The sequence below is a fragment of the Tachypleus tridentatus genome, chromosome 3 (assembly GCF_004210375.1).
Source record: "Tachypleus tridentatus isolate NWPU-2018 chromosome 3, ASM421037v1, whole genome shotgun sequence".
Classification (NCBI taxonomy): Eukaryota; Metazoa; Arthropoda; class Merostomata; order Xiphosura; family Limulidae; genus Tachypleus; species Tachypleus tridentatus.
Genome location: NC_134827.1, coordinates 14540567 through 14684745, shown reverse-complemented (window position 1 = coordinate 14684745; position 144179 = coordinate 14540567). Strand labels below are relative to the sequence as shown.

The window sequence follows — 144179 nt, the reverse complement described above, 5'->3', positions numbered from 1 at the left end:
AATAACAAACAAACATACTTATTACTTTAAGTATAAATATTTATAGAACCATTATTAGACGTGGAAGAGGGGCTCAAATTGTGCCCAGGGTTCAAGAAACAAACAAAATTCTGGAAGTTATCTACAATGTATGAATAATTTGCAATAATGCTTAGTTTTGTCAAGGATCACTCCCCCAAAGTAAACACTGATTTTAAGAGCATAAAATTTTGATTTCAATTAAAGAATTCAAGTAGCATAACTCCATGCACATTCTATTGATCCTCGAGGGGTCAGCGATAAGTTTATTAACTTCAAGTTACAAAATGCGAGGTTCAATTCCCTGCGGTGAACAGAGCACAAATATCCTATTGTGTTGTTTTCTGTTTAGATAGATAGTCTAATTTAGTTTAAATGTTTTCCTGTTCGATTTCTTATTTTAATAAAATACATGAAAAATTAATTTGTTTGAATAGTTGTTATAAAGGTCTTATATTCTTGATTTGCATTAGGGCTCACAGAACTCTGACAGAAATCTAAAAAAAATGTACATTTTTATGTGTTTTTCGATGTAATCTTATTTTTAATAATTTATAATTCATTGATTTGGAAACTTAAAGAGATATTGTTTCTTGCTGAAATTTCCTAAAAACCAGTCAAGAACTATCTGCACCAGTTGTCGCTAATTTTGTTTGTTTGTTTTTGAATTTCGCGCAAAGCTACATGAGGGCTATCTGTGCTAGCCGTCCCTAAGTTGGCAGTGTAAGACTAGAGGGAAGACAGCTATTCATCACCACCCGCTTTTAACTCGTGGGTTACTATTTTTACTAACAAATAATGTGATTGGCCGTCGCGTAATTAAACCCGCACGGCTGAAAGGGCGAATGTATTTGGTTGGACTGGGATTCGAACTTGCGACCCTTGATCGCGAGTTTAACTCAATAACCACATGACCATGCCGGACATTTTGAATGGAATGTACCATGTCTTCGTTCACGTATCCCTCCACTAAGCTGCAACAATTGACAAAATTTCTCCAGCAACGAGATCCATTCCCTTCTTTCATTGTTTCATATTTCACAAATAACTAGTCTTACTTACGTTAGTAGGGACTTTTATTCTGTTTTTTTTTTTCACGTAAAACACAAATATTTTTCTTTTATAAAAAAAGACTGTTTTATAATAATTATTTCCTTTTCCCTTCATTGGCTTAAATTCAAACAGAAGGAATATTAATGGTTCAGCCGTTAAAATTTAAAACACGTTGTCATACTTGAAACAGCAGCAGCCAACAACCAATATTCGATATCATACATTTTATAATCTTATTCCAATATAAGTTGCGGTTAAAATTAGCAACTAACGACGTATTGTTTAATTAATAACTATCAAAACTTATAAGAATAGAAAGGAGACAACTTAAAGCGTTGCGCTGACAATTATAATAAATATATTATTGTTGAAATTAAAATATTACCATTGTATTTGTATAAGTTTGAAACTTTAATTATTTGAATTTTAAGAATATTAATCAATATTTACGTCAATGATGACGTCAGGTGATTACTTTGTTTGTTTTAAAAAAATGTGTCGGCTCCTAATTGTTACGCCCTCCCCTCCACACCAGTGGCACAGCGGCATGTCTGGAGACTTGCAATGCTAGAAACCGGGTTTCGATACCCCTGGTAAGTAGAGTAGATATAGCCCATTGGGTAGTTTTTGTGTATAACTTGAAATAAACAAACTTTCTCGTTACTAGTTAACAGGAAAAGCCCGCTAATTATGAAGACAGTTAGGCCTGAGCTGTTCAAACAAGAACAGATGGATACACATTTTTTTCTGCTAGCAGTAGTAAAGCTAAAATAGCACATTACAACACAGTGATGCAAAATACACGCACCACTTCTCTAGGCTCTGCTCCTACAACTTTATGAAACCTGCATCGTTGACGTCCACAATTTTCCCAAGAAAAGAAAAATACATTTGTTTGGTTGTTGTTAATTTCAAAGCTACAGAATGAACTATCTATATCCTGCTCATCGCGTATATCGGAGCCAGATTTTTAGCTTCATAAGCCTGTAAACGTACCGCTAAGCTACTGGTGCGGGGCATAGAAAATAATGAAATTTAAGGGATATAGAAAAGTACTAGTGATACGTAGGTTTTGCGTTACCGTACAAGCATAAAAAATAATAAATAAATTTATTAACATGTGTTAAAGCTAAAAGTGGTTAAGACCTCTTCTACGATCGTACAATAGTTGCACTTCTCACATCCATTAACTTTATTTAAATTGTACTTATTTCTACAAACGTAACAAACTACTGTTTATTACTGGTAATCTGTAACGTATAGATTTAGAAATAAATTTTCTTTCTTACTGGCAGTGTATTACTTCCTACCTTTGTCTCTCTCAGTTTATTCCTCCTTTCTAATATGTCCTTTATTTTCGTTTAACTCCTAGTACAAGAGTGTTTGCTTTTTTGTTTTCCGAAATCCTTGCAAAGCTACTCAAGGTTACTTAAAATCTGTTCAAATCTTTTGAAATGGCTATTCAACATCACTCATCTAAAGTGCTTGAAACACTATTGTCTGAAAGAGAAGTAGGACTTGACGGTTAAAGTTATAACATCTTCTTGACTTCAGTGCGGATGGCGAAAGTTTTCCCTTCTTTAAGAAGAACGAACCACATTCAGAATGATTGTCTGAAATATTAATTACGGCCATGGTTGGCAGTAATAGAATACTGACAACCAACATTATTTAATATATTACTAAGTGTATAAGATTACAAAATAACAGCATAGCAGCGTTATTAATAATATCTAGATTTTTGAAAACTTGTAAGATAGATTGCGTTATGCAAAAGCCTTTAATTTAGTTGACAAGCCGAACTCGTGGAATGTAGAAATGTGTGTTAAAAATAATAGATTTATGTTCAATCATTTCTCTGAAATTCCTTTTCGTTTGATGTCATTCCTTTTGAGGATTAAGGTAACAAAAGTTCCAGATATTTTAACGTTTAAGCTAAGCTGATTTTTATTTTAAGCTTTTAGTGATTTCTGAATGTTTACTGTCGTCATATATATGAGGAAAATTGAGGAATCTAACTGAACAACCAACCCTTTAAATTTATTCGATAATATTTGTTTGTTTGTGAATTTCGCGCAAAGCTACACGAGGGCTATCTGCGCTAGTCGTCCCTAATTTAGCAGTGTAAGACAAGAGGGAAGACAGTTAGTCATCACCACCAACCGCCAACTCTTGAGCTACTCTTTTACCTACGAATAAGGGGATTAACCGTAACATTATAACGCCCCCACGGCTGAAAGGGCGACCATGTTTGGCGCGACGGGGATGCGAACCCGCGACCCTCAGATTAGGAGTCACCTTACAATTATAAGAACATGGTTTATAGCTTTATTTAACTACTGCATGATCATATCAACACATTCCTATTCACAATAAGACCGAACGTGGAATATTGACCAGCACGTCTCAACTGTTATTTCGAGGATTCATGGCTCGCTACACTTTGTCCCCTAAATGTGTTTCGCATTTTGGCGCCGTGAGTATTTAGGAAGTGGGGGTCAAATCAAGTTATTCAACAACAACATAAAATATAACCCAAGGTCGGTGCCTTCATTCTCTCTAGTTTATCACCTTAAAATTAGGGAAGCCTGTGCTCAACATAAGTCTTGTATAGGTTTGGGCGAGGTTTAGAAATAAGAAAAAACTAATGGGAAAACTCTATATTTTTCGCTAAGTATAACAGTAATTGAGAAAATTACATATATTTGGTTAAGTATTACAATAACTGAGAATATTACATATATTTGGTTAAGTATTACAGTAACTGAGAGATCAGATCTTTTCATACAATACTACTGCTGTTTATCTTTTCATACTTTGTATATTGGAAAAAAACAAAGTTTTCAATTCTGAAATGTAAGAACCCATAGCGTTTACTCTGTAGTTCTTTATGTTTCACGTAAAGCAGAAAGGCCCAAATAGGAAATGTGTTGAATAGGTGCTACAGTAGAAGATATGATGGAAACTGATCGCTTAACAATATACTTAACTATTAAAAGAAACACTTAGAGTTTATGGATCTTGTCATTGATAGCGTGGGGGAGTAAGAATATACACACAGAGTATTAATTCTTACATCTGATCACATGTCTGGAGTAAATAACGGAATAAAGACACAACTATACACACATTTTTGGTACCATGTCTGGAGTGAATAACAGAATAGACACAGCTATAAACACATATTTGATACCATGTCTGGAGTTAATAACGGAGTAAAACACACTTATAAACACATATCTGATACCATGTCTGGAGTTAATAACGGAGTAAAAACACAGCTATAAATACTAATATCGGATACCATCTCTGGAGTGAATAACGGAATAAAGACACAACTATACATACATATCTGATAGCATGTCTGGAGTGAATAACGGAATAAAGACACAGCTATAAACACATATCTGATAACATGTCTGGAGTGAATAACGGAATGAAGACACAGCTATAATCACATATCTGATAACATGTATGAAGTGAATAACGGAATACAGACACAGCTATAAACACATATCTGATAACATGTATGGAGTGAATAACGGAATGAAGACACAGCTATAAACACATATCTGATAACATGAATAACGGAATTAAGACACAGCTATAAACACATATCTGATACCATGTCTGGTGTAAATAAATAAAAACAGCTATAAACAAATATTTGATACCATGTCTGGTGTGAATAACGGAGTAAAAACACAGCTATAAACAAATATTTGATACTATGTCTGGTGTGAATAATGGAATAAAGACACAGCTATAAACACATATCTGATAATATGTCTGGAGTGAATAACGGAATAAAGACACAGCTATAAACACATATCTGATAACATGTATGGAGTGAATAACGGAATGAAGACACAGCTATAATCACATATCTGATAACATGTCTGGAGTGAATAACGGAATGAAGACACAGCTATAATCACATATCTGATAACATGTATGGAGTGAATAACGGAATACAGACACAGCTATAAACACATATCTGATAACATGTATGCAGTAAATAACGAAATAAAGACACAGCTATAAACACATATCTGATACCATGTCTGGTGTAAATAACGGAGTAAAAACACAGCTATAAACAAATATTTAATACCATGTCTGGTGTGAATAATGGAATAAAGACACAGCTATAAACACATATCTGATAACATGTATGGAGTTAATAACGGAGTAAAAACACACTTATAAACACATATCTGATACCATGTCTGGAGTTAATAACGGAGTAAAAACACAGCTATAAATACTAATATCGGATACCATCTCTGGAGTGAATAACGGAATAAAGACACAACTATACATACATATCTGATAGCATATCTGGAGTGAATAACAGAATAAAGACACAGCTATACACACATATCTGATAGCATGTCTGGAGTGAATAACGGAATAAAGACACAGCTATAAACACATATCTGATAACATGTCTGGAGTTAATAACGGAGTAAAAACACAGCTATAAATACTAATATCGGATACCATCTCTGGAGTGAATAACGGAATAAAGACACAACTATACACACATATCTGATAGCATATCTGGAGTGAATAACAGAATAAAGACACAGCTATAAACACATATCTGATAGCATGTCTGGTGTGAATAACGGAATAAAGACACAGCTATAAACACATATCTGATAACATGTCTGGAGTGAATAACGGAATGAAGACACAGCTATAATCACATATCTGATAACATGTATGGAGTGAATAACGGAATACAGACACAGCTATAAACACATATCTGATAACATGTATGGAGTGAATAACGGAATGAAGACACAGCTATAAACACATATCTGATAACATGTATGGAGTGAATAACGGAATTAAGACACAGCTATAAACACATATCTGATACCATGTCTGGTGTAAATAACGGAGTAAAAACACAGCTATAAACAAATATTTGATACCATGTCTGGTGTGAATAAAAACATAGCTATAAACAAATATTTGATACTATGTGGAGTGAATAATGGAATAAAGACACAGCTATAAACACATATCTGATAATATGTCTGGAGTGAATAACGGAATAAAGACACAGCTATAAACACATATCTGATACCATGTCTGGTGTAAATAACGGAGTAAAAACACAGCTACAAACAAATATTTAATACCATGTCTGGTGTGAATAATGGAATAAAGACACAGCTATAAACACATATCTGATAACATGTATGGAGTGAATAACGGAATAACGGCACAGCTATAACCACATATCTGATACCATGTCTGGAGTTAATAACGGAGTAAAAACACAGCTATAAATACTAATATCGGATACCATCTCTGGAGTGAATAACGGAATAAAGACACAACTATACATACATATCTGATAGCATATCTGGAGTGAATAACAGAATAAAGACACAGCTATGCACACATATCTGATAGCATGTCTGGAGTGAATAACGGAATGAAGACACAGCTATAAACACATATCTGATAACATGTCTGGAGTTAATAACGGAGTAAAAACACAGCTATAAATACTAATATCGGATACCATCTCTGGAGTGAATAACGGAATAAAGACACAACTATACATACATATCTGATAGCATATCTGGAGTGAATAACAGAATAAAGACACAGCTATACACACATATCTGATAGCATGTCTGGAGTGAATAACGGAATAAAGACACAGCTATAAACACATATCTGATAACATGTCTGGAGTGAATAACGGAATGAAGACACAGCTATAATCACATATCTGATAACATGTATGGAGTGAATAACGGAATACAGACACAGCTATAAACACATATCTGATAACATGTATGGAGTGAATAACGGAATGAAGACACAGCTATAAACACATATCTGATAACATGTATGGAGTGAATAACGGAATTAAGACACAGCTATAAACACATATCTGATACCATGTCTGGTGTAAATAACGGAGTAAAAACACAGCTACAAACAAATATTTGATACCATGTCTGGTGTGAATAACGGAGTAAAAACATAGCTATAAACAAATATTTGATACTATGTCTGGTGTGAATAATGGAATAAAGACACAGCTATAAACACATATCTGATAATATGTCTGGAGTGAATAACGGAATAAAGACACAGCTATAAACACATATCTGATACCATGTCTGGTGTAAATAACGGAGTAAAAACACAGCTACAAACAAATATTTAATACCATGTCTGGTGTGAATAATGGAATAAAGACACAGCTATAAACACATATCTGATAACATGTATGGAGTGAATAACGGAATAACGGCACAGCTATAACCACATATCTGATACCATGTCTGGAGTTAATAACGGAGTAAAAACACAGCTATAGATACTAATATCGGATACCATCTCTGGAGTGAATAAGAGTGTAAGGACACAGCTATAAACACATATCTGATACCGTGTTTGGAGTGGGTAATAGTATAATTACTGATATACTGATAATTACAGTGAATTAACTGCACGAAAAAATTGCTGTAACCTCTTACATTCGATACCGTGTCTTGAGTGACTAAATATTATATATATACATGTATAACCTGTTACATCTGATACCGTGTCAGTATAAAGACACAGCTATAAACCCTTATATCTGAGTGTGTAACAGTATAAAGATACAGCTATAAACCCTTATATCTGATACCGTGTTTGGAGTGGGTAACAGTATAAAGATACAGCTATAAACCCTTATATCTGATACCATGTTTGGAGTGGGTAACAGTATAAAGATACAGCAGTATAAACACCCTTATATCTGATACCATGTTTGGAGTGGGTAACAGTATAAAGACACAGCTATAAACCCTTATATCTGATACCATGTTTGGAGTGGCTAACAGTATAAACACACAGCTATAAACCCTTATATCTGATACCGTGTCTGGAGTGGGTAACAGTATAAAGACACAGCTATAATCCCTTATATCTGATACCGATCTTGCAGTGAATAGCAACACGTTAAAAGGCGCTTATGATACTTACAAACTTTGTAAATAGTTATCGTAAGTTGTTGATTTTGTTCATAATTAGCTTATGGGAACATTAAGAAATCTTCCTAGAAAAACGATTTTTAGAATTTTATTAGAATAAATTCCCCCGTTTTAAAACATGGAGTGAAGATTTAAAGTTGAATGTCCACCGAAAGACAATGTATAAACATTCTGTGTAACTGACGATTAGCTTTGCGTGTCTCCTATCAAGGTTATACAGAGAACAATATTATACCATCTACGGTTTGGAACGTGTCTCAGGTCGAATGGAAGGCAGCCTCTATTTACGTCTACCCGTTTTTTCAGCAACAATACTACACACACACACACACACACACACACACCTTATGTACAGGGTGACCTGTAAGCCCCTACCCATCCATATGTTATTATGTTATATTCAATTACACATGTATTATAAATTTGTTTGTTTTTTCAGAGAAATATGGCCGGTGTAAGCCCATTTGCACTTGAAGAGCGTATTGTGACAAGAATACTGAGCGCAAGAATACTGGTGACATCACACAGATACACTGGATACATAAGATATATGAATGTGTAGGGACTTACGGGCCACCCTGTGTATTTATACATGTAGTATGTGGTAATATTCTAAGAAAAAATAAATATTTTCTTTTTCTATGGAAACTCATTACTTTCTCACACCAATAAATATGTTCGTATTTTCTATTACAGAAAATAGTCCTCTCCTGGTGTTTTTTATATTTTTTATCGGCAGTAAGTATCAGCTTTAGATAACGTTAAGTTTCATACCTCTATTTGCTGGAAACATCACTCCCACTCTGTTTTTGTTCACTCTGTATGTTCTCTGATTCACCCAGAATAAAGATGTAAGTACTATATTACTTGTGTAATGATTAGGACAAAATATGTCTTTGTTGAAGTTCATGAAATGAATCGAGGGCGAATGCTCTCGAACAAACAGGAACAAACACTTACATTGATATTTAAGAGAAAACTAGTTTTATACGTTTCGTTATTTCTGAGCCAAAGGTATAATTAAAATAAAATTTTGAGAAAGAAAGATTTGCCAGTGACATAACATTAACAGTTTGATAAATTGTTATTAACAAAAAACTGATGTTTGAAACATATTGCGTTTAGTTGTATGGCTTGAGTGAAGTAAAAACAGTTTATTAAAACCACACTGGGCTATCTGTTGTGTTTACCGCGACGAATCGAACGCTGGATTTTAGCGTTTTTCCGCTGTAGACTTGTCGCTGTCCCACTTATAGTTTCTTAAAGCATCGACTACGAAGACAAGTTTTGACTTTTATAATAAACATTAGGAATATTCTAGAAAAGTATTTTATTCTTAGCGCAAAAAAAAGCATCATTCCAAGTTATTACAAATTGTTTTTCAACATTGAGACATTCCATGACTTACAAAAGGAAGCATTACATTTCATGTTTAGTTTTTAGATAAGCAATTACAAATTATAAGCAACCATTTACTGACAACAGTATGCAGCATTGTTACAAGTTATTTTGAAGCTGAAGTACGTTTGATGTAACATTATTTTGAATCTAAGTTTACAATCATACAATGTATTAGTCACTAGCATTGGTAATATAAATAGAAATACACACGATCTCACCGATAGAGTTAGAACATTAAAAAAAAACAGTAAAATATTAACTTTAAAATATTATCACTTCCCATTTCTTCTCATTTATTTAAACCGTTTTCACAATACCCCATCTATATATCTATAAATATACATATATATATAGAGAGAAAGAAACGATTAGTTAATCATGTTTTAATAAACAGGCATCGAAAATTTATATTTTATTACTTAATAACATAAAACAATCCATTACGCCGTAACTTGTAAGAAACAGAACATTTGAAATAAGAATGTTTTCTCATTAATTTATTGTTACTTGCTAGCATTATTGTTATTTGAATAAAAGCAACTAAAGAAAAATAATATGTATTTAATCTGACTACCTGAATATGATAGTTTATTAGTAAATATATATTACCCTTCGTTCGACTACTGACATGAAGTCACACACAGGCAAAATTATACTGCGAATGTTCGAAAACAAAAAGAAGAAAACGTTTATTATTTTTTTAGATATTATATTTAGAGGTGTGTCGTAATCAATTTTAATTTCTTACAAAAACGCACAGAATTATAAGTCACGGTAGCACCGTATTATAAATTTACAAACACATACAGAAGAAACCCGAAGTTTTGTTTTTATGACATGGTATATTGGTTATATACTTTTTCACAATTGTTACAGTTGACAAATAATTCAAAACTGTGTAATGATTTCCTGGTGATCCACTTTAGGATCACTTTATTGAATGTGTTTAATACAGTGAATCCGGGATGTGTGCTTTTCTTATAGCAAAGCCACATCGCGCTATCTGCTGAGCCCACCGAGGGGAATCGCACCCCTGAATTTAGCGTTGTAAATCCGTAGACATACCGCTGTACTAGCGGGGGAAAAATCCGGGATGATAAAAATAAGTGTTAAACAGTTGTCATAAACTGTCTCATATCCTCATGATACAGAAAGAAATATAAAATAAACTCAAATGTATTGCAAGTCTATACTAAACCCTGATATATCTCTCTTAAATTAGTCACAAAAGTATCTTAAAAAAGTTTGATAATATTTGTTAAATTGAACAGTTCTATACTGAGATGTATTCTCTCCTCACATGAATTTTTTTCGTTACTGAAATACAATTGCTAAATGAAATAATATTAAACTCAGATATATAACACTTATTAAATTGCTGTTATATAGAAACATGAAGACAACGTAGAAGCTTTGGGGTAAGCTTAGCAATTTTGTGTGGCTTACTAAAATTTATTTAATACCACAGTTTCTTTGGTATTTATAGTTCGAAAATATCAGTGCCAAATGACTTTATATTAAGCAGACAACTTTAAAAAAAAACTTTGATTTAACCAATTGAACCAAAACAGTGTTATACAGCCTGTCGTGCACCAAAATCCTTTCTATGTTACTGCGTTTCATTTGCGTATATTTAACAAAAGCATCTCCACATTCTTTAACACGTCTAAAATTTACATAACATATTTAAAACAAACTACTGTAAATATGCTTTTGTATACGTCTATTATACGTATATTATCGTAATTATATTACGCTGTATTGTTCCTTGCATTACTCACAAGTGTGTAATTCATGTTTATCCATGTTGTCTGAAAACACGACCTTTTCATTCCTAACTGTTTGCGATATATTTTCAGTTTTAAGCTTTACTTTGGAATTTCGACGTTAGAAAGCTAAATTATTGATTTTGTTCTTTTACTTCAAACCTTCAGCTAAGTTTTTTTTTTTTTTGCTTTAGTATTTCCACTTTTAGAACAGTTGTTGACTATTTACGTTGTTATTCGTCCTAGTAATTAGTAGTAATTTTGGACTTTATGCTCAACAAGGATAGATACTAAAGGCATTCTGCACAGGACGATTGACTTGAGACAATTCCGTGCAATATGTTTTTGCCTTGAGAATCAAGTGACAAGTTCAGCAACCAAGCATGACAGATCACGTGACTAGCACTACATTTAGAAGATACAGATAGTGTTGTAATCTCACATCACTATACAGTTTTTTGTTCGATCTCGGAAGTCATCCTTTAAGTCGAGTTTAGACTTATATTTGGACTTAACGAAGGTAACATGAAGTGGAGCAGTCACGTGGTTTTTGTTGAGTTTGCCCAGTGCCGCCAGTGCTGCCACCTCGAAAGCGTCTCTCACGCTCCTTCCGCTGAGTTTGGATGATGTTTCCACGTAGGTGGTGGCACCAATCTGCCTTGAAACTGCTAACGCCTAGAGAAACAGTTAAAAGTTTACTGAACATTACTCCATTCTCAAAAATGAAATATTGTACTTTCATTGAAATAAATTCCTACAGTATTTTGCGATATATTCATTTCCTTTCACATACAAAAATCTGTATCAAAACAGTTCACGGTTTCAAAGAAATCTTAATTGGTTAAATTTCCATACATTGTAGGATAACTTGTTTATATTTAGGTATCTGTAACTCGTACTAGGTTTTGTTCTTTATGTCTACTCGAACAATATTCCATAGTTGGTTTTCAATTTTGCGCAAAGCCTCACGAGGGCTATCAGCGTTAGCCGTCCTTAATTTAGGAAAGACTAGAAGGAAGGCATCTAGTCATCACCACCCACCGCAAACCCTTCGGTTACCTTTTAACCAAAAATAGCGTAAATGATCGTCACATTAAAACCCCCCGCTGCAAGTATGTTTGGTGTAACGGGGATTCGAACCCGCGACCCTACGACTACGAATCGAGCTGCGTAACTACCTAGCCATGTCAGGCCATGTTCGATAGTAACAGATGGTAAATATGTTACTGACATGATCTCAAATGATCGTTAAGTATTTGCTAATCTGACAAAAAGTGTATTACTAACGTGACTCTTAGCTGCCCGACAGGTACATTATTGTCCTTTTACCCACACATCAGATATATTACTGATGTGTTCTTAGCTGACCAACAAATATTTGCTAATATATATGTAAAAACGGCTCGTTTGGGTTGAGAAAATGTTTTACGTAGAGAAGTGAACAACATTTCGTTAACTCTCTCTTTCTTTGTGAACCTGATGATGACCGAAGAAGGTCGAAACGTTGTTCACTTCTCTACGTAAAATATTTTCTCAACCCAAACGAGCCGTTTTTACATACATATTTCTCTACAAGTGGGTTTTCTCGATATCACTGATAAATATTTGCTAACCTGTTCTGAGCTCACAGGGGATTTTTTCAATTTGGCTAGCAGGGTTACAATGTCACTGTCCGTGCGAAGGTCACTTTGACAGCCACATAAGAGGACCGGTACATTAGGACAATGATCTCTGACCTCTGGATACCACTGAAACATAAGAGAAAAAGCAGATAACAGGTGAAAACAAATACATTTAATATGACATGTTACGTACAAAGTGCTTTAAACAAATGACGATTGTTAGCGTGATTACGTCTAATCCCGAAAGAAATTCACATTAATCAGATTCCTGAGAAACTCTCACACTATTCTGATTATTGAGAAACATTTACGCTAATCAGATTACTGAGAAAAATCACATTAATAAGATTCTTGAGATAGTTTCACACTTCATACATTGTTGCACAGATACCTATTCTGTAGCAGTAAAGGTACCGTTAAGTGCACATGAGAACATAAACACAAACTATTTTCTTCACACGAGGAGTTCACGCATATAATCTTAAACGCTGGAAATTGGTTAACTGACATAAAATTAGTAAACCTATAATAACAATGATAACCATCTTTTAAAGCTAACTCTACTGTGCAGAAGGTGTAGAGCTTTACAATAATTTGTTCGATATCTCAGTGATAAATCTTGGAAAAAAACAAAATCGATATTACTTTACAATATGACAAGAAATAGAGAAAAAAAACAAACATGTATGTTATCAGTAATGCATAACAAAGCTGAAACACTTGCAAATCTAAAAATATGGAATAGAAATAATAATAAAAGTTGTTGGAGCATATCAGAAGTGTGTGTGTGTTTTCTTATTGAAAAGCCACATCGGGCTATCTGCTGAGCCCACCGACGGGAATCGAACCCCTGCTTTTAGCGTTGTAAATCCGTAGACATACCGCTGTACTAGCGGGGGGCTGAGGAGCATATCTATGACGAAATGTTAGGGTGGAGTGGGTCCACAATGCTGGTGGACTGTGAGGATTAAAAACAAATCAGTGTAGCACAGAAACTTAGTTAATACAGATGTTATTTTTTGCTTTATTAAATATTGTCACATGGTGAGAAAAGTCCAATTTGAGGAGTTTTAATGCTAAAACTGAGGCACGATTCCTCGTGGTGGAGAGAATTTTGGTTGAATAGAGTCTGATTGCTTTGTATATTACACACATATGCAGTGTAAAAATAGTCTCAGTTTCTATAATAATACGCTATTCACGTGCCCCGCGTCCCATATCGCAACGTTCTTCTAATAATACCAGATCTTTCTATTTTAAAATAAAATTAGTGTGGGCTACTGAACTCGTCTATTTGCCATTCATTCTGCGTCACGATAGGACGTGATGACACATGTATACATACACGTGCAGTTCACAGTCAAGCATGCTTGATATTATGTTTCATTTCTGAATCACTGTTCAAGAGTTATTTAGAATTCGTCTTACATTTATAATTGGTGTTTTTCTCGATTTGAAACCACTCAAATTTGATAACACCTTTTTAAACTAAAATACACTCTCTGCGATTATCTCCTCAAGAGATTTAGAGGTAGAGGACTTTACACCAAAAATACTAATAAACTGGTGCTTTCACTACGGTGTAAAAACCTCATATTATTCTACTATCCTTCTTGTCTTCTATCTTGAAATAGAACATTAAACAGTAAGCTGTTTTCTGTAATACTAAAAATGTGTATAAACATCAATAATATTAAAACATGCATAAATAGAACGAACGGCTTTAAGTTTTTTGCTTTTCAAGTACAAACTTTTAGTTTATTGCTCCGTGATCTCTTTATCGATTTTAGATCGAATTACAGTTTTAGACTCCAGAGGTCAAACCCTTTCGATTGATGTATTTGGCAATGTCCAAAGTCTCATAAATTAATTTACTCTAATCCTGCGTAAAATAATTTAGGGTAGTTTGCTAAGATTCTGATTCGTAATGAAATTGGATCGGATATACGCCCCATCCCCACCCCGGTATTGCTGACGCACAAAAATACAGCTAATGAAAAGGTAAAGAAAGGTCTCATAGGTTAATTTACTCTAATCTTACCTAAAACTGATGATTCCTTCTTGTTTAATTAAATAGCTGTTTCCATACTTCAGTACATTATTTCTTGAAACGTATTTTGATGTTACGTGATGAAATCATTCTTGTTAGGGCTGTACGCACTAGCGATTTTATTTTAAATTGTTGTACGTGCTGAATGAAAAAGTAACACACAGCGTGTGGTCTTTTAGTGGTTCGAATTACCAATATAAAGAAACTGGCGGATTAGGCCTTTTCCTTGTTTATTACGTGTAATATTGGAAAGCTAAGCAATAGAAGGACATAAACTTGTATCGTATAAAAACTAAACAAACTGGACAAAGTACAACGCAATTTATACCTATAAAGTTTTTACAATATTAAACTTTCGATGTTGCAGAGTCGTATGGGGAAAGTGTTGAGTTTAGAAACGAAAAACAAATTTCAACAAAAATTATGAGGGAAGTAAAATTTCTCCAAAAAATTCGTTTATCTCCAAGAGTAGAAATAAATGTTGCAGCAAATAAGATGTTTTACTTAAAGGATTTCTTTTTGGAAGATATGAAATAATTTGCTTAGAATTGATTTAATACGAGTTATTTGACGAGCTGGCCAAGAAAACGATTAAACATTTTCTAGAATTGGTTTAATACACTCTTATATATATTAACCCTAGTGAAGCCTCAAAAGCCCTAATGAAGATATAAAAATTATTTCATAAATATCTGGAGTGTAAAAACTGTTCTTCTAAACTTAGGATCAAATACGGTGGATCCTAGAATAGTTTCCATGTTAAGCACTTATGAATACCCTTGGGAGATGCGTTGTTTCTTACCATACGGATTCAGACACTTAAGGTATTTTGGAAAGAGATCTTTCAGAAAAATGTTTGAGAGTTCATCATAATTTTAATATACTACGATTTTATGCACACAACGACGATTCGAATTGATTCGTGATGATTATAGTCTGTGTAAAGTGAAATTTCGTAGCTGTAAAGATGTAAATATTCACTTACGAGAATTGTATCTTGTTTTGTTTTTTTCAAATCATACGACGAATCATCAAATACTTGTTTTGCATAAAAATGAACTGAAGGGAATAATTTTTCTTATTTTGTATCACTGTCCTTTGCCTTGTGATAGATAGAGTATTAAAAATATTAATTATCTTCCAACTGTTTTGTGGCGTATAACTGACAGATAATTATAGTAATTTTATTTGGTGTGAGAAGGCGGATAGACTGCTCCTTCTTTTATAAAGGCGTCGACAGAGCGTAGCGTGCAAAATTAATTAAATCAGGTTCATAGATCGAGCGTAGCGTGAAAGATTATTAAGTCAGGTTCATAGACAGAGCTTAGAGTGCAAAATTAGTAAGTCATGTTCATGGATAGAGCGTAGCGTGCAAAATTGGTAAGTCAGGTTGTTAACTACATGGCTGTAAACATAAAAAAAAACAGTTGAAAACTGGACTTTTCGAGCAAAAGCAGAAAGTGGTTAAAACTGTTGTTGCATCTGTATAACTCTTTAACATATTAGTTTTTATTACATATATTTCGTTAGGAAGAAAAGCATTTGTGAAACATGAGAATTCGTGTCCACATTTTAATAATTTGTTTCTGTGCAATGCCGTCCTTTACGAAACTAAATGGCTCGGCATGGCCAGGTGGGTTAAGGCGTTCGACTCCCGATCGCACCAAACATGCTCGCCTTTTCAGCCGTGGGGGCGTTATAATGTGCGGTCAATCTAACTATTCGTTGGTAAAAGAGTAGCCCAAGAGTTTGCGGTGGGTGGTGATGACTAGCTGCCTTCCCCCTAGTCTTACACTGCTAAATTAGGGACGGCTAGCGCAGATAGCCCTCGAATAGCTTAGCGCGAAATTCAAAAAACAAACAAACAAATAAACGAAACTAAATATTTATATTTCTGAAACACGATAATTCGTGTTCACATCTTATTAGTTTGTTTATGTGCAATGCCGTCCTTTACGAAACTAAATACTTATATTTCCGTGTGTGTGTGTTTTCTTATAGCAAAGCCACATTGGGCTGTCTGCTGAGTCCACCGAGGATAATCGAGCCCTGATATTAGCGTTGTAAACCCGTGGACTTACTGCTGTACTAGCAGGGGCCTTATATTTCTGACACATGAGAATTCGTGTTCACATCTTATTAGTTTGTTTATGTGCAATGCCGTCCTTTACGAAACTAAATACTTATATTTCCGTGTGTGTGTGTTTTCTTATAGCAAAGCCACATTGGGCTGTCTGCTGAGTCCACCGAGGATAATCGACCCCTGATATTAGCGTTGTAAACCCGTGGACTTACTGCTGTACTAGCAGGAGCCTTATATTTCTGACACATGAGAATTCGTGTTCACATCTTATTAGTTTGTTTCTGTGCAATGCTGTCCTTTACGAAACTAAATATTAATATTTCTAAAACTTGAGAATTCTCTTTCTTCTGAAAATTAGTTTTAAATGTATTAAAACGAAAAGATTAATTGATAGTGTAATGCAATTAGGATATATAATGATTATAATACGGGCACAATGAGAACAGTTCTGATGGGACATTAATTAAAATATACGAGTAAAAATGGAGAGAATACAAGGTCATATTATGTAAATTCAAAAGAAGTCGCTTTATTTCTAATTTATCAGTCTGTTGTTCAAAGTAGATTTTTATAAGAACAAAAGTTAAATTTTAATATTCTCTAGCTAAAAGTGGTAAATTTTATTTTGTTTTTTGAAATAAATCTATATATTTGTTTTTGAATTTCGCACAAAGCTACTCGAGGGCTATCTGTGCTAGCCGTCCCTAATTTATCAGTGTAAGACTAGAGGGAAGGCAGTGAGTCATCACCACCCACCGTCAACTCTTGAGCTACTCTTTTACAAACGAATAGTGGGATTGACAGCCACATTATAACGCCCTCACGGCTGAAAGGGTGAGCATATTTGGCGCGACGGGGATGGGAACCCGCGACCCTCAGATTACGAGTCGCACGCCTTAACACGCTTGGCCATGCCGATAAATTTATGTAAGGGACTCATAAGTTTACTTTAAACATACTCTCTCCTGTAACTGTAGAGGCGTTATAATGTGTAGTCAATCCCACTCTTTGTTGGTAAAAGAGTAGCCCAAGAGTTTGCGGTGGGTGGTGATGACTAGCTTCTTTCCCTCTGCTAAATTAGGGACGGATAGCACAGATAACCCTCATGTAGCTTTGAGCGAAATTCAAAAACAAATTTTTTTTTACTTCCCACCCGTTGTACTGATTCACAAATCAATTATCGTAACAAACATAGCGTTAAACGATACATAAGATTAATCAGAATTTAGCTATTGAAAAATAACAAACGTCTTTTACTTCAATTACTGTTTTTCTTTTAAACACAAAATAGTACAGGTAACTGTTCTGTGCTCTGCCCATAAAGAATAGCGAAACCTGAGTTTCTTGTTGCTTTTAGAGCGTAATGAACCTGAAGATTTACCGCTCAGATAGCACGAGCTCACTGCAAAAATCAAAATAGTAACATTCTATAAGAATGTTCAGATCATAAAGAATCAAAATGGCTGCCATCAAAATGAAAATAAGTAAGGAACTGTTGATATCTGACTTAGATGCAAGTATAAAAAAGTAAATATTTATAAAAATACCTTGAAACTAGTTGTGCTCAATCGTAAGAGTACTCTCCAGACTGTTTTGATGTGATGGATACATTGAATTATTCTCTGATAAGAATGTCGCTCTGAAAGTTGTGCGTAAAAGGATAAAATATTAGTAAGGCCTATTTTTTCAGGCATTATTGAACCTAACTGCATTTCGATGTATGATGTTGCTCTTACTAACCGTGACCTTATTATATCTGTATATCTTGGACTATCATGGCGATGAACTACTCCTTGGATCTCATCCATGTTGAATACTCTTGAGATAAGCTTCGTGATTGAACCGACTTCTATCTCACTCATAGATACAATGGACTCTATCCACAGATTTGATATTGTATGGCTGAGTTGGTCAATACGAATGAACGTTATTATTATCTTGACAACTCTTTGGGAAATAATAAACACTCATTTTTTACAACTTTCAATGCAGTAAAAGAGCCACACATTTTGAAACCAAGCATATCCACTCCACTGAACCAAATATTCTATTTTTATTTTATTTTGTTAGGAAACGTTTTTGAATAATAAATAGAATATCGCAAATCGAATGAAGTTCGATTAAATGAAATATACAAGCTTACAGCAATTTTTCCCGTAACCATGGGAACGTATTTATTACGATATCATAGAAATTAAGAGCATACGAAAGTACTGGAGAGAAATATCAAAACTTTTGTTAATGTTTTGTTAATGTGCTTAACAACAGAAATCTTCAATTAAAACATTACTGAACCTAGATGAAAGAGGTTAGGCCTATGGGAAAGGAAAGTTTAGGCACTGTTGCCCAAAAAGGAAAGAAAATACTTACGTCATAATTTAAATTTTCAGTGAACTGTTTTCATCAGATATCAAAACTAGAGTTAACTTTAAATAAAACTAATTTTAAATCTAAAATGAAATTTTACTTAACATGATGTGATAGTTTTCACTCTCTGATTCATTAAATATTGTATTAAATATTCTTATGTTTTGTGTGTGCGCGCATTTTCGTATTGTAAGGCCACATCAGGCTATTTGCTAAGTCCACGGAGGAGAATCGAGTCCCTTTTTTGTTTTGTGCGTGTGTTTGGAATTTCGCGCCAAGCTACTCGAGGGCTGTCTGCGCTAGCCATTCCTAATTTAGCAGTGTAATACTAGAGGGAAGACGGCTAGTCATCACCACCCATCGCCAAATCTTGGGCTACTCTTTTACCAAAGGATAGTTGGATTGACCGTCACATTATAACGCCTCCACGGCTGAAAGATCGAGCATATTTGGTGGGACGGGGATTTGAACCTGCGACCCTCAGATTACGAGTTGAGTGCCTTAACCACCTGGCTATGCCGGGTCAATTAAGACTTAAGAGCAATAAAAAAGAGAGCATAGATATTAATCTACGACATTCTTGAGGTTAAATTTAAATTGAGAAATTCATAAGGTTTGTGTATTTTCAGAAACGTGCTATGAATGCAATAAAATCTAGACTCGAGTAATCTATATAACTTATAAAGTTAATATTACTCTTAAACCTTATTGATTCGTAATTTTTATCACATACTTATCATGAGGAGGAGGCTTAGTTGCAGAATAGGAGAAAAAAACAAATAATTTGTGTAATTTTTGAAAGATTAATCTGTTCCGCATGAAATTATGCGGACCAATATAACGATAAACCCGTGTAAATTTATATATTTATATAAATATCAAAAATTAACCAATCAACGTATCTGGATATTATGTGACGAAATCATTTTGAAATGCCATATAAGGTCACACCAGTAAGTAATAATCTTTTTAACAGTAGTCACCTACATTTGTTTTTGACGAACACGTTGCTTTTACCCGTGAACAAGGCCATTTTGTTTGTAGCCATAACTTTGAGAGTGATGACAACCTTTCATCAGAGGCACAAAACGGTATAATGGATAGCACACTAAATAAATTATGTAAAGCCCGACAACACTACAGAAAGGGTGTATAACATTGTTGTAAGTACCTCAATATAGCTATTACACGAGTCGTATTGTACTTTCTAAGGTGATGTCGGGCCTAAAGCAAGTTATTTAATGTTGGATCCATTAAATTGTTTTGTCCCTCTGATAACGCTTCAAATAAATATTTAGCTGTTGCTAAAATAAACGTGATCTTCGTATATGATCACCTAAATTATCTGATGGCAAGATGGAAATAAAACGTTTCGTTAAAGTGACACTTATTATAAACCATATAACATGAAATCCATTCTACATAATTTGGTATTCTTTAATATTCGTTTACAAACATTAAACTGGGAAAGGAAGCAAAACGGGGAAAAATCTCATTAAAACTTAATATAAATAATGGATTTTCTTTCAATAACAGAAACTTCAATGCTTTGAAGTAATAGTTATAACAAGTTTACTAAGTATCTTTCAAAACGAAAATTATTATAAAGAAAAGGAGTTTTTATTTTCAACAAAGTATAATATTAACTACTGTAGTTTGTAACTTGGAATCACAGTTTTTAATGATTTTAAATATAATGCAAATATTAAAAATTATTCATATGATGGGATATATAATACACTCATAGTTCCACTTTAAAAACAGGCAAAGTATAACATCAATAAGAAATATTTTTCACCTTTAACAAGACCAGGTAACAAAATTTTATAAAAACAAAACCCTTTCTAGTTGAAGAATTTATGTTAAAAAGTACCAAAGAAGTAAACAAAACATTTTTAAGTAGACTTTGTTAATTAGCAGTACCATTAATCCTTATCTTAATGTAACAAGAAATATTTGCATTAAAATCATCGCTGAAAGGCTAAGGAATAACTAAGGAAGTCTTTTTCTACTCACTCGATACACTGTGTTTTCTAGAGAGTCGGGCTCACTGATGAGGAAACACAAGAAAAAGACGTTGGCATCTTTAAACGCTAGAGGGCGCACAGTATTATAAGCATGAGCACCTGCAAAAATAAACATAAAACTTAAAAACGACTGATTATCAGAAATGTTAAGTTAGAAACTTTTCAATTCAAAGTATTCTGTTACAACATAAGTAAGTTAATCATTTATACAAACAATTGGTGAGTATGAAATTTGGTTTTACTTGCTGAAGGTGACTCCACATTCAGAAATTGCACATACTGAGTTGAATATATTTTGTTCAGAAAGATAAAATATACTGGGAGATCACTTCGAATAAGTTCCCATTCAAGTATATGAAGGAATACAACTAACTTATGGTAGAAGTTAAACAGTAATACTAGGAACTTGATAATTTATATTTATGGGAAGGAAGAAAATTTGACGGGTAATTTAGAAATGTTTTCAAGCAAAACTATTTATACGTTACATTCAAATTTTATTGCAACTGGTTTGTTTTGTTTTGAATTTTGCGCAAAGTTACACGAGGGCTATCTGTGCTAGCCGTCCCTAATTTAGCATTGTAAGACTAGAGGAAACGTATCTAGTAATCAACACCCACCGCCAACTCTTGGGCTATTCTTTTACTAACGAATAGTGGGATTGCTCGAAACATATAACGCCGGGGATTCAAACCCAAGACCCCCAGATTACGAGTCGAGTGCACTAACCTCCGGGCCTTATTGCAACTGGGACAAGCCCTTCATAGATTCAATGACCTAAAATTAAAACTTGTACAATGAATGTGCGTCTTTAAGCCCATTTTTAAACGAATAACGACTGTATATGCTCCTTAAGTCATAATATTGCTACTAAAATCCAGCGAAATATCGTATATAAAATGAGATTCTTATTGCTCTGTTCATATTCTCCAAACTTTATCATTCAATATAAATATAACTTTATGATAATATGTTAATCGTGAATTTCCTCTGCTATTTTAGCAAACAAATTAGTCGCGCCCCCTGCAAAATTAGGATCTTAATTAAAACAAGAATATCAATGGCCACAACAGAGTCATATATTATACGTTAGGCGTGAGAAGGTGGCTACAGAAACAAAAAAAAATATATAGACGTCTTGTCTAATTAGTTTTGAGTTCATTAGAACAAAAATAGTTTTAGGAGCATAAAAATTAATTAGGAATGTACTTTGAGCAGTACAACGGAAATTAATTTACTAAGCCTTTATGTGCCTTTGTGGAATGTGCTGTGCTTTACCAGAAACATGTAACTAAACACGTGAAAAATAAAACCTAGTCATATTTAAAACTCCAGACTTTTTAATCTATGATACATAAAAATGTTAGTAATAAAGGCAACGAAAAGTAATACAATTAACACCAGTATATTCACAACAAATTGGAATTTGTCATTTCAATATCTCATCAGCTAAAAGCAATTTTTTTTGTCAAAAATATACTAATTCATTTAAACCAAAGAAACTGGAATGTCAAATTAACTAATACAATGATTTACAAATTAATAATTACATCTATTCAGCAACTAAAATTATCCAAATTAAAATTATAAAATTATCTAAGTTTTCGAAGTTTGACAAACTCGCAGTAAACATAGAAGGGTAAATATTTAGTTATAATTTTCAATCCTTTAATGATGGTGGGTTTTATTGTGTTGAGTATCATTACTCTGTAAGCTGTTTGGATAAATTCAGTTCATAAGAAAATGAAATGATATTAAAGTTAGGTTCTGTACTGACAGATCTTTTGACTGCACAGTCAATAAGATCAAGTCCCATGATAATAGGAAAGCTATGTTTTGATACTTGAAATACTTTTTAGTGCACGTCCACACATTTATCTGTCTGTACTATGTTCACAGTGGGTAATAGAGCCTCAGATCTTACTTACCACAGTAGCTCAGTAAACTAATGGCTAATCCAGTAAGGGACTCAGAATATAACGCTGTGAGCTCAGTATATAGCACTTGATGTTTATTTACGTGACGGTTAATGAAGCCATAAAGGTGGCCCTGTGGTTAAAGTGCCAACATGGCAAATTCGAGGGTTTGTGGTTCGGGAATCATTGGCGTAAAAAGACCTTCCGCAGTTTAAAGAAGTCAATGTCAATTCAGGCAATAAGTGTATCTCAGAAACTGGTGGTAGTTGCTGTTGATTAGCTGGCTTTCATCTAGTCATTCAGCTCAAAGTTAGAGATGACACATACCACTTGTATAGTCTTACGTGAAAATCCCAAATAAAAACAAAAGCCGAATACGATGCGTGAGACTGCGAGAAAGTATTACGACATATAAAATAGTACCGAGAACTGGCGACATACGTTTACCACTGTTTTGTACTCTAATGAACAATATTTTATTCAACAATGCGACTATCTCTTGAAAGCAGTGACCATTAAATCAGTTTAGTTTAACAGACTCTGGACAGAGATGACCTCTCGTCCAACATTGTCACATGTTCAATACTGAGCAGTTTCTACGTAAGTTTCGTTAATAATCAGTTCATAACAGGTTTTGGATTTCTTATATAATGATTCATGACACGGAGCTTTCCTAGCCATTTGGCATACTCGATTAATTACTTTATGAATTATGTTTTTGTTATTTTGATCTATGTAGCTAATAATACTAATAATATTTCAACAGTAATCCTCGCCTGTACAGTTTTCCATTTAGAGAAACAAACAAAAAATATGAAAATGTAAATGAATGTTTCGAACCAGAAAAGTAGTTATAATTTATTTATAAACATAGCAACAACCATATTTATTTTGTTTCTGCTACATTATTAGATATGAAGGTTCAAATAAATATTAAACACCGAGTTGCTTCACATCCTGCTCGAATGGAGTTTCACATTCTAATCAATCGAGAGAGATACAGTACAGAATCTAGTCGCTTTATACCTTGTCACTCAGAAGTCGATTTAGGGCTACCTTGACGTATAAGTCATAACTTGAAAACTCCGGCCGTAATTTCACATCACCGTTCTTTGCAGTAAAGGGTTTTTAAAACTGTCTAAAAGCAAAGTTTTACGAATTGTATAAAATCTCTAATTTTGTGTTTTTGTCCCAGAAGTAATAAGGCCCGGAATGGTCAGGTGGTTAGTACACTCGACTCGTAATCTGAGGGCCGTGGATTCGAGTCCCCGTCACACCACACATGCTCGCCCTTTCAGCCATGGGGGCGTTATAACGGTCAATCCTACTATTCGTTAGTAAAAGAGTAGCTCAAGAGTTGGCGGTGGGTGATGATGACTAGCTGCCTTCCCTCTAGTCTTACACTACTAAATTAGGGACGGCTAGCGCAGATAGTCCTCATGTAGCTTTGCGTGAGATTAAAAAAAATCTGTTTCTTCAAACAATTAAGAAAAAAAGAAGTTGTTTTGAATTAAGCACAAAGCTACACAATGGGCTATCTGTGCTCTGCCCATCACGGGTGTCGAAACCCGGTTTCTAGCGTTGTAAGTCCGCAGACGTACCGCTGGGGGGCAAAAAAAAAAGAAAAATAGAGTGGTATATGCTTTTTGTGCTTTTATTGGAACATAACAGAAACAGTTTAATCCAGTTATCGATGGTTTTACTGAATCGATTACGTAAAAGATTATGGATACAATGAGGAATCGTGGTTGAGCTTCTGTGTTCAACCAACCGCAGCCCTCGTGTTTTCTTTGCTTGTTGTTTAATTTTCCGAGTTTTATGAGCATGTCCACACGACGCAAGAGAAACTAGTTGCCATCCAAATTGTTATCGTAATTTCTGAGGATATACTCAGAGGATATATTTACTTATTATCATTCCTGAGGATATACTCAGAGGATATATTTACTTATTATCATTCCTGAGGATATACTTACTTTTCACGTGCTTCATTACTGAAAAACACCGAGTTTATCGACCGAATGTTCAGTGAACATTGCGCATATTAATAAAGATACTTGCTTTTCTTTAATGTAAGCGTAGAGCATTTAATTCGTTTCTCCTACATCGCTTGTGATTTTTTTTACTTTGTTCCCTTTAATAAAATGTTGTTGCTGATTTTATTTTCGACTTGATGAAACGATAATCAATCATATACATTCACCGAGGTACTAAACTAACGCTCTTTGATGTAGAGAACCGGCTAAAAAATATAAAAGATGAAGATATCTCTAATGAAGAAACCAGTGGTATTAAACGAAATATTTATGAATCGTACAGTTGCCTCTGTTGTCCTCAGTTTTGTGTGTACGGAGTACGGACGGTTTTAAATATATGTATATTAATCTAACAGATGAACATTTCATGTTTTTAAATACCATGACATCCTATAAAAATAAAAGATAACTACGAAAAACAACTACTGTTATATATGTATGAAATAGACTTAATTATGAAAAACAACTAGTAATGTATAGAAAGTGGAGTTAATTATGAAAAACAGCTACTAGTACTGTATAGAATTTGGAGTTAATTATGAAAAACAACTACTAGTACTTTACAGAAAATGGAGTTAACTATGAAAAACAACTACTAGTACTGTATAGAAAGTGGAGTTAACTATGAAAAACAACTACTAGTACTGCATAGAAAGTGGAGTTAATTGTGAAAACAACTACTAATACTGTATAGAAGGTGGAGTTAATTATGAAAAACAACTACTAGTACTTTACAGAAAGTGGAGTTAACTATGAAAAACAACTACTAGTACTGTATAGAAAGTGGAGTTAACTATGAAAAACAACTACTAGTACTGTATAGAAAGTGGAGTTAATTGTGAAAAACAACTACTAATACTGTATAGAAGGTGGAGTTAATTATGAAAAACAACTACTAGTACTTTACAGAAAGTGGAGTTAACAATGAAAAACAACTACTAGTACTGTATAGAAAGTGGAGTTAACTATGAAAAACAACTACTAGTACTGTATAGAATTTGGAGTTAATTATGAAAAACAACTACTAGTACTTTACAGAAAGTGGAGTTAATTATGAAAAACAACTACTAGTACTTTACAGAAAGTGGAGTTAAGTATGAAAAACAACTACTAGTACTTTACAGAAAGTGGAGTTAACTATGAAAAACAACTACTAGTACTGTATAGAAAGTGGAGTTAATTGTGAAAAACAACTACTAATACTGTATAGAAGGTGGAGTTAATTATGAAAAACAACTATTGGTACTGTATAGGAAGTGGAGTTAACTATGAAAAACAACTACTAGTACTGTATAGAATTTGGAGTTAATTATGAAAAACAACTACTAGTACTGTATAGAAAGTGGAGTTAATTATGAAAAACAACTACTAGTACTTTACAGAAAGTGGAGTTAACTATGAAAAACAACTACTAGTACTGTATAGAAAGTGGAGTTAACTATGAAAAACAACTACTAGTACTGTATAGAATTTGGAGTTAATTATGAAAAACAACTACTAGTACTTTACAGAAAGTGGAGTTAATTGTGAAAAACAACTACTAATACTGTATAGAAGGTGGAGTTAATTATGAAAAACAACTACTAGTACTGTATAGAATTTGGAGTTAATTATGAAAAACAACTACTAGTACTGTGTAGAAAGTGGAGTTAATTATGAAAAACAACTACTAGTACTTTACAGAAAGTGGAGTTAACTATGAAAAACAACTACTAGTACTGTATAGAAAGTGGAGTTAATTGTGAAAAACAACTACTAGTACTGTATAGAAAGTGGAGTTAATTGTGAAAAACAACTACTAATACTGTATAGAAGGTGGAGTTAATTATGAAAAACAACTACTAGTACTTTACAGAAAGTGGAGTTAACTATGAAAAACAACTACTAGTACTGTATAGAAAGTGGAGTTAATTGTGAAAAACAACTACTAATACTGTATAGAAGGTGGAGTTAATTATGAAAAACAACTACTAGTACTTTACAGAAAGTGGAGTTAACTATGAAAAACAACTACTAGTACTGTATAGAAAGTGGAGTTAACTATGAAAAACAACTACTAGTACTGTATAGAAAGTGGAGTTAACTATGAAAAACAACTACTAGTACTGTATAGAATTTGGAGTTAATTATGAAAAACAACTACTAGTACTTTACAGAAAGTGGAGTTAATTATGAAAAACAACTACTAGTACTTTACAGAAAGTGGAGTTAACTATGAAAAACAACTACTAGTACTGTATAGAAAGTGGAGTTAATTGTGAAAAACAACTACTAATACTGTATAGAAGGTGGAGTTAATTATGAAAAACAACTACTAGTACTTTACAGAAAGTGGAGTTAACTATGAAAAACAGCTACTAGTACTGTATAGAAAGTGGAGTTAATTGTGAAAAACAACTACTAATAGTGCATAGAAGGTGGAGTTAATTATGAAAAACAACTATTGATACTGTATAGGAAGTGGAGTTAACTATGAAAAACAACTACTAGTACTGTATAGAATTTGGAGTTAATTATGAAAAACAACTACTAGTACTTTACAGAAAGTGGAGTTAACTATGAAAAACAACTACTAGTACTGTATAGAAAGTGGAGTTAATTGTGAAAAACAACTACTAATACTGTATAGAAGGTGGAGTTAATTATGAAAAACAACTATTGGTACTGTATAGGAAGTGGAGTTAACTATGAAAAACAACTACTAGTACTGTATAGAATTTGGAGTTAATTATGAAAAACAACTACTAGTACTGTATAGAAAGTGGAGTTAACTATGAAAAACAACTACTAGTACTGTATAGAAAGTGGAGTTAATTGTGAAAAACAACTACTAATAGTGTATAGAAGGTGGAGTTAATTATGAAAACAACTATTGATACTGTATAGGAAGTGGAGTTAACTATGAAAACAACTACTAGTACTGTATAGAATTTGGAGTTAATTATGAAAAACAACTACTAGTACTTTACAGAAAGTGGAGTTAACTATGAAAAACAACTACTAGTACTGTATAGAAAGTGGAGTTAATTGTGAAAAACAACTACTAATACTGTATAGAAGGTGGAGTTAATTATGAAAAACAACTATTGGTACTGTATAGGAAGTGGAGTTAACTATGAAAAACAACTACTAGTACTGTATAGAATTTGGAGTTAATTATGAAAAACAACTACTAGTACTGTATAGAAAGTGGAGTTAATTATGAAAAACAACTACTAGTACTGTATAGAAAGTGGAGTTAATTATGAAAAACAACTACTAATACTGTCTAGAAAGTGGAGTTAATTATGAAAAACAACTACTAGTACTGTATAGAAAGTGGAGTTAATTATGAAAAACAACTACTAGTACTGTATAGAATTTGGAGTTAATTATGAAAAACAATTACTAGTACTTTACAGAAAGTGGAGTTAACTATGAAAAACAACTACTAGTACTGTATAGAAAGTGGAGTTAATTGTGAAAAACAATTACTAATACTGTATAGAAGGTGGAGTTAATTACAATAAACAACTATTGGTACTGTATAGGAAGTGGAGTTAATTATGAAAAACAATTACTAGTACTGTATAGAATTTGGAGTTAATTATGAAAAACAACTACTAGTACTGTATAGAATTTAGAGTTAATTATGAAAAAACTACTAGTACTGTATAGAAATTGGAGTTAATTTTGAAAAAAAATTACTACTACTGTACAAAGAGTGGAGTTAATTGTGAAAAACAGCTAGTACTGTATAAAAACTGGGGTTAATTGTGGAAATCAACTACTAGTACTGTATAGAAATTGGAGTTAATTTTGAAAAAAAATTACTACTACTGTACAAAGAGTGGAGTTAATTATGAAAAACAACTACTAGTACTGTATAGAATTTGGAGTTAATTATGAAAAACAACTACTAGTACTGGGTAGAAAGTGGAGTTAATTATGAAAAACAACTACTAGTACTTTACAGAAAGTGGAGTTAACTATGAAAAACAACTACTAGTACTGTATAGAAAGTGGAGTTAATTGTGAAAAACAACTACTAGTACTGTATAGAAAGTGGAGTTAATTGTGAAAAACAACTACTAATACTGTATAGAAGGTGGAGTTAATTATGAAAAACAACTACTAGTACTTTACAGAAAGTGGAGTTAACTATGAAAAACAACTACTAGTACTGTATAGAAAGTGGAGTTAATTGTGAAAAACAACTACTAATACTGTATAGAAGGTGGAGTTAATTATGAAAAACAACTACTAGTACTTTACAGAAAGTGGAGTTAACTATGAAAACAACTACTAGTACTGTATAGAAAGTGGAGTTAACTATGAAAAACAACTACTAGTACTGTATAGAAAGTGGAGTTAACTATGAAAAACAACTACTAGTACTGTATAGAATTTGGAGTTAATTATGAAAAACAACTACTAGTACTTTACAGAAAGTGGAGTTAATTATGAAAAACAACTACTAGTACTTTACAGAAAGTGGAGTTAACTATGAAAACAACTACTAGTACTGTATAGAAAGTGGAGTTAATTGTGAAAAACAACTACTAATACTGTATAGAAGGTGGAGTTAATTATGAAAACAACTACTAGTACTTTACAGAAAGTGGAGTTAACTATGAAAACAGCTACTAGTACTGTATAGAAAGTGGAGTTAATTGTGAAAACAACTACTAATAGTGCATAGAAGGTGGAGTTAATTATGAAAAACAACTATTGATACTGTATAGGAAGTGGAGTTAACTATGAAAAACAACTACTAGTACTGTATAGAATTTGGAGTTAATTATGAAAACAACTACTAGTACTTTACAGAAAGTGGAGTTAACTATGAAAAACAACTACTAGTACTGTATAGAAAGTGGAGTTAATTGTGAAAAACAACTACTAGTACTGTATAGAAAGTGGAGTTAATTGTGAAAACAACTACTAATACTGTATAGAAGGTGGAGTTAATTATGAAAAACAACTACTAGTACTTTACAGAAAGTGGAGTTAACTATGAAAACAACTACTAGTACTGTATAGAAAGTGGAGTTAATTGTGAAAAACAACTACTAATACTGTATAGAAGGTGGAGTTAATTATGAAAACAACTACTAGTACTTTACAGAAAGTGGAGTTAACTATGAAAAACAACTACTAGTACTGTATAGAAAGTGGAGTTAACTATGAAAACAACTACTAGTACTGTATAGAAAGTGGAGTTAACTATGAAAAACAACTACTAGTACTGTATAGAATTTGGAGTTAATTATGAAAAACAACTACTAGTACTTTACAGAAAGTGGAGTTAATTATGAAAAACAACTACTAGTACTTTACAGAAAGTGGAGTTAACTATGAAAAACAACTACTAGTACTGTATAGAAAGTGGAGTTAATTGTGAAAAACAACTACTAATACTGTATAGAAGGTGGAGTTAATTATGAAAAACAACTACTAGTACTTTACAGAAAGTGGAGTTAACTATGAAAAACAGCTACTAGTACTGTATAGAAAGTGGAGTTAATTGTGAAAAACAACTACTAATAGTGCATAGAAGGTGGAGTTAATTATGAAAAACAACTATTGATACTGTATAGGAAGTGGAGTTAACTATGAAAACAACTACTAGTACTGTATAGAATTTGGAGTTAATTATGAAAAACAACTACTAGTACTTTACAGAAAGTGGAGTTAACTATGAAAACAACTACTAGTACTGTATAGAAAGTGGAGTTAATTGTGAAAAACAACTACTAATACTGTATAGAAGGTGGAGTTAATTATGAAAAACAACTATTGGTACTGTATAGGAAGTGGAGTTAACTATGAAAAACAACTACTAGTACTGTATAGAATTTGGAGTTAATTATGAAAAACAACTACTAGTACTGTATAGAAAGTGGAGTTAACTATGAAAAACAACTACTAGTACTGTATAGAAAGTGGAGTTAATTGTGAAAAACAACTACTAATAGTGTATAGAAGGTGGAGTTAATTATGAAAACAACTATTGATACTGTATAGGAAGTGGAGTTAACTATGAAAACAACTACTAGTACTGTATAGAATTTGGGTTAATTATGAAAAACAACTACTAGTACTTTACAGAAAGTGGAGTTAACTATGAAAAACAACTACTAGTACTGTATAGAAAGTGGAGTTAATTGTGAAAAACAACTACTAATACTGTATAGAAGGTGGAGTTAATTATGAAAAACAACTATTGGTACTGTATAGGAAGTGGAGTTAACTATGAAAACAACTACTAGTACTGTATAGAATTTGGAGTTAATTATGAAAACAACTACTAGTACTGTATAGAAAGTGGAGTTAATTATGAAAACAACTACTAGTACTGTATAGAAAGTGGAGTTAATTATGAAAAACAACTACTAATACTGTCTAGAAAGTGGAGTTAATTATGAAAACAACTACTAGTACTGTATAGAAAGTGGAGTTAATTATGAAAAAAACAACTACTAGTACTGTATAGAATTTGGAGTTAATTATGAAAAACAATTACTAGTACTTTACAGAAAGTGGAGTTAACTATGAAAAACAACTACTAGTACTGTATAGAAAGTGGAGTTAATTGTGAAAACAATTACTAATACTGTATAGAAGGTGGAGTTAATTACAATAAACAACTATTGGTACTGTATAGGAAGTGGAGTTAATTATGAAAAACAATTACTAGTACTGTATAGAATTTGGAGTTAATTATGAAAAACAACTACTAGTACTGTATAGAATTTAGAGTTAATTATGAAAAACTACTAGTACTGTATAGAAATTGGAGTTAATTTTGAAAAAAATTACTACTACTGTACAAAGAGTGGAGTTAATTGTGAAAACAGCTAGTACTGTATAAAAACTGGGTTAATTGTGGAAATCAACTACTAGTACTGTATAGAAATTGGGTTAATTTTGAAAAAAATTACTACTACTGTACAAAGAGTGGAGTTAATTATGAAAAACAACTACTAGTACTGTATAGAATTTGGAGTTAATTATGAAAAACAACTACTAGTACTGGGTAGAAAGTGGAGTTAATTATGAAAAACAACTACTAGTACTTTACAGAAAGTGGAGTTAACTATGAAAACAACTACTAGTACTGTATAGAAAGTGGAGTTAATTGTGAAAAACAACTACTAGTACTGTATAGAAAGTGGAGTTAATTGTGAAAAACAACTACTAATACTGTATAGAAGGTGGAGTTAATTATGAAAAACAACTACTAGTACTTTACAGAAAGTGGAGTTAACTATGAAAAACAACTACTAGTACTGTATAGAAAGTGGAGTTAATTGTGAAAAACAACTACTAATACTGTATAGAAGGTGGAGTTAATTATGAAAAACAACTACTAGTACTTTACAGAAAGTGGAGTTAACTATGAAAAACAACTACTAGTACTGTATAGAAAGTGGAGTTAACTATGAAAAACAACTACTAGTACTGTATAGAAAGTGGAGTTAACTATGAAAAACAACTACTAGTACTGTATAGAATTTGGAGTTAATTATGAAAACAACTACTAGTACTTTACAGAAAGTGGAGTTAATTATGAAAAACAACTACTAGTACTTTACAGAAAGTGGAGTTAACTATGAAAAACAACTACTAGTACTGTATAGAAAGTGGAGTTAATTGTGAAAAACAACTACTAATACTGTATAGAAGGTGGAGTTAATTATGAAAAACAACTACTAGTACTTTACAGAAAGTGGAGTTAACTATGAAAAACAGCTACTAGTACTGTATAGAAAGTGGAGTTAATTGTGAAAAACAACTACTAATAGTGCATAGAAGGTGGAGTTAATTATGAAAAACAACTATTGATACTGTATAGGAAGTGGAGTTAACTATGAAAAACAACTACTAGTACTGTATAGAATTTGGAGTTAATTATGAAAAACAACTACTAGTACTTTACAGAAAGTGGAGTTAACTATGAAAAACAACTACTAGTACTGTATAGAAAGTGGAGTTAATTGTGAAAAACAACTACTAATACTGTATAGAAGGTGGAGTTAATTATGAAAAACAACTATTGGTACTGTATAGGAAGTGGAGTTAACTATGAAAAACAACTACTAGTACTGTATAGAATTTGAGTTAATTATGAAAACAACTACTAGTACTGTATAGAAAGTGGAGTTAACTATGAAAAACAACTACTAGTACTGTATAGAAAGTGGAGTTAATTGTGAAAAACAACTACTAGTACTGTATAGAATTTGGAGTTAATTATGAAAAACAACTACTAGTACTTTACAGAAAGTGGAGTTAACTATGAAAACAACTACTAGTACTGTATAGAAAGTGGAGTTAATTGTGAAAACAACTACTAATACTGTATAGAAGGTGGAGTTAATTATGAAAAACAACTATTGGTACTGTATAGGAAGTGGAGTTAACTATGAAAAACAACTACTAGTACTGTATAGAATTTGGAGTTAATTATGAAAAACAACTACTAGTACTGTATAGAAAGTGGAGTTAATTATGAAAAACAACTACTAGTACTGTATAGAAAGTGGAGTTAATTATGAAAAACAACTACTAATACTGTCTAGAAAGTGGAGTTAATTATGAAAACAACTACTAGTACTGTATAGAAAGTGGAGTTAATTATGAAAACAACTACTAGTACTGTATAGAATTTGGAGTTAATTATGAAAAACAATTACTAGTACTTTACAGAAAGTGGAGTTAACTATGAAAAACAACTACTAGTACTGTATAGAAAGTGGAGTTAATTGTGAAAAACAATTACTAATACTGTATAGAAGGTGGAGTTAATTACAATAAACAACTATTGGTACTGTATAGGAAGTGGAGTTAATTATGAAAAACAATTACTAGTACTGTATAGAATTTGGAGTTAATTATGAAAAACAACTACTAGTACTGTATAGAATTTAGAGTTAATTATGAAAAAACTACTAGTACTGTATAGAAATTGGAGTTAATTTTGAAAAAAAAATTACTACTACTGTACAAAGAGTTGAGTTAATTGTGAAAAACAGCTAGTACTGTATAAAAACTGGGGTTAATTGTGGAAATCAACTACTAGTACTGTATAGAAATTGGAGTTAATTTTGAAAAAAAATTACTACTACTGTACAAAGAGTGGAGTTAATTATGAAAAACAACTACTAGTACTGTATAGAATTTGGAGTTAATTATGAAAAACAACTACTAGTACTGTGTAGAAAGTGGAGTTAATTATGAAAAACAACTACTAGTACTTTACAGAAAGTGGAGTTAACTATGAAAAACAACTACTAGTACTGTATAGAAAGTGGAGTTAATTGTGAAAAACAACTACTAGTACTGTATAGAAAGTGGAGTTAATTGTGAAAAACAACTACTAATACTGTATAGAAGGTGGAGTTAATTATGAAAAACAACTACTAGTACTTTACAGAAAGTGGAGTTAACTATGAAAAACAACTACTAGTACTGTATAGAAAGTGGAGTTAATTGTGAAAAACAACTACTAATACTGTATAGAAGGTGGAGTTAATTATGAAAAACAACTACTAGTACTTTACAGAAAGTGGAGTTAACTATGAAAAACAACTACTAGTACTGTATAGAAAGTGGAGTTAACTATGAAAAACAACTACTAGTACTGTATAGAAAGTGGAGTTAACTATGAAAAACAACTACTAGTACTGTATAGAATTTGGAGTTAATTATGAAAAACAACTACTAGTACTTTACAGAAAGTGGAGTTAATTATGAAAACAACTACTAGTACTTTACAGAAAGTGGAGTTAACTATGAAAAACAACTACTAGTACTGTATAGAAAGTGGAGTTAATTGTGAAAACAACTACTAATACTGTATAGAAGGTGGAGTTAATTATGAAAAACAACTACTAGTACTTTACAGAAAGTGGAGTTAACTATGAAAAACAGCTACTAGTACTGTATAGAAAGTGGAGTTAATTGTGAAAAACAACTACTAATAGTGCATAGAAGGTGGAGTTAATTATGAAAAACAACTATTGATACTGTATAGGAAGTGGAGTTAACTATGAAAAACAACTACTAGTACTGTATAGAATTTGGAGTTAATTATGAAAAACAACTACTAGTACTTTACAGAAAGTGGAGTTAACTATGAAAAACAACTACTAGTACTGTATAGAAAGTGGAGTTAATTGTGAAAAACAACTACTAATACTGTATAGAAGGTGGAGTTAATTATGAAAAACAACTATTGGTACTGTATAGGAAGTGGAGTTAACTATGAAAAACAACTACTAGTACTGTATAGAATTTGGAGTTAATTATGAAAAACAACTACTAGTACTGTATAGAAAGTGGAGTTAACTATGAAAAACAACTACTAGTACTGTATAGAAAGTGGAGTTAATTGTGAAAAACAACTACTAATAGTGTATAGAAGGTGGAGTTAATTATGAAAAACAACTATTGATACTGTATAGGAAGTGGAGTTAACTATGAAAAACAACTACTAGTACTGTATAGAATTTGGAGTTAATTATGAAAACAACTACTAGTACTTTACAGAAAGTGGAGTTAACTATGAAAACAACTACTATTACTGTATAGAAAGTGGAGTTAATTGTGAAAAACAACTACTAATACTGTATAGAAGGTGGAGTTAATTATGAAAAACAACTATTGGTACTGTATAGGAAGTGGAGTTAACTATGAAAACAACTACTAGTACTGTATAGAATTTGGAGTTAATTATGAAAAACAACTACTAGTACTGTATAGAAAGTGGAGTTAATTATGAAAAACAAGTACTAGTACTGTATAGAAAGTGGAGTTAATTATGAAAAACAACTACTAATATTGTCTAGAAAGTGGAGTTAATTATGAAAAACAACTACTAGTACTGTATAGAAAGTGGAGTTAATTATGAAAAACAACTACTAGTACTGTATAGAATTTGGAGTTAATTATGAAAAACAATTACTAGTACTTTACAGAAAGTGGAGTTAACTATGAAAAACAACTACTAGTACTGTATAGAAAGTGGAGTTAATTGTGAAAAACAACTACTAATACTGTATAGAAGGTGGAGTTAATTATGAAAAACAACTATTGGTACTGTATAGGAAGTGGAGTTAACTATGAAAAACAACTACTAGTACTGTATAGAATTTGGAGTTAATTATGAAAAACAACTACTAGTACTGTATAGAAAGTGGAGTTAACTGTGAAAAACAACTACTAGTACTGTATAGAAAGTGGAGTTAATTGTGAAAAACAATTACTAATACTGTATAGAAGGTGGAGTTAATTACAATAAACAACTATTGGTACTGTATAGGAAGTGGAGTTAATTATGAAAAACAATTACTAGTACTGTATAGAATTTGGAGTTAATTATGAAAAACAACTACTAGTACTGTATAGAATTTAGAGTTAATTATGAAAAAACTACTAGTACTGTATAGAAATTGGAGTTAATTTTGAAAAAAAAATTACTACTACTGTACAAAGAGTGGAGTTAATTGTGAAAAACAGCTAGTACTGTATAAAAACTGGGGTTAATTGTGGAAATCAACTACTAGTACTGTATAGAAATTGGAGTTAATTTTGAAAAAAAATTACTACTACTGTACAGAGAGTGGAGTTAATTGTGAAAAATAGCTAGTACTGTATAGAAACTGGGGTTAATTGTGGAAATCAACTACTGGTACTGCATATAAAGTGAAGTTAATTACATAAAACAGCAACTACAATAAGAAATTTTAGTTTATTATATTAAACGGCAGCTGTTAGACAGTGTATCATTTATTTCAGAAGAATGCAGTTATTAAATATTTACCAGTCATAAATGTATTGTATGAAAGTACATAATAAATCAGTTTTCACATATCTAGAGACACCATATAAGTGAACTGTGAGTAATGCCTTATAAAGGGTAAAACCTTCATGCAATTAATTAATTAAAATTTATTTTCTTAAAATATTATTTTAATTATAATTAGTCGTGGCATTAATATAAATTATCTAAAAATATTTGCACTTTTTTATTATGTGTGTGTATGTAAACCTCAAACGGTTTATTTGTTTTTTTCAAAGGCCGGATCCCAACATTTTAATGCTATTGTTTTGTGGACTAGTGATAAGTAATTAACGTGCCTGAGTGTCTGATGATTGAGATGTGATGCCACTGATCACGCTCCAAACATTAAGCTATAGGCGCGTTATAAAAGGAACAGTGAGTCCCATTATTCGGTTCAAAAAGGTGGACAAAATCGTGAGTCGCGGGTTCGAATCCCCGTCACACCAAACATGATCGCTCTTTCAACTGTAGAGGCGTTATAATGTGCAGTCAATCCCACTCTCTATTGGTAAAAGAGTAGCCCAAGAGTTGACGGTGGTTGATGATGACCAGATACTTTCTATCTGGTCTCACACTGCAAAATTAGGGACGGTTAACGCAGGTATCCCTCGTGTAGCTTTGCGCAAAATTCAAAAACAAACAAAATCGTTGTGATAGTGGTTTCTTTCCCTCTGGTTCGTAGTTTAAGGAAAGCTATATCCATATCCAAACGAGTCTCCTACCATGTCGTTGTCTCTTTAGCACAGAAAAGAAAAATTAAAACTTAGGTTACCGAATTTTTTGCATCTTTACAATTTTTTAAAGATTGTGGAGGTATGTATACCAATTTAGCTTGTAAGGTTTTTTCAGGATACCGGTGTTAGCAAATTGCATACATAAAATGATCACTTCACAACATACACACATCTTTGAAAATATCTCTGAATGTTAATCAGTAAACTTTAAATAAAAAATATTCAATACACCCGCTAGGTTTGGTTACAAATATGTAGTCGCACTAGCTACTACCTCCTTGGTTTCAATTTAAAATTAGGGACGGATAGTCTTATTAGCTTTACTATAAATACATTGACGCTCTGTGAACCCCTGTGGTTCTCCAGAAACTACAACAATGAGATTTCAATAAAATATTATAAAGAACATTAAATTTAATCTGGAATTAATGGCGAGAAATATTTCCTAATTAACTTGCTACTATATAAAAAGTAAGATTATTGTTCATATCTGACTCTATAGTTATGTAATTTTTAAATTACTTAGTGCTTTCCAAGCACTTTGTTGTGGTCATTTTAAGCTAGGTTTGAGTCTCAATATAGGAAGGTGGAGCTCGCTTAACCGAAAAGGTGTGGCACAGCTTACAATACCAACAAACTTCCGTTAAATGCATACAAATTGACAATCAAATACTTTTATATCTCTTAAATTTCTCCTTCTAGTAATTTAAGATACCTTTGTTTTTAAGTACGACAGATTCATATGTCAAATCTCAACACAGACAAAGGCGTGACAAATAATTAACTTACTTACCTGATGTGTCCCAGACTGTGAAATGTATTATATAATCTCCAACCTCGTAACTTGTGGTGTAGCGTTCGAATCCAGTTGGAGTATACAACTGCAACGAGACACACAGTTGCAATCATGCTTTGCTACCGAAGTACAAGCTCTAAGTGAACAGACATCATGACACTGACAGTTACGGAGTAAACATTCTAATATGTAAAGCGATGCAGTTACATTTACAGTTGACCCTTTGTTCGCTTTAAACATAAAGACATATAATGCCAGAAACAATATACACACACAAATACAATTTACTAGCAATGCTTAAAAATATGTATTTAACTAACAATGGTTGGGTAAGAAGTGACATTTTGCTTGTTTGTAGGTGAGAAAGCGTGTGTTGATTATTATCCAATCAGAGACTCAGCTTGTTACAGAAACAGATTATTTAATGTTTACAATAGAATATATTTCAGTAGCACTATTTGTCAATATGTTTGGCCGAAAAGATAGAAAAATACAAATACGCCAAGTTAATAACTAGAACACTTGTTTCTTCATTTAATTCGAAATAGACTCATACATGAAATATACAATATGTTTAACAGAACAGCAGGAATGACCCTATGTTCACTCAAGCTAAATCTTATAATATTCACTTTGCTTTACAGTACTAAATTTGCTTTATCGAGATGATAAATCAGATTTGATTCAGGGCAAAATAACGACAAAGCTTCGTTATCTAGTTCTCTATATTTAGAAATTAATATTAATTTTCTGATCAGTTTTTCACTGACATAAAATAACGTGTATACTGTTTCTGGTTCTTTGCTACTCACCATTTTATTTGTATCGGATTTAAAGACTATGAAGCAGTGATGCAACTTGTTTATTAATCCCAAGTATTCAGCGAACTGGCTGTCTAAGACACTGTAATATAGAAAAATACAGAGTCCAGTCTAATACTCAATTCACCACTTACCACTGACTTAGTTAGGTTTCTTCCTTTATCTGTCTTTGTCCAAGACTATTGTTGATGAGGGGTAGAATTTTCCGAAACCGGGTTAGGCAAGTGACAAGTGGTGAACTGAGTGATAAATAAGACCTCATATTTAGTTGTTAACTGAAGTAATGGGTTAGAATACTTTTTTTCCTCTTTTAAGGAACATGTTTCGCTTATGCATTTAATTATTCCATGTTAATTTTTAATGTGCTTATTTGAACAAACAGTTGCAACGTAATACACGCCTTTTCGGAACAACAATCTCCCTCATAAGGCGCTGCTTACTTGAACAACCGTCTCTATTTTACGATTAACGTTTCTATCGTATGATGCTGTTTATCTGAGCGAATATTTCCGGCGTAAAATAAACGTTTCTTTTATGTGGTGTCAGTTAACCTAACAATCATCTCTTATGCATTGAGTTGCGCCTGCAATAAACATTCTTGTTCAACATTTATCTTCATTACTCACGCTCAAAGACTTCTAGATGTCCTCCTATATCACTTAAAATCAATAAAGTAGATTTTTATTTACCAATACTCTAGTTGCTTGACTTGTTTTTGTCTGAAACTCCGCTCAGAGTTTGATGAAGATACCTGTATAAAATAAATAATAATTGTATTTAATTATCTATTTTGTTTGCTTGTTTGTTTTTGAATTTCGCGTAGAAGCTACACGAGGGCTATCTAAGCTAGTCGTCCCTAATTTAGCAGTGTAAGACTAGAGGGAAGGCAGCTATTCATCACCACCCACCGCCAACTCTTGAGCTACTCTACTCTTTTACCAACCAATATTAGTATTGACTGTCACATTATAACACCCTCACGGCTGAAAGAGTAAGTATGTTTGGTGTGAGAGGGATTCGAACTCGCGACCCTCGGATTACGAGTCGAGCGCCATAATCGCCTGGTCGAGCTGGGCCTTAATTATCTATAAGTGAATAAAGTTTCAATTTCAATGTAAACATTTGAACTATTCCATAATGTGTGCCGTATTTTTCTTTTAATACAAACTTCTACGATAGGCTATACGCACACTGTTAACCGCAGGGAATCGAACCACGGATCTTAACGTAGTGAGTCCGTGAACTTGCCGCTCACCCACCTTCAAGTTTGTTGTGAGTGTATCTGTTCCGTATGGTGATTAATAAAGTACGCAGACGTAGTTTAACTTGTTACAACGAAGGAGCCTTAATGTGTGGAGGTGTGGGAACTGCCAGGTGAGGAGAGCTTCTGCAATACAAGGCAGACACGGTTGCATGCAACGTGGTACGGTGTCTAATGCGTGCTCCTAACTGTTTACGTCCCGGATGTTTCTAATCATTTACGTCATGAGATCACAATATTTAGAAAAAAAAATAAATGTATATTATGTATTTACTCTCAAGATTAATTTCCAAGGTAAACAGGTTAAAAAAATGAAACATTTCTAGAATTATTTTGAAAGGCCAAGTTTTTGAAAGATTTCTTTTACTTTCGATAAAAAGGCTGAAATCGTATAAAAAAGATGTAATTCATTGTGAATTTAAATAGCCAATGTATAGATTATTTATGAATTTATTTTACACTTTTTTGTTGTCGTTGAAAAGTATTTCACTAAAATTACGTTTTTGAAGTTTTTAATGGAAAATATGTTAGGTTTCTTTAGATTTTCTCTCAACAAATAAAATGTTATATGACCTCGAAATAAATAAGTGTTAGATTTCACCATAATGAATGTTTGGTGACACAAACAACACCGATCTACTGAGGAACGTCATCTTCTATCACCACGATATATCTTAGAAGCGATCCAATTAAATTCTACAATAAGAATTCTATTAACGCCTTCTTGGAATCAAAAATGATTCGTTCACCATTACATAGGAAGTCAACACTGCTTTGACCATATATCGATTTTTCGTGGAATCCGCAAACCCGAAAACACAGCCCTACAGGTCACTTTCATATGTGTTAAAATCAAACTGAGGATTACTGTTGGATTATGTGAACCCACATTCCCGAGGTATATTTGCCATAATGTCAACACGTTTAATATCGTTTCAGTGATTGACCAACACAATTTATTGTTCTATTTCCTGCAGGCAGCAATGATAGTGGCTTCGAGGTCTTCCTCTATTATCAGAATTCAGTTAGTAGTAGCTTAATAAAGTGTAGACATGGGCGTCCACTTCACATATTGATCTATCGTCTCTAATCGCAAAACGAAAGATTTTTTGCTCAACTCCTTTTGTCTTCAAGAAAAACAGAAAGATCTTAACTTCTCTTGCTATTCAATAGTAGAAGTATACATTTTCATAACAGTTGTTTGTAATAAAACGAGTTTATATACTTACATATTATATATGAACTTATATTGTCTATAATTTCATGAAACTTTTATAAGAAAACAAAGTTAAGAAAAACAGTGGTTTTGCTGAGAAATCAAGGTATCTCAGTATAAAAAAAATATGTCTATTTTAAAGAAAACGTATATTTAGTCATTTCGAAATGACTTAATGTCAGAAAACTATGAAAATATTCATGTAATAAACAAATATTCGATTAATGATTTTAAAATATAACCGGTATTAAGATGTTGAAAACAAATCAGGTATAACGACTCTTGTTTTTATTTGACTAGATTCAGATGTCTCTATCTATAAAGCGAACAATACCGTTCTTTATCTTTTCATTTTTGTTCTATACTTTTGTGGGAGAAGTTGAGAAGCAATCATAAGTTGTAACAATGGTTACTTGTAGTGCGTTTCGGTTAAAGATATACATTAAGGAGTGAACGTGCACCGTGTAGATGCTTTTCCTCTACGGTGCTTCATGTTTTAAACATACGAAAGTTTCATATTTGGTGAAAGTCCAAGCGTTTTAATGATGATTCATATCAAAATGATGAAAGAGTTGGTTCGAAATACAGTTACGTCATTGAAATGTAAAAGGAAGTGTATGTATATTAGAGAGAAATATCTCTATTAATTTGCAACAAAACTTGATATTTTGCTGTAAGCTACATGAAAAGTTTGCTTTCCCAGATAACTACAGTTAGAGCTGGAAACCAAAAATAAATATATGAGTTGTAAATAAAGGCACAGGAAGTTAGTAAATAAGCCTGAAAAGATATTTTTGGTGAACAATATCACAGTACAGTTGATAAAGAAGTTTTATAATGAATAGGATAAGAGTACAGTTGATAAAGGATTTCAGATAGAATTTTATGATCAATAGGATAAGAGCACAGTTGGTAAAGAAGTTCATAAAATCAGAGGAAAGTTGTAATGAAGTCTAGAAAGAAGTGTTACAGAAACTAAGGTCACAGGAAAGTTGTAATGAAGTCTAAAAATAAATTTTATAGAAACTAAGGTCACAGGAAAGTTGGTAAAGAAGTTAGTAAAATCAGAGGAAAGTTGTAATGAAGTCCAGAAAGAACTTTTATAGAAACTAAGGTCACAGGAAAGTTGGTAAAGAAACCTGAAAGGAAACTTTAATATCAGTGCAGTAACTTATTAAACAGTAATTCCGCAAAAAAAAACTGTAACATAATATTTCAGTTAAAAATATCTTGTCTTTTCAACAATCGGCTAAATATTCTTTTTGATAAACGTTATATTATGTTTTTCCAACTCATCTTCGTAAATCATTCTAACCTTTAAGTAAACATAGCTAATATTTTTTCCCTATTTATACTACACACTTCTTTAGTGTTAATTGACATATTTGAACAGAGGTTTCTTTTCACACATTTACAGTACTGTGCAAGAGGATTATAATAAGAGAATATTTTGTCATTCTTTCCATTTTATGGGGCTAATTCTTCCATGTAATTATAGAATGCAAATTTCAACATTATGGTAATGCTTCACTGATTCGTGTTGACAATAGAGTGAACCAGGGTGAGAATACCTATCATTCTTTAGAATTACCATATACTTGTACCAAGGGAATGTCACAAGGGTCCTGCTTGAATAAATATATTGATCAAATTTAAGATCTCAAATAACTGTCATGGTACCCTTGCAGTGTCTTGACTATATGGAAAGAAGCTAACTAGGAGCCAGCGAAGGGTACTGTTATATGCTAAATGAAATCGTTTCAGTATCACTCCACAAATAATCCTTCACAAAAACAGTGTTTAAAACTATATATAACGTTTCATTGTCATGTCACGACCCGAAAAGCACAGAGAATTTTCAATAGAGCAAACAGTTCACATAAAATCTTAACGTGACGCTGGATGGACTTTCTAACAAATTGCTGAAGGCTTGTATTACTTTTCAAACTCTGTCAAGTACCTCCTAGATCGTGAGACCGAGACAGGTAAATATGCAACTATGATAAGGAAGAGGCAAAACATCTAAATTTAATGACTCTAATGTTAAGTATATTTGTTTATTCAGCCTTTGGGACAGAAGGAAGACTACCACTGATCTCAAGCATGAGATAAACGATCATATACCAAATGGTATAAAAGTGTCCAGATCTACAGTATCAAGAAGTCCAAATCAGAATTGAACATTTGGTCGTGTAGCAGTTAAGAAAGAAACACATTTACTTTGATCTCCAATTACTATCAACAGACTGATATTTGTTATAAAGTAAAAAAAAACAAAAAAACTGGACTGTTGAAGACTGGAAAAGGGTTGCTATGGATGAATGAGTTAAAGTTTAAAATATTTGGTTCAAAGCGTAGGTTGTACGTCCGGCGAAAGAAGGGTGAAAGATATTTATCTCATGTCCTACTATGAAGCATAGGGGAAGCAGTGTGATGGTTTGAAAGTGTTGTTCTGTTGAGGTAACAGGAGATGGAATAGAAAGATAGATGGAATGATGGACCAGTATAAGTACGATCAGATCCCGATCCCTCATGGTATACCCAGTGGTTTGTGTATTATTGGTGAAGGATGGTATACCCAGTGGTTTGTGTATTATTGGTGAAGGATCTACTACCAAGAATATAATCATCACAAACACTCATCCAACCTATGTAGAAATGACTTAGCTAAGAAAGAAGCTGCTGGAATCATTCAAACGATGCAATGACCCTCACAGAATCTCGATCTCAACCCTCAATGCAATGACCCTCACAGAGTCCCGATCTCAACCCTCAGTGCAATGACTCTCACAGGGTCACGATTTCAACCCTCAATGCAATGAACCTCACAGAGTCCCGATCTCAACCTTCAATGCAATGACTCTCACAGAATCCCGATTTGAATCCTCAATGCAATGATCCTCACAGAGTCCCGATCTCAACCTTCAATGCAATGACCATCACAGAATCCCGAACTCAATCCAACTGAATATATCTGGATTTGATAGATCTAATCTTGACAAATCAAAAGTTACTTCCAAAGAAACTTTATGAGAGTATATTACAGACATTGAGAGAAATAATCCCAAAGTATACTTTGATTAAATATGTTGCAACAATGTTTTATTAAATCGTCTTACCTCTAGGAAGTTATCTCTAGTAAACCGATGGATAAGAGCAGTCTTTCCACAACGACTGTCCCCCACCAAAACGATCTTACAGCCGAATTCTTCCATCTGTCTTTCACGGGAGTTGCAGGTTTTTGTGGACGGTTACACCTAAAGATATATTAATATCAGAGAAAATATGGCACACAGGTGTACTTAAAAAAAAAAGAAAACCTGAACAATATTTCTAAAAGTGGTAATTTATGTTAGTTTCACAGTGTGTGTGTGTTTTCTTACAGCAAAGACACATCGGACTATCTGCTGAGTCCACCGAGGGGAATCGAACGCCTGATTTTAGTGTTGTAAATCCGGAGACTTACCGCTGTACCAGCGGGGACTTCAAGGAGTCAAAACTGTTTTGTTTCTTTGTTTCCTCTTGTAATTAAGCACAAAGCTACAAAATGGACTATCTGTACTCTGCCCACCACGTGTATCGAAACTCGAATTCTAGCGTTGTACGCCCGTAGACATACCGCTGTGCCACTAGAGGGGTATCAGAACTGTGACACATCACATGTCTGACTCTATGAATCTGTTCTCAAATTGTGGGTGCACGATAAACTGTTGACATGATTTTGTGTTTGGATATTCGCGCCAGGTTTATCTGAGCTAGCTTTCCAAATTTTTAATCTGACACACTAGAGGGTACGCTGCTAATCAACAGCGTCTACCGCCAACTCTTGTGTCATTCTAATCGAATGGTGGAATTTGTCGTCACTTTTGCACCACGACCTAAAACTGTGGAATGCGAACTCAAAATTTTGTGGCAACAGAATGCGAACCATGGATCGTCATACCCATAAACAGAGGCGCTAATCAGTAGCCTACGCTAACCGCTAATACTCTTGGTATTCATAGTGATAACAAGCCCTGCTTGGCCAGGTGGGTTAAGGCGTTCGATATTTGTTAAGATTCGAATCCCCGTCGCACCAAACATGCTCGCCATTTCAGTCGTGGGCGCGATATAACGTGACGGTTAATCCCACTATTCGTTGATAAAATAGTAGCCTAAGAGTTGGCGGTGGGTGGTGATAACTCGCTGCCTTTCCTCTAGTATTACACTGCTAAATTAGTGACGGCTAGCGCAGATAGCCCTCGAGTAGCTTTGCGCGGAATTTAAAAACAAAAATAAACAATCATAATGATAACAAAAAAAGTAAACCACGTAAAACATATAGATAAAAACTACACTATTGCTTATATCTTATTACTAATAGTTTAAAAAAGGAATATGCTTCTTTATTCTTTAAAGTTAATAGTCATACGTTACTTTAAAGGTGTCTCCTGTTGAGTCTGTGGTAAGTTTATGGACAAAAAAACGCATGTATCTGGGTGGGATTCGAGTCCCTGCAGTAGACACAGCATGTGTGGCTTTGCGCTAAAACAAACATAAAACAGCAACATTTTAAAATTAGTTACAATTCATAGAAATAATGGCTCAGATTTTTATGAAGTTATGAAATACAAATAATGAAATACAAAATGTATAAAACAATTTGCTCTATTTGTAGTTTTTTTGATACTTCAAGCTGCACACAAGTAAGCCATGTGGTATATAAACAGTTGCCCTTTGTCACGGATCCCCAATAGTACAGCTGTAAGTCTATGGATTTACAACCCTAAAATCAGGGGTTCGATTCCCCCTCAGTGGGCTTAACAGATAGTCCGATGTGGCTTTGTTATGAGAAAACACAAACACCTTTATCACGTGATACTAGATTACAGCTCTTGAGTTGAACCACGTGCACCAAGCATTGTCAAAGAAACAAACTAAAGGCGTTTCAGTACCAGAAAATAGTCCTAGTTGTACCGCGTTCAATTTACTAAAACAAAAATACAACAGAAAAAAATAATGTTGGAGTTCACTCCAGGAGTGAAGTTTGTGTTTCTATTACAATATTATAACTGTTCTCTTATACGTTAATCTTTCTTAAACAGTTATTAAAGTTGTAATAATCCAATAAACAGGGTTGATGTAGCTGCGTTTGTGACGAATCACCTAAGGAAAAAATGAGTTTTGACTTTCAGAAAATTGGCAAGCAGTAATCATGAGTCATCGACTGGTAAACGTGTCAGCCAGTTGAAAATCTTGTTGTCCACATATTACGACTGGTGAGTGTACCCATATAAAATGACCTTCTTACGATTATGGATTTCCGCAATGATGGTAGTAAATACGTAAAAACTGCAGATGACGTTCACATGTCAGAGAGCTGATACTAACACGACATGAGTTGACAACTCCCCTACATAAGATAGTTGAGAGAGAATCAATATAAATTAATTAAACTTTATCATTATGAAGCTGATCACATGTTGTTTACCTGATAAAGAAACAGTCAGGTAGTAAAGGTGTGCAAATGTTATCTGTTTGTAATTTTAATACATATACTTAATGTATTTCGGTTACACAGTTATACTCAGTTAAAACACAGGTTATATCTAAGTGAATTACATACATCGCTTCAGATACTTTTACAACTTTAAATGTAAGAAAATGATGGAAACGACAAAACACGAAATGTTCATTCTGTGCATGTGCCTGTTTGCGCGAGCTTGATATTTAAAATGCATTTCAGGGAGTTTAATTAAGAATAAAACGTCATGTTTCAAAAACCACATATAGCTCACCCCTGAAAATGGTGGAAAAATTATTAATTTTTCCATTAATTTCTTTCTCTCACTGTTCGCGGCTCTGTCGTTCTCACTATTTACTGTTGGTAAAAGAGTAGCCCAAGAATTGGCGGTATTCCCTCTAGTCGTTCACTGTTAGAGACAGTTAGCAGATAGCCTTTGTGTGGCTTTACACGAAATTCAAACCCAAACCACTATATGCTTAGGAAAGTTACAATAAATGCGTCCGCCTATCTTGTATAACAGCAATACATCCATATTTGGAGATTTAATAACACTGTCTTTGAAGGGGTTGACTACTCACGTGACATTCTTAATGTGCGACATACGCCTACAAAGCACATGCGATGATTTAATAATTGAAGCCTTTGTAAGATGCGTGTGTATGAAACTAGTGAAAGGAAAGCATTTCGTTCTCTATTATTAAAGGCAACTGTACTTGTGAATTAAACATATACACGGTCGATAACTTTTTAAAATGTTCAACTGAAGGTAATAAAACGTTTACAAGGAGTAACACAAGGTGAAATTAATTTGTTATGAATCGATAAACGATTTCGCTACAACCGCTTTCGCAGACTTTGAAAACGAGGCTTGTGCCCGAGAATCGTTAGATAGAAAAATATTAATTACAAGTGGCTAGTACTTTCCCTGTATAACACTTGCTATATAAAACAAGCCGTAAAGTTACTATATATTTAGTTCTAGTCCTTTAACCCAACACCTGACGGTATTTTTAAATTAACACGTGTTTTGGTATCATTTTTGTTTTTCACTGACATCTCACATTATACACAGTTTAAAAAAAAGGCAGGAAGTTAACATAAATATCATTGGATAGATTAAGCTATGAAACATGTAAAAAAACTTGGATTTTAACACGGAGTTTGACCTCACTTATCTACGTGAAACCAGACTCGAATCGAATAGAAAATAAAAGGGTATTGACTCATTACGCCACTCTAACATGAAAACATTTGATTACGTAATGCATTATCAGTTAACTCTCTCTCTACATGTATATATATATATATATACTGCTGTAATAAACGTTGAAATATAGGCAAAATTATGAGTTCTAAAGTTTTCCCTTCTGTCGCTCATATAGAAGATGGAAGCATGGTGAAGCCCCGAGTGAATATTTTAATAACGTTATGGTTCATGTGGGGGTATTCACAAGGTCAAGTTTAATAATATGAGCATTTGTAAAGCTACATTGATTTAATTATCATACATACATTGTTTCCTTATAAACAAAGGTTTTGTAGTATGTTTTCGCGTAGTTTCGTTTTTCATTATTCTGGAGAGTTACGTTATGGCTCACTCAGTATATCACATACCTCTTGTCACGTTTCTTTTTTAGCTCAGTGTATAAAGTGGGAAATTAGTACAATAAGCATAATGTAACATTGCACTAAGATAAGGAATAGATATATATAGCAGCATTTTGGACATTGCACTAAGATAAGGAATAGATATATATAGCAGCATTTTGGACATTGCACTAAGATAAGGAATAGATATATATAACAGCATTTTGGAATTGACTAGTTCGTACTCGCATGCTGGCGTTTCCATGAAGTAAGCTGGTTGTGGTAGCTGCTGACTTGGTAGTTTGTATTATAGATTTCAGTATTTTCACAAACAAAACACAGTCCAGACAATATATATATATATGTATTCGCATATATGTTAATTTCACGGTTAAGAAGAGGGATTACTTAGTTTTTCTACTTTGTATTTGTGTTTCAACGCGAGTGTCATTATAAAACAATCCACTGTTCACACTATAATGTTGTTTACCATTATATGCATTGTGATAAATATAAAATGACAGCTGTTAGTAAAAATATAGTAGATGGTAGATGCTAGTACGAAGATAGTAAACACTGAATGCTAGTACAAGTATAGTAGGTGGTGGATGTTAAAGCAAATGTGAAAGGTGGTATAAAAACCAAAACGGGGAGCAGTTAGCTCAATCGTGTTTCCAAAATTAATGCCAACAACAAACTTTCTACGTTCAGCTTTCGTGTTTTTCTTATCCATTTCCGCTTAACAAATATAACGAGTTTTTAGTATCTTACGCATAATGTAATACGAGTTTTTAGTATCTTACACATCACTAATAGTATATATAACACAAGTTATTAATATCTTATACATTACTAATAACAAATATACCACAAACTGTTAGTATTTTACACATTACTACTAACAAATATAACACAAATTGTAAGTATGTTACACATTACCAATAGTAAATAAAACACAAATTGTTAGTATCTTACGCAATACTAATAACAAATATAACACAAATTGTATCTTACACGTTACTACTAACAATATTTGTTTGTTTGTTTTTGAATCTCACACAAAGCTACTCGAGGGCTATCTGTGCTAGCCGTCCTTAATTTAGCAGTGTAAGACTAGAGGGAAGGCAGCTAGTCATCACCACCCACCGCCAACTCTTGAGCTACTCTTTTACCAAGGAATAGTGGAATTGATCGTCACATTACAACGCCCCCACGGTTGAAAGGGCGAGCATGTTTGGCGCGACGGGGATGCGAACCCGCGACCCTCAGATTACGAGTCGCACGCCTTAACACGCTTGGCCATGCCACTAACAAATATAACACAAATTGTTAGTATCTTACACATTACTAATAACAAATATAACACAAATTGTTAGTGTCTTACACATTACTAATAACAAATATAACACAAATTGTTAGTATCTTACACATTACTAATAACAAATATAACACAAATTGTTAGTATCTTACACATTACTAATAACAAATATAACACAAATTGTTAGTGTCTTACACATTACTAATAACAAATATAACACAAATTGTTAGTATCTTACACATTACTAATAACAAATATAACACAAATTGTTAGTATCTTACACATTAGTAATAACAAATATAACACAAGTTATTAGTATCTTATGTATTATATAACAAAAATGTTAGTTGAATAAGTGATCTTGTTTTCTAAAATTCAGAAATAACTAATCGATGAGATTCTGTTCTCCAAAGAAAAGTAATTTAATAACGATGGTAGAGTAGTGAAACTTATACTGTGCAGCCAACATAAATGTTTATTGTGTTTCTCTACGTTAACCACCAAAGAAACGAGAAACCTTTTTTGCTATATACCTCAGCAACTTATACAATATCATTATACAAAAATGCATTTCAAAATTATATGATAAAATAAACAGGATTTCAACCATTAGTTACCAACAACTGTATCTGCATACAATCACAAGCATATAAATTGATTTATTAAAAATGGTACTCCAGTACTCATTACTGTTTCATTACTGAATGAATAACACAAGATGTCACGCCTGACTAGGCTGTTACTTATTAATGGTAAAATAATGGAACATGGCCTCCCAGCTGTCTGAAACAAGTGTTTAGAAATACCACTCAATGTAAAGAAACAATATTCTGTTATGCTCTCTCAATGTCACTCAAGGTAAAGAAACAATGTTCTGTTATGCTCTCTCAATATCACTCAAGGTAAAGAAACAATGTTCTGTTATGCTCTCTCACTCTCAAATCCGCCGGTGGGACAGCGGTAAGTTTAACTATTTGTAACACTAACATCTGGCCAACAAGAGGTCTCGGTAGTGAGTTGTACGACCGTCATTGCGAATAACTTCAAACATTCAATGTAAGCGTTTGCAGAAGACTGGCTGGAATGCTATTCCAAGTGGTGAAGATGGTTTCACGAAGATCATGGACTTTTTGGAATTGACGTCCATTTCTACAGACTTCCCTTGCCATCCACCCCCAAATATTTTCAATGGGATTCAGTTCGGGCGAACACGCTGGATGGTCCAAAAGAAGCACGTTATTCGCCATGAAAAAGTCCTTTGTCCTGCGGGGATTGTGGATTTCAGCATTGTCCTTCTTCCACTTTTCTATGTCCCATGTTTGGTGCTTCTCAGCAAAGTTTAACCGAGCTGTTTCGTGGTGTGAAAGGAGGCGTGGTTTTTAAAGCCTTTCTCTCGTAGATACCGTCTTATTGTTCTTGAGCTGAATTCTGCGTTCGACGATCGGCTAATGTCTTGCCGGACAAACCGTCGAATCCTCCTGCTCAACGCCAGCGAATGTTTCTTGGCCAACCACTTGAAATTATCATTCCGTATCCCTCAGGGTCTTTTGAGAAATTTGCAACAGCAGTTTTACTACGCCCAATCTCACCAGCGATGGCACGTTGAGAGAGACCTTGCTTTTGTAGCTCGACAATTCTGTCGAGCAAAACATAGCGTTTGCCATGTTTTTACTTGATGTAACACAGGAAATGTCAGTGAGAGATGTTTACAACGCTAATGCTTGAACACAAATGACTAAATTTCGTTACGTGTTTACCGATTAACGCTTCGTTTTAGTATGGTCTTAAACTTTTGACCAGCTAGTATTTAGGCTAATTTCATAGTGTTCACATTTTTCCTATTAAATGCTAAAACAGTTTTTTATTCATATTTTCCATTTATTATTTTTGTCTTTCGAAGCTCTACTCAAATAAGTGGTTGAGTCTAACAAGGCAAAATGAATATTTTTTCTTTATGTTCATTGGCCTTAAGATTTTGTCCAGCAGTGTATATAGACAACACAAAAATCTTACAACGAAGCGAATTATCGATCAGAATCTCCACTGACGAATAATACAGTTTTTCCCATTATTTTCATTTTTCATGTGTTTGCGATTACATAAAAGCAACGTTTGTTTACATTCAAGTCTTGCCGTCATTTTCACACACTGAAACTGAAAGTATAAACAAACTACATTTTCTTTTTAGAAGATAAAATAAACGTTGCATTACGTCTTATAATACATTTTAATCTAAGGGTTGCGGGTTCGAATCCCGTCACACTAAACATGCTCGCCCTTTCAGCCATAGGGGCGTTATAATGTGACGGTCAATCCCATTATTCATTGGCAAACAAGTAACCCCAGTGGTGGCAGTGGGTGGTGATCACTAGCTGCCTTCTCTCTAGACTTACATTACTAAATTAGGGATGGTTAGCGCAGATAGCCCTCGTATAACTTTGCGCAAAATTCAAATATACAAACAGATACCAGCCATCTGTCGTAGAGATCGTTTATTGACCCAGAATGTACAGAAGCGTAAGATATGAGGTGTAAGCTATACAGTAATTTGTAGACGCAGAGACATCAGCACAACTTCTGTATATGTACATTTTATACCGATAGAATAATGTTCCTTTACAATATATAGCAGAACGCAAAATATTGTTTTCTTACAAAGTACAAGAGAGCGAAAAGAGATAAACAATACGTTATAATTTTAAGAAATGTATAATTGTTAAGTTTCCTTTATAATACAATTTGGTTCCCATATTTTTTTTACTGTCTAGAAGTGAACTCCATTTGAAAGTCTACCTCTTAATTTAGTGTCTACACGAGATAAATAACTAATCTCGACACTAGCGCTTAATAATTTGCTCTACCGTTTCTGTCATCTATACTTTAACATCTTTTAACCTGAAAGAGCTCTGATGCGGCCACATTCAACAAACGTAAGAACTACACTTGAAATTTCCTCTGTTTTCTTTTTGCCTCTCGAAATTTCCACTTGTTACAAAGTGTACCCACCAGCGTCGCGAGCTCTAGAACGAAAAATGTTGAAGCCTTATTTATACCTTAATATCAAAGAGTTTTAGAAGGTAACTCTGTGGATAAAAAGATAAATCATGCTACCTTCTGACACGTGTAACTTACTTCCTTAAAAGTATTTTAAAAGTTTATGTTTGTTCGCCGATCATTTATCCTTCTTTATGTGTATTAGAGAAAGGAGTTAAATAAATGTGAGATAGGTCCAGGTGGTATTTTTTATGAAAACCTAATTACATGATACGTGTGTGTGTAGGCTGAGATTAACAAATCTGATTCTGAAACTAGCGAGATAAAAATCGATTATTTCTCTTTCACACTTCCGTCTCAGTGTTTAAAATGAAATATAAGATATATGAATTAAAAATATCATTTCTGATTAGTCATTGCTTTTTGTGAAGTTAAGCCTCTTTTGGTTTCATAAAACCATGTAACTAGTAGATCTTGTTGAAAAAATGAAAGGCTTTTCTTATCATTAACTGAACTTATATATATATATATATATATATATAGTAGAAAGAGTTGAGTGTGCTACGTTAAAATAATTTTGGATTTGGAAACCAAGTGACAACCACAAGCAGTGTAAATTAGAATGAAGTGTATGATAACTACATTTTGACATTGTTAATTTCTCGCGTACCTACAACTGGAGAACGAAACAGGTATCTATGCTATTGCAAAAGAAAACAGAACAGTCAGTTCAATGGACACAGCATATATAGATTACTAGTGATCGAACTGTTGAATCGGTCTCTGGAAAACTGGCGTCCTTGTATAGTAAATAATCTACGAGAAACCTAGGAAGGAGTGATATGTACGGGACATAACAGCTTACGACAAAGTCACTTACAATGTGAATTACGTTGTAGGATTATTGTCAAAATGTATGATTGTCGGAAAGAGCATGACTGGACAAATGTGATAATATGGTAAGACTCTGAAATTGTTTTAATACAACGTACTTTTCATTATAATCCTCTGGCAAAAATGTTTATTGATTTCCTTCGACTCCTATATATAAAACAAATATTATTATTTAATCCAGATGGCGATATTAATTTTTACGAAACTTTAGAATTGTTTACTACAATTCCTTCCCCTCCCCCCATATTCTAAAGTTCGATAATGTATCATTGAAATGAGGTCACGAACATGGTCTACAAATGTTTAGTGTGAAGTTGCCTGTATTGTGAACTTTCTTATGACGTGTCACCTTCAGAATGAAGTAGCTAATTAATTAGCGTTAATTCCAAAATATACGAAGCTGAGGTTAAAATGTATCCCGTGAAAAAAGCACGTGGTGTTCATTTTGGAAAATGACACTTCATATTAAACGTAGCGTGTAAAGCTCACTATGGTCAGTTCAGCTAAACTATAACTTTAATAACAGTAGTAACAACCACAGGATGATACGTTCATCTAAACTATAACCTTCAATAACAGTAGCAGTAGCACAATCCACACACAACAAAGTGATAAAGTTTCAATGAGGTTTTGTAAGATTGTTTTAATCACCTTCAAGATCACTTATCCAAGTTACATACTGCTGAGACAAGGTTTGTTTCAGCGCAAAACCACATGGTGTACTATCTTAGCTGTGTTCCCTACAGCGAATCAAACCACAGTGAACGTCAACCGACTAAAATAACTTCAGTTCCTGGCCATTTAAATAAAAAGTACAAAATACTTCAATGAACACTTTATCCAATTTTCGGTGCAAGAAAAACATTCGAATCGATAAGAAAGAATAAAGTACTTGATACACTATCTACTACAGTTTATGGATGTTTCCAGTGTGTAATTAGAAAACTCGAAGAATAAATAATTTTGAATAAGCCAGCGATTCCTCTCACGCAAAATAAAAACAGAAGATGGCTAGGGGCCCCGGCATGGCCAGGTGGTAAGGGCACTCGACTCGTAATCTGAAGGTCGCGGGTTTGAATACCCTTCATACCAAACATGCTTGCCCTTTCAGCCGTAGGGATATTACAGTGTGGCGATCAATCCAATTGTATTGTAGCCCATCACAGGTGCAAAACACGTGCGAAAATACACAATAAAAATTTAAAAATCATAACTGAGTTTACCACTGTTTGGTCTTGGAGCATCTAGTTCCTGAAGGGAAAACAAAGTCTAACAAAACAATAGTAAGGCCACCAGTTCTGTTTAAGTTATTACACTAGTAAAACTTTAGAAAGGTAAAGCTGGATTTTACAGTACCTTACCAAAATTAATCTAAAAATAACAGCAACAACATTAAACATATTATTTGTGTTACTTGAATTTGTTAAATGAAATAACGCATAAAATTCCTATTAATAGCCGTCCCTAATTTAGCAGTGTAAAACTACAGGAAAGGCACCTAGTCATCACCACCACCGCAAACTCTTGGGCTACTCTTTTACCAACGAATAGTGGGATTGATCGTCACATTATAACGCCCCACGGCTGAAAGGGCGAGCATGTTTGGTGTGACGGAGGTTCAAACCCGCGACCATCAGATTCCGAGTCGAACGCCTTAACACACCTGGCCTTGCCGGGCAAACAGCTATTAGTCATATTGCCAGGAATAAGGGTAAGTCATACATGAAAGACGTTGCTGAAAGTCATTATTTTTAATTCATCAGTCCCCAAATTAGGTTATTTAGAGAATATTAGCTGCCTAACAGAATAGCAGCCAAGAAAATGATTAATAGATAGAAAGCGTTAATTCACACGCTGAAACTATGTTTCTTATACCGGATTACTATGTAAGTGACCAGGAATGAAAGTTCTAAAGATAACAATATAATCAGATAGGCATACAACGAAATGTAGTTTTAAAAAATAAACTAAAAGATAGATGTAAATCACACCTGCATAACTGCACGTTAGTCACATGCGAGAATGGGTAGAGAAATACATACATATATACACTGCTGGCCAAAATCTTAAGGCTAATGAACTTGAAGAAAAAATATGCATTTAGCTTTGTTAGACTCAACCACTTTTTGAGTAGAGCTTCGAAAGAAGAAAATAAGAAAAGGGAAAATAAGAAAACCTTTTTCAGCATTTAATAGGGAAAATGTAAACGCTATGAAATTAACCTAAATACCAGCTGGTCAACAGTTTAAGACCATACTGAAACGAAGTGTTAATCGGTAAACGCGTAACGAAATTTAGTCATTTGTGTTCAAGCATTAGCGATGTCAACATCTCCCACTGACATCTTCTGTGTTACATTGGGTAAAAACATGGCAAAGGCTAAAAAGCTGACAAAGTTTCAACGTGGCAGAACTCTCAAGCTGCAAAAGCAAGGTCTCTCTCAACGTGCCATCGCTGGTGAGATTGGGCGTAGTTAAACTGCTGTTGCAAATTTCTCAAAAGATCCTGAAGGATACAAAACGAGAATTTCAAGTGGTCGGCCCAAGAAAATTTTGCCGGCGTTGAGCAGGAGGATTCGAAGGGTTGTCCGACAAGACATCAGCCGATCGTCGAACCAGATTAAGGTCCTTACGGACGCAGAATTCAGCTCAAGATCTATAAGACAGCATCTACGAGAGAAAGGCTTCAAAACCACGTCTCCTTCCACACCACGAAACAGCTCGGTTAAATTTTGCTGAGAAGCACCAAACATGGGACGTAGAAAAGTTGAAGAAGGTTTTGTTCTCTGATGAGAAAAAATTTAACCTGGATGGGCCAGGATGGCTTACAACCATCTGGCACGATAAGGATATCCAACCGGAGACATTTTCTACACGACACAGTGGAGGAGGTTCCATCATGATCTGGGTTCTTTCTCTTTCCATGGAACAATGGAGCTTCAGGTTATACAGGGGCGTCAAACAGCAGCTGGTTACACTGACATGTTGGACAGAGCATCTTTATTGACTGAAGGCCCTCGTTTGTGTGGAAATGTCTGGATCTTCCAGCAGAACAACGCTGCAATCTACAATGCCCGCAGGACAAAGGACGTTTTTCATGGCGAATAACGTGATTCTTTTGGACCATCCAGCGTGTTCGCCCGAACTGAACCCCATTGAAAATGCTTGGGGGTGGATGGCAAGGGAAGTATGTAGAAATGGACGCCAATTCCAAACAATGCATGGTCTTCGTGAAGCCATCTTCACCACTTGGAATAACATCCAGCCAGCCTTCTGCAAACGCTTACATCGACCATGCCAAAGCAAATGTTTGCAGTTATTCGCAATGACGGCCGTGCAACTTACTACTGAGACCTCTTGTTGGGCATTTTCTACCCTGTTTAGGACTTCTTTTTTGGTATGGTCTTAAACGTTTGACCAGTTGGTATTTAGGCTAATTTCATAGCGTTCACATTTTCCTATTAAATGCTAAAACGTTTTTTTTTCCTCTTTTCTTATTTTCATCTTTCGAAACTCTACTCAAATAAGTGGTTGAGTCTAACAACGCAAATGCATATTTTTTCTTTATTTTCATTGGTCTTAAGATTTTGGTCAGGAGTGTATATATGACTTTCATAAATGCTTTTCTAAACAAAGAAATACTGTGGGATTACTAATTTCAGACAAATTAAAAAAAAAACAAAGCCTTTCTGCAATATCTCAGAAATTCGACATTAAATGATACTTCTTATGTTTACTCAGAACTTCAGTTATTAAAAAAACCCATAAAAATTGAGGATCTATTATTAAACGAGAATTTCGCATAAAAATTGTATTTTCTGTTTCAATTTTCACACTACTCAATGTGTGTTTATAGATTAAATACACATTAAAAATTAATGATTTTCTTATCAGCAAAACAATTAACTTTACATATATATATTTTATTAGTCAAACAAAAGAAACCTTCAACTTGAATATTTTTACACACTACACCATAGCTCCGTATCTGTCACAGCTGGATAGATGAAGATAAGGCAAGCTTCGTGACTAATCGGAGGTAAATGCTCTTAGAGACACTGCGTTTTGCATGAATCGTAACGACCAAAAAGACGAAAAATTACGATTATCGCATTTGTAAAGAAAGGAAATAAAAGAGGGGTTAATTTTCTAGCAAGTAATTTATGTTTCAGAGTACAGAATTTCACACAAAAATGACTGAAACAGTTGTTAAATAATACTTTACTTATAAAGAGTTTTGGGTTATCAATCACACAAAACTTTATTTCATTTGTGAGGCAGTAATTAATTCTTAAATATTTCATACACTTGCATAAGCGGGTCAATAATATAGGCGTTGTCCAGTAACCTCTTTTCCAAATTTCGATCAGCATAGATAAGATTACTAAGTAGAAGACAAAGTACATTGTAGAACATATTATATCAGACCATTAAGATCAGCACAGATCAGATTAATAACTAAAAGACAAAGTACATCGTAGAACATGCTACATCATACCATTAAGATCAGCACAGATCAGATTACTAAGTTGATGATGAAGTACATCTTAGAACATATTATATCAGGCCACTATATAAAATCTAAGCATCAAACCAATTCTATTATATGTCTACATAAATCACAAGTTTAAATTCAATTACATCGAAGTTGAGTGGAATGAAAATACATTTTGATAAAACGTTTTTAAAAACTTACTTCCAATAAACTACGCGGTGTAGGTTATTGTTATTCTTCTTTCTGTAGCTTGTAATTAAAAATAAAGGTATTTGATAAGATAAGACTGCACATTTCAGGACGCAGGAGAGGTTTAGTTGATACAAAAACCAAACCTTATAGAGGAAAAAACTTCACGAATTCCAACAATTTAAAAGTTTACGGATTTCACGTATATAGAAAATATTAAATAGTGTTATGTACATTTCCTGATTACTAAAGTTAATACCTTTGAAATGAAAAATGAAAAATTATTTCAGAATAATAAAAACTACCCCATTTTTATAGAAAAATAAAACAAATATAGCATGACAGGGCCATTTTGTTTGTTTCAGATTCGCGCACACCTACAGAGGAGTTGCTTGTTTTTTTGTTTTTTTTAAATTTCGTGCAAAGTTTGTTTATTTGTTTGTTTTGTTTTTTGGAATTTCGCACAAAGCTACTCGAGGGCTATCTGTGCAAGCCGTCCCTTCCACAAACAACACTTCCACCTGTTTGTTTGTTTGGTTTGAATTTCGCGCAAAGATACAATAGGGCTATCTGCGCTAGCCGTGCCTAATTTAAGTGTAAGGCTAGAGGAAAGGCAGCTAGTCATCACCATCCACCGCCAACTCTTGGGCTACTCTTTTACCAACGAATAGTGGGATTGACCGTCACTTTATAACGCCCCACGGCTGAAAGGGCGAGCATGTTTGGCGCGACCGGGATTCGAACCCGCGACCCTCAGATTACGAGTCGAGTGCCTTAACCATCTGGCCATGCTGAGCCTTCTCTTACTGCACAGCTTACCCATTGTGTGTGTTAATTGAAAATTCCGTTAATTTGAAGCTGTTGACGGATCTGTAGTCAGAAATCAGGAAAATAATAAACATACAGTAATGTGTAACACAGATCCACATACAGTAGCCCATCTCGCCAAATAATAAAAAAAATATATAATATATGGAATACATAAAAAATGTGGATATAAACCAGTAAAATAACCCTCACAATATTCAAACATTCAACTGATTCCAACCACAAAATGCAGAGAAACAAAGACAATGTCCATCACGATGTGAAGCTAATATAACCTTAAAGAAGACGATGTCCATCATAACTTGTTGTACTTATAAATGCCCAAAATGGCATAACGAAGGAGGTTGTAATCCATCACAAGTTGACATCCACACTAACTACTCACAATGTGACATGCAAATAAGACTATACATTCTGATCCATATCAACTATCCATTCATTGAAATTGAATAAAACGAATGTCCATAGCACAGTGAATTAAATTAAACAAATATCCACCACAACCCTGATTCATACTAGTTATCTCTACACAGTGACATTGAATGAACCACCATCCAACAACAGTCTGGTTGTGTTAGCAATACATATATTTATATCAAGGGTCTGTGTTAACTATATATATGTTAATATCAAGGGTCTGTGTTCACTACATATATATGTTGATATCAATGGTCTGTGTTAACAATATATTTTATGTTGATAGCAAGGGTCTGTGTTAACTATATATATTATGTTGATATCAAGGGTCTGTGTTAACTATATATATATGTTGATATCAAGGGTCTGTGTTAACAATATGAATGTTGATATCAAGGGTCTGTGTTAACTATATATATTATGTTGATATCAAGGGTCTGTGTTAAGTATATATATGTTGATATCAAGTAAAATACAAAGATGAGACATTGAACAGGACACATATATCTGTCGTAAATGTTATAAACACAGACTCACACAAAGTAACAACAGAATCACGAACATCACACACAAGGTGTTTGATAGACAATAACTTAGTACAAGATGAAAGACCGCTTTGAGCTGATCGATACAATTATTAGTATCTAAGTTCCGATTCTGCCGCCCACTTTATTTTTATTTTGTGCACATAGCTGTGAAGTTATGTAATATAAAGATTAAGTACTATATATTAAAACGATTTTGGAGTCTCACTACGCCGTTACAATCCATGTCGCGGCTTCCAACCAAACTCTATCTCACAACTGTGTATCTTTCTTGACAATAGACGTGGAGTGTAGTTTTCATTGCAAAAGAATTCGTTGGAAGGCTGTCATACGTAAAGCACGCAATTTATTTTGCATGTTTCAATAATCTATGTAGAGTAAGAGGACCGCCGTTTCCTAGCTCCTATTTCAACAGTCTGACCACACAAAAATCCATAGCCCTTGCGACTGACAACTTGACCAGTATGTTTCAGTATGAAATAGCATGAACATCAATTTTATTCTGTAGATATTTTGAGTATGCCTCGATTGAATATATATGTTACTCATGTAGAAATATATGTTGATTACGTTCTGTGTTGTTGCCTGTTGTCTTTGCGTTTGTTGATTCTTGTCTGTTATATGACGCCGTATTTTGCTTTCCATAATTTTATGGATGATTTTGTGCCCAGAGTTTATCGATATATCGTTGTTTTCCCTCTTGAAAATTGTAAATCTCCAATCTCCAGTTCATATTTTTATGAACTGAAAGTATGAACAGTTTGCGTTAAAAAGGGCTGTATGTTTAAAATCGCTTTAATATAAACATACTTCACCCACAATATTAGTTGATAATTAAAATAATCTGTCTATAACTTTAAATTATATAACATTCAAAACTTAGATGTATTTCTAGGCTTTAGCTTTTGAAGCCCACTAATAACTGCCATTAATTGACACCTTAAGATGATGGCTCTCTGTGTGCATCTTCAATTGTTTTGGCCAAATTGGACTTTATGTTTTGAGTGATAATGACCTAACTTACGTAGCCATTTTGAAACTACGTTTGTGGTACGAATGGAAACTAGAGACGTGTCATTTGTTAACTTTCATATCTTGACCTTTGTTTCAAATTTACTCTTTTACCAGCCTTTGTAAAGTCAAGATCATGTCAGAAGTGGAAGGCTTTAATGGTAGTTAAGCAGTTCATGTCAACAGATGCTGTTCAGTGTTATAAATAAATCATTAGTGTTGGTAAAGCAAAGTAAGTAAATATTTGTTTTTATTGTTGTGATATTTGGTCTCGCATTATTCAATAAACTCCAAAACTTTTACATGAATCAGCCACAACCAGAACTCCCATTTTCGGTTTAGTCACCTACATTGCTTGTCATTTAAATCATGCATAACATTTGGGTTCGCACGCGAGTTTCAGGTTCTCATATTTCCCTGCTTGTAATCACGTAACCGTATAGCATCTGACCTCGGTTGAGATACTCCATTTTTCTGTTGTGTTATACAAACAAACTCATAGTTGTATATTGAGGTTTTTGGATACTCGACGTTCTTCATTTGCATTATCTTGTTTGTCCACTTAACCTCAACATTCTCATTCGTTTTATATTCTCAATGCTATCATACAGTTATTTAGTGTGCAGACATTTCACAACCCCGTTATCTTGTGCAGGTAGTCACGTGACAGTGGGAAAAAGTTGGAAAAGTTTGTTTGTTTGTTTTGGAATTTCGCACAAAGCTACTCGAGGGCTATCTGTGCTAGCCGTCCCTAATTTTGCAGTGTAAGACTAGAGGAAGGCAGCTAGTCATCACCACCCACCGCCAACTCTTGGGCTACTCTTTACCAACGAATAGTGGGATTGACCGTAACATTATACGCCCCCACGGCTGGGAGGGCGAGCATGTTTAGCGCGACGGGGGCGCGAACCCGCGACCCTCAGATTACGAGTCGCACGCCTTACGCGCTTGGCCATGCCAGGCCCAGTTGGAAAGAAAATACTGGATAGGTATTTAGGTTAATTTATAATTTCACTTAACCAGGGGCAGTCAGAAACTACTGTTTCTCTTCACCCCACACGCGACGAAAGAAAATGTCTCAACGGAGTACGAGATTGGTAAACTGGACTTAAGTGGCAAGATATTTATTAATCTTTGGGAAAAGTGGGGTAGGTAAGAAGGCACCTTAAGTTTGATTGTGGTTTTCATCAGTTAAGAAGAATGTCGTGAAAAGGGGGTAAAACCCTTTAAAATGTGTCCTATTTTATTACATTTGCTGTTCCCCGCTGGAATAGGGGTAGATCTACGGATTTACAACACTAAAATAGAGGGTTCGATTCCCCTCGGTGGACACAGCAGATAACGCGGTGTGGCTCTGCTATAAGGAAACACACATTATTTCTAGTTAAAAGAAAAAATTGAACATACACCTGCTTTAGATACTGAAAAATGCGCTTTTTGTGATTGGCAGCCGTTTTGTCGATAACTTTGGATAAAAGAAACCCACAAGCTGCTATAAAATTAATAAAAAGTGTAATTTAAAACAGTTGATGCAGAAAAGGATTCATGCAGGGACAAAGAATGTCATGCGCCATGTACAAGTTGCGCATCATCTGTAATTATAGCAAGAGTAGGCCTACTAGTGCAGGACAGTGACGTACATTGCGGCCAAAGCCTATGGTGAAAATACATATTACTGATGTAGGGACGTTTTACTTTTACCACCTATCGTAAAAGAACCACACTGTATGAAAAGAATCAGTAAGTTCGAGCTTTTTTGTTTTATATTAAGCTGTCCATATTTCTTCATTGTTTTAACCCAATAAGACGAAATTCCCTTGATATGATGCATAAACATTGGTGGATGAGTGCGAAAGCGAATGATGCATGCGCGATTTCGTTTATTTTTTGAACAATTGTGAAAATGTAGGCACATATTTTTTAAGGTTACAAAGTAGATATGACCGTCTTATATCGCATTCTTCTACAGTGTCCGAGGTCTGATTTAGTATTCCATTTCCAAGGGAGTTTTCACATCACTTGAAATCGGGTTTCGATACCCGTGGTGTAAATTGTACACATTGCCAATTGTGTAGCTTTGGGCTAAATTACAAACAAACCCGAAATTATTAATTTTGTTTCTTATGAAAAGTTCAAATTTGACATTAAATGCGCTTTTAAATGATTGTTATAGTTTAAAATGTATTTATATATCGATTTGTACACATACGTATAAACATTTAGAAAACAAACAACTACTTTATTCTCGAACAGAAACAACAATGTAAGTTTTTATTCTAGGATCGAGCATTGTCGTTTCAGTTAGAGAATAAATTAGTTGTTTTAAGCATAGTCCTCAATACTCAAAACAGTTCACATTCAAACAATAGAAGTAACGAGGATAATCAGTCCTAACATCTTACAGCTGTATCATATGTACGCGCCCTATAACTACACAGTAATACGTTTAGTAGCCATTTATCTAAGATGTTAAGTCAATCTAAAGTTTCACTGTTGGATCTCTTTATTGGGCTTTCGTTACTTGTTAGATGTTGTCATAAAGGATTAGTACATGTAACAAACAACTAATTTTATGCTTATTAAAATAAGGTTATATTTTATTGCCCCTTTCACGTTAGTTTCTTTAACTTTAGCGGTTAATATATCTACATTTATGTATATATATTTATTACATACATTCGTTGTGCAAGCCGAACTTCGCGAAGTATTATTGGGATTACGGCCGAAAATATCGACCGCAGCAAGGGTAATTAACTGATGAACAAATGTATTCTAATATTTATAAGTTTTTGTTTTGAGAGTGACATATCAAATTAGCTTCATTACATACTAGGATCGTTTTTAGTTTTGGACCCTCTCTGTAGCTTGCTTCGATCAGGTGTTACTGATTATAAAAAAAACGAAAATAAAGTCCGTTGTTGGTGTACAATACTACTGATACGATAATCATCTTTTTGAGTATTCCTGGAAATATGTGTTAAACTATACTGCTAGTACTAACAACACAGTTTTTTCTAACGCGCGCCCTAGCCCTACGTAACAATTATTAATCATATTTTGTTTGAGAGATTTAAAACAATTTGACCACTATTACGTGAGTATCCGTGTGTCAAAATACTTGTAAAATATAACCAAAAGAATGTGCCCTTGACTTAGAACTTGACGGTTTTCACCAAGAAAAGTGTGACTACTGAGAGAATTATGGTTTCATGTTTGTTTGTTTTTAATTTCGCGTAAAGCTACTCCAGGGATATCTGTGCTAGCCGTCCCTAATTTAGCAGTGTAAGACGAGAGCGAAGGTAGCTAGTCATCACCACCAACCGCCAACTCTTGGGCTACTCTTTTACCAACGAATAGTGGGATTGACCGCACATTATAACGCCCCCACGGCTGAAAGGGCGAGTATGTTTGGTACGACCGGGATTCTAACCCGCGACCCTCAGATTACAGGTCGAATGCCTTAACCCACCTGGCCATGCCGGGCCGAATTATGGTTTGATTTATCAATAATTGTAGTTTATTCTTTGTCCTTTGATCTGGCAAACCTAAATATTTCCATTAGTTTGTGTTTTCTTATAGCAAAGTCACATGGGACTATCTGCTGTGCCAACCGAAGGAAATCGAACCCCTTATTTTAGCGTTGTAAATCCGAAGAATTACTGCTATACACCGGGGAACTTCCAATTAGCATTAGTAACCGAGATAAGTCGTGGTTGTATGTTGTGAAGTCACAATACAACAACAGTACTACTAAAACAACACGTCAACTAAATACTAATCCCGAATTATACATTTCGTCAGCCGTACTTTAAGTGATATTTTATGTAATATTTTACAGCAAAAACATTTGTTGTCTTACTTCACTTCATTTTTCAACGGCACATTATTTACATAGTGCAACAAAATGTTAAAACATAACCACAAGCGACGAGTGAGTCTTTTGTTTGGGTAGGCTCTCTTGTTGTCTGTTAGGGGTTGCACAATGGGAAAAATCAGTTCTTGCTCCTATATAAATAAACTACCACCAGGAACTCACATAAACCTCTTTAGATGTCTGTCTCTTTCTACGTATACCGCATAGTATTTTTTGGCTGGTGAGTGTCATGCCTCGCTAGGAACAGTTTATTTGAAGAGGATAAACCTCTTCCCAAGCCTTTACATGCACTGTCTCTGTTTCAGGTGTAAGTGCAAACAGGGTAAAAATTCTAATGGACAAAAAAAAAAGGTAGGCATGCCGTTGTAATTGTGATTTAAAAATTACATGTGAAAATCTATGAGAACGAACTTAATTTCACAACAAACTAATAAAAAAATAAGACTAGAGGGAAGACAACTAGTTATCACCACCAACCGCTAACTCTTGCGCTACTCTTTTATCAACGAATAATTGAATTGATCGTAACATTATAATGATCACACGGCTGAGAAAACGAGCATGTTTTGTGTGACGGGAATTCGAGCCCACGCCCCTTAGATTGTGAGTCGACCGCTCTAACTACCTGACAATGCTGGGGCGTCTCAATTTATAACAAGAATAGCTAAAAGCGCGAGGAGTGAATTACAAATCCTAAACGATGTGGAATGTTTTCTGAAAAACTGCAGTATCTGGAATAATTATATTTATACGTGACAGATGAAAGTATTATCTTTTTTTCATGAAACGTTTTCCGTTAAAAAATTCTATTTGACGAAACGGGAGTTATTAAAGTTATTTCCCAGGATCATATCTAAATTCTACCATTCTCTGATCAAACGTTCAATATTTGCTATTATCACGTAACTTAGCTAGAACGGTGTTACAATGAAATGGACCTGCACATTATAAAACTATATACCACAGTTACCAAACTTTGTTATTCAAGCTAACAACGCTTTCACGAATTGTGGATGCGAAGAACGGGTCTAATTTGAGGTTATTTTTAAAACATAAAGTTTCTTACATTATAAACATGAAATATGCATACATTCGTAATGATACCTGATTAATACAAATGTTACGTAAATAAAAGTCATGTTTGTTTATTTGTGTTGAATTTCGGGCAAAGATACACAAAGGCTATCTGCGCTAGTTGACACTAATTTAACAATGTAAGACTAGAGGGTAGGCAGCTACTCATCACCAACCACCGCCAACTCTTGGGCTACTCTTTTATTAACGAATAATGGGATTGGCTGTACATTATAACGATCCCACGGCTGAAAGGGCGAACATATTTGGTCTGACGGGGATGCGAACCCGCGATCCTCAGATTGTGAGTCGAGTGCCCTAACCACCTGACCATGCCAGGCCTAATATAAAAGTCATGGCTCGTAATTTCCAACAATAGGATGTGGCCGTCTGTAAAAGTAATTTCTGTAAGGAGAGTTATAAATAATTAGATAAAATCTAAATGTGAACGCAAGAGGCTGATTTTAGATGCAAGGTTGATTTTCTGATATTGTTTGACATACAGTTGTAATGTCCTTTTCCCGATAGCGTTTGATCAATAGGTACACGGTATTTCCCAATACTGTTTACTTTCCCGCTGTACTGAGGATTTTCAAATGTTGTTCAGTTTTAACCTGCTTCCTGAATTTTCCAATGTTGTTCGATTTCCAGATGTACAGAGATTTTCACACACTGTTTGATTTGTTGTTGCATGGTGTATTTCTAGATGTACAGGGATTTTCACATACTGTTTGATTTGCTGTTGCATGGTGTATTTCCAAGTATACAGGAATTTTCACATGCTGTTTGATTGGTTGTTGCAGGGTGTATTTCCAAGTATACAGGAATTTTTACATGCTGTTTGATTGGTTGTTGCAGGGTGTATTTCCAGATGTACAGGGATTTTCACATACTGTTTGATTTGTTGTTGTATGGTGTATTTCCAGATCTTAATAAGATGTAAACTATTACAAGAATGTGAAAAGTCAAAATTTGAGTGTTGGTTTGTACAGTATAGTACTACTCATTAGCAATGATATTTTCAGTATTCCAATAGTCTTAAGTTCTCAGAAGCCACTTAAACTGTAACTTTATACTCCAACTGTCAATAAGACATACAAGCTTCAAACACACATTATGGACCAAAACGATAGTGCTAGTAGTTGATATTCTTGTCCAAAGACTAAAATTCATCACTTCACGAATTATTGTGATATATATACACATAAATTAATCGCTACAATAACTACAAGATTATAAAATTTTTTGGGCAAGCAATAGGATGAATTTTGAAAAAATTATGTGAGAGACAAGAAAACAATGTGCTAAGATTATTTAACAACTCAACACTTTTAAACGCGTTCGGACTAACTTTGAAAAAGCTATCACACTGTATTATTGACCTCATATCTTATATATCAGGTACTAGTAGGACCTAATAAAGAAAATGTTTCTACTTTAAAGAAATATTCCCACTTTGACACATTCCCTGTCTTTGATATATTCTCTGCTATTAGAATGCGGACTACTTTACCAAAAACTTCTAGTGATTGTATGGAATATAAAGTTTAAATATTGTATAAATAATTCATATTTACCAAAATTCTTTTTTGTTTGACCAGTATCGAAACAAGCCAAACTCTACTCTGCTGATGTGGCTTACTATCAAACATCATTACTAAATGTTCTATCTAAAGAACAGCTAGCAGAATGAAATATCTTGATAATGTCTATAAGTTTACGTTTATTCCAAAGAACAAACTGAATTTTCTTCAGACATATAGAACATACAAACAAAACTAAAGTACAAACCATAAACTTCGATTGGTAAAACGTATCTTGCTGGAGTGCCTGACTAGTATTCACTTGATAGAAGGAGTACCTGATTGGTATTAACTTGGTAAAGAAATACGTAGCTAGTATCCACATGTTAGAAATAATACCTAACTAGTATTCACATGGTAGAAGGAGTACCTGACTAGTATCCACATGTTAGAAGGAATGCCTAATCAGTAATAGTATCTAAATAATAAGAGGAGTACGTAACGGATATCCTCATTTTAGTAGAGATTAGTCAATTTTCAGGTTTAATTGCTATTAGTAAGTTGTGCATGACGAGTACAATAACCTATACTATTTGTCATTGAGCTACCACATCGTTTCACTAACAAACAAAAACATATTTACTCAAACATCACATAAAAATAACTTTATCCAATATTAACTCAGTAACATTTAAATCATTCAGTAAACCACAATAAGCATTACCAATTCAGTCTGCCAAAATGTACGTCAAACAACAGGCCAAAAGCAAATAGTATTGAACACAGAGGGCAAACAAATGTCCTCCTGGCATGGTCTGGTGGTTAGAGAATTCCACTCAAAATCTGAGGGTATCGGGCTCGAATACTGTTGCTGATTATGCTTGCCTTTTCAGTCGTGGGGCGTTATAATATGTTAGTTAATCCCACTATTCGTAGTATGAGAGTAGCCCAAAATATGGCGGTGGTCGATGTTGACTAACTCTCTTCTCTCCAGCATATAAAAATCAAGATTAGGGACGACTAGAACAGGTATCACTCAAGTAGCTTCTGTCAAACTTCGATAAGCAAACACAGTAATGTGTCAAATTGTAAACAGCAATATTGACAACTCTGAACTGAAACACTCAGTCGAAATATTGTAATGTGTTTTACAAACGAAAAAACGAAGTCACGAGAGTGTGCTTACTACAGAACTCCACCAGCATAGCCAGGTGGTTAAGATACTCGACTCGTGATCTGAGAGTCGCGGGTTCGAATCCCCTTCGCACTAAACATGCTCGCCCATTCAACCGTAGGGGGGGGTTATAATGTAACGGTCATTCCACTATTCGTTGGTAAAAGAATAGCCCAAGAGTTGGCGGTGGGTGGTGATGACCAGCTGCCTTCCCTCTAATCTTACACTGCTGAATTAGGGACGGCTAGCGCAGATAGTCCTCGTAGTGTTGCTCGAAATTTAAAACAAAACAAACAAAAAGAAAATACTACAGACATAAAGTAATTTCTGTTATATCAAAATTTCCGTATTTATTTTTTCTTTCCTTGCTTATCGCAGGTTTTCGCTTTTGCTGAACATAAACACGATAGAAACGAGTAGAGTCTAATAAATTTCATCACAAATAATGAAATACAAAACGTATAAAACAATTTGCTGTATTTGTAACTTTTTGAGTTTAAACTACACACACGTAAGCCATGTGGTATATAAACAGTTGCCTTTTGTCACGTGATATTAGATTAGTTTTTATGTTAAACCACGTGCTCCAAACTTTGTCAAAAGTGTGGGAGCAAGTGTAGAGAAGACTAATTTAGGTAGCGAGTAGGGTAAGCAACATTAGCGCTAAACATATTCAAAGTGAAGTGACAGATGTTCTTTGTGACCCCATGGGCAGTATTCTACGGGTTGAAAGGCCGAGGTTTCGAGTTCCTTGAAGTTGTTAATATTCATAATAGAAGTACATAGATAGCTTCAGTGATTTTATTTCAAACAAAACGATTGGGAGTTTTAATATTGTGTAATATAAAATTTTGATTTTCAATTACTTGCGAATTTGTATGAAATTATTAGACTAATTTATACAAACTGAAAAGGTAAATAATGAAACATTTGTACATCCATTATTTTGCCATGTACTTAGACAATCAAACACTAACACACTCAAAACTGCTGTCTTAACGCCAATGGTCCCCTTCTAGTTATTAAAGACGTAATTAAATAATTTTGAGGAAATTTCTTTCAAATCAAAAAAGGTTAATTGAAAAATATAGAAAAGTGCTAATTAGCACACTTGAAGATATTAATCTTAGCCAATGTTATGAAGGTTTCTTTCAGTCACTGTAAAGGTTCATCCAAACAGGCTGCAGTTGTACCAAATTTTCTGTTGTAATTCCATTTTAACTATCTGTCGTTATGAACAAAAGCTGTGTTAAATTGGATATTTTTCCTTTCAACAATGCGACATTAAATAACATGAAACATCCAACAATGGCTGACGATTAGGTAATAATTAATTTGTTTGTCGTAGCTTGGCTGCATGAACATCAAACTCTGTGCACCAGGTTTTACTGGCGAGTTTTCGTCAAGGTAATATACATAAACACATGTACACGTAATAAACGACGAAGATCTAATTCCTTCAGGGTTGTCCAACGATTGCCACAATAATCTTGTTTAGACTTAGAATTAATACAACGCTTGTCATGTTGCAGTCGACCTCATCTTCACAACCTCGTTTACAGACAGTTTTACTGAATCAATAAAGCAGTAGACAGTCAAATGCCTCACGAATAATTACCGAAGAAAATTACTACACAATTAGTTCGATGCGAAAGCGTATAATAGAGAGACTGGAGGAACATTGATGATTCCGTTTAAAGTTGACCGCAATTTCCTTAAAGAAGCCCTCGTTGGAGACAATATTTTATCTTTATAAATATATATGGAATATAAACCACAGACATAGACCATAATTTCTGGTGGTTTTTTTTGTTTTTGTTTTATTAGGAATCTTGTGAATACGATAAGTATTTTAATACAGAAACTTTCAAAAGACCAGATAAACCACGGACATAAACCCAAATTATCTTTTTACTTTCTTATTAGGAATCCTGTGAAAATGACATTTTAATACAGAAACTTTCAAAAGACCAGGTAAATCATGAACATAAATCCAAATTATCTTTTTACTTTCTTATTAGGAATCCTGTGAAAATGACATTTTAATACAGAAACTTTCAAAAGACCAGATAAACCACGGACATAAACCCAAATTACCTTTTCACTTTCTTATTAGGAATCCTGTGAAAATGACATTTTAATACAGAAACTTTCAAAAGACCAGGTAAATCATGAACATAAACCCAAATTATCTTTTTACTTTCTTATTAGGAATCCTGTGAAAATGACATTTTAATACAGAAACTTTCAAAAGACCAGATAAACCACGGACATAAACCCAAATTATCTTTTTACTTTCTTATTAGGAATCCTGTGAAAATGACATTTTAAAACAGAAACTTTCAAAAGACCAGGTAAATCATGAACATAAACCCAAATTATCTTTTTACTTTCTTATTAGGAATCCTGTGAAAATGACATTTTAATACAGAAACTTTCAAAAGACCAGGTAAATCATGAACATAAACCCAAATTATCTTTTTACTTTCTTATTAGGAATCCTGTGAAATGACATTTTAATACAGAAACTTTCAAAAGACCAGATAAACCACGGACATAAACCCAAATTATCTTTTTACTTTCTTATTAGGAATCCTGTGAAAATGACATTTTAATACAGAAACTTTCAAAAGACCAGGTAAATCATGAACATAAACCCAAATTATCTTTTTACTTTCTTATTAGGAATTCGGTGAAATTGACATTTTAATACAGAAACTTTCAAAAGACCAGGTAAATCATGAACATAAACCCAAATTATCTTTTTACTTTCTTATTAGGAATCCTGTGAAAATGACATTTTAATACAGAAACTTTCAAAAGACCAGATAAACCACGGACATAAACCCAAATTATCTTTTTACTTTCTTATTAGAAATCCTGTGAAAATGACATTTTAATACAGAAACTTTCAAAGACCAGGTAAATCATGAACATAAACCCAAATTATCTTTTTACTTTCTTATTAGGAATTCGGTGAAATTGACATTTTAATACAGAAACTTTCAAAAGACCAGATAAACCACGGACATAAACCCAAATTATCTTTTTACTTTCTTATTAGGAATCCTGTGAAATGACATTTTAATACAGAAACTTTCAAAGACCAGATAAACCACGGACATAAACCCAAATTATCTTTTACTTTCTTATTAGAAATCCTGTAAAAATGACATCTTAATACAGAAACTTTCAAAAGACCAGATAAATCACGGACATAAAGCCAAATTTTCTTTTTCTTTCTTATTAGGAATTAGGTGAAAATGACATTTTAATACAGAAACTTTCAAGATCTCAAATAAACCACGGACATAAACCCCAATTATCTATTCTCTTTCTTATTAGAAATTAGGTGAAAATGACATTTTAATCAGAAACTTTCAAAAGACCAGATAAACCACGGACATAAACCCGAATTATTTTTTTACTTTCTTATTAGAAATCCTGTAAAAATGACATTTTAATACAGAAACTTTCAAAAGACCAGATAAATCACGGACATAAAGCCAAATTTTCTTTTTCTTTCTTATTAGGAATTAGGTGAAAATGACATTTTAATCAGAAACTTTCAAAAGACCAGATAAACCACGGACATAAACCCGAATTATCTTTTTACTTTCTTATTAGGAATTCGGTGAAATTGACATTTTAATACAGAAACTTTCAAAAGACCAGATAAACCACGGACATAAACCCCAATTATCTTTTTACTCTCTTATTATGAATTCCTTGAAAATGACATTTTAACACAGAAACGTTCAAAGACCAGATAAACCACGGACATAAACCCCAATTATGTTTTTTTTCTTTCTTATTAGGAATTCAGTGAAAATGACATTTTAATACAAACCCTTTTAGAAGACCAGATAAACCACGGACATAAACCCCAATTATGTTTCTTAAATTAGGAATTTTGTGAATATAATAAACATTTAATACAGAAACTTTCGGATAACTACACATTCTACTTGTCTTGAACGAAAATAATCTTAATTTATACACACTCACATACACACAAACATGTATTTACCAATTATTTTAAATACCATTAATTATCAAAACAAATGTCTAACATACAATCAACTGGAATAAAATATGACCAAAGTAAAGTTAATAGGCCTTGTTGCAATTTTAATACGAGCTACGCTGTTTCGGTTAAAATAAACCGTGTTACGTGTAGATCTCTGTTTCAGGGCTGGTTGAATATCGACAATCTGATTCATAAATAAGCTATTATGTAGGTTCATAGTTCGGTTTATAACTGAGTAATTCAGATTTTGAGGGTGAGTGAACGACGTAAATAATACATTAATAATAATGAGTTTAACATATGCACTGTTTTTCCTTCAGATATAGTAATGATGGAACATTTTACCATTAACGGCTTCATCGCATTATCTCGTAAAATCAGGGAAAAACAATCAAAAACTTTTCATCACAAGTGATTTTTTTATACCTCAAGTTTACGTATTGCTGTTTTATCCTATTTTTCAACAACTGAGTTTTTTTCCCTCACGTCCGTGTTGGTGTTGTTTTGTTTTCTTTCTTATTAATATTCTAAACACCAGAATTTCTTACTTGATTTCAAACACTTATTCATCTTTTTAATCGCATACACATTCCAAAAGCCACGGGTTTACAAAGCCCATTCTGATTCACATGATAATTCACCAAGATATCCTCACCGCTGAAGTCACGTTTAACCTTCAAAACATTGTTTGTTTGTTTCGAATTTCGCGCAAAGCTACTCGAGGGCTATCTGCGATAGTCGTCCATAATGTAGCAGTGTAAGACTAGAGGGAAAAAAGCTAGTCATCACCACAAACCGCCAACTCTTGGGCTACTCTTTGACCAACAAATAGTGAGATTGACCATCACATTATAACGTGCCCACGGCTGAAAGGGCGAACATGTTTGGTGCGACGGGGATTTGATCCGCGGCCCTCAAATGAGGGGTCGAACGCCTTAACCCACCTGGCCATGCCGGGCCGTCTTTAAAACAAAACATATGAGACTCGAAAAGTTGTTAAATTGAGCAGACAATGTTTTAATAAGACGTCATAAGAAAGAGGATCGGAGAGCAAGGTAAAATAATATTACATTATAGATACTTCTTTCCAACAACTTACTGACTCTTAACTTGATAACTAAAAATACATAGAGAGAAGATGAATGAGATAAGAATGATAAAAAACAAGAGAATTATGAAAGAAATTTAAACATATTTTTGTTTCACTAGTTAAAAGTTAAAATATAATAAGTTTTATTTTGGTTTATCAGATCACAAGCAAGTTAGTATAAATAAACTACGCACCAAAGTGAATGTCAATTTATAATACAATTCACTGGATTCGTTAATGTTTTAAGATTATCAGCATTAATAAATTATATTTTTTAATTAAAATTGAAATAAGTTAACTATTAATTACATACTTAGATATTCCTTCACGTGCTTCTGTTATCTTCCTCACATTATTTTATAATAAATACCAAAAAACAAGAAAAATGAAATAAAGTAAGAGAAAATATTAATATATAAAATAGAGAACTGGTTTCGGTTTGTTCTGAATTTCGCGCAAAGCTACACGAGGGCTATCTGAGCTAGCCGTCCCTAATTTAGTAGTGTAAGACTAGAGGGAAGGCAGCTAGTCATCACCACCCACCGCCAACTCTTGGGCTACTCTTCTACCAATGCACAGTGGGATTGACAGTGACTTTATAACGCCTCACGGCTGAAATGGCGAGCATGTTTGGAGTTATGGGGATTTGAATCCGCCACCCTCGGATTACGAGTCGAGTGCCTTAAACACCTGGCTATGCCAGGCTGCGGAGGGATCTGAATAGTGTTACTAGGAAGAGCAGTCAGCGTGTTCTCCTGAAACTTCCCTTCACAAAGATCACAAGATCATTCAAAATATTATTCACATCTAATCAAGCATTTAAAAAAAAAACACCGAACGAAATATATATATATATGTATAGATAGATAGATAGATACATAGACAGAGAGAGACAGAGGTTTTGTACCTGAAATTTAAAACCTTTCTAGATTAACTATACAATCAAGGTCATCTACGGTATTCGATCACAATGTATTTCATCTTACGTCTATTTCAACTCTTCAAGTCATGTACAAACTCCGCTAGGCTAGAAAACCGTGAAGATTGGTTTGGTTTGTTCTGAATTTCGCACAAAGCTACTCGAGGGCTATCTGTGCTAGCCGTCCCTAATTTAGTAGTGTAAGACTAGAGGGAAGGCAGCTAATCATCACCACCCACCGCCAACTCTTGAGCTACTCTCATACTAAGGAATACTGGAATTGACCGTCGCATTATAACGCTCCAACGGCTGAGAGGTCGAAAACTTTGCAGAAAGGTCATTTTGTCCTTTTATATAGTTGGATGCCAGTGTTAGAATATTTTAATGCGCTAACCCTTTTTATTTTGCATCCTCACTGTCGTTATAACCCAATAAATTTATAGTTTATTTATGTATTCAAATAATAACAGTTTAGTATCCTAGAGAAAACATTAATGTTATTTGTACAAATATGAAGATGTACAAGCATTAATTATCTGTATAATTTAGATTTCATTAATATTTTCAGTAATTATTAATAGAACGAATATAGCTTAGAAAGAATAAAATAATTTAACTATAAAATTACATTCTGAGAGTTATCTTTGTGTTTTTATGAAATAAATATTCTTTAGAAATCAGAAAAAGAAAAGAGAAAGAAAAAAGGAATTATTTTGAACTCTTTTAGTACTTTATGGAAACATAAAACAGACGCGGCCCGGCATCGCTAGGTGGGTTAAGACGTTCGACTCCACATCGCACTAAACGTGCTCGCCCTTTCAGCCGTTGGAGCGTTATAATGTGACAGTCAATCCCACTATTCGTTAGTTAAAGAGTAGCCCAAGAGTTGGCGGTGGGTGGTGATGACTAGCTGCCTTCCCTCTAGCCTTATACTACTAAGCTAGGGATAGATAGCCCTCCTGTAGCTTTGCGCGAAATTCAAAGATAAAACAAGTAAAAACAGACGCTAAACGGGATTTATACATCTGCTTGAAGCAAAATGAAATTGAAAAGAGTTAGTTTTAAAAAGAAACTTTCTTTTGTACAAAATTATGGTAATAACTCAGTCGTGTATTCTGAGAGAACGACAAAAGCGTTTAAGTACAGTTGCGTTTACTCTCCAGCGTAGCTAACATAACTTTTCTGTAGGAACGTAGATATGACAAAGAACGTTGTAGGTATTGTATAACCTACTTTTTAGGTACACACGTTTAGAAGCTCAGGTATAGTGTGACTTATCATGTATGTGAAATAACTTATTTTGGAGTTTCTCAAATACACCACACTTCACTGTGTAGGTACTGAGCCATATCCTATCTTATTATACAGGCACTCAGATAGTATGTGGGAACTCAAGTGTAGCATTACGTATACGGTCGGGTACTCAGATACAAAACCGTTTATCCTGTAGCTACTCAGATGTGGTAACATTGTTTATACAGTAAGTTCTCTGGCATACATTGTTTATGTTGTGATTACTCAGTTGAGCATATCATAACTTGTCTGGTACACAACTGGACAGAAACTTATGTTGGAAATGAACATCTTTTTTATACGTAATATAAAAATATTATAACCATTCTTACGAAACAAAATACTCCTTTAAGACATGTATTTGTATTCAAATTAAAATATAACGAATACTCTAAAAAACATTCTCTATTTATAAGGCCCGCATAAAACAATGTAAACATATGACATTTCAGAAATTTCTTTTGAAACGCCAGTATTGCATTTCGAAGAAAAAAAAAAGAACATTCACCTTACTTTCCATTACAACAATTATTATTTAAAGATCAAAATCCATTATTTGAATATTTAGATTGTTACGCGTTATTTTACTGAGCTTGCCTGCGCAGTCAGGCCCGGCATGGCCAGGTGGTTAAGGCAATCGATTCGAAACTTTCAAAAGACCAGATAAATCACGGACATAAAGCCAAATTTTCTTTTTCTTTCTTATTAGGAATTAGGTGAAAATGACATTTTAATACAGAAACTTTCAAGATCTCAAATAAACCACGGACATAAACCCCAATTATCTATTCTCTTTCTTATTAGAAATTAGGTGAAAATGACATTTTAATCAGAAACTTTCAAAAGACCAGATAAACCACGGACATAAACCCGAATTATTTTTTTACTTTCTTATTAGAAATCCTGTAAAAATGACATTTTAATACAGAAACTTTCAAAAGACCAGATAAATCACGGACATAAAGCCAAATTTTCTTTTTCTTTCTTATTAGGAATTAGGTGAAAATGACATTTTAATCAGAAACTTTCAAAAGACCAGATAAACCACGGACATAAACCCGAATTATCTTTTTACTTTCTTATTAGGAATTCGGTGAAATTGACATTTTAATACAGAAACTTTCAAAAGACCAGATAAACCACGGACATAAACCCCAATTATCTTTTTACTCTCTTATTATGAATTCCTTGAAAATGACATTTTAACACAGAAACGTTCAAAAGACCAGATAAACCACGGACATAAACCCCAATTATGTTTTTTCTTTCTTATTAGGAATTCAGTGAAAATGACATTTTAATACAAACCCTTTTAGAAGACCAGATAAACCACGGACATAAACCCCAATTATGTTTTTTCTTTCTTATTAGGAATTCGGTGAAAATAATATTTTAATACAGAAACTTCTAAATGACCAGACAAACCATGGACATAAACACCAATTCTGTTTCTTAAATTAGGAATTTTGTGAATATAATAAACATTTAATACAGAAACTTTCGGATAACTACACATTCTACTTGTCTTGAACGAAAATAATCTTAATTTATACACACTCACATACACACAAACATGTATTTACCAATTATTTTAAATACCATTAATTATCAAAACAAATGTCTAACATACAATCAACTGGAATAAAATATGACCAAAGTAAAGTTAATAGGCCTTGTTGCAATTTTAATACGAGCTACGCTGTTTCGGTTAAAATAAACCGTGTTACGTGTAGATATCTGTTTCAGGGCTGGTTGAATATCGACAATCTGATTCATAAATAAGCTATTATGTAGGTTCATAGTTCGGTTTATAACTGAGTAATTCAGATTTTGAGGGTGAGTGAACGACGTAAATAATACATTAATAATAATGAGTTTAACATATGCACTGTTTTTCCTTCAGATATAGTAATGATGGAACATTTTACCATTAACGGCTTCATCGCATTATCTCGTAAAATCAGGGAAAAACAATCAAAAACTTTTCATCACAAGTGATTTTTTTTATACCTCAAGTTTACGTATTGCTGTTTTTATCCTATTTTTCAACAACTGAGTTTTTTCCCCTCACGTCCGTGTTGGTGTTGTTTTGTTTTCTTTCTTATTAATATTCTAAACACCAGAATTTCTTACTTGATTTCAAACACTTATTCATCTTTTTAATCGCATACACATTCCAAAAGCCACGGGTTTACAAAGCCCATTCTGATTCACATGATAATTCACCAAGATATCCTCACCGCTGAAGTCACGTTTAACCTTCAAAACATTGTTTGTTTGTTTCGAATTTCGCGCAAAGCTACTCGAGGGCTATCTGCGATAGTCGTCCATAATGTAGCAGTGTAAGACTAGAGGGAAAAAAGCTAGTCATCACCACAAACCGCCAACTCTTGGGCTACTCTTTGACCAACAAATAGTGAGATTGACCATCACATTATAACGTGCCCACGGCTGAAAGGGCGAACATGTTTGGTGCGACGGGGATTTGATCCCGCGGCCCTCAAATGAGGGGTCGAACGCCTTAACCCACCTGGCCATGCCGGGCCGTCTTTAAAACAAAACATATGAGACTCGAAAAGTTGTTAAATTGAGCAGACAATGTTTTAATAAGACGTCATAAGAAAGAGGATCGGAGAGCAAGGTAAAATAATATTACATTATAGATACTTCTTTCCAACAACTTACTGACTCTAACTTGATAACTAAAAATACATAGAGAGAAGATGAATGAGATAAGAATGATAAAAAAACAAGAGAATTATGAAAGAAATTTAAACATATTTTTGTTTCACTAGTTAAAAAGTTAAAATATAATAAGTTTTATTTTGGTTTATCAGATCACAAGCAAGTTAGTATAAATAAACTACGCACCAAAGTGAATGTCAATTTATAATACAATTCACTGGATTCGTTAATGTTTTAAGATTATCAGCATTAATAAATTATATTTTTTAATTAAAATTGAAATAAGTTAACTATTAATTACATACTTAGATATTCCTTCACGTGCTTCTGTTATCTTCCTCACATTATTTTATAATAAATACCAAAAACAAGAAAAATGAAATAAAGTAAGAGAAAATATTAATATATAAAATAGAGAACTGGTTTCGGTTTGTTCTGAATTTCGCGCAAAGCTACACGAGGGCTATCTGAGCTAGCCGTCCCTAATTTAGTAGTGTAAGACTAGAGGGAAGGCAGCTAGTCATCACCACCCACCGCCAACTCTTGGGCTACTCTTCTACCAATGCACAGTGGGATTGACAGTGACTTTATAACGCCTCACGGCTGAAATGGCGAGCATGTTTGGAGTTATGGGGATTTGAATCCGCCACCCTCGGATTACGAGTCGAGTGCCTTAAACACCTGGCTATGCCAGGCTGCGGAGGGATCTGAATAGTGTTACTAGGAAGAGCAGTCAGCGTGTTCTCCTGAAACTTCCCTTCACAAAGATCACAAGATCATTCAAAAATATTATTCACATCTAATCAAGCATTTAAAAAAAAAACACCGAACGAAATATATATATATATGTATAGATAGATAGATAGATACATAGACAGAGAGAGACAGAGGTTTTGTACCTGAAATTTAAAACCTTTCTAGATTAACTATACAATCAAGGTCATCTACGGTATTCGATCACAATGTATTTCATCTTACGTCTATTTCAACTCTTCAAGTCATGTACAAACTCCGCTAGGCTAGAAAACCGTGAAGATTGGTTTGGTTTGTTCTGAATTTCGCACAAAGCTACTCGAGGGCTATCTGTGCTAGCCGTCCCTAATTTAGTAGTGTAAGACTAGAGGGAAGGCAGCTAATCATCACCACCCACCGCCAACTCTTGAGCTACTCTCATACTAAGGAATACTGGAATTGACCGTCGCATTATAACGCTCCAACGGCTGAGAGGTCGAAAACTTTGCAGAAAGGTCATTTTGTCCTTTTATATAGTTGGATGCCAGTGTTAGAATATTTTAATGCGCTAACCCTTTTTATTTTGCATCCTCACTGTCGTTATAACCCAATAAATTTATAGTTTATTTATGTATTCAAATAATAACAGTTTAGTATCCTAGAGAAAACATTAATGTTATTTGTACAAATATGAAGATGTACAAGCATTAATTATCTGTATAATTTAGATTTCATTAATATTTTCAGTAATTATTAATAGAACGAATATAGCTTAGAAAGAATAAAATAATTTAACTATAAAATTACATTCTGAGAGTTATCTTTGTGTTTTTATGAAATAAATATTCTTTAGAAATCAGAAAAAGAAAAGAGAAAGAAAAAAGGAATTATTTTGAACTCTTTTAGTACTTTATGGAAACATAAAACAGACGCGGCCCGGCATCGCTAGGTGGGTTAAGACGTTCGACTCCACATCGCACTAAACGTGCTCGCCCTTTCAGCCGTTGGAGCGTTATAATGTGACAGTCAATCCCACTATTCGTTAGTTAAAGAGTAGCCCAAGAGTTGGCGGTGGGTGGTGATGACTAGCTGCCTTCCCTCTAGCCTTATACTACTAAGCTAGGGATAGATAGCCCTCCTGTAGCTTTGCGCGAAATTCAAAGATAAAACAAGTAAAAACAGACGCTAAACGGGATTTATACATCTGCTTGAAGCAAAATGAAATTGAAAAGAGTTAGTTTTAAAAGAAACTTTCTTTTGTACAAAATTATGGTAATAACTCAGTCGTGTATTCTGAGAGAACGACAAAAGCGTTTAAGTACAGTTGCGTTTACTCTCCAGCGTAGCTAACATAACTTTTCTGTAGGAACGTAGATATGACAAAGAACGTTGTAGGTATTGTATAACCTACTTTTTAGGTACACACGTTTAGAAGCTCAGGTATAGTGTGACTTATCATGTATGTGAAATAACTTATTTTGGAGTTTCTCAAATACACCACACTTCACTGTGTAGGTACTGAGCCATATCCTATCTTATTATACAGGCACTCAGATAGTATGTGGGAACTCAAGTGTAGCATTACGTATACGGTCGGGTACTCAGATACAAAACCGTTTATCCTGTAGCTACTCAGATGTGGTAACATTGTTTATACAGTAAGTTCTCTGGCATACATTGTTTATGTTGTGATTACTCAGTTGAGCATATCATAACTTGTCTGGTACACAACTGGACAGAAACTTATGTTGGAAATGAACATCTTTTTTATACGTAATATAAAAATATTATAACCATTCTTACGAAACAAAATACTCCTTTAAGACATGTATTTGTATTCAAATTAAAATATAACGAATACTCTAAAAAACATTCTCTATTTATAAGGCCCGCATAAAACAATGTAAACATATGACATTTCAGAAATTTCTTTTGAAACGCCAGTATTGCATTTCGAAGAAAAAAAAAGAACATTCACCTTACTTTCCATTACAACAATTATTATTTAAAGATCAAAATCCATTATTTGAATATTTAGATTGTTACGCGTTATTTTACTGAGCTTGCCTGCGCAGTCAGGCCCGGCATGGCCAGGTGGTTAAGGCAATCGATTCGTAACGCGAGGGTCGCGGGTTCGATTCCCTCTTACATCAAACATGTTCAGCGGTGAGGGTTTTATAATTTGACGGTTAATCCCAATATTAGTTGGTAAAAGAGTAGTCCAAGAGTTGGCGGTGGGTGGTGATGACTAGCTGTGTTCACTCTAGTCTAATACTGCTAAATTAGGGACGGCTAACGCAGATAGCCCTCGTGTAGCTTTGCGCGAAATTCAAACCAGACTTAACCGATTAGAACCTGAAACAGAGAAATAGCACTTCCGAAAATACTTACTGGTTGCAGATGAACTAGAATAAAATCTTCACCCTTGTTTTATTAGTTTTGTATGGCTATTCATACTCAGTAAAATTTTACTACACTCCAGTAAGCTTTTTCTTCTCCGCAAAATGTTTATATGATTAATGTTTCCGTTACTGAATTGCCACCTGAACGAACATTAAATACGTGTTTGTCTTTAACAGACACAGATAAAAAATATATATACTGTAACACGCATGAAATATATGATATATTTAGCAAACAATTGCTTATGAGCACTTTGAATAAAAATGAAGTTACGAATATATCTGAGTAAATGCATCGTAAAGAGAAGTACTATGAAATGATACGTTATTTGAATCATTCCTATTTATACATAGTCTAAAGTGAAATAATGTTCACTATTTTTTTCCCATGTTAAATATACATAAAAAATACGAACTTAATGGGTGATCTATCAAAGTTTGGAGAGAACAAGAACACAGTTTATAGATACATTAAAAATACGAACTTAATGGGTGATCTATCAAAGTTTGGAGAGAACAAGAACACAGTTTATAGATACATTAAAAATACGAACTTAATGGGTGATCTATCAAAGTTTGGAGAGAACAAGAACACAGTTTATAGATACATTAAAAATAGGAACTTAATGGGTAATCTATCAAAGTTTGGAGGGAACAAGAACACAGTTCACAGTACTTCTATAACTTGAAAAAAGCAATTCGTTTCCAAGTGCAAAAGATGTCACGTGTGATGTTTTCTGGTTGTTGTTTTCCACGTTTTCATAGTTAATTTATGTCGTTCTTAATAATTTTTGTTCGAATTTCCAACTCTTGAGCTAAATGTGGCCAAAACATGTAGTAAGCAGCTTATTGAACAAATTATTAAACTAAAACATCGTAATTCTGGTATATATGAATGTTTCAGACGAGCGTCTATTAAATAGCTGACAAAATACATTTACTCAAGATCATTTTAGAAAACGTAGACTCATTATCGGATCAGTAGGTGTGATGATTACGAATCGATTAAATCACTGTATTACAGAAGTACTATTTTACAATACTGAAGCTGTTAACTGAAATCAACTTACTAAACTATCCTGAGTTTCTTGGCTGAAAAAAACAACAACATATAGGAACAAGTAATAAAACATCTCATGAATCTAACATTCACACCTCCAATAAAAATACATCAGACCAGGATAAGATTTACTAAGCTGCCAAGCATCTATGTTGTGGAACAATTAAATACTTACTTTACATTAAGATAGCCAAAATCCTAGAGTCTTTTTTTTTTTCCCCACCTCTCCCGTTTATGGCTTAGAAGAGTCAAAACAGCTAAGCCCTGGCAAATTCAGACGCTACAGTTCTATCACATCTGAGATTTGTAGACTACAACCCAAGTTACGATTTATAGAAAACAAAATACTTAGTAAGAGATATTTTCTTTAATTACAGCTCTGCATACATAAGGCACAGAAAGAACACCGACAAAATATTTACTTATGAACTGGAAAAGTTTTTGAACCAAAACAGAACGTACCCTCCACGCCGACTGAGGCGGGAACTGTGTAGGGTAGGGGCAACGAGTTCGAGCTGTACGAACGAAGGAGAGGTCCATTATTAAACGGGTGTATACAAAACCTTCTGAGGATGATAGCTATAATCGATTCCTGGGTCTTCTACTCGTGGGAAACAATAATAACGTTTATTTGGAAAGAGAACATCAATCACGTATTAGTTTAAGAATGTTGTCAGTATCACTTGTGTATATTTACCTTTTAGGTTTATGTCTATTTACCTCTTAGGTTTATGATGTGTTTCATATTTTGATTGGAATCAAATTATGCAGTCCTCCATGGATCGCAGGACTTCTAAATACGTAATATTTTGGGTTCGACACCTTTGGCGGACCCTGCGTAGATAATCCAATGTACATCTTCGTTTGTTTGTGTAAGGTAAAGGAAAAAAGCTACACAATGAGCTATTTGTGTTCTGCAAAGCACGGGCATCGAAACCGGATTTCTAGCGTTGTAAGTCCCCAGATGTGCTGAGACAAAAACTGATGATGTGAGCATATTTGGTGTAACGGGGATTCGAACCCACGACCCTCAGATTGCTAGTCGAGCATTCTAACCACCTGGCCATGCCAAACCTACATTCCGGAAAAAGTCTAGACGAGGGCTGTCTGCGTTAGCCGTCCCTAATTTTGCAATGTAAAACTAGAGGAAGGCAGCTAGTCATTACTACCCACCGCCAACTCTTGGGCTACTCTTTCATCAACGAATAGTGGAATTGACCGTCACATTATAACACCCCCACGGCTGAAAGAGCGACATGTTTAGTGTGACTAGGATTCGAATCAGCGACCCTCAGATTGCGAGTCGAGCACCCTAACCACCTGACCATGCTGGTCCTACATTTCAGAGAATGCCCATAAAGAGGTCAGAATTTGTTTGGTGATTACAATAATACGATCGTACTCTGGAAAATAGATTACTAAACTGTTGTGTCTATGTGACGTAAGCGACATGCTAGAAAGCTGAGAAGACAATATAAGAATATGTTTATAATGCAACTTAAAGTAATACACTTTAATACAGTGACTAGCGAGTAACTTGCGCCAAATCACTAGATAGTGTCAGCGCCATATTTATCTTCACATGTTTCCCCAGTTCATGAAATATGTGTGTGATACATACAAAGTATACTTAGAGGATTGAATAGTATTATGTAACAACTTATACCGTAAGACCTGCTTAAATTCTATAATGATAATTACAATGAATAATAAACCGTGTATTCATACAGTTATTTTTTAGAACTTGTAACACAAGAGGGATTTAGACTTTTTGGGGCAATAAAATTATAAAAAAACGACCTTTACTCTATTAGACAAAATAATATTTATAGTAAATAATATCCCTATAGTTGAAAAAATAAACGACGTTTGCGCTTATTACTTTAACAGCAGTGTAAATGTAACTTTATTTTCTAAATTGATTAGCAAAATGTTAATCCTTAGTAATGGGCAAACTATAAACAAGTTTCTACGACCATTCTGTTCTAGGTCTTTAGTTGAAATACTAAAGAAGTTCACAAAATAACGGATGTCATTCGTTAGATGCTCACTCTTTAGGACCAATAGCAGAAGGAACTATTAGAACCAACTTGAGAAACAACACAAAGTAAAAAAAGACTTAAATGTACCTCAGATGCAAGCAGTCGATCGTGTTTGTGTTTAAGCTTATAAATTATCAGGTATATGCTTGCGAGGACTATAAACACACGTGGAACAATCCAGGTTTTCTTTAAATTCTACACCATTGCAATCTGGAAAATCTTTAATATTTTTAAACTAAACTGTATGGTTATTCTATTGAATCAAAGTTATTAAGTGAAGTATTGAGGATTAACTGTGCACCTTAAAAATAATTATATCGCTCAGTAGTGAAGGTTGGACCTTTTAAAGTCTTTAATTACAATAACAATGCTATCTGGAAGGCTGAAATACCTTATTAAAAATGTTGCATAATTGTAATCTGGTGAAATTGCACTGTTTCTTAAATTATGCTATCCTGTGTGGAATGATAAGGAATTATTTACTCTTATAATATTTCACTGGTAAAATATCAAGACAGAAGCTCTACTGCAACTTATGATAAAATACCTGAAATATGAGAGACACTGGAAACAGTTCTACTTAAAAAATAACATAATTTCTAGAACCAAAGAGAAATTCAGGAGTGTTACATTTCTTCCACAAAAAAATATGTACGTTTACCAATCTGTATATGATTGGTAAGCCTTAAAATAAAAGGTTTTTCATCTTCAAGTCCCAGCGAATACAGAAATTTTTTCTGAAATACCGTTTGCTGCATGTTTTCCTCTTTCGTTTCTTAGACCAGTTTACTGAGTAATGTTTTGTTCTTTGTTTCAGTTCGAATTCCTGAAAGCCAATTATACTTGATATCAATCTGGATCCCTGAAAGCTAATTATACCTTATTTCAGTCTGGATTCCTGAAAGCACATTGCACTTTATGTCAATACGAAGTCTTCAGAGCTAATGGTGATGTATTGAATTCTTAAGAGCTATTTACACATTTTTATTTCAATATGAATTCTTAAGAGCAAACTAATTTACTTCATTCTGAGTTTTTGGGAACTAATTGCACTTTATATCAATCTGTATTACTGAAATACAGTAAAACTGTGACACGAAATGCAAAACGAAACTGTAAAATGTATTTTGATGAGAAAAGAAATGAAACTCAAAGAAAGTTAAAGATATGCTTTTAATTAAGCTTCAACGAAGTATATTCAAATCTTTATGTGTGTGTGACTATTTCAAAATGAAAGTTCGCGAGAGAGTTTATATATATATATATAATGTTATTGTCACGCTTTACGTTCAATACATGAGTATGTTTGATTAATTTAAATTCAAATATATAAAGAAAACATTCATCAGTTGCGTTGTTTGTTTTGAATTTCGCGCAAGGCTACACGAGAGCTATCTGCGCTAGCCGTCTTAATTTAGCAGAGTAAGACTAGAGAAAAGGCAGTTAGTCATCACCATCCACCGCCAACTGTTGGGCTACTCTTTTACCAACGAATAGTGGGATTGACCGTCACTTATAACACCCCCACGGCTGAAAGGGCGAGCATGTTTGGTTCAACTGGAATTCAAACCCACGTCCTTCAGACTAAAAGTCGAACACCTTAACACACTTGGCCATGCCGGGCCCTCTATTAACGATGAAACTGATTGTATTGTACATGTGTGTATTGTACATAATTTTCAATAATAAAAGTTGGTACGTACTTTATGCAGTTTTGACTCCCCTTAGTTCGATGTTTTTGCAACACAAAATTTTCTTTTGAGAACAGCAAAAGGAAATATATCGTACTTATTTCTGTTTCACATTAGCCTGTCAGATGCGTCGTAACCGGGGTTGCTTTAGCATCTCCACTCTTACATAATTAGGGCCCGGCATGATCCTATGGGTTAAGGTGTTCGACTGGTAAGTTGAGAGTCGCTGGTTCAAATCCCGGTCGCACCAAACATGCTCGCCCTTTCAGCCGTGGGGGCGTTATTATGTAACAATCAATCTCACTATTTCCTCTAGTCTTACACTGCTAAATTATGGACGGCTAGCGCAATAGCCTTCGTGTGGCTTTGCCCGAAATTCAAAGCAAGAAACAAACTTACATTATTCACTTACATAGCAACTTTAAGTTATATTATTATATTAACTATCTGGGGGACACGCCACCAAAACCCACTTTGGCAGCGTGGGGACTGCTAAAAGCAGCTTCTCATATTTCTAACCTCTCATTGTAAAATCTGCGTATCTACAAAGTCCTCCCCCCAACTTTGCAACTCCCTTCTACACCCCTACCCTTACCTATTGTTGTTAAAAAACCAGTGAAAAAGCATTTTGGACGTAGGCTTAACAAATTTCATCTGATCGCCGTGTTAGACTGAACTTTTGTTCTGTGGCGTCATCTAGTAACGTACACTAGATAAATGTTTTTAAAGTGTCTCTATAGGTCTTTGAAATGCTGTAGATTGTCTACATCACCAGGTTTAATTAACATCAGTGTAAAACAGGATCAAGTGCTTATTAAAAATTAAACTATTACTTTTACACAATTGCACATAATGCGAATTAGCATACAAAAACTTTGAAGAAGCATTGGGTTATTTATTCTGTGTATTTAAAAAGCTAATGTTACTCACCGATAAGTTGCAAGCGTCTTACGAAAATGTGTTTATTGAGAGGGGTTTAATTCCTACTTTAAATTACTATTTTCGCTCGGTTAAAATAAAAGCTACGCATTAGCGTTGGAAGCGTGATTTCATAATATCTTGTTACTGTTTGAAACGTGACATGAATAAAAAAATCGACAAAGCAAAAAATAAAACAACTCATGAATTTAAAATCCTAGTTCATAAAATATAACACTGGTGACATGATTCAAACTCGAGACCCTCACAGTTACCGCTGTACTGCTAGATACACTTTATTTTTAAATCTAAAAACCAGAATGAAATGTTACTTGTATTTTTAAGTATATTTTTAATTTCTACCTCATATTCTTACAAATAAACTTTGATTAAAACCTACCCAAACAGTTTAAATAATTTCCAATTATACATCTTTAGAAAACAATACCTACAGGAAGTCCAATAAATAAAAAAGTAGTAGCTAATAACGATGTTGTTTTTGAATTTCGTGCAAAGCTACTCGAGGGCTATGTGCGCTAGCAGTCCCTAATTTAGCAGTGTAGGACCAGAGGGATAGCAGGTAGTCATCACCCCCCACCGCCAACTCTTGGGCTACTCTTTTACCAACGAATAGTGGGATTGACCGTAACATTATAATGCCCCCACGGCTGAAAGAGCAAGCATGTTTGGTGCGACGGGGATTTGAACCCGCGGCCCTCAGATGAGGGGTCGAACTCCTTAACCCACCTGGCCATGCCGGGCCGTCTTTAAAACATAACATATGAGACTCGAAAAGTTGTTAAATTGAGCAGACAATGTTTTAATAAGACGTCGTAAGAAAGAGGATCGGAGAGCAAGGTAAAATAATATTACATTATAGATACTTCTTTCCAACAACTTACTGACTCTAACTTGATAACTAAAAATACATAGAGAGAAGATGAATGAGAAAAGAATGATAAAAAACAAGAGAATTATGAAAGAAATTTAAACATATTTTTGTTTCACTAGTTACAAAATTAAAATATAATAAGTTTTATTTTGGTTTATCAGATCACAAGCAAGTTAGTATAAATAAACTACGCACCAAAGTGAATGTCAATTTATAATACAATTCACTGGATTCGTTAATGTTTTAAGATTATCAGCATTAATAAATTATATTTTTTAATTAAAATTGAAATAAGTTAACTATTAATTACATACTTAGATATTCCTTCACGTGCTTCTGTTATCTTCCTCACATTATTGTGCTCTTGTGCTGGGACACCTCTACCAAGTCATACGACACCCGCTGTGTAAGTTTTTTGCTTTTGAAACCTAGTATTTATCACATTAAGAAATACTATACGTTGACCTTTAACAGCCGATTTTATTTTCTTACTGTAAAATTAACCTATCTGTTCAAGCAAAAATGACTAAGCTTTATAAATGTTGAGAATTTTGATATTAGAAGTTATCGCCCTCACACAATCTTAACATCGAGTAAGTGCTCATTTGTTTGTTTTGAATTTCGCGCAAAGAACTATTTTTGCTACCCATCCTTAATTTAGCAGTGTAAGACTAGAAGGCAAACAGTTTAGTCATCACCACCCACCGCCAACTCTTGAGCTACTCTTTTACCCACGAATATTGGGATTGACTCTAATTTTATAACGCCCCACAGCTGAAAGGGTGACCATGTTTGGTGTGACGGGATTCGAACCCGCGATCCTCCTTTACAGTTAACTTTGTACACTTACTCGAAGGCCTGGCGTGGTGAATGGTTGTTTAAGAAGTGAAATGCTGAATGAATTTGAAAAGAGCTTTTTTTAATATTTCAACCACATACTCATATAAATATATAAGTTATTATATGCATCAATTTTTAGAAATACTAGGAAATCCTCAATAGTCGCAGCTGTAATGAGATCTCAACTCGTTCAAGAGACAGAACAAATGGTTAAAAATTTGTATGTGAAAAAAAAAAAATAGGAGTCATTCTACGAGCCGTTATGTCGGGCTAAAAATATAAAGGTTGGATTCCTTAACTTTATACATTTGTAAAATTTAACATCATATTTTCTTAAACTGTGTAATTTAAATGTATTAAACCTTACACATAAATTCAAAAGAAAAACTAGCAAAAATGCAGCACGAGAAAAAGATATGCATGCTACCATATAATTTAAATTACAACAACTTTGGAAAGGTAACAATCATTAATTTAGGCTAGAAAAATTCTAACGATGATTGTTCAATTCGTTTTTTCTAATAAGTAATTTTCCATTTCATAATCAATGCTAAAGAACTGTAAACATTTTGTATATTCATATTGAAGTAGGGTTAACTGGATAAAATATAATAAAATACACGTTCGTCTGTTGTATTTTCAATTAATAACATTAATCACAAGTAGGTAGTTAGAGCCTATAAGATAAGAGAATAATTGAAGGATTCAGTTAATAAAACTTGTTAAAATGTGTCAGTTGGTATGGAAATGATTACACGGTAACTACACAAAATAAATCTTTACAAAGAATGTTGAAGGTGAACTGAAAACAAAGATATAAACATCAAAACTGAGCATACTGATCGGATGATAATTAACAAACATACAGAAAATAATGAGATGTCTCGATTAGCTGAAATCAGAATCCAAAATAACGAGAAATAAATGCATTATCAGCCAGCAAGGCTGCAGCCCCGTAGCCTAACCTATTATACTCTGGATATTCAAGCTGTATCTTAGCCAGATTGTAGCAACTAAATGAAGAAGCAACACTTCGAAGAGTTTGACCTGTCTTAAAACTACTGAGTTAAGCGAATGATCAAAATAAAGTACAGTGGTAACATTATAAAACCTACTAATCTAGCGCTGTTTTTTACACATTTTAAAGTAAGATTTTCAAGACAAACGTAAAAAGTGTAATTTTAAACACTGTGCCAGTATTTACCTTTAACGTTTACCAAACATCATACTTATAACAGTAAAATTAGCACACGTTTACTAACGCCTTTAACGACCTTTCATTGTGGTTTGGTTTGTTTTGAATTTCGCGCAAAGCTACACGAGGGTTATCTGCGCTAGCCGTCCCTAATTTAGCAGTTTAAGACTAGAGGGAAGGCAGCTAGTCTTCACCACCCACCGCCAACTATTAGGCTACTCTTTTACCAACAAAGAGTGGGATTGACCGTAACATTATAACGCCCCCACGGCTAAGAGGGCGAGCATTTTTGGTGTGACAGGGATTCGAACCCGCGACCCTCGGATTACAACTCGAGTGTCTTAACCACCTGGCCATGCCGGGCCTCTCTCATCGTGTATTATTAGCATTGTCTGATGCACGTTCTAAATTATACTCTAGTTGGTGAGAATATGAATTCTTGAAAATTTTAAATTCGTCCATTTTACTGTTATCATTCTAGGTGGTCCTCAGTTGTCGTTGTTTTTTTTTTTAATCTAAATATAACCAGACTATTTAAGCATAATAAACTTTGTGAGAGAAAAAAAGGAAACAACATGTTTCCTCACCTCATGGTGGCCACCCCAATGCCACAGCGGAATGTCTGTGGATATACAACGCTAAAAACCGGGTTTCGATAGCCATAGTGGACAAAGCACAGCTAGCCATATGTGTAGTTTTGTGCTTAATTAAAAATAAACAAATCTCATGGTATAGACAATATTTGAATAAGCTAAAAAGACAAGAGAAGGTAGCTTCAAATTCTTCACCTTGGCTAAATACTTTATAATAGACCTTTTTTTTTGAGTATCCTACTTCCCCTTAAAAAAATCCATAGAAGAAAATAAGCTGTCCCTAATCTTCTATAACCGTATATCCAGTTACCTCTTACGTACTGAAAATAAAAATAAAAATATGAAAATTGATAGTCTTTTCCATCTGTTTCAGTAAAAATTCGAGTTTATAATATAGGAGTTAACACTGGGAGATTAGTTTTCTTGTTCCATTTGTTACGAGGAGTAGAATGTTGCAGTTTAGAGGTTTGTGAAAGAGTTTTAAGAGCTATTTATTGTAACAATAATGGAGGTTTATCTCCATTTCATAGACGTTTTTCCTTTAAAAAATACTTTTATAAAAATGCTATTTCTGAAAACTAGTATTTCTAAACTCAAATTAATCTGTTTGTGAACACACTTTTTCAAAAGTTTACAGTTATAATGATATCTTTAAATGTCAGAGTTTTTATTAAGACTATTGAGTGAATTGTCATGACATTGGTTCTTACGACGACTTAGCTAAAAAGACGTAAAACGTAATGAAAGTTCCAATTTTTTACAAAATATTTTATAATAAGATTATGGATTATTTCTGAAAACTAGTACTATGAGATCAAATTAGAGATAACAAAAAGCTGAAATCTCGAATAAGCTGGTGGATGTTTTCCTTAGAAATTTATTTATAAAAATTTAAACAAAGCCCAATCTGATTTAATTAGCACACAGCTGTGAACTGTTAACGTTTTAAGATTATCTGGTCATCATACCCTCTCTTTTTGGGTCACGTACGGTTTTTTTAGCTTTATTTTTGGTCACTGTAAGTGGCCTTTAATAAATCAGAAGTCTAATTGGGTTCCTATGGTCCGATATGGCCAGGTGGATAGGTCGCAAGTTCGAATCCCCTTCACCGAACATATTCGCCGTTTAAGATGTAGTATTGTTATAGTGTGACGGCCACTCCCACTATTCGTTGGTACAGGAGTAGCCCAAAAGTTGGCGGTGGGTGATTTTATTACTAGCTGTCTTTCTTCTACACTATCACTGCTAAATCAGGGACACCCAACCACCTCTACAATAGCTTTGGATGAAATTGTAAAAAACACGAATACTTCAGTGGAAGTCAAAAATAAATTTTGAAAACATTTAGAATTATTATACCTCATATATATATTAGTTTAATACCAGGAGTTAAGACAAAAACTGCAAATAAAAACCTCGCAAAGTAGAGTCATTTATTGAAATATCTTATATCTTTTTTGTGCATAACGTATATGTCCCACTTTTATAACACACATACCCTTTAGTAGTACAGTGATACGTATGTCTGAGGACTTATACTGCTATACACCGGATTTCGATACCAGTGATGGGCAGAACACAAGTAGTCCTTTGTTTACCTTTGTGCATAATAACAAACAAACAAGTGATAAGACACACAACATCGCTCCAGGTGTGTTCTTTGATTTTCAATGGTTTTCAAACACACGTTAACGTAGAACTAAGAATCTGGGCAGTATTTTATATTTAGAAATTACTGGAGATTCTCTCAGCCATTATTATTTGTAATCTCCTTTGCAATGTAATATAGTAGTTATTCGTATCATTAGAGATCTGTACTGTTGTAGCTTTAATATTCCAAGAGTTGGCGGTGGGTGGTGATGACTAGCTGCCTTCCCTTTAGTCTTACACTGCTAAATTAGGGACGGCTAGCACAGATAGCCCTCGAGTAGCTTTGTGCGAAATTCCAACAAACAAACAAACAAAGCTTTAATATCACTATTAGTAGACGAAACACATTCGTGCCAAACATTTAAATAAAATATAAATAAAAATAGCTATGTACTGTAAAAGTCGGCTTTATTTGTATTACGCGAAGGTTATTTATTTTTTTGTAATTACATACTAATACGCTTCTTCGTATTTTATGATGTTCCTTCCTATCTTAACATCTTTATTACTTTCATTGCACAGCTGTTGCACATTTGCTTCGCTTTCAGGGTTCTTCTCTTTATTTCTTGCAGTTTCACACTGCGTCAGCTTACAAAGTTTGGACCGAGCATGATTGTGCTCTTTCATTTTTGTAACTTCTTTTCAATCTACAAGATTAATATATCTCGTTCGTTTCATGATTGAAAACTGCTGAAATTTCACAGTTTCATTTGTCCTCTTCTTTCCTGCGCTTCCATAAACTTATTTCGAATTACTCCCAATTTATTTCCGTTGGGCTTTAATGTATATATATTTTTCTAACTCAGAAATGCGATTAGTATACGCAGTGTAATTTCTCTTTTTTTAAATATTGGCCAACACTTTCATCAGCTTAACTGAAAGAAACTAGATTAAATTTGAATATATTGACAGAAAAAACACTATGGCTATGTTCTCTTTCGTCGCATTTGTTATCTCATGTGTTTAAGCGTAACAAACTAACGGAAAAAACATTCATCAGTTTTGTTTTTCTGAATTAAGCACAAAGCTACACAATGGGCTATCTGTGCTCTGCCTACCACGGGTATCAAAATCCGGATTTTAGCGTTGGAAGTCCGCAGACATACCGCTGAACCACTGGGGAGGCACATTCACCAGTTGGAATAATTGTGTCTAAACATTATTAGAAGTACGGAAAATATTAATACCTTAACATGTTTTGTCTGTTTGATGTTAAGTACAAAACTGTACAATGGATTACACAGGTCAACAAATTTTTTCGAAATCTCAGTTGCATAAGATTTTTTTACTCATTCTTACCCTTTGTGACCTGCTAAATTCAAATATGAAAACGGTTCAGCTCTACATGCTCTAGTTTTAATGCAATTTTAAGTTTTTCATTCTAGCCTTTTGTGGTCAAATTAACACGTTTCCTGTGATGCCTATATTGGCAAACCGGCAACTGCTGCGATGCTCTTGTACATCTGACAGCTTCAGTGCTGCATGAGCTATGATAACGTGAGGTTGTCGTTACACTTGTCTCTAGCCTGTAACTTAGTTAAAGGTAAGACAACAGTGGGACACCGGTGGGTCCCATCGCAGGAAACGTGTTAATCACTTACACGTTTATGTTATCAACAGAGATATTAAAATTGTTTAGATTTTGTTTCAGATCTGATCATGGCTACAAGGAGACGTCAATGTGAGAACAAGCCGGACGCTTTCTGTTATATTTGTGGATGCTTCACGCTTATTCGTCAAAGGCGTAATATAACATCGTTTCTGAGGCGTGCTTATAAAGCGTACTTTGGACTTGCTCTTGGTGACCAAGACAAGAAATGGGCCCCACATATTGTGTGTCATAACTGCGAGAAAATGCTGCGTGACTGGACAAAAGGGAAACGTAAGGGTTTACCTTTCGGGATTTCCATGACCTGGCGAGAACCGATGGACCACACAACTGACTGCTATTTTTGTCTGGTCAATACAAAGGGCATTGGCAAGAAAAACAGACACAAAATCTCATATCCTAGTATCCCCTCAGCAATCCGACCTACTCTGCACTCTGATGAGCTCTCAATCCCAGTTTTTAAAGGATTTCTTCCATCTGAAGATGTGGGTAGTGACCAAGAGCAAGAGACTGCTGATGAAACTCAAGAAATACTTTCAGAATCTGGCGATCCTTCTTATGAGACCCCACAGTCATTAACTCCTCAACAGTTTAGCCAGCCAGAGTTGAATGACCATGTGCGTGATTTGGGTCTCTCCAAAAATGCAGCTGAAGTGTTAGCTTCCAGGATGCAAGAAAAGAATCAGATGAGCCATACAACTAAAGTGTCATACTTCCGAAATCGGGAGCAGACTTTTGTGCCATTTTTTTTACAGAGGAGAATATGTTTGTTTATTGTCATAATATCTCAGGTCTTCTCCAGGAATTAGGGATGCCAGTATACCATCCAAATGACTGGCGATTATTTCTAGATTGTTCTAAGCAAAGTTTGAAGTGCATTCTACTTCATAATGACAATGTCTATGCAGCTGTTCCAATTGGACACTCTGTGTATTTACGAGAGGAATATAATGACATTAAGACTGTGATTGACCTACTAAAATACCACGAGCACAACTGGACAATTTGTGTGGACCTCAAAATGGTTACTTTCCTCTTAGGTCAACAAAGAGGATTTACAAAGTATCCCTGCTATCTTTGCATGTGGGACAGCCGAGCTCGAGAAAAGCACTGGAACCAGAAGGAGTGGCCCATACGTGAGACTCTGAAGGCAGGTATGCCAAATATTGTCAACGATCCAATTGTCAGTCGAGAAAAGATCATATTTCCTCCTTCCATATCAAGCTGGGCTTGATGAAACAGTTTATAAAGGCGTTGAATACTGACGGTGAATGCTTCCAACACATATTTTCTGTGCTCCCTGGTTTGTCCTTCGAGAAGATCAAGGCAGGTGTTTTGATGGACCACAGATTCGTGCACTTGTGCATGATCAAGAATTTGCCAGAAAGATGAACGACAAGGAAAGGACTGCATGGCTTTCATTTGTGGCGGTGATGGCAAACTTTCTCGGTAATAAAAAAGCTGACAACTATGAAACTTTTGTAGCGAATATGTTGTCAGCTTTTCGCGATCTTGGATGTAACGTGAGTGTCAAACTCCATTACCTGTACAGTCATCTTGATAGATTCCCTGAGAACCCAGGAGCTGTAAGTGACGAGCAAGGCGAGCGGTTCCATCAGGACCTCAAGACCATGGAAGAGCGTTACCAAGGGAGATGGGACAAACATATGATGGCAGATTACTGCTGGAGCATTAAACGAGAATGCCCTGAGACAGTCCACAAACGCAAGAGCTACAAGCGGAAATTCATGCCTGAGTAGACTGCAATTGAGCTTTGCCTGCTCATAGTAGCAAATGTCTTATCTACTAATCAGTTTTATATAAATAAATTGAATTATAACTTTATATAAAATTGAATTTATATAAATAACTTGAATACATTTATACTATCTTGCATTTTCTTTTTTATTACCCAGCTATATTAAAGAGTTTTATAACATATTTTATCACATATTTTTCATGATAGACTACGACGTCAATGTGATGATGACGAAATTTTGAGATTTTCAAATACCTTGATTGCAAAAAAAGTAGAGCACTGAGTAAAAAACTAACTTCAGATCTGAAATCAGGGCAAGAAATTATGTAATACCAAGTGTTTGATATAAATGCAACAAAAACTTTGTTGACCAGTGTTATCTGTGTTCTTCCCAACAGGGATATGGAAACCCGGTTTCTAGCATTGTAAGTCTGCAAACATATCGCTGTGCAACTGTTGATGGGATATAAAATGTACAATGAATTTATATATTTGTTTTAGAGCGAAGCCACATTGGGCTATGAACCCAGATGTTAGTGTTTTATGTCCATAGACTAACTGCTGACCGGCCCGGCATGATCAGGTGGGTTAAGGCGTTCGACTCGTAATCTGAGGGCCGCGGATTCGAATTCCCGTCGTATCAAACATACTTTCCCTTTCAGCCGTGGGGGCGTTAAAAAGTGACGGCCAATCCCATTATTTGTTGGTAAAAGAGGAGCCCAAGAGTTGTTGGTGGGCGGTGATGACTAGCTGCCTTCTCTCTAGTCTTGCACTACTAAATTAGGGATGGCTAGCGCAGATAGCCCTCGTGTAGCTTTGCGCGAAATTCCAAAAAACAAACTAAACAAACAAACAATACTGTTGACCTCAAGAAAGGTGGAGGTTGTATTATATTTACATACGTCATAAATTATTCTTAATTTTTTAACTATCAGCTTTTAACTACATTTTGAAAACTTTCGTATTTTGAAAGATTTAAACTAATCCAATTTAAATTAATTATTGTGTCACAGTTTAATTGATATACGATAAATTAACTAATTGACATGTATGATGTATTGTAATGAATTCAACGTTACCGTTTTAACAAGTTTCTGTCCTTTCGTAAGAGTTGTTATGGGAAGTCTTTAACTCATTGTCATTATCAAATATCCATACAGTCGTTTTCGTTTCTGTTATGTTGTCGTGTTTCACATTTTGTTTCATATCACGTTCTTCCTCTCCATGGGCTGGATGTAACCTATTGGTCAGCGAGTCGAATTGCATATCTGAAGGCCCGCGGTTCGTACCGAGATGCCTAGAGCGTAAGGCGTGCGACTCGTAATCCGAGGGTCGCGGGTTCGCGCCCGCGTCGCGCTAAACATGCTCGCCCTCCCAGCCGTGGGGGTGTATAATGTTACGGTCAATCACACTATTCGTTGGTAAAGAGTAACCCAAGAGTTGGCGGTGGGTGGTGATGACTAGCTGCCTTCCCTCTAGTCTTACACTGCTAAATTAGGGACGGCTAGCACAGATAGCCATCGAGTAGCTTTGTGCGAAATTTCCAAACAAACAATCGTACCGAGATACAGCAAAACTATTATTCGGTTCTACGATTCGAAAATATCCCTTATGGTAGCGGGTGCTGCTGCTGGCTGCTTTCCCTCCTGTTAGTGACTTATAACGAGAAACGATTATACCTGAATCTCAGCGGTGTCTCATGTGGCCATTTAGCCTTGGTGACACATAAAATGCTGTTCAGGTTTAAAATGCCTAAATCGTAACTTTCTTTCTATCCACTACTAATTATATTTTATACGTTTCATAAGCTTCACGCTAACTCGGTTGTTAGATATACCTTTTATTTACACCAACACCAGAAACATAAAATCTTGTTATCTAAAGTAATATGGCACAGGTTGCAAACATGACGTTTGAATATTCTTGTACGTTTTAGTTTCTAAGATGCCATCTAGAACTACATAACTTTTGATTTAGTAAGCCCACATAAACACACCTCTTTGTAATTTTCCTAAATCTGTATTTTCAAAGTTACAAACATGCAGTATGGTAATCAACTGTATTCTTTTGAAGGGAGTGTGTGTAAGGAATATGAAAATTAAAATAACCATCACTCAAAACTAATTGCTTGTCACAAAGGCATTTATTAGTCGTAAAATATGTCAATTAAATTTAAGGACCTCTAAGTACTTCGACGATAAGCGCATTATAGATGAAAATGTGTGTGATTGTGTAAATTTTGTGTGTCAAGCTTTCAGAAAAACTGTACACTGATTCAACGAGGCTGTAATTTAATACCAAATGATTAGGCTAACAATTACACAAAGCAGGGTTATGTCCCTAAAGCTGCTTGTAAACCGAACTTGTTGATTAAACTTTAAAGCATGCATTAAAATACAAGGAGTGGATAGGAAACTTATAATCCGAGAGCTTTCGAAAGGTGGACCTTGAATAGGAGTTTTAAAACCCGAGCGCATACGAAAGGTCGACCTTTCTTATTCAGGGGCAAACTGGTCTTTCACAATATTTCTAGACAATAAAAACTCTTAAAAGACCTGATGGAGACTTTTACTAAATGGAATCCACCTTATACAAACTTCATCCTACGAAAATGGATATAGTGTGTTAATTACACCTTCAGATGAACTACAGTTGTCCAACTTAACCTTTCTTAATTTTAGTAAGTTTCTTACCAGTTTACTTACGAATAAGTTAATTGCTGTTATGAATAAACTATATACCAAAAATATTAAATTATTTTACATCAAGACTGCTCCTGCACTCAAAGAGAATATTTGCCCACGAGTTGTATTACTATTATGTAAATATATGTAAAAGATATAAAAACTCCTCGAACACTTCTATATCTGTCGTATTATAGCAGGTCTGATTAGTCCTAGTATTCGATGAAATGACTCGTTGACACTGGATATGGCAGTTGTTGTGTGGTTTGTCATATTAATTACACGTTCCTCTTTACTCTCACTAGTAAGGCTTAGGTTTGGGTTGTTTTGAATTTCGCGGAAATCTACACGAGAGCTATTTGCGCTAGCCATCCCTAATTTAGCAGTGTAAGACGAGAAGAAAAGCAGGAAGTCATCACCACCTACCGCCAACTCTTGAGCTACTCTTTTTCCAACGAATAGTGGAATTGACCGTCACATTATAACGCCCACACGGCTGAAAGAGCTAGCATGTTTGGTGTGACAAGGATTCGAACCCGCGACCCTCAGATTACGAGTCGAACACCTTAACACGCTTGGCCATGCCGGGCTAAACAAATTTTAAACGACACATACATTTGCTATTTTCGAGATGTAAGTATATTTCATAGCTGGTAATTTCACATAGGAAAAACAAATACGAACGACAACGTTAACCCTTTCTCTGTTTTATTCTTTATCAAATTTTTAATTGATCTAATTAGAGCATGTTGTCTTCATATTTTATATCTGGAAGTAAGTTATGAAGAAATTTAGCTCCTCGCTTTTAACATAACTTGAATTCTCATGACGTCATGTCGTAGGCTTAGCTGAGACTTCAAGTAACACTACCCTAGAGTTATTTATCTCGATAATGACATGATTATTACATTTGAGATGACGCACATAAATATTCTAGCTATTATCTAACAAATCATAATTGTCTCATTGAGAGTTATAATTAACCATTATGTAGTTATAAGTAGTTCAATGTATTTTGCGATATTAATTAAAGTCGCACTTTGCGGAAGTGAATGCGTTAAACGAGTAGCTTTGCACGAAATTCAACAAATCAATAACCAGTGCTTTGAAAGTTATCATGGCGTTTATCCCCCGCATTCGATGCTGATTGTCCCAAAAGTATATCCCCGCAACACCAAACATGCTCGCGCTTTCAACTGTGTTGGCGTTATAATGTGACGGTCAATCCAACTATTGGTAAAAGTGTAGCCCAAGAGTTGGCGGTGGGTGGTAATGACTAGTTGCCTTCCCTCTAGTCTTACACTGCTAAATTAGGGACGGCTAGCGCAGATAGCCTTCGTGTAGCTTTGCGAGAAAAATTCAAAACAAACCAAACCCACAAGTGTATACTAGAAATAAACGAAATCATGCCAATATATTTTGTCTATGTAACAGAAGTTTGTGGTTTTACTGTGTGTGTTTTAAGTGTTTCGTTTTAAATTTTGACAGTGGTGTCTTTGCATTTTCGATTGACTTAGTGTACTTGAAGCTGATTTGTTTGTTTTAAAAGTATATCATACGAACCTTAATAAGCTACTTACTTGTTCAAATATTCAATTTTTTATTTTAATGTTGTGTGACGGCTTAATTCACATACATATTTTAATAAGCATACCTAATACATTGTCATCATTATCATTTTGAAAAAATCCGATCGGTAAAAAGTGTCTTTAGGATAATTAAATCATTACTAACGTATTTAACATCAATCTTCAAAATATAAATATCAAAGCACTTTAGAAATGAATTGTAGACTAATGGCTGGCTTAAAATCATAATACCAGAACACAACTTTTAACAGTAATCTAAATGAATGAGGGCCTATCACAACAACATCTCCCTATCTGGAGACCCCGGCATGGCCAGATGGATTAAGACGTTCGACTCTTAATCTGAGGGTCGCGGGTTCGAATCCCCATCACACCAAAAATGCTCGCCCTTTCAACCGTAATGGTATTGCTATGTGATGGCCAATCCCACTATTCCTTGGTAAAAGAGTAGCCCAAGAGTTGGCGGTGGGTGGTGATGACGAGATGCCTTTTCTCTAATCTTACACTGTTAAGTTAGGGACGGCTAGCTCAGATAGCCCTCGAGTAGCTTTGCGTGAAATTCAAAACAAACAAAAACTCCCTATGTGGGATATTTTTTGTTAATCCAATAAAATGTCTACAAAATAACGTTGCACTAATAGGGCATTTAAATACAATTGAAGTGCAAGTTAATGTGATAAAATGTACCCTAGTAATAGAAATAAAAAAACTGGAAGCAGATATAGGGTATTCGAGCCAACAATGTCCCATTGCTGTAACTATTATTTGCTCCTTATAGCAAGATATGGGAAAGTTACTTCTCCTAATCAACCTATAAGATCAATGAATTAATTAATTAAGAATAAGAAAAGCCATCTACTACAGTTGTGCTTGAGATACAGATGTGATAATACGAATAAATCATTCACCAAAATCTTAGTTTAATAACGTCACCCATTGCATCATCGATACAATATGACGTATACAAATAAAAATGATATTGAATAGGCTACGTATTTACGATTGATTAGTAATCGATGTTGCTTTCTTTTATTAAAGACTAGATATGTTAAATGAAACATCTTACATTTTTTTCTGTTACACAGCCCCCTCCGTGACTTAGCGGTAAATCTGGGAATTTCTAACGCTAAAAACAGGGTTTCGATATCCGTAGAAGTTACAGCAGAGATACCCATTCTGTAGTTTTGTGTTTATTGACAAACGAACGAAGAGCTACATGACCTAGTGCCCCCCAGTGGCTCAGCGGTACGAGGGCTATTCAAAAAATATGCCATAAAACAAAATGTACTTTATTTAGAAGTTACAGGTCTGGGACCCCTTCAAAGTACTCTCCTCCCCAACGCACACACTTATCCCAACGGTGTTTCCACTTGTTGAAACACTCCTGGTACGCTTCTTTTGTAATGTCCTCCAGCTCCTTCGTCGCATTTGCCTTAATCTCGGGAATCGTCTCAAATCTTCTTCCTTTCAAGGGTCTTTTGAGTTTGGGGAACAAGAAACAATCGCAAGGAGCAAAGACAGGTGAGTAGGGGGGTGGGGGGTGGGGAAGAACAGTGATTGAGTGTTTGGCCAAAAACTCACGAGTTCTGAGGGCTGAATTTCGCATCAACGCGGTGCATCTTCAATTTTTCGGTCAAAATCTCGTAACAAAATCCAATTTGAAATCCCACACTCTTCAGCAAGCTCCCTGACAGTCAGACGTCGATTTGTCCGCACAAGGGTGTTGATTTTGTCGACGTGTGGGTCGTCAGTTGACGTGGAAGGACGTCCAGGACGCTCATCATCTTCAATGAACTGTCGACCATCCTTAAAACGTTCATGCCACTTGAAACATGCCGTACGCTTCATAGCAACATTACCGTAAGCCGTGTTAAGCATAGCAATAGTTTCAGTCGCAGATTTTCCAAGTTTAACACAAAATTTCACAGCAAGTCTTTGCTCTTTCAGGTCATTCATTCTGAAATCCGCCAAACGAAAAAATCGCACTTCACTTAAAACCGCGTAGCTAATACACAAATGAAGATATCTGCAATCGGAAAATGGCGTCGTAATCAGCTGATCTGTGCAAACCTAACGAAACTAAGCGGATCCCCCTGGAACCATCTGGAGTCGCGCAATTCAAACAGTTCGCGTATTTTTTGAACTGACCTCGTATGTCTGCGGACTTACAACGCTAAAAACCGGGTTGCGATACCCGTGGTGAGCAGAGCACAGATAGCCCATTGTGTAGCTTTGTGGTTATTTGAAAACAACAACATAACCTAGTGAGTAAAATTCTCAACTTTGAAAACAGATGCTTTATTTCTGGTCATAACTTTAGTAGCATGTAAATATAAATTAAAGTGTGAAAAATGTTAAGTATAGTCCAAGTATAAAAAAAAATATTGGGTAATGAATGTTAATCTTACACAAAAGAAGCTATGCTCGCTTCTCAGCACAATGAATGCGTTAAATTACATTTATGATCTTAAAAAAAAACATTGGCACAGCAGCAAGTCTATGGACTTAACAACGTTAACGATCGTGTTTCTTTGCTTCTGATAGGCACAATACAAACACAGTAGAAACCCTCTAAGCGGCCACCCCTCAGATTCGGTCACTCCTTGAAAACGGTCATTCAATCACAGTCCTTTTTTTTTTTTTTGTAGGCCTGGCATGGCCAAGCGCGTAAGGCGTGCGACTCGTAATCCGAGGGTCGCGGGTTCGCGCCCGAGTCGCCCTAAACATGCTCGCCCTCCCAGCCGTGGGGGCGTATAATGTGACGGTCAATCCCACTATTCGTTGGCAAAAGAGTAGCCCAAGAGTTGGCGGTGGGTGGTGATGACTAGCTGCCTTCCCTTTAGTCTTACACTGCTAAATTAGGGACGGATAGCACAGATAGCCCTCGAGTAGCTTTGTGCGAAATTCCAAAACAAACCAACCCTTTTTTTTTTGTTTACATTATCCCTAATTATGTACAGTGGAACCGCTCTAATCAGGCCAGTTTGTCTCAGTCCCGAAGGTGGCTGCTTTAGAGGTGTTCGACTGAAGTTCAATGTTTGGATTTACACTAATTTCAAAAGAAATCAAACCAAGCAAGTACTCAAGAGGAAAACTGCAATGGTTGTCAAATTCTTAAAATAATGAGAAAGTAAAGTAGCGAGTATTAAAATCCATACTTAACTTTCCCAAGAGCTCCTAAATGGTTTAGGGGCCAGAAAGATGAAATTTCCGTCATTAACAAACACAGTTATACAGAAACTCCTTTTCTTTATGTTGTAGATTCCCGTTACACTGATTATTAGTGCAGTACAAAGGGCGAACTACTGGAACCATTGTTTCATTAGTGTAAAAGTCTAAATTAATTGTTTTGGCACTTAATAAACCATTAAAAGTAACGGCGAAACTAAATCACCATGTCATAGTTTCATGTGTATGTTTTAGGCTTACGCAATTTTGTTTAGTAACCCGTATGTTTCAGTTTAGCTTTTGACTTTTGAGATGTCACTCTTAACTAATTCAAATGTATATTTTAAATTCACACTTCTGAGCTATGATAAGAACTGTAGTGAATTACCTGTTTATTCATATTGTTAATAACGTTGTATTTATTTTCCTAAACGAAAACATACGCCTGGCATGGCCAAGCGCGTAAGGCGTGCGACTCGTAATCTGAGGGTCGCGGGTTCGCATCTTCGTCGCGCCAAACATGCCCGCCCTTTCAGCCGTGGGGGTGTTATAATGTTACGGTCAATCCCACTATTCGTTGGTAAAAGAGTAGCCCAAGAGTTGGCGGTGGGTGGGGATGACTAGCTGCCTTCTCTCTAGTCTTACACTGTTAAATTAGGGACGGCTAGCACAGATAGCCCTCGAGTAGCTTTGTGCGAAATTCCAAAACAAACAAACAAACGAAAATATACTTATTAAGTAAAATAATTCGTAATTACTACTTAAAACTGTAATTATTTCACAGTTAAAAAGTAGATTAAAATAAAGTTTTAAGTCGTGTTTGGTTAAGTTGATTCTTCCAATATCGATCGAGTTCTCTTAGGTCTACAATTTTCAGCTTGGATCTCATTATATCTTGTTAATTACAACAAACGTTGTTCAGTTGTGGTCGAGTTGATGTTTCAAGCGTGGATAAAGAATGCGTTATTTAAATAACTTGCCACATGCATAATTCTCTATCCTGAAATGCCGTCGATAGGAGCATTCTCTACTGACCAAACATTCCTTTTACATTGGCAGAGTTTCATGTATTGTTCATCTTAAAACAATAGGAATTCAAACAATTCTGGTGATCGAAAAATTAGTTACATAGAGATAGTTTCTTCAGTTATGAAGCAAATTGTCAGTACCGTATTATATTACCGTGTGCCTGATTTTATCAGAAGTAGCCATTATAAACCGAATAATTTCGAAATTTCCTATGGTATAAAAAATATCAAAATAAGAACATCGATACTGGAGTAAATATTTCCCGTCGTAAGAGATTCTAAATGATACGTTTTCCCATACAGTACATTATCATAAACAGTGTATTGTACAGAAGATATTTTTGCTTTTTTTAAAATTTCGCACCAAGCTACTCGAGGGCTATCTGTGCTATCCGTCCCTAATTTAGCAGTGTAAGACTAGAGGGAAGGCAGCTAGTCATCACCACCCACCGCCAACTCTTGGGCTACTCTTTTGCCAACGAATAGTGGGATTGACCGTCACTTTATAATGCCTCCACGGCTGAAAGGACGAACATGTTTGGTGCGACCGGGATTCGAATCTGCGACCCTCACATTACGAGTCGCACGCCTTAAAACCCATCTTGTCATGCCTGGCCCACAAAAAAAAAACAAGTTGAATATATGCATAGCATCATTACTCGGATTTATATTTCTATGTAAGATACTCTGTAATACAGTTGATGGATAAATAGAGTATTTTTATTTAGTTATTCTACTACAACCACGGTTATTAAATAACAGCAATAACAACCTCCAAGTTCATGTTGTCGAGTTTTTTTAAATATAAAACAGCTGTTACGAAGCCAAATCATGTGATCTGATAAATAAATACACACATTTCAAATCTATGTGCATACCATGTTATGTGCAGGAAATATGGTTAAAATACACCTCACTGTTGGCCTTATTATAACTGGGATATAGGAAACTCCAATTATCTCCAAATTGTTTTGTACAATATATTTACCAAACACATTTAACTGTCTTCCAAAACTGTCACTTTAACGTAATATTTAAAACAAAAACAAGAAAGAAAGAATAGAAATACCAGTAATTATAAATAATAAGAAATATTTTACTTGAGTAATAAAGTGTACAATTAGTTAGTTGGTATTTATGTGCAAATAGAAGGTTTTATAAGTGACTAATAAAGTAAAAATTTTAGCATTGTACGAAATCACAGTATGTAACTTTGTATATTTAAGAATATTTGTACAATCTTTAAGGTGAATGTTATACGTCGATATCTCATTAGTTTAATATGTCGATGTCTTATTATTTTCAAGAAAACGAATGTTGAGTTTCTCCAAAAGGAAACAAATTAACTTCATTGTGTGTAACAGAATACTGAAAAACATCGTTAAATTTGATCTTTTAGCCAGTTAAAACTGTAGTATTTGAAATAAAAGTTCGTAGTAACAAAGAATATTTTACTGTTAATGCTAGCTCATAGATTTTGGTAATTCGAAACATGTAATTCGTATTAGCTTTACTTTTTAACAAACATAGGTGTACTTTTTAAAGATGTCTTACTTTATTAACTAACTTTACACATGAAGAAAGTAAAACTTGAAGAAGGTGAATGATTTGTATATAATTGAAGTACAGACATTAAATCTTTGTTATTCTAATATCATATTTCGTTTAAAACAATATTTCTATAGCTGCATGATAAATCATTATCAGAACACACAGCACAGAAAGTGTGATATAATAGTGGCTAACGTATGAAAACTTCTCATTGGCGTATATAAATTCTTTCTCACCTATCAACCCACCCCTTCTTTCGCGATGTATGAATATAATTTTTAAGATACAACATATTCACAGGAAATGAAAAGATGAACTTTTTGGAGGGTGATATATTTTTTTACTATAGCTTTATTTTTATTTTTTATCGAGGCATAAAAATTAATTTCTAAATTTATAGGAATTTATAAGATTTCCAAATAGTTAGGTTAAACATCTGAACAAATTAACCTGAAATTAAGAACAGATACAGATATTTGTTTCTACCCAAATAGCAAACCGGGGGGTCAGGGATATATATAGAAGCAAAATAAAAATACATCACAAGAACGGACCACTGGGGTGATAACTAACCCTTACCTCCTATAGTTCACGTTCCAGTTCTAATCCTTAATTATGAAACCCGTATCTGGAGGGTAAAAGGTCATGTAATATTACACAGTTAAAATAAAGTAAATTATAATTTAATCCCCTAATTCCGATTTGAATACACCAACTATCCGATTTCATCGTTTTTCACAATCTTTATTCTCTGCCCATGAATAATGACATCGATTTATTCATACTTAAAAATCATTTATTGCTTTTTTATAGCCCAAAGCAATTAACGAAAGTGTGATACTGTGTTGTTTCAGTTACATTTTCATGTTACAGATTTTGTGTGGGTGTTTTCTTATAGGAAAGTCATATCGGGCTATCTTGTTTATTTTTGTCTGTTTTTTTTTTTATTTCACATAAAGCTACTTGAGAGCTATCTGTGCTAGCCGTCCCTAATTTAGCAGTGTAAGACTAGAGGGAAAGCAGCTAGTCATACCACCTACCGTCAACTCTTGGGCTACTCTTTAAGCAACGAATAGTAAGATTAACCATTACATTATAACGTCCACGCGGCTAAAAGGGCGAGCATGTTTGGTGCGACCGGGATTCGAACCCGCGACCCTCAGATTACGAGTCGAACGTCTTAACCCACCTGGCCATGACAGGCCTCGGGCTATCTACTGAGCTTACCGAGGAGAATCGAACCGCTGATTTTAGGGTGGAGCGTAGATTTTATGAGTGAATTGTTTGTTCTAGAGAAAACACAAATTAACAAATTAAGTCCTTGCATATAGTGTTGGTTTTTAAAGCGCAAAACTACAGAATGGGCTATTTGGGCTCCGTTCCACTATGAGAAATATAACTCCAAGAAAGCACTATAAGTCCAGAAATTTAAGCTGAACTATTGAGAGGCAACCACAAAGCTACGTATGAATTATATGCACTGTGCTAACTGCAAATATCGAACACAAATTTTCAATTTATAATATTTATATTGAGCTATCGAAATGGGAGAGTGAAACTTGAGGGTGAAAAGTAGTTTTTCGTTTTTGTGCATGAAAGAATATGATAAAGTGTTCTTCATTATTTCGTTACTGCTGTTATTGTGAATCTGTATTTACTATTGTAAATATATGTCTACTCATGACTAACATGGTTTACGAATATTCTGTTAAATACTGACATACCTTAAATATACTTATTAACACTAAAACAAAGCACAAACTGTGGAGTAAAATAAACAAACTTTGTGTGAAATTATAGCTGCTGGAGTGAAAATTAAACACCGAAGTTCTTTTCCAATTATAATAATAAAAAAAAAAAGTGCGAGGTAATAGACTTATAATATTAACATTCGGGACTTGAAGCTGTGTATATAGCTTTAGGCTAAAATACACACGCACACACACAGATTTTAAGTATTACGAATTTGATACTGACCTGCCATCTAGCAGGAGAACAATTTACAATAAATTATTATTAAGCTACATTGACTCTGTATTTTTTTTGTTTACTTATTTTTCTGTTTTATTGTAATTCTATAACTCGTCTTGCTCGTTTTGAACAGAAGACAGTTAAAGGCCTGTATGTGTAGTCCATCATTACATTTTTCATTTGTTTCACTAAAACAACAACAAGACATGTAATAAGGAATTAATATGATCTGAACACTTGGTTTAAATTTCTTTGTTGGTGTTTGCTTTTATTTGCTTAACAATAAACAAACACAAAGCTACAAAATGGGATATCTCTGCTGTGCCCACCTCAGGTCAAATCTTTCAATTTAGCGTAATAAATCCGCTGGCTTACCAATTAGCCAACAGGGAAACGAGTATGAAATGACAATATGTACTTATATGACTTATAAATTTTCAAACAATTCCGCAACATGCATACATACATATATAGATATTTATAAGAAATGTCATCATTAAAGTTAGGCTGCTTAAAATTATGAATTGTACTCTGTTTGGAAATTGAATTTCACCAAACAATGTTGTCTATTTGGCAGAACAACTATAGCTATTATTCCGTAAATCTAATATTTCATGACGGACTGTGATTAATATTCTAAATTAGAACCGAACCTACAATAATTCCACCTTCTGCAGATTAAATTATTTTTTACTGGATTACTTTATTACCGGTAGATGTCTTATTTTTTGTAGTTAAGGATACATGTCAGATTTAAAAGTCTGGTAATTATTATCAAAGATACATGCAATCTTTATCAGTAATTTCTTTTTATATAAATTCAGAATTTTGACTCTGTAAAATCAACAAAGTTATTTTAACTGAGAATATTCAACAAAACATACATTTTTTTTTAAACTACAAATATGAAATGGAAATTTACTTCTCTAGATGGTCACTAGGGGAAAAATCTTCCAGCCAATGTGCATAGGTAAATCTCATTTCTCTTATATTTTAAAATAATGCATAAATTAAACTGAATTTTTCAGACTTGATGTCTTTAAATTTTTAGTTTTATGGAGAAAAATGACATTTACTTTTTTGTTGTTTGTTTTAGTTTGTTTATCGAGGGCTAGAGTGCTTTTCATTATTAACATCTGTTTGTGTGTATGTATGTATGTATAGTTTTTCTTTATCATTAATTCAAAAGTTAATTTTCAATCTTTTGTATATGAGTAAAGAAATACTAACCAGAGTCAGTGATTTGAATGTCTGTGTCTGTCTTTGCATATTTTATGATCCGTCAGCAATAAACTTACGAACTTATAATCCATAAGTCCAAGGCTCGATTACTCGAGGTAGACAAAGTACAAATAGCCTATTATGTAGTTTTGTATTAAAACAAAAACAAAAACAACAGCGTTTTAAGTAATATATATATTTATATATACCTCATGTGTGTTATGAGATTTTCTCCTGTTCAGTTAAAAAACATGCCTTTAAAACATAGGGCAACATAAAACAAGTTTATGGAACGAATCTACAAATATTCTGTAAAAATATCGATCTGAAATTCATGGTAAATGTTTTTGTTCTACATTTCTTTTCTAATATATTTTTTGTTGGTGAAAATTATAATTGATGACAGTAAAGCAAATATAAACATATGAATTGTTACGACAAACCATGCGTCATTAGTCATTGTTATTAAATGAATAGACTCGGTACGAATCACCATGGCCGGGTGGGTTAAAGCGTTGGACTCGTAATCCGAGGGTCGCGGGTTCGAATCCCCCATCGCACCAAACATGCTGGCCCTTTCAACTCTGGGGGCGTTATAATGTACGGTCAATCCAACTGTACTTTGGTAAAAGAGTAGCCCAAAGGTTGGCGGTGGGTGGGGATGAATAGCTTACACTGATAAATTAGGGACGGCTAGCGCAGATAGCCCTTGTGTAAGTTTGCGCGAAATTCAAAACAAATGGAGTTGCAACGCTAAATTCAAGGGTTCGATTCCCGTCGGTGGACTCACCAGATAGCGCGATGTGACTTTGCGAAAAGGAAAACACACGCATTTACTGGTGTTAGTATTGCTCTTAATTTAATTAATTCTAACTAGTTAGTTTAGAGCAAATAGTAAAAACTGACGTAGTTCAATAAGTAGCAATAAATTATATATAATTTAGCTACAGAAATCAAGAAATTGTTAAAGTATTGGAAGGCGTTAGAGTAATACAATGAAAATGAAATTAGACATTAAATTCTGTTTAACTCTAGAATTTTTTACACAGCAAAATAAATCTGTAAGTTCTGGCTTGTACGAAATATTTCAAGTTGTAATAGCAAACGAAGGACCTCAGTTATTTAAACAGGGAAGGAAAATACGTCTGCGTATATAGAAACAATACAACAGTTTCATTGTTCACCTCAGAAAACTAAAATGATATGTGTCGTCTGTAAGGCAGAGGATGAACATAATGGATGTTTGTTTTTGAATTTCGCACAAAGCTACTCGAGGGCTATCTGTGCTAGCCGTCCCTAATTTAGCAGTGTAAGACTAGAGGGAAGGCAACTAGTCATCACCACCCACCGCCAACTCTTGGGCTACTCTTTTACCAACGAATAGTGGGATTGACCGTAACATTATACACCTCCACGGCTGGGAGGGCGAGCATGTTTAGCGCGACGTCGGCGCGAACCCGCGGCCCGCGGATTACGAGTCGCACGCCTTACGCGCTCAGCCATGCCAGGCCGAACATAATGGAAATTAAAGGCTGATCAAAGTTTCTATAACTGAGGTTACACAGGCAGTGTGTACCATGATGATCACTAGAAAATTTTATATGAACTTTTTTTTTGCTATTACACGTTGAATGATTTAATTCAAAAGTATTTACATTAATGCGAGAGTTAATCTAAGTTAACATACAGATTTTAAAATCCCAATAAATTTGCTAAACATTTAAAGAGATATTTATGTGCAATTTTCGTTCACATTTACACATTTATTTCACTAATATTCGGGGCTCAATTCCCCGAGGTGGACTAAACAGATAGCTCAATGAAGCTTTATTCTAAAATAAACAAACAATCAAACATTACTGTAGGATTCTGTGGTATATTGACTTTCTTCAAATTCTCTGGGACACTGTGTTTCAGTGACAGTAACAGTTCAGCTCATACGAAAGAAGAAAATAAACTATTTTAGAACCTTTACCAAAAAAATCGATTATAATTAAAATAATGTGATAAAGTGGTGTAGAACAGTGAAGGTGGGTGTACCTCACGATCGTAACACTTTTGGATCAATATTGACTTCCATAAATCTATAACCATCAGCACGTTTTGAACCTCACCCCCTAATCATATAGCTGTAGTGTTCGCATGTTGTTGAACATGATGTTTTTACGAAAGATATTGACAAAAAAACAACAACTGAAAAACCCATAGAACTGATGAAAATTTATTAACAAGTAACGACTAGGACCGAAAATCCAAAGGACTGTTCAATAGATACATAACATGCGGAATTTCCCCGTTTATCTATTTCTGGTGGATAAAATTAGTAAAACCCAATTTCACGTGCTTGCCTCTAGATGATCGATTCCAACTGTCTGGTTGTGATCAGTTTAATCGATCTCGTTATCGATTAATAGAATTATCTTGTTATGATAATTTCTTTTTGTATTAGGTGTTGAGAATTTGCGGTTTTCCTTGGAACATTTTCGTCTAAACCGTCTGATTTTGCATGGCCATCTATAAGTAACTAGTCGTTATAAAGCAAGCCAACCAATTATCAGTTATTTCAAGATATTGATTTCATTGATTTCGATGGTCAGTCGTTGTTGTTTGGTCATGTTAGTTCCAATGGCTCAGTTAATTTTAAGGAATATTGTTAAGTAGCTATTCTGGTCTCTTTCAATCTCCCGATGTTTTTAAACTACAGTATTCAGATATGAATCGTCACATTTACAGCAGGTTCCAGACTATATAGTTCATCTGTTTTCTTTCAACACTTTACATACAGTAGGCTTTAAGTATAAATAGATTATTTTAAGTTTCACCAGGATAAAAAAAATACTTGTTAATTGAAACTAGGTGGCTTTGATTGTTTGTTTCAGTAGGCCCCGACATGGCCAGGTGGTTAAGGCACTCGAGTCGTAAACTGAGGGTCGCGGGTTCGAATCCCTTTTAGAGCAAACATGTTCAGCCGTGGGGGTGTTATAATGTGACGGCCAGTCCCACTATTCGTTGGTAAAAGAGTAGCCCAAGAGTTGGCGGTGGGTGGTGATGACTAGCTACCTTCTCTGTAGTCTTACACTGCTAGATTAGGGACGGCTAGCGCAGATAGCCCTTGTGTAACTTTGGGCGAAATTCAAAACAAATCATTATTTTTGTAAAAAATAAATTATCGTAATTAAATCTCATATTTTACAACGTTTGTAAATATGCAAGAAGTCATTTTCATTGGAGTTGATCTGGAATACCAGTTCATTTAAGGAGATTCGGTTAACAGGAAGACAAACAAGCCCTGAAATCTCTCTGATCAACAGTTTTTATTTTTCTCTTGAAATTACAGAGTGTGATAACGATTACCGTATCTTTTCTCCTAGGTTTAAGTGTTCATTGGAGCATCTAAAGATCGTCAACATTATAAACTGAAACCCATTCCATCAAGTATTGTTTTTTTTAAATGACATAGCTATTACTACTTATAGAACTTTCAATTTTAATAAAATTCTACACTTCCGTTAACACAGCCTATGCCATTTAGATTTTGTATTATATTTCCTTTGTGAAATATACCCACTAAAGACAGCCTTAACATCACATATCCTGTAACCTTTAGGATTTTTTCATTTGTTCTTATTATTACACCAAACATGATCGCTCTTTCAGCCATGGGGACGTTATAATGTTACGGTCAACCCCACTGTTCGTTAATATAAGAGAGTAGCCCAAGAGTTGGCGGTGGGTGGTAATGACTAGCTGCCTTCCCTCAAGTCTTACACTGCTAAATTAGGGACGGCTAACGCAGATAGCCCTTGTGTAGTTTTGCGCGAAAATCAAAACAAACCAAAAAATTTATGCAAAAATCATAGTTTGAAAATAGTATGATCTTGAATGAGTGTAATCACTTTCTGATATTTACTGATTATTCTCAGAATAAATGTATGCTTTTTGTAAGCATGACGACGTAGAAGTGATAATATATTAATATTTATTTCATCCCCCCTACCCTACACATACTAAAGGATACTCGATAAGCTTGAAGGTTTAAAATGCTAAAAATTATGGCTTGATATCCTCCTTGTGCCCAGCGCTGATAATCTGTTGTGTATTATGAACTTTACACTGAAATACAAACTTGCAACACAAGGTCCTTATAATAAATACTCTGGTAATTGTAACTTGAACCACCCAACCTAGATGGCAATAGTGTAGTAAAATTGTGAATTGTAGTAGAGAATTGTCGAAGCTCTTACGATCGGATCATCTCATATGTTAATAAATGTTGATCATATAAAAGGCTTAAATCAATTCAGATTTTACAAATACAAGATCTTTTATTTTTCTTTATCTTTCCTTTACTGTGTGCGCTTTTTTTTTTCGTTTATAAGTCGATTCTTGATTCTATGTCACAATCTATCCCACGAATAGTGTGATTGACCGTCACTTTATAACGTCCCCACGGCTGAAAGGACGAGCATGTTTGGCACGACGGGGATGCGAACCCACGACCCTCAGATTATATATATGAATCGCACGCCTTAACACGCTTTGCTATGCCGGGCCCTCCCAGCACAAAGTATACGAATTTACAACGCTAAAATTAGTATGTTTGGTTCCCTTCAGTGGATACAGCAGATAGCACTATGTAGCTTTACTACAAGAAAGCACAAACACACTTTATATCCAACTAAAAATGTTAAAACGACAAAGACAAAATAGTGGGTCAACTTAAAGATTCACAATATATGATTATGTGCTTTGTCGGAAAATAGTTGTTTTTCATTCTCTAGTGTTTTTTAAATATAGAAACGATACTGTGAAGCGTTAATTATATTTTTTGTGTTTAGAATATGCAAGTCTGTAGATTAAAACGTTTCTCAAAATTAAGGAGGGACTAGTACTTACATTGTAAGCATATAAATGTTTTTCTCTTTAAGATGATACCACTAATTTGTTCAGATCTTTGTTTTTCTCACCTTCACGTTGGCTTTCACTGTTATGGTTTCTGTGATAATTATCTATATTTTATCTTTTCTTAGGTAACGTTTAAAACCTATATAAAGTCAGAAGTATCATTCATTGGTTACAAATAATAAAACAAAGCGTTTTAAATTATCTATTTGTTTCTTTAGGTATTTCTCTCACAAACATTCAATTAATTTATCTTTTCCAAAGGACAAGACCCCTTGGATAGCGACAGTATGGAGAATTAAAGTCAAGAATAACTTTAAAGTTTAAAGACTGGCCTTTACGATTATAAAAAGAAATATGTGTATATATATATATACATGTTGACAGTTTCATAACATTGCTGGGAATTGTTGGAGCTTGTGAAAGAAACCGTAGTTAATGAAGAAACAACAAAAGGAAAAGATTCAGACAATAACTCTGTCATATGTCTTTCTTATTGAGACATTTATTTAGAAAACGGTAATTGGTAATAGCAATAGCAGCATAAAATAGAGAAATTCCTAACAATAGCAATATATTTTAGGCAGTAATGACCAATGTTTATGTGGCTACTCACTTATTTTATAACATAAAAAATAACTAAACGAGGGCTATTCGCGCCAGCCGTCCCTAATTTAGCAGTGTAAGACTAGAGGAAAGGCAGCTAGTCAGCACCACCCACCGCCAACTCGTGGGCTACTCTTTTATCAACGAATGGGGGAATTGATAGTAATATTATCACGCCCCTACGGCTGAAAGGGCGAGCATATTTGGTGCAACGGGGATTTGAGCACGTGACCATCAGATTGCGAGTTGAACGTCCTAAGCACTTGGCCATGCCGGGCTAGAAACAGAGACGAATCAGAAAGTTTGTCTCAAATGATGCACATGTGAAAATATATGAACAGTGGGATTCAGTTGTCCTACATCACTGGATACCTTTTTGTTATAAAAAAAATGAATAACATTTGAATTAGAGAAGGAAATACATGATAGTTCTATCCGTGACATTTGTGTTTGGCTAGAGGGGGAGAGAAGCCGTTAATTGTAGTAACTTTCATCTTCGTATATCACTCAGATTATCACCATATTACCATCAAAACAATTAATAAGAGATAAAACACATGAAAATTAGTTAAGGACACTCTAGTTTGTAAAAACTGTAATAATGTTGAGCATGCGTAGTCTAGTGTACGAAATTAATCTTTTCTTACTTGTGGTTTATTTGTTTTGAATTTTGCGCAGTTAAACGAGAACTGTCTGAGCTAGCCGTCCCTAATTCAGCTGTGTAAGACTATAGGGAAGGCAGCTAGTAATCATTACCCACCACCAGCTCTTGGGCTACTCTTTTACTAACAAATATTGAGATTGGCTGTCACTTTATAACGCCCCCAGGATTGAAAGAGCAAGCATTTTTGGTGTGACGAAAATTCGAACCCGCAACCCTGAGATTACGAGTCGAACGCCCTAATCACCTGACCATGCCAGGCCGCTTATTTGTGATATATATTCTTAGTATTTAGATATGCATGCTTCTTAATACCATCATTTTGAGAAGAACTAAGATATTTTGCTATAACTGAAATAGTTTTAAACATTTTTATTTCTTTGCAAAAAACGAAACGGTAAAAGAACCACTATCTTCAAACTCTGAAGTATATGCCTAAAAGAGAGTCTTTGATACCTAATAAAAATCATATTTTCATTCTGAGTTAAATACAACGTCGATAGCTCAAACTATGCGAAAATCAGTGTTAGCTGGAATGATGCATGTTTATATTCAGTACTGTGCAAAGTGTTAGAACAAGATAATATTGTGGTTTTTTTTTTTCATTTCATTGGGCTAATTTTTCCACGCCATTACAGAATGTAAATTTCAACATTATAGCAATGCTTCACTGATCCCTTTTAACAATTAAAGGAGTTAAGGAAGACTACTCATCATTCTTTAAAATTCCCTTATACTTGTACCAAAGACATGTCATAAGGGTTCTGCTTGAATGAGCATACCAATCAAATTGCAAATCACTGATGAAATAACTGTCGTGGTACTCCGTGTAGTTTCTTAACTCTAAAGAAAGAAGCTAGCAAAAAACTAGCGTATGGTTTCGGTATATGATAGACGCAGTCAATTTAATATCACTCCAAAATTAACCTTGAATATTTGGTCGTGTACCAGTTTAAAAAAACCTTTACTTTGATTTCCAACTATTATCAAAAGACTGAAATTCGTTAAAAAGTACAAAACTGGGATGTTGAAGATTATAAAAGTTGTTATAGATGGATAACTCTAAGTTTAAAATATTTGGTTCAAAGCGTAGGTTGTACGTCCGGCGAAAGAAGGGTGAAAGATATTTATCTCATGTCCTACTATGAAGCATAGGGGAAGCAGTGTGATGGTTTGAAAGTGTTGTTCTGTTGAGTCAACAGGAGATGGGATAGAAAAATAGATGGAATAATGGACCAGTACAAGTACGATCAGATACCGATCCCTCATGGTATACCCAGTGGTTTGTGTATTATTGGTGAAGGATGGTATACCCAGTGGTTTGTGTATTATTGGTGAAGGATCTACTACCAAGAATATAATGATCACAAACACTCATCCAACCTATGTAGAAATGACTTAGCTAAGAAAGAAGCTGCTGGAATCATTCAAACGACGCAATGGCACCCATAGAGTCCCAATCTGAACCTAGTGAGCAGACTGGATTTGATAGATCAAAAACTTGAAAAATTAAAAAATACTTCCAATGAAACTTTATGAGAGTTTATTAGAGACATTTGTAAAAAAACGTCCTAAAGGACACTTCGATTAAATATGTTGCAACGATGGCTGAAAGACTGTCTGTACTTATTAAAACAAAAATGGACATACAAAATATTAACTGTTTGCTGCATTTCCACTGAATCGTCTGTGATTTACCTTCCACTGTTCTGTAAAACTAGCCTGAAATTTAATATTTGACTTTGTTCTAACACTTTGCACAGTACTGTATATAGATATACACACGTACAGTTTAAGACAAACTGATAGCAGAATATGATTATTTATCAAAGCACACACATATTTTTAAATCCTGGCATGGACTAGCGCGTAAGGCGTGCGACTCGTAATCCGAGGGTCGCGGGTTCGTGCCCGCGTCGCGCCAAACATGCTCGCCCTTCCATCCGTGAGGGCGTTATAATGTGACGGTCAATCCCACTATTCGTTGGTAAAAGAATAGCCCAAGAGTTGACGGTGGGTTGTGATGACTAGCTGCCTTCCCTCTAGTCTTACACCAGGGACGGCTAGCACAGATAGCCTTCGAGTAGCTTTGCGCGAAATTCAAAACAAACAAACAAATTTCTCCTTGGTGTGATATTTTTTAATACAAATCAGTAAAATTTAGTATATATAATTACTTTTATTTGGTTTTATAGATTATTATTTGTTTGTTTGGAATTAAGCACAAAGCTACACAGTGGGCTACCTGTGCTCTGCCCGCTATGGATATCGAAACTGGGTTTTTATCAGTGCGAGTACGCGTTTTAATAGAGGTTATTAGTATTTTCAAGTTGAATGATACTTTAAGCGACACATGAAATAGACGTCCAGGTTGGAAACTAATGACCAAAGGAGTGGTAGCCAATCAGCGACATCTACTGCCTTTGCGCTTTTACTTTTAATAAAATAGAATAGCGGCGTAAGATATGTGTTCAGCGACCTATCACACTTCGGTCGAAAGTCAGGCACGTTCACTTCCGCCTAGGATAACTCTTTTCTTTAAATATTGTCCTAGCAGAATAAACTTGAAAGTAATAGATTATAGATAATGCAATTAAAATATTTTGAATGCCAGCATGACTTGGTTATCAAACTGTAAATTCAAGAAAAGCTGTCTTGACATTATTTGTTCAAAGCATAAGTTATACGAAGCAAGGACAGAAGGAACTAAGTCATACACATTTCCTATGGGTGGATAAAATTTGTTGTTGTTTTTTTCATCCACACACTGAATTATTTTTATGTGTGTTCACAGCAAAACTCAAAAATTTCTTGATGTTTGGTCCGAAAGTTCCTACATTATTTTCATAGTATCATTACACCTACAAAAGGACAAAAAGAGTACGTCATTAAGTCCGACAAACCATCATGAGTATTGGTCAACCGTCGCTCTGGTTGGCATTTAGTGTATATATGTCACTAACTTGGAAAATGTTTCGCGTAGCCTGAAAACAAAAGTACCACTCCTCACCCTAGAAGCCCAGAGTATAACAGTATCAGATTACGTAGTCTAGTATTCCAATATTTAATATATTTTAATAAATGCTTTTGATAAACGGTTCATTATATAGCTCAGTTTTAAAATTAATTGATTAATATATAATAAAAATACATGGAACAAACTTTAAGTGTTCATCACGGGTTTTAAAGGTAGACCAATACATGAAAGAAACTTTAAATGTTTCATCACGGGTTTTAAAAGTAGACTACGAGGTAAAATATCCGACAATAAAAGTTAAAATTGTGAAACCAATTTTCAAATTCAACTTTATGGAAGAAAATAAATAAAATCAACATATTTCATAACTTCTTTCCTTTATTCGAATGCTTTCGAAACTAAGTAGTTTTAAGTTGATATAATATAGTTTGTTTGACCTATAAAACTAATTACTTGTGATATACTTCAGCTTATTAATTAATTCGAAATATCTACCAGTCAGTGTGGCATCGTTGACATCAGAAATTTGCAGATTTTGTACCTTGAATCATGGCATCGTTTGTTGTTTCTTACGTTTTAAATAAATAACACAATTTGTTAAATAAAATGAGGATAACGTATGAGCACCTTGGACAGTCTTGGCCAGTCTACACTTCAATTTGAATATGATTTACTTTCTGACGAACGTATTGAAATGTTCACAAGCTGACGTTTAAGTTAGCAACACCGTCTGTTTTCAATTATGAACGTTTTCTGTAGTACACAATAGGAAGGGTTATATATTTATGATATGAAACCGTATCTTTGTTTCTGGAATAAATGCATTAAACTATATTTTTTTTCAGATAAATGTATGAATCGTATGTTTTTGTGCCTGATAAAGGTATGAAGTAATATTTTTCTTTGAATCTAGGTATAAAACCATATTTATATTATTAAATATTAAGGCGCTCGACTCGTAACCTGAGGGCCGTGGGTTCGAATCTCCGTCACATCAAACATGCTCATCCTTTCAGCCCCGGGAGGACGTTATAATGTTACGGTCAATCCCATTATTCGTTGGTAAAAGAGTAGCCCAAGAGTTGGGGTGGTGATGACTACTTATCTTCCCTCTAGTCTTGTACTGCCAAATTAGGGATGGCTACTGCAGATAGCCCTCGTGTAGCTTTGCGCGAAATTCAAAAACAAACAAACAGAGAAATAAATATTATTAAATAATTATATTATTAAATCTATTCTTCTCTTGAAATGTCGTATAATACGTGTGTTAGTAATCAGGAAAAACAAAACGTTTTATTAATAGTATCATAGACCAAAATAAACAAAAATCTCTTTAAGAGTTTATGGGAAAATAAAGTCACGATGTAAAGTCCAACAGTCATTACTGTCAGAAGAGAAGGCCAAGAATCAATCGATTGGACAAATACTAACTAGTTTTCAGGCTGCTATGCTGTTGAAAATAGATTTTCCACTACCTGGCTGATTTTGGTTGCCTCATACGATGTCTTATGAACAAAGTAAAAAGATGAACTGCTGAACCTGCACTGGGAGGTGCAAATTTAATATATTATACTGAATAATTAGGTTATGTTAATCAGATTTTTTCTACACTTCTTTTATAAAATTTGATAATTTTATTATATACACTTAAAAACAAATTAAGCCTTGATAGAAGCTGTTTAGGCTGTTTATTTAGTGTCATTTAAAATATCCAGTGACGTATGAGAACCTCTTGGATATCCTTTAGTTTTCTTTCAAATGGAAACTTTATTTGTTCATCACCCAGATAGAAGATGGCCTGTTGTATCATAGAATATAATAAAAAGAGACAATAGGGTCGAAGTAAACTTATAATTTTAAAGTACACCTTCAGTTATTTGCTGACATTACGAACTTTCTCGTTCTAAAACTTATCTAGACTGTCAATATTCCTACACATTAGAACCAGAGAAAATCAGTGTTCTTACATTTAATAACTAGGGAACGTCAATATTTCTTAACATTATAACCAAAAAACGTAAATATTTCCACAGAATACAATTAGGGAAAGTCAATATTTCTACATATTATAACTAGAGAACGTCAATATTCCTATACATTATAACTAGTAAGTTTCGTTGCTGGTACAGTAACGTTTCCTTCAAAAGTAAGAAAGGAACCACTTTAAGATATTTCTGGACAATCTTTTTTTTTTTTCTATTGATCGACACTCTTCAAAATAAAACTGTCTTCTTCCTACTGTCAGAACTCTTTGTGCATATTTTGAGCCATGTACTTCGTCAAACATCCTGAAACAATCCATTATCCTAAATAACAGCAATAACACAAATACTGAGAAAGTAGTTCTTAAAAAGTAACATTTAATGGAGTTTTAAGGAACATTTTTTACCTGCGACATAGCTGCTTGGCCTGGCATGGCGTGCTCGACTCGTAATATAAAAGTCGGGGTTTCAATCCCGGTCACACTAAAACATGCTCGCCATTACAGCCATGGGGTTGTTATAATGTGACGGTCAATCCCACCATTCGTTGGTAAAAAAGTAGCCTAAGAATTGGTGGTGGATGGTGATGACTAGCTGCCATTACAGCCGTGGGGTTATTATAATGTGACGGTCAATCCCACCATTCGTTGGTAAAAGAGTAGCCCAAGAGTTGGCGGTGGGTGGTGATGACTAGCTGCCTTCCCTCCAGTCTAAACTTTTAGCTCATAACTTCATCTCTTGACTACTTTAAGATCTAATTATAGCTGAGGATATTATAAATTTCCTCTTTTTTTAAACATGCTTAACTGGTGACTACGAGCATATTACCATTGAATCATAGCGCTGGATTAGAAAAAACAAAAGAAAAATTGAATGAACAACACGTATTATAAGAATATTTTTAATTATAGAATATAAATGTTATAATGGAGCTTACCTTGCCTTGCAGCAATAGAAGGTCGTCCTTCTTAACTTGTATTTTTTATATTCAAAGTAATAAGAAAGTTATTTCCATAATCATCTTACCACAGGTTATCAAGGTTACTAATGTATTCCTGTCCTTAAGTATTAGAATCCGCGGTATCTCAGGGTTTAGTTTAATAACTTCAATGTTCAGGCTTCATTCCCCATAATGGACACGGCACAATGTGCAGCTTTTAGCAAGTTAACAACAAACAGTATTTAGTAAAATGAATGAAAAAATTGAAAGTGTGTGTGATTTCACATATTTAACCTAAATAAAATATTTGACAAAATTTTAACTATCTTAGGAATCTTAGGAACAAAAAATTATGCTGACAACGTAATACTAACCTTAAAGCCTTACCGGTACTTCTTACCACAATAACTGTGACAACGTAATACTAACCTTAAAGCCTTACCGGTACTTCTTACCACAATAACTGTGACAACGTAATACTAACCTTAAAGCCTTACCGGTACTTCTTACCACAATAACTGTGACAACGTAATACTAACCTTAAAGCCTTTACCGGTACTTCTTACCACAATAACTGTGACAACGTAATACTAACCTTAAAGCCTTTACCGGTACTTCTTACCACAATAACTGCTGACAACGTAATACTAACCTTAAAGCCTTACCGGTACTTCTTACCACAATAACTGTGACAACGTAATACTAACCTTAAAGCCTTACCGGTACTTCTTACCACAATAACTGTGACAACGTAATACTAACCTTAAAGCCTTTACCGGTACTTCTTACCACAATAACTGTGACAACGTAATACTAACCTTAAAGCCTTACCGGTTGCTTCTTACCACAATAAGTGCTGACAACGTAATACTAACCTTAAAGCCTTACCGGTGCTTCTTACCACAATAACTGTGACAACGTAATACTAACCTTAAAGCCTTACCGGTGCTTCTTACCACAATAACTGTGACAACGTAATACTAACCTTAAAGCCTTTACCGGTACTTCTTACCACAATAACTGTGACAACGTAATACTAACCTTAAAGCCTTACCGGTACTTCTTACCACAATAAGTGCTGACAACGTAATACTAACCTTAAAGCCTTACCGGTACTTCTTACCACTATAACTGTGACAACGTAATACTAACCTTAAAGCCTTACCGGTACTTCTTACCACAATAAGTGCTGACAACGTAATACTAACCTTAAAGCCTTTACCGGTACTTCTTACCACAATAACTGTGACAACGTAATACTAACCTTAAAGCCTTACCGGTACTTCTTACCACAATAAGTGCTGACAACGTAATACTAACCTTAAAGCCTTTACCGGTACTTCTTACCACAATAACTGTGACAACGTAATACTAACCTTAAAGCCTTACCGGTACTTCTTACCACAATAACTGTGACAACGTAATACTAACCTTAAAGCCTTTACCGGTACTTCTTACCACAATAACTGTGACAACGTAATACTAACCTTAAAGCCTTACCGGTACTTCTTACCACAATAACTGTGACAACGTAATACTAACCTTAAAGCCTTTACCGGTACTTCTTACCACAATAACTGTGACAACGTAATACTAACCTTAAAGCCTTACCGGTACTTCTTACCACAATAACTGTGACAACGTAATACTAACCTTAAAGCCTTACCGGTACTTCTTACCACAATAACTGTGACAACGTAATACTAACCTTAAAGCCTTACCGGTACTTCTTACCACAATAACTGTGACAACGTAATACTAACCTTAAAGCCTTACCGGTACTTCTTACCACAATAAGTGCTGACAACGTAATACTAACCTTAAAGCCTTACCGGGTCTTCTTACCACAATAACTGCTGACAACGTAATACTAACCTTAAAGCCTTACCGGTACTTCTTACCACAATAACTGTGACAACGTAATACTAACCTTAAAGCCTTTACCGGTACTTCTTACCACAATAACTGCTGACAATTTAACGCCAGATGTTTTAATAACACTATTGAGGTGGCCCAGCATGGCCAAGCGTGTTAAGGCGTGCGACTCGTAATCTGAGGGTCGCAGGTTCGCATTCCCGTCGCGCCAAACATGCTCGCCCTTTCAGCCGTGGGAGCGTTATAATGTGACGGTCAATGGGTAGTGATGACTAGCTGCCTTCCCTCTAGTCTCATACTGCTAAATTAGGGGCGGCTAGCACAGGTAGCCCTCGAGTAGCTTTGTGCGAAATTCAAAAAAACACAAACACACACTGTTCAGGTGGTTTCAAAGCCTTGCCTTCACTTCTCATTACAATAACGTGCTGACGATTTAATGACAACTGTTTTAATAACACTATTCTGATGGTCTTAAAGTTTTATTTCCACTTCTTGGCAAAAATAAAAGAAGTTACTGTCGATCTAACGCTGTCTTAACGTGATTTAAGTGGGCCTAAAGCCTAACCCACGTCTTATAGTATTAGGCACAAAAAAAATACCGTTCTGTCTTATACCAGTCCCCATGGATAGATTGCGTCCCGAAACTGCCAGCAAGTATAATACCACTTTATTTGTGAATGTGTTAAACTTCAATTGGTCCGGTACCATGATATTTCATGCATGTTTCGATGTACTTTAACTGGTTCTAATGTAATTCTAGTAGACACTGTAGCAGACGATCATATCACTCGTCTCTGAAACACAAGTAAACTATTTTGTTGACATGATCTGCATAGAAGAATAATTGGTGAGCATTTATATCTATCGTTAATTATTTATAAATACTTTACGTACGTGACATAAGTCATAACAAGACTTAAGACTTAATAATAAAGTAAGTGGAAATGCAATATGAAAAATTTATTTGATGTCCTTAGACATCGAGTTACCCAGCTTACTAATGAAATATTAAGTCTGGATGATAAGTTTACATGACCGTCGCACTAATAAAGATTAATTTAATATATTTAAAATAAATAAAAAAATGAAATAAAAGTCCTAAACTTTCGTATTAGAGCAAAAGCTCAACCATTGCAATTGAAATATGACCTAAGAATGTTTTTCGTTTGCTGCAGAATTTCACACAAACCTTTATAAAGGGCAATCTGTGTTTAGCCTCACTAATTTGAACTGGATAATTGGAAGAACGGCACCTACCGTCAGCTTTTGTACTTACTCCTCTCAAACACGTGTGACTGACACGGAACACACACGACTCCAAACATCAAAGCACCTTTTGTCAGCAACAGGCTACGAACCATGAAACTTCAAATTTACACTTCAAGTACGCTAACCTCTAGGATATGCCCAACCTTTATGTAATATACCTGAGATGGACAATAAACTATAAGGACATATAACACTAAATTATTATGCCCTAATTCACAATAACTTTCTTTTATGAAGACATTTTAGTACTTATGGCATGAACCTAGTTTTATTAGGTTCATTCTAAGGCAACACAAATACACTATTGTTTTGTCGGTTTTAGATTTGTTTTCTCTGAAGTTGTTTTTCATTTCAGTGGTTAATTAATTACGTAAAGACTTTTCTATCATTATTCATACTTTAAATTTTATTTTTGAAGATAAGTTTCAGTTACGTATGCTGTATGCTCAATTATAATACTTACCATACTTTGCCTTTTAGAACAAATAGTATAATTCATTATTATTGCTTTCTCTTTTACAATATTTACTATACAAATAAACGCAACATAGTAATTGTTAATCAGTAAAATACTTCACAACATAACACATGTTTAGCATACACTTATTTCAGAACATTGTCGCTTTTAAACAAAATAAGCTTCGTTGTGGGGACTGGCACAGTCTGGTAGTTAGGGCTTTCACGGATTCGAATCTCGTCATGAAATATGACGCTCATTCAGCCCTGAGAACGTTATAATGTGACTATCAACCCAAGTTTTTCGTTTGTTCAAAAGTTATCTATGGCAGGTGTTAGTTAGTTTTTCTTTAATATGTCAATTAAAATTTTGGATATGCTGAGCGCAAACAACCCTCGAGAAACTTATCGCGAAAATAAACACGAATGTTCTCTTTTAATAACATATAAACAAAACTTGGTGATAAAAAATGTCTTGAACCTGATTCCTCAGCCTGTGTAGATAATTATGAAATCTGGCTGGTTTCGTAATGTTCTATAATATTTTTAGTATTTTCTCCATAATTTTATTAACCTCTGTGAACAAAAGTAATTTTGGTATACATTTTGTTTGATGGTCCTACTTTTGCACTCTTTCCAACGATAGAGGTATTGAGGCTATCCAACTTTGTGGCTATATCTAGCACAAAATTTCAAGTTACAACCAGTCAGGTCATTGACTGAAAATTTTATAGTTTTATGTGATTGAAACACACCTTTTAACTCTCTTATGAACCAGGTGTTGCCAAGTGATTAGCTACTTAGACTATAAATCCGAAGATTCATGGTTTTCGTTCCGTTGCCACAAAACATGCTTTGCATTTTGAGCCTGTGGGTTATGCTATAAAAGAGTAACAGTCAGACCCCGCTATTTAATTAGAATATGAGTGCTGTTGATTAGGTGAATTCTCTCAAGTCTGTTTCTTGAATATTAGGTTAGGTCCTGCCCAGAAAACTCCTGTGTAGTAAAAGTCTAAGTAAACAAACACTCTTTCGTCCTGGAACAGGTTTCGAAGCTACGCAGTTTTGTGGCTACAGATTTAACATACACATTCCGTTCATCTCTAGTTCAAAATTTAAAATGTATCTGTTGATATTGAATAAAAGCTGAATACTACGTGTTTTCGGCTCTGGTCAAGCCTGCTAGAACGGTAATAGAAAAAAACAACACGAGAGGAAATTTCCAGACAGTGGCTTTATGAAATGTTCAAACTTCAGATTTCAAAGCTCCGTAAACAATAATACAATTGCAGGAACATTTTTCAGATTGGTCTCAGTTATTCATTCCACATACGTCTCGTGCAAAATGCTCAATTTAATATCATTGCTGAAGCGCATCCTATGAGTGGCTACCCATGGTGTGGCACTTTAAGACCACCTTACTTTTCCCATTTCCTCATGATGAACCTAATATTTAACGTATCCAGCAGAGAGGACTAATATCGACCATCTTAAGGAAACCGGCAACGATCAAAGAACTACAGGTTTTGCTGTCGTTATGTCATAAAAACCATCTTTATAAACGCTCTCGTGTACTCGAGAGTGATGAGCACGTGGTTTTACGTAAGTGCAAAAGTTTTTGTCCTTTACTGTCTGCCTATTTTATCTGGAGTGTTTCACTTGTTTTCAGTTAATGTTAGTCATGTCTCTGATAAAAAGACAGACATTGAAAAGAACGAGTAGTAAAAGAGCCTAGCGTTGAAAATGACTACAGATGGCACTCATGTCGATATATATATATATATGTGTGTGTGTGTGTGTGTGTGTGTGTGTGTGTGTGTATGTATGTATACATATAGATGTACTTGTATGTGGTAACCAATTTCGACATCTTAAGAACGAGTTACAAGCATCTCGCATCTATCCTTAGGTATCCCAGAATGGGTTCACATTGATAATTATATGACTAAAAATATATTTAAAATATACCACACAATCAAATGTGTTTTTTCAATCACGGTAATGTGTAATCTTCTTCTTGAAATTTTTTCATCTTCCCACACAATCAGATTTAATTAAAGTATTTTTAATTGCTCTTTGTTTTCATACCACTGAGAATATAATATTTAATATAGTGCTATTTTTCATCACCAATATTGATCATTGGAGAGGAGAAAGAATAAATATGGCCGATTATGAAAAGTTTTAAAGTAAAATTTATCTTTACTGATAAAGTTCTCCAAAATGTATTGCTCCATCCCTAGCGGCTCATCTGCAAGACTGGAGACTTACAACGATAAAAATAGAGTTTCGACACCAGTGGTGGACACAGCACAGATAGTTTATAGTGTAGTTTGGTGCTTAAAAACATACAAACAGAAATCGTAATGTTTTGTATAAAATGAACAGGCAGATAAGATCAGTATCTAACCTTTTAAATTTCTGGCTCACATTTATGTTGTTGCTTTCTTTTAATGAAAGCTAACGATATGAAATACGAAACGCTCCTTGGATGTATCATCGACATTTTGTCTCTTGTAATTTTAAAAGGTCATTAGTGAATTATGACAACATGGGTATTGAAACACTTAACGCTATAAACATTAAGTTAAACCACATTGGGCTGTTTGCTGTGTCCCCATGTGGACAGTATTCTAATGGATAAAATGTTGGAAAATATCAACCTTTAGCACAAATACATTTAAACTGTTAGACATCTTACTCTTGCATAAGCAACACATTTATAATAAACCACATCTGACTATCTGCTATGTCCACTGAAGGGACTCGAACCCCTTCACACTGTAATTCCGTCGACATACCGCTGTCGTTAAAGGTTGATATATAAAGTTTGATATTTTCCAACATTTTATCCATTAGAATACTGTCCGTATCTTTGTCAAGGAATAATTTTGTGAGGTGACTTGAATAGTGTGAATGCTAACTGATACTGATTGTCTCGTCTACCTATCATACTGTGTAAATATTTCGCATGGGTAAGAACTACTTCTATCAGTTTCATAACCAACACGTGTGTTAATTTTTATTTAAATGTAATTGGTCTTAAAGTTAAAAAGTTAAACATGGCCTAGGTTGGTCTTAAACAGGACAAGAGAAACTAATAGTCAAGTATAAGTGGTACTTGTTTCCTTACTAGCTAAAACACATCAACATTTCCTGAATTCTTATCACCAAGTGGTTAGGGCGCTTGACTCGCCACTGAACATGCTCCGCCTTTCAGCCGTGGGACAATATGATGTGATGGTCAATCCAAGAGTTGACGATGGGTTATGTCAACGATCTACTTTCATCTGGAGTATCACTGCTAAATTAAGAACGGTTATCACAGATCTTGTAACTTTGCTCGAAATTCAAAACAAGCCGGCCGGGCATGACCAAATGGTTAAGGCACTCGGCTCGTAATCCGAGGGTCGCGTGTTCGAATCCCTATCACACCAAACATACTCGCCCTTTCAGCCGTGGAAGCATTATAATGTGATGGTCAATCCCACTATTCGTTGGTTAAAAGAGTAGCTCAAGAGTTGTCGGTGGGTGTGATGACTAGCACCTTCCCTCTACTCTTACACTGCCAAGTTAGGGAAGGCTAGTGCAGATAGCCCTCGTGTAGTTTTGCTCGAAATTCAAAACAAGCCAAATAAACAAATAAAAAATTCTAATAATTCTTCACATGTGAGTGTATTCGGAATGCACTTGAATCAGACATTTGTTTCTTCATGAGAAACTGTTGTAGGAAAGTTTACTCTATGAAAAGAAGGGTAGTGATGGTTACTACTAGGAGGTCAGATAGCTCCTTAAGAGCATATTTTCTCTTGTGTTTGTATTGGAACAACTAACAAGGACTAATATTTGTGCATTGAGAAAGAAATGATGATGTTGTGTATAATGCTATGCTCTATCAGTCTTTAATAAGGTGAGTGATATTTTAAGCGAGTTGTGAAGAAATCTTGAACGGAAGATTTTCAACTAGCGCCATCTGTCGTTCTTTGAGTACGTCTGGCTGAACTGTGTACTGTGTTTGCTTGTGTTCAGTATAGAAAAATTATTCTAATGCCAAACTGTACCCAGTCTTCTCTTTCACGAAGAAAATTGCGTTTGAGCTCTGTATAATACTTTGAACTGAACCTCTTACTATAGCGGTTACTACTCGAATTTCTAAGGTTATCAACTTACCTGAGAATACCATACATACGCACATATATATTTATTTACGTGCGAAAGTTATGATATAACAATTTTCTCCGCAGCAAACACTTTTCTGAATATTAAATATCGTTCTGTTGAGGAACAGTTCAGGACTCGTCAACACAAGTAATGATAAAACAAAGAACTGTACTTTCTAAACACGCATACTTGTATTGTTGCCATAATAACATTAGGTAAAATTAGCTTTTCTGTTAATAATGTTTATGGACAATTAAAGTCAGTTAAATAAAAATATATTACTATGTAAACTTTTCACAGGAATCGAGATCTTGGTTTAAAAGCAATCCTAAACGTGAATGTAAATAGGTTAGTGTATCCATAGTGTGAAAAAGAGTATGGCAAACTTTACCCATCATTAAATCAAAATTTGTTTTGAGTGAAACAAAACCTTAAACTAATGGAACAGTATTTATAAATAAAACTTATAAACTGAATAAATTCCACATCTCTTTCTTTAACTGCTTACACTACGAAAATGCTCGCTATATTTTACGCAACAGTTATGGCTTAAATATCTCTTAAACAATGACACATGTTTACTGTGGTTTACAAAATTAGCAGGATATTACACAACGTGTGTAAAACATATCTTCTATTGATTCTCATATTTAATAGCTTCCGATTATGTCTTGTCAACACGTATCAAATGTCTAGTAAAGATATGCACTTCATATAGTCTTATCTTTACAGTTCAAGAATAAAACGTTCCAGAATACTCATGTTAAATTGAGTTTCGATAGATTGAAAACAAGCTGTTCTTCAGACTTGTTCCTCAGCGACAAAACGGAAAGGCCCTAGGCATATGACTCTAATAATTGATATTCGATACCCGTGCTGGACAAAGTACAGATAACCTTTGTGCTTAACCACAACAACGAAACAGTTTACACTTTCCAAGTTTCATGAAAGCATCTGTTTTTTTTTCATGCAATAAAATATGTTTGGATATTTATAATAATAGTAAAGTTCGTAGCAGGAAAGGACTCTTACATTACAGCTCTATCAGAGCTTGTGTTACCCTGCAAACTAGTATCCTCACGAAACGTGTTATCCTTCGTATTTGCAATGGATAAAGCAAGTTTTGTTGCTGAATAAAAACTATCGACAATAGAAAAATACACAAGCTTTTAATAACCTTACCAACATGGGATATATACAAATGTATTTGTTTATTTGAATCTCTGTTAATGGTAAAAAAATACACAAAAGTTTAATGTCTATTTCATTAGTGACTATAAATCCACAGTCACATTTTTTTATCCATGGTTAATTCGTGGGCTCTTTTACATCTGTACGTCTTACATTATGTATTCTATGGATTATCTCATATTCTGTGCATATTATGCTGTATATTCCGTGGATTCTTTCACACACAAATCATGTTATATGTTTCCCTGGTTTTTTTTCTTACTGTACTTATGTTATGCTATACGTTCTATATGTCCTTTCCTGTTTCCTACTCAACGCATATTATGCTATACATTCCGTGGGTTCTTTCCTACTCTACACGTTATATGTTTCGTGATTTACAACTACTGTAGGTTATTGAATCCCTATGGTACAAGCGTTTTCGCGGTTTGTTTTCAGAAACAAAATTATTTACGTTGTTTTCTAAATTAACTACTCGAGCTTTCAACCGTGTTGGCGTTATAATATAACGGTCAATCCCACTATTCATTGGTAAAAGAGTAGCTTAAGAATTGGCGATGGGCGCTAAATTAGGGAGGGTTAGCCCTTGTGTAGCTTTGCGCAAAACTGAATCAAACAAACAACACAAAAAATTTTACCCTGCGGGAAAAAGTAATAAAAATCATTTTTCTTCAAGCAGTTTCATTTTTCAGTTGTTGTAAGTTATCAGTTGACGTAAGAATATAATTTCAGTTTAATTTAAACCTCTAACTTACTGTATAATAACGAAAGGTTTTGTTAAACTTAGTATTTTTTATTATTATTCTTTTTCGCAAAATCGTAGAGGAAGATACAACCGTATAAAATAAATAAATAGTATGTATTTGTGTGTGTGTTTTCTTCTAGCAAAGCTACAATGGGCTATCTGTTGAGCCCACCGAGGGAAATCGAACCCCTGATTTTAGCGTTGTAAAATAAATAAATAGAAAACACGAAGAAAATTTCTTGCAAATTTTCTCTTTGACCGCACATAAGACGTCTCATCTAAAGACTGAACTTAAAGACATTAGAACTAAAATAATTCCATGAAGAATGTAGCATGTGCGTTTGACTGGAAATACTTACCCTTGCACATGTTTAGGCGTTTGGAAAGTTGACAAGTTCCATCGAGAACAGCTGTTTCCAGAAAATCGATCGTATGAATCACGTGACTTCTGAATTCAAAATTATGTTCTCTGTGAAGGTGCTTTTCAGTAACCTGAAAAAATGGTAAAGAAAAATGTGGTATTAGATTTCTAATTTTATTACCACGAAGAAACATTTTACTTTTTGTGTGTATGTTTGGATAAGGAGCTTCAGTAAGTTAATGGATGTAATTGGCTAGTCATCATTTGGAAAGGTCCTCTTCTGTATTTTGGCCACTTTAGTCCTAAATTTGCTTAAAAGCAAGAAGATAAAGTTGTTTACATCATTTAATTTGAAAAGGAAAACACAACAACAACAACGTAGACTCCGTTGGGCAAACCCAAGTGCAAAAAAGTTCCCAGATATCGTTTGCTTATAAGGCAGGTTTCATCATAATAACTAACTCGATAGAACGACGTTAGGTGGCTAGGGTTAAGAAAAATGACGCTAAGGTATTTTGATAAAGTTTTAATACTTTGCTATAGTAGATGCTATTTGAATAATAAACCTTGTTTTCTCCGCTTCTTATATCTTAATTTATATGTAACAGTCTTTCCTATAGAATATTACGTATGAAGAATCAACCTTATTTGATCCACTAACGATATGTAAATATTCACACAGTTGTGGCCGAATAGTTGCATGTAGATCTAATATTTATCTAAAATAAGTTTCTAAATCAGTCTTAAGCTTTCTAGTTGAGCAAGTTATGCCATCATTGAGAGATATACACAGGTGTATATACGTGTAAATGGATATATCATCAAGCATCAGTGAAAAATTTAAGTTCATTTTCTTATGAATTTAAATCGTTCTTATTTTCCCCTACACTGTATAGTTTTAGGGTTATGACAAACTGAAAGCTCCATTATTGCTCCTAGCGGTCGAATATAGAGTAAATTTTTCAGAGACTTTTGTTAAAATCGAAAAAGATATTTCAGGACACAGCATTTCCGACAAAGCAGTTTAGTGATTTCAGTTTTGTGGACATCATTTATAAAATATTTATTAATTATTCTGAACAAGAAAGGACAAATATCGGCATTAAAAACTGTAGTTTAAATTATAATCTTTTCACGCTCAATTTTGCTCAATTTTTAAGTGGTTCTCACGCGAAGCCTCAGGCATGGTTTGTGTATCATAATCGTCTGAACCAAACGTAGCAAGCGAACAAGAGAGATCCCACCCAGTCTGATGCTAACTTCACGAGATTCCGACATGCAAATCTTACATTTGTTGCTCAAGCTGGATATTTTTGAATCGAAGAGAGAAAGTTGATTTTATCACATTAAATCTCTCATTCATTTTAAAAGTATTAATTTCAAGCTAACTGTGTGATTAGTGATAGTTATTGATATTGATAGATATTGATGATTAGTGATAGTTATAAAGTAAGTGAAAAATTTAGCTTTTCGAATATTAACACATTCATTTGAAAACTGTGCTGCAAGTTAAATTGTAATAAACGTTCATCAACCTTATAAATAATGATATAATACATTAATTCAGAAACTAAGCTACTTAATAACAATTATATATATATATATATTTCTTGGTTGAACAACTGATACTTCCTTAATTTCAACTGCACTTTTGATTTACATGGTAATGTTGTAACGAATGACTTAATAACCTAACGTTAGAATTGTGTGTTCGATAGCTGTGTAATATTAAAATTATTTTCGAGAAATTTTTATGTATTCATGATTGCAAAAGACAGCGTTTTGGCATGCTGTTGTGCGTTCTTCAGTTGATTAATTCTTTAGACGAAATGTGGCTGAAGTTGACCACTGTCCACTTTCTTTACATGAGAGAGCAGACGACATTAATCGAGAAATTGATTCTTTCAAGTCATGTGAGGTATGATAAAATATATTAGTTCTGAAAACCCTTTCCAGATATTTGTCATTACAATAGGAAATAAAACGTCTTATAGAACTATCAACTCCGGATATTTATTCAATGTACGCTCTTTTCTTTATAGTTGTATAACTAACACTATTAACGTTATGAACACTTTTGTATTGGTCACAAAAACTACTACAGAAAAGCCCTCATTTGTCCTGATTTTGATGTTATATACAAAAACAAATAAAATAATAAACGAAATAAAAACCTGTTTTTTTGGTTTTGGAATTTCGCACAAAGCTACTCGAGGGCTATCTGTGCTAGCCGTCCCTAACTTAGCAGTGTAAGACTAGAGGGAAGGCAGCTAGTCATCACCACCCACCGCCAACTCTTGGGCTACTCTTTTACCAACGAATAGTGGGATTGACCGTCACATTATAACGCCCCCACGGCTGGGAGGGCGAGCATGTTAGGCGCGACGCGGGCGCGAACCCGCGACCCTCGGATTACGAGTCGCACGCCTTACGCGCTGGGCCATGCCAGGCCCGTTTTCTCGTTCGGTGCACGCTACCCGCTCCCACGGCGAGTACAAACACCACTCTCGAATCGGCAGACGCGTGGCTAGATAAAAACCTGATTCCAACTTATAACGCTTCGAATAGAATTATTTAAATGTTAACTAGAAGTAAAGATTTTGTTAATGTAATGTAGAAAATGAATGTTTAAAAAAATTGAATGTAAATGTTGTTGTGGTCAAACCACAGAAAAGTTAAAGTTTGGAATACACGAACATAAAAAAAAATTAAAATAATAAAAGTGAAAGTCTGCGGTGGCTTCACACGTAAATCATTCTGTTCATATCACTTGATTAGAAAAACTGTTATTTTAGTTCAAAAGATTGATATGACGGTTAGAAATATCAGAGAATTTATAGAAATAATGAAACACACCAAGGATAATCATCGCATCTTGAATATGGATGAAGTGTTGGCGAGTCAGAAAGTATACACGTGGCTGAAGTATTGGTGAGTCAGAAAGTATGCACATGACTTGGTCTTCTTTAATTTGATTATGTAAATTAAACTGCAATTTTGGGTTACATTACTAATGGTTTTGGTATACATGGTTTCTACAGTATTTTTGATTTTACGCTCCCGAGGTTGATGTGATTCTATGTTGAGGCTCGTTTTGGAGCAGTTGACAGTTTCAGAATAAACTTTTGAAATTTCGTGGTTAATGACTGACCCTTCGAGTCCTTTTAATACTGTGGGTTTTCTTAGTGCAAAGCCACATCTGGTTATCTGCTGAGCCCAACGAGGGGAATTGAGCTCTGATTTTAGCGTTGTAAAGCCGTAGACGTACCGTTGTACTAGCGGGGTCCCTTTTAATAGTAACACGTCTTGTCACGTGCTATCTGATATGATGTACAAGTATTTAACTGCAATACTCGTAAACAATGCATCGTAAAGTTCAGCTGCTAATATTATACCGTATATATTACAGTCTCTTACTGTCGCAGTTAGTGAACTGACCAACCATTACTTTTACGGTAGACTTTTTATCTTTTACAATTTGTTACGCCATTTTTACTTCAAATTTTAACAGGTGATTTAGAATCGAGATATTGCTAAACAATGTTTCTTTTATAGATGATTTACAATTAATCATGTTGTAAAACATTTTTTTTCAAAAGTAAAATCGTTAAATTAACATTTTATCGTATTATTTTTCCAATTTTTTAAATACAAAGTTGAAATTCCTGTAATTTAACTGTATAAGTAAAATACATCTCAAAACACCATACATTTGACGCTCCAAATGAAGGCCCGCAAGAGATTAATTTACGTTTCTTGTTATATTTAATGTGCAATTACAAAGTTCCAGGAACACATCAGTTTAGCATATTTTCGACTTTTATCGCTTTGTTGCACCTTCATTTCAATGTGTTGATCACACCTTCAGGTAAAGAAAAGACATTTACTAACATACACACACATAGTTCTTACAAGCATTTATCTGCCATCAGAGTGAAACAAACATGAGAAAACCTTCGGCATAAAAAGAACACAAGTATCCACTGCTGCATAGATTTCGAGCAGAATTAATGTTAAATTACAAAGTAACACTAGAAATGTAGTTATGCATTATACAAGTAAAATAATTATTAATATTATTATATTAAAATTCTACTATTATGATTTTTAAAATCGATAAAATATTGAAGGAAAGAAAATATGATGTTTTTATTTTACTTTTTTTTATTTCGCTCAAAGCTACACGAGGGCTATCTGCGCTAGCCGTCCCTAATTTTACAGTGTAAGGCTAGAGGAAAGACAGGTAGACATCACTACCCACCGCCAACACGTGGGCTACTCTTTTACCAACGCATTGTGGGATTGACAGTTGTAATATAACGCTACCATGGGTGAAAGAGCGAACAAGTTTGGCACGACGACGATTCGAACCCGCGACCCTCAGAGTACGAGTCGAATGTCTTAATCACCTGGCCATGCCGGGCCGCGCAATAGGAGAAATAAAGAAAACATGTTAACATGCATGATGCATTTCTTAATTTATTACTTTACGTTACCATGAAGCTCAAATACAGAATATTAAACATGGGATAAATTTCCATTTGGAGTATCACCGAAATACAAATAACATGTTATCATGTATTTAATATTTCCAAGCAGGTTGCATTCTATTGGTAAATAAAACGTAAAAAGAGTCCAAGGAAATATCTGCATAATAACATGTTAACACCGCTACACCAAGACGAAATATGATCTCTGTACGATTTAGGTGGCAACAACATCCGTACGAATTGAATAATGATATGATCTTGGTACAAACTGGGTGGCAATATGATCTTTCTACGGTATGGACAGCATCAACATCTTTGCACAGACTAGATGTTAGTATAATCTTTGTGCATAGTGGGTGAATATAATATTTTTCTAAGGACTGGATGCCCAAATGACATCTGTATGAATTAGATGCCAAAGCGATATTTGTATGGACTGGATAATAATATCCACTTTGTATGTGTTGAATGTCAATACGATCCTTGTACGGATTAGATGTCAAAAGAATATGTGTAGTAACTGGATACCAATATGATCCTTGTACTACTGAATGACAATACGATCATTGTACGGATTATATTTCAAAAGAATATGTGTAGTAACTGGATGCCAATATGATCCTTGTACTACTGAATGACAATACGATCATTGTATGGATTATATTTCAGAACAATATGTGTAGTAACTGGATGCCAATATGATCCTTGTACTACTGTATGCTAATACGATCTTTGTACGGATTAGATGTCAAAACAATATGTGTAGGAACTGGATGTCAATAGGATACTTGTACGTACTGGATGTAAATATGATCTTTGTTATAGATTGGATGTGCCAATTAAATATCGCTTTATGAAGAAAAGAGAATCGAAAAACACATCCAACTTAGCATGCTATACCATTCCAAACAGCTCCCATGATATTCTGTGTGTTTGAGTTGATCAAACGGACCTTCGGACTATAGAAAGTAGGAGAAGAGGATGGAAACAGCTTTGACCTCAGTCTATTTCACAAAAGCCTTCTGCAGTATTAACCACTCTGGTGAACAATAGTTCATGAGTGGTCATCTCAAATAATGGTGGAAGGAAGAACTGTACGGTCTAGACACGCATACTTGTATTGTTAACCATAGGTACATTACATTATATCTTCCATTAATAAAGTCTATAAATAATTTAAATAGAAATATATTAGTATATGTATCATTTCATTCAAGATACAGAGAAATGTTATCATAAGCTTTTAAATTATGCATTTTTCTTTTCTCTTTCTTTTTCAATTGTCTGCATTTTACTAAACATGGATGAACTTATCGTTTCGTAAAAAATAAAGACATAAGTAGATTTGTGGATAAGGCTTATAGTGACATCTCCATGTTGGGGGATACATTTTGTGGACTGTATCGTGGAAGTAAAAAGAGACAACAATGACTGAGCACATTGTTTCGTCACATTTCATAAATGGAAAGTTTTTGGACTTAGAAACGATATTTAATGATTTAAACCTAAACTATCATTTGTTTAGTTCCTATAAAAGCTTTAACTCTTTAATCCCAACGTGATAACTTTCATTCAAAGGTTAATCTCCTTGCAGGGTGGTCGTTAAACTATCGGTAGCACTGAAGTTTTCACTGAATTTCTGCAAACCCTTATCCTCTGCTTATCTTCAACATCCCTGTTCCTGATGTGGTGAGGATGGCAGAAGGGGAGGCTACATCAGGGAATCAGAGGTAAGTCTGTGAGTGTATAACGCTAAAAATCGAGTTTCGATACTCATAGCACATTATTTGGCTTTGTATTGAAAGATAAATAAACTATTTACAATTAATAGCAATACAACGTTAAAATCTTAGAAAATAAATACTTATTAACAGCAGGGACTTGCCCTTCATATAGTATCATATAAACACCAACAAACATACGCAGAGTGTTTTAGGGCAAAATCCTAATTTTAATAATTATTTATTGTGTAAGATTTAAACGCTGTATTATTTTTAATTGTGTGTGTTTGTCGTATAGCAAAGCCACAAAGGGCTATCTGCTCAGCCCACCGAGGGGAATCGAACCCCTGATTTTTAATTGTAAACATATCTTTTACACAAGTATCGTTTGTAAATTATTTATCCGTTATAAACAAACTTTCTGGAAAATGTTTATTCTTTTAAGGGTAGTTCAACAATGGAAACATGTACAGGTTTGAAAAGTTGCTTGTATTAACATGGTAATTACATGCGAATTTAAACTTCATAAAAGTTGTGTTGATTTTAATAACGGATTTGCCATAATTCAACTTACGCAGATTTCGAAAATAACCTATTTTTTATCGTGTAAGAATGTTGTACAAATCAGGAATAAAAACCATGATTTTGCTCAAACTTACAATAAACTTATCACAAATACAACAGAATGTTTTTGGGTCATTTATATAATCCTTTGTTGTCATACCGACGAATAAATAATAAATAAATAATATTGAAAAGAAAAAATAATATCAAAGTGTGTGCACAAAAAACAACTATTTTCCAGATATAACACGTCATGCGGCCTGTCAACCGTTTATATAATAGCAATGTGTTTCTTGTGGATTCTAGAACAATCGGTAAGACTTTCAAGTCGCCATTGGTTGTCAACATTTTCAGCATAACAAAATGTGACCCTACTTCCGTGAAAATGATACACTTATGTAAAAGTAGATATGACGTTTTGTGAGAAATCTGTACGTAACAGAGAAAAATGTATATCAATTACGGATTCAATGTAAAGGAATTACTGTGGAATGTGTAAAATATTTAAAACAATGACCTGTGACGCAGGCCTGAGTTGTGCGTATACAATTAATAATATCTCTGGTCTGAGTACTGTCCAGAGGTTAATGTTCGTGACTAGAAAAGAAGTCCGAGATTCGCGTCCTCTTGCAACTGAAAAATTGCCTTCCATACTTTGGGGTCATGAGTGTGTTATAACAGTGACAGCCAAAGTCTATTAATTTGCTCTAAGACGAGAAAGCCCAAAAGTTGACTAGCTGTATTCCCCTGTACAGTCCCCCGCTAGTACAGCGGTAAGTCTACAGATTTACAACGCTCATATTAGGGGTTCGATTCCCTTCGGTGGACTCAGAAGGTAGCCTAATATGGTTTTGCTATAAGGAAACACACACATCTTCTTGTCTGTCATTTCAAAATTGTTCTTGAGGGCTGAATGGTAAGTCTGTGAGCTTACAACACTAAAAATAGGGTTTAGATACCCACAGTGGGCAGAGCACAGATAATCCATCATGTAGCTTTGTGATCAACAATAAAAAATAACACTTAAAAACTAGTGATGTTCAGCGCAGATAAATCTTGTGTAGTTTTTCGCAAAATTCAACAAACAAACAAATACAATTGTTATTTACAGCTGACAAACAAGTCATGTATTAATACTGTCGATGAATTAGTACAGTTTTATCTAAGTTTCCAATATGAATAGGATATGTTGGTTTTTGCTAGAAACAAGCATTGCTGTCATTCCTTGTAGCTTAAGTTATATTTCTGTAAGATTTATGCTTTTAAGTAATTGTAGTTGGTGGATACATTACTTGAAGATGGTTGCGGCTCTCAAATCTTAAGCTGATTGTAATACCTTTCCCGAACAGCGTCGTTCATGAAACTTCATTTAATAATAGCTATCATGAGAAAGTCTATCATTTAGTTTCTGAGATAATCAAATTTCCCTAGCCCCAAAAGTGGGAACGCCCTGTTAGTTTAAATTTATTTAAAATAACACGATCTTTTATGTAATAGATTATTAAGTTACTTAGAACCGTTTTACTCCATAATCCGTAGTTGGTATTGTAAAATAATATATTAAGTTTTATAATAGATTTGTAACAGTTGGCTAGAAATTAGAATATTTTAACTACCATGTAAACCATAGAATGTAGAAAAATAAAGTGATTTGATAGCAATATTAATTCACATATGTTATCAGTTATAAAGAAAATGTTTTTCCTTTAGATACATATTTCATGTTTCTCTAATTCTCCATCTGTCAAGTTTAAACATCTCCAGTGAGCTCACATTAAAATCAAATTATACGTATCAGAGAAAATACGGTAGAAAACAGCATCTGTGTATAACTTACGTAAATTAAAATAACAAAAACATTACAAAATGCAAAATAATTTATTAAAAACGCCACCAGATTCGTTGTTCCATGTTTCGGTAATATACTGTTCAAAAAAAGAAACGCAAAAGGCAAAATATGAGACATATTGTTAACAAGTTTATTCCGGGTAGTTCTGTATGACATGTGTGAAACTTTGCACATTCACTGCTGAACATCCAAAGTCTGCAAAGGCGAAGTCCACGCTCACTAGTTGAAGTTTAACGTCACTCAACGTCAATAACGAGTATGCCCCCCCCCCGTGAGCATCAATAACTGCTTGCCATCTCCTGCCCATGGAAGCGATGAGATGACGAATCACATCCTGTGGAATGGCTGTCCACTCAGCCTGCAAAGCTGCTGCAAGCTGAGGTAGAGTCTGCGATTGAGGTTGTCGCAGACGTCGGTCCAACTCGTCCCAAAGATGTTCGATGGGGTTTAAATCTGGTGATCTGGTGGGCCAGAGAAGAACGTTGATGTTGTGGTGTCTCAAGAAGACAGTGGTGAGTCGGGCTGTGTGAGGACGGGCATTGTCATGTTGAAAAACGTCGTTGACGTTCACCATGATGGGTTGCACATGGGGCCTAAGAATCTCGTCGACGTATCGTTGAGCCGTAAGATCCCTCGAATGTGCAAAAGGTCTGTTCTGGAATTGTAGGCGATGGCAGCCCACATCATGACGCTGCCATTACCAAATCTGTCAACATCCTGCACACAGTTTGCTGCAAAACGTTCACCTTGGCGACAGTCAACACGGGTCCTTCCATCCTGCTTACGAAGCATAAAACGTGATTCATCGCTAAACCAAACATGCCTCCATCGTCGATGAGGCCATCCATACCCGATGTGCCCGAGTCCACTGCAGCCGTGCTTGACGATGTTGCTGGGTGAGGATGACGCCTCTGACTGGACGTCGAGGTCGGATTCCTGCATCTCGTAGACGGTTGCGTACGATCTGATCGAAAATCCTACGCAGCCCTGGTATGGTTAAGGCAGTAGACGTTGCAGTGGTGGTCCTATCCCGAAGGTGACGCAACTGGATGTAGCGATCTTGTGCGGGCGTGGTCAAACGAGGTCTGCCAGATCGTGGACGGTCACGAGTTGATTCATGTTGTTGGTGACGATTCCATAGCCTTGTGATGGTGCTTGGGTGGACATTCACAGCTCTGGCAAGATCTGATCGAGATTCGTCTGCTTCCAGCGACCAATGGCGTTGTTGCGTTGTGCTTCAATCAGTCTTGGCGTAACTGTATTGCGTGTCGGTGGCTTAACACTGAGCTATGGAAACCGAGAACTCCTCACTTGTATAGGGATTTTGCACACGTTGCACTTGCAATACATGCAGATCTCTCAAACAAATTTATTGGACACGCATGCGCTTTGGTGAAAAATCCGATGTTTTCCTCCGTTTTCAAAGTGCACAACTTTTATTGTCATTTTGGTCTGACAATCAGTGCCTTAACACGTGTAACATCACATACTCTGAGCTTGTAACGTTACATATATTTCTCTTTAAAATAACAAAAATATCCCTTTGCGTTTCTTGTTTTGAAGAATATATTTTGCCCACCTCATGATAGCATGGTAGCACCGCTAAAATGTGTTGAGTTGTCTCACGAACCCAGTACCATTTCTTTGGATTAATTACCATGGTATTTCAGTTTATTGTGGTTTTGTTAGTGACGTTTGTCGTCATTCAAACTTTCATCAGATAAAGTTTCTGGGTTGTTATTGTTTCTTATCAAGCACGAAGCTACACTGCTCACCACGGGTATCGAAACCCGGTTTCTATCGGTATAATTCCCCAGGCATATCGCTGTGGTACTGTGGGGGAGCAGAATCTCGGGACCTTAGTTTCTTAGACAGCTTAGTCTTGGAGTTATCTCGCTTGGAAGCTACGTTTTCTTCGGCAATTAAAATAATGGAAACGAATTGTGGATTATACAACGTCCAAGTAGCTCTTTTCGGTGGCGTCTACAACTATGGAGTGTTTGAACTGTTAATTATTCATTCTGTGCTATTCTCTCAAGTGAAACCTGCTGACTCAGCTTATTATATGTTATAACAAATGGCAGCTGTTTTTATAGTGATTAAATACAAACTTTAAATACTATAAATAGTCGAAATTTTTTAATGTTATTAAACGTGCGATTATAAAAAAAACAAACAATTAATAAGTATGGAAATGTGTTTGTTTGAAGTTAAGCACAAAACAACACTATGGGATATCCATGATTTGTTTACTGTGGTATAGAAACCCGGATTTTAGCGTTGTAAGTCCGCAGACATACTATGCCACTGGAGGGCAGATATGGGAATAATATTGGTATTATTCAAATTAAGGTACTTTAAACAAATTACACTTACAAACTGTAACATGTGTAAGTTCATACTTTATAGAGTAAGAGCCATTCTTACCTCTCTGCCTTAAAAGATTTCTTTGTAGTCAAGCACAAAGCTACACAATGAGCTATCTCTGCTGTGTCTACCACGAGTATTGAAACCACGTTTATAGAAGTGTAAGTTTGCAGACATAGCGCTATGCCACTGAGGGAGGTCCTTGAAAAAAGAAAATTATTTATTTCATTTCTTTATTAGCTTTTTTTTTTTGCCCCTCCTCCTGCTGGTACAACGATATGTCTGCGGAATAACAACGCTAGCAATTGGATTTCGATACACCTTATTAGGCAGAGCTCAGATAGCCCATTGTGTAGCTTTGTTGTTAATTCAAAATAATAGTTTGTTGGTTTTTTTTAGTAGTATTTATTTAAGGTAATTACAAGCAACCATGGATGGCGATCATGCTCTGTGTTTTTCTGGTTTGGACAGGGCGAGGCCAGGTGGATTAAGGCGTTCGACTCGTAATCTGAGGGACGCGGCTTCGAATCCCCGTTGCACCAAACATACTCGCCCTTTCAGCTTTGGGGTGTTATAATGTAACCGTAAATCCCACTATTCGTTGGTAAAAGAGTAGCCCAAGAGTTGGCGGTGGGTAGTGATGACTAGCTGCCTTTCCTCTAGTCTTACACTGCTAAATTAGGGACGACTAGCGTAGATAGCCCTCGTATAGCTTTGCGCGAAATTAAAAAAAACAACAGTTTTTCTGGTTTGAGTTGCTTGAATGTCATCTGATTGTCATTGTAACTATACTGGAACGCTTTTTGTAAAGTGTTTTGTTTGCTGCTTTGGTTCTTCCTCTCACATTGTATTTTGTGTTGTTTTCTGTCTGTAGTGTATTCGTAAAATAAGAAAATACGTTATAATTTTCATTTGCCCTTTGACACGACGGTTTTTTACATTGAGTCTATCGTTAGTAAAATTACTAGTTTGATTCCTGTAATAGACACAATACAGATAATCTATTTGGTTGATT

The 144179-nt window shown here is 34.6% G+C and overlaps 1 protein-coding gene and 1 long non-coding RNA gene across 3 annotated transcripts; both read right to left on the bottom strand.

Moving 5' to 3' along the window:
- Positions 1-9409: 9409 nt before the first annotated feature.
- On the bottom strand, positions 9410-25308 carry LOC143247918 (rho-related GTP-binding protein RhoE-like). Its single transcript, XM_076496467.1, has 4 exons — positions 25293-25308; positions 21390-21499; positions 12865-12999; positions 9410-11926 (listed from the first exon to the last, which is right to left on the bottom strand). The coding sequence occupies exons 1-4, from the start codon at positions 25306-25308 to the stop codon at positions 11690-11692; spliced, it is 498 nt and encodes a 165-aa protein (XP_076352582.1). The 3' UTR covers positions 9410-11689.
- Positions 25309-38704: 13396 nt separating this feature from the next.
- LOC143246395 (uncharacterized) lies at positions 38705-84117 on the bottom strand. Of its 2 annotated transcripts, XR_013025959.1 has the most exons (4): positions 83822-84117; positions 46424-46531; positions 45127-45264; positions 38705-38794 (listed from the first exon to the last, which is right to left on the bottom strand). It is a non-coding gene; the product is annotated as an uncharacterized LOC143246395 (long non-coding RNA). The 2 variants fall into 2 exon arrangements; XR_013025958.1 differs by lacking the exon at positions 46424-46531.
- Between the last annotated feature and the right edge of the window lie 60062 nt (positions 84118-144179).

What these genes read in the sequence shown, in the direction of transcription:
- LOC143247918 (XM_076496467.1), bottom strand. An exon ending in TAGAAAACACAGTGTATCGA is followed by an intron (nt 13,000 to 21,389) that starts GTGAGTAGAAAA and finishes CTTATGTTTCAG; the next exon opens with TGGTATCCAGAGGTCAGAGA. An exon ending in CCCCTGTGAGCTCAGAACAG is followed by an intron (nt 11,927 to 12,864) that starts GTTAGCAAATAT and finishes CTGTTTCTCTAG; the next exon opens with GCGTTAGCAGTTTCAAGGCA.